Source organism: Chiloscyllium plagiosum, unplaced genomic scaffold, assembly GCF_037043375.1.
Source record: "Chiloscyllium plagiosum isolate Xiang-an unplaced genomic scaffold, Cpla_swu_hap1 HiC_scaffold_31, whole genome shotgun sequence".
Classification (NCBI taxonomy): domain Eukaryota; kingdom Metazoa; phylum Chordata; class Chondrichthyes; order Orectolobiformes; family Hemiscylliidae; genus Chiloscyllium; species Chiloscyllium plagiosum.
The window spans coordinates 13972683-14116861 of NW_028270169.1; the positions used below are offsets into that span (position 1 = coordinate 13972683).

The window sequence follows — 144179 nt, forward strand, 5'->3', positions numbered from 1 at the left end:
GACTTCAACCCAGAGCTTTTGCATCAGAGGCAGGGTCACTACCCACTGCTGCAATGGCCTCTTGCAGAAATATAAATCAATCGCATTAAACACATGGTGGGTGCTGGGGAAGTGGAATGGCCGAGCCAATACTGACCACCTCCTGAGTAAGAGGGAGAATGTCAAGCATGATTTAGGGCTCCTGATTACAATCCACAAACCCTTGCCTTTTGCCCCGTGTGTGTGAACAGGGCCAGAACTTGCTGATATTCCAATCCTCTCCTGGGCAGCCTTCAGTCTTGTAGCCTTCAAGAGCTTGAGAACTTCCTAAACTCTTCTGCTGGTACCTGAACCTGTACCAAGTCCCATTGAAACATAAGATCCTGTTTAGATGTCAACAGGATGGTTCCTCTTATGGGCAAATATCGAGCAAAGGGTCACTATTTAAAAATAAGGGGTCATCCATTTAAGACAGGGATGACAATTTTTTTTGTCTTTGGAACGCTTGTCCTCAAGAGACAGTGGAAGCAGTCTTTGCACAAATTTAAGACAGCACTTAGTAGATTCTTGATTAACCAGGGGTGAAAGGTTATTGGGTTAGAATGGAACATGGATTTGAGGTGACCTACACTCATCAACCATGACCACTTTAAATGGTGGAGCAGCTTTGATGGGCTGAATGGCCTTCTCCTGTCCCTTGTTTGGTTGTTTGCCCTCACTCCTGTGGTCATTGGCCTTCAGCTGCTATGGCTGTATATTCTAGGATTCTCTCCATAAACCCACACTGTCTTTCTTTCCTCTTTTATATCCTACAGCTTTGACCAAGCTGCTGGTCACCAGTCCCAATAACTTGTTGTACACATGTCTCTGTGTCACATTTTATTTCTTGATGCAGTTGGGAAAGTCTAAGGCAAGAAGGAAGCATGCAGTAAATGTCAGACCCCTTAAAAGTATTAACGTACAGAGGGATCTAGGTGTACAAGCCCAAAGTTCGCTGAAAGTGGCAACACAAGTGGATAAGATGGTCAAGAAGGCATGTGACATGCTGCCTTCATCAGTCGGGGCACAGAGTATACAGATTAACAATTCATGCTGCAGATGCATAATTAGGCTACATTTGGAATATTGTCTACATTTCTGCTCACCACACTACCAGAAGGATGTGGAGGCTTTGGAAAGGGTACAGAAAAGGTCCATCAAGCTGTTGCCTGGTTTGGGCAATATTAGCTGTGAGGAGGGAGTGGACAAACATGGGTTAAATATGGGAAGCTGAGGAGCGACATGATAAAAGTTTACTAAATTATGACAGGCATGGATAGATAGGTAATTGGAGGGTTTTTTCCCCAGGGAAGAAGCGTCAATTACTAGGTTTAAGGTAAAAGGGCTGAAAATGTGTTGCTGGAAAAGCGCAGCAGGTCAGGCAGCATCCAGGGAACAGGAGAATCGACGTTTCGGGCATAAGCCCTTCTTCAGGAATCCTGAAGAAGGGCTTATGCCCGAAACGTCGATTCTCCTGTTCCCTGGATGCTGCCTGACCTGCTGCGCTTTTCCAGCAACACATTTTCAGCTCTGATCTCCAGCATCTGCAGACCTCACTTTCTCCTTAAGGTAAAAGGGGGAAAGTTTAAAGGAGATAGGAGAGGCAAGTTTCTTTACACAGAGGGTGGTAAGTACCGGTCGTGCACTGCCAGAGGAGGCGATAGAAGCAGATACAATAACAACATTTAAGAGCCATCTTTTCATATGAATAGGCAGGGAATAGAGGGATATGTGTAGATTCAAGAGTCTTTTTAGTTTGGAAAGGCATCATATGTTGGCATGAGCTTGGTGGGCTGAAAGGCCTGTTCCTATGCTGTTCTTAGTTCCTCTGAGGTGCCTTTGGACATTTCACTATGTCAAAGGTGCTACATAAATTCAAGGTGAAGTTGTTGTAGTCTCATCCAAAGACTTGTTGAAATCATTCCACACAGGGAGCACTGAGTGTGGGTCCACTGACAGCTGTGGAGCTAGATCCCAACAACAAGCCAGTGGCTACAGGAGAAGAAGCACTTGGAATGAAAAGGAAGCTGGCAACTGAAGGAGATTAGAACAAACACACACACACAGAGGGTTGCATCTTGCTGAGGCTGTGTGTGTGTGTGAGAGAGAGAGAGAGAGAGAGAGAGCCACCACAAAGCAGATAAATTGGCAGCCATTGATGTTAAATGGTGTTCTCCAGCATCAGCCAGATCCTGGAGTTAAGAGCACAATGGTGAACACCATCCAAACCAATTCAAAAAGGGAACAAATTCACCCATAAGCTGTAAAACAGCACATTACTTTCTGCTTTAATGTCCTGATTTGGGCGTATGTGGGACTAACAAAAAAAGCAAAAGCACGTACTTGCATTCAAATACAGGGAGGTCAACTTGTAGAAAGGCTCGACAGAGGAAAACAAAGTGATATGCAACAAATTGACTGTGCCATACATTCCGTGTACGCACATATCGATGATATAGCTTTTACATTTTGTGGTGTGAAAAGATGGAGAATATTAATTGCACGGCATAATATATGTGGAAGTGTGAATTATACATCAGATATTCGGGAGATTATCTTCATCATATTCAGATGTTAAAGTTGCATGAGGTTGCTTGGTACAATATAGTTAGAACCTCACCCCCAGATCTACGTTTACACTGAGACCACAGTGATGGGTTTGACTGTCTGCTGATTCTGACAGCTGGAGCAGGCTGAAGTTTGGGCACTCACAGCTCAGTCCCTAGTGGATGAAAGTCCATGGCACAAATTGCTCGTAATTTGACACTAATTAGCATTAAATTGACAATATCTCTCAGAGAGGCTGCAAAAACTGATGTGGCCAATGCAACTGTTAGAATGGGACAGGAATGGGTTATTTGAGACTGAAGCATAGCCTATTCTTTCACCGGGGGGGGGGTGGTGGTAGATGGAGCAAAATATAACAGTGCCCTTGGGAATCACTTGTAAAGTATTAATGCAAGAGCATCAACTTGCATTTGTATAGCGCCTTTGATGCAGTAAAATGCCCCAAAGTGCTCCACAGGAGTGGGATCAATTGCTGTTCTCCCAGTTTCTCAGTGCTCTGAGTAAACTTGTTGTCCTTGTGGCAGCTGTCTCTGCTGTTCTATTTCAAAAAAATAGTCAAAGGGGAATTTGGAATTACTAGCAGGTGTAACATGCTTCAATTTGCATAGAATTAACAACATAAAAACAGGTCCTTCAGTTTAACTAGTATGTGGAGGTCTTTCTTCGATGTATGAACCTATTTGTTCTATCTAAGCCTATCAATCCTTTTTATTCCTTTTTCTCTTATGTGTTTGTCTGGCTTCCCTCCCAATCTGCCTGTGTTCTTCATATTAACTACACCTTGTGTTAGCAAGTTCCCCATTCTGACCATTCTCCAAGTGAAGATATTTGTTCTGAATCCTTATGATTAGTGACTATCCGATATTTACAGTCCCATAGATTTGCTCCGTAAGTGGAAATAATTTCCTCTACGTTGACTTGGTCAAATCCTTCTACAATCTTAAACCGTATATTCAACACGATACAGTCAGTTCAATGTTTAAATGGGTTAATGCCATCCGCTTTCTGAAACAAACCATTACATACACAACACATGCTCAGAGCACATACGTTAGATATTAATTACCAGAAACCCAGCATTATTGTAAATGACTGCCCCACAATATATTGTGCTATTTAAAGTGGAATTATCTTTACCTGACTGGATACAGAAGATGTAGTTTCTTGGCCATAAGAAGTCTTGCAGGATGTTAGACTTGTGTATTTGTTTGCTGATAAACATTAATGTTAGAGCTGTTGTTGCTCACTGATTAGACACTATTTCACAATAATAATAGCACTGCCTTTCCTTGTGTTAGCCGACAGATTGGTGCTGATGAGAACAGGCAGGTGGGAAGAGTGTGAATGGGTGGGAGGAAGAGGATCAGAGGATTGTAAATCCAGGAGGATGGAGGTTCTGGCGAATTAACAGCAGGTCGAGATTTTTCAGTATCCTGGCCACAACTGAACAATGGAGTGTGTGTGTGTGTGTTGGAGAGAGGAGATCAGACAGATCACTGGGATAGGAGGGTGGGCAGACAGAAGTCCATTCTCTCTGATGATATTTACTGAAGACTCCTGTCATTAGGCTAATGTTTATAAGAAGGGTAGGTGTGTTCTCTACACAGAATGTTTACCAATTATTATTTTGGGACTCCTATCCTAAAGGTTCAGCTGATAAGTCCTTATCTGTCTGTTATTAAAGGGTCAAGTGTCACCTCCTGGTTTTTTGCTGCACAGCCTGGGCAGGATTTGGAGACACTGGCGTCTCACATCTACATCTCCTCCTTGGCCTTACTGAGCAAGGGCAGGATCCCCGGTGTCTGAACAGGAGTTGTAGGATGGGAGTCACATGCCTTTGAATTTCTTGACTCAGTGGGCGCAATTTGACCCTTAGCTGCTGATGTCCTAACTCACAGATGGATACCAGGGCATCGCCACATCTTGATAGGCCTGGTACATGTATCTCTGGGGGACAAAACCTCCAGCAGCCAAGGGCTATTCGATGCCTAGTTGCCATGCCACCATGAGGAGACACTGCAGTGGAGTTTTGTTGATGCAGAGGGAAAGGTAGACCAATAGCTCCCTCGTCATGGTAAGTGAGGCGATGGCAACAGGTCATGCAACAACACTTGTGGCATAACACCAGCCTGTGGCACATCCCAACGTGACCGTCACAGAATCTGTTGCGGCCAGTGTGAAATGGACCCAGGAGAATCAGGAAGGAACCAGGTATAACTTCCACCTTGAGCTGAATTATTAGCGAGGGCCACAGTAAAATCATTACAATTAAGTTTGTACAAGTAAAATGATCAAGTTTCTAATCGCCTTCCGCTCCGCTTATACAACGTGTGTGTAATTGTCTAATCGACCTTATTCCAAATGTTATTACACTCCTCTGGGGAGGTGGGATTTGAATGTAGATTTCCTGCTCTCAAGATATGGGCACTACCACAAGACCCAGCTCAATGGGGACGTGTTTTAAAATAACCAATGAAACTAAATTAACCAAATTTCTTTATGAAAAATGATTCAGCTCACTGAATGAAAAGCTGTGTTAATTCTCCTTAGCTAAAGGTAGTGCTTCTACGGCCGCTGTGGTGCAGTGGTAGTGTCACTACCTCTGGGTCAGGAGGCTGCCCAGTTCAAGTCCTACCTGACCCAGAGGTATGCTCTACCCTATCTGAGCAGGTTGATTAAAAGTTATCAGTCCCTTAAAGGGACACTGCAACAAAGTTCAAAGCAAATGCTAAATCAAAATGTAGTCTTGGGTTAACGAATGAATCTAGCCCAAGCATGTCCAGCAGTCGCAGAAGAATATGTTTTTATTTGGGGACATTGAAGTTTTGGGACACAGCAATGCAATCTTTCCCCAGGTGAACACAAATGAAATTTGGCGAAAGTGAGGACTGCAGATGCTGAAGATCAGAGTCTAGGTTAGAGTGGTGCTGGAAAAGGACAGCAGGTCAGGCAGCATCCGAGGCAAACTTTGGCTTTTGCCCGAAATGTCGATTTTCCTGCTCCTCGGATGCTGCCTGACCTGCTGTGCTTTTCCAGAACCAATCTAATCTTGACAAATGAAATTTGGCCATTCTGTGGAGAGGTCAATAGCCTGAAACATTAACTCCATGTCTCTCTCCATAGATGCTGCCTGGCCTGTTCACTAATTCCAGCATAATGATCTGACAATTGATCCAGACAGACATCAATTGACCTCCGTCAGCATGAGCCTGTGTTGGAAGAGGATGAAAAAGGCAAAAGAAGAGTCAGCCGTGTGAAAGCCGGCATTTTCATAGAATCCCCACAGTGTGGCAGCAGGCCATTCGGCCCACACTAGTTCTCTGAAGAGCATCTCTCCCAATCACTGTTACCTTACTGCATTCCTCATGGCTAATCCAGCCAGCCTTGCACTTGACTGGACACTAGGGGCAAGTTAGCATGGCCAATCCAGCAAACTTGAACATCCTTGGATCATGGGAGGAATCCCACACAGACACAGGGAGAACATGCAAACTCCACAGTTGCCCAAGGTTGGAATCAAACCCAGGTCCCTGGTGCTGTGAAGCAGTAGTGCTAAGCACTGAGCCACTGTGCCGAATTGGATACCAAGTCACGAGAGAAGAAGAAGAAAGAATTGGATGAAGGAAATTAGAATTGGACTGGCTGTTGGAGCAGAAATAAAGAGATTGTGTGTGAAGAAAGCTTTCATAAAAAAAAGTCATCTGTTTTGGTCTCTTTATTGCCTCTGAATGTGCATTCTCCATCTGTTTCCATTCGCCAGAAACTAAGTAATAGATTCATTAGGATGACATTGACACAAGGAGGGAGAATGGAGGGAGAAATCAAGATTTAAAAGCACCTTGCATTTAAATGGAATTTGCATATAAATGGATTTGACTGGAGCGGCAATATTGTGGGACAAATTATTCTATTCTCAATAAACTGGACAGTTCCTGACAAGCAAGTTATTCTTACAACAGATGCAGTGAGAAAGTCTGTGGGTTACTTCCAATCCAGAAGTAACATTAGAGCTGCTTGTGTACTTTGATTCTGTCCAACACCACTGATCGATCGTGCGAGGCCTACGGTGATGGGACAGGAGTGGTGCGATCCCAAGTTGAAGTCACAGTCCTGGCCCAACACACACTGTCTGACCTAGTCCAGCTGTAAAACCCTCTGCTACCAGTTCATAAAAGTGGACTAAAACAGGAGCATTATCAGAGACAATTTGACAATGTGCCACATAAGGAGACACTGATCCCGGTGTGGTCTCCTCTGCGTCAGGAAGACAGGACGCCTTCTTGCGGATCGTTTCAGAGAACATTTCTGGGACACCCGCACCCACCAATCCCACCGCCCCGTGGCTGAAGACTTCAACTCACCTTACCAATCCATCAAGGATTACCAATCCATCCTGGGCCTCCTCCACCCAAGGCCTGGAGGACGAACACCTCATATCCACCTTGGGACCCTGCAACCACACGGGATCAATGTGGATTTCAACAGCTTCATCGTTTCCCCTCCCCCCCCCCATTATCCCAGTCCCCAGCCTCCAACTTGGCACCGCCCTCTGGATCCATTCATCACCTATCACCTTCTCCCTCACCTTAATCCACCTATCGCTTTCCCAGTTACCTCCTCCCAACCCCACCCCCTTCCCACTTATCTCTCAGCCCTGACCCACAAGCCTCATTCCTGATGAAGGGCTTATGCCCGAAACGTCAATTCTCCTGCACCTCGGACGCTGCCTGACCTGCTGTGCTTTTTCAGCGCCACACTCTCCACACTGATCAACACACAAGTAAAACTACTGTCAACGCTGGAAATCTGAAATAAAAGCAGGAAACGTTTGGAACACCGAGCAGGTCTGGCAGCATCTGTGAACAGAAAGGGACAGAGCTAACAGTGCATGCTGAGCTAATGATGAAAAGTCATCATCATCCTGAAAGGGTATTATTGCCACAGATGCTGCCTGACCTGATGAGTATCCCCAAGCAGATTTTTTTTGTTTTGCTCTAATTTCAGTGGCTGAAAGCTTAAGTCAAAGAGGAGAAAGGAGGCCCGGAGGGGTCGAGGGAGAGAAAGGTTTTTAACAATGGGATTCCCCAGACCAGGATCTGGATGGCTGAGTACATGGTGTTGGATAGTGAAAGTTGGGGATGCGTAGGAAGCTAGAATTGGAGGAATGCAGCAATACTGAATGGTTTTAAGGCTGAAAATGATTATAGTGACAACACCCTGGAGGAATTTAAACACAGGATTAGAACGTTAAAATCCAGGTGATGACAGATCAGGAACCAACATACATCAGTGAGCACAGGGGCCAATGGGTGAATGGACGTCTGTGAGTTAGGACATCAGCAGCAGAATTTTGAAAGTAACTCGGATCCCATCGAATCCAGTAATGACCGGAAAGTGAATCTGAGACCTGTTGTGTCTTAATGGATTAATTACTCACCAGAATAATCTCACTCAGCCATCAAGGGAACCTATATCACTATTAGTCTTCAAAAATGTTTGGCAAACCTTTTGTTTGCTTGCCAAACACATGCCACAACAAAGGAACTTGAGTAAAATGCATCATTTCATCACAAGGAAAATAAAATGATTATTACAGCTTCAAAGCTGAACAGCTGCTCCCCATACTCTCCCTTCCCACTGACAAAGGCAGTGGCCCCTAAAGATTCATGCACTCAAATATTCAAAGGGCATCCTTTTTTTCCAAAAGAAACATGAGCTGTGGTGTTGCCGATAATGCCATAGCTGGATCCCAAGCTGCTGGTAAGTAAGCAAGTAAAGTCATCATATCTCAGAGGAGAGTGGACTAAGTGGACATTGTCTTAAATTCATTGTCAGAGCAAATTACTGCAGATGCTGGAAGCTGCACTAAAAACAATAAAATGCTGGAAATCACAGTGGGTCAGGCAGCATCCATGGAGAGAGAGCGAGCTAACATTTCAACTCAAAACATTAGCTTGCTCTTTTTCCATGGATGCTGCCTGACCCCCTGTGATTTCAAGCTTTTACTGTTTTCAGTCATAAATTCTCCTTTTAAGAATATTTTTTATTACATTATGGTGGAAGGACTGTTACTCTGAACTTTTTATTTCTCTATTTCCTTATTTTTATAACTTCTTACTGTGATGTTGTATTTTTGAATGTCTATAAAGCTGGACTGCTTATTTCTCTATCTTCCTAATATTTTCTTCCTAAGAATTGGGACTTGTCATTGAGGCAGCACGGTTGCCCATTGGTTAGCACTGCTGCCTCATAGCACCAGGGTTCGATTCCAGACTCAGACAACTGTCCATGCGGAGTTTGCACATTCTCCCCGTGTCTGCATGGGTTTCCTCCGGGTGCTCCAGTTTCCGCCCACTAATCCAAAAGATGTGCAGGTCAGGTGAATTGGCCATGCTAAATTGCCCATAGTGTTTGGTGCATTAGTCAGAGGGAAATGGGTCTGAGTGGGTTACTCTTCGGAGGGTCGGTGTGGATCTGTTGGGCCGAAGGGCCTGTTTCCACACTGTAGGGAATCTAATCTAATTTGTACTTCAAAATCTGTACCGAAGATGGTGACATTAGTGGTGATTTGCAAACTTTTCACTGCACTTGTCTGAGTACATGTGACAATAAAGCTAATTCAATTCAGTAGAGAGAGAGAGAGAGAGAGAGAGAGAGAGAGACACTGATAGAGGCTTCAACCTGGGGGTCAACACATCAGGCGAGGGGCGAGGTTGAGAAGGAGGGACTTTTGTGGCCACCTCAGCAGTGCTATAGGGAGATAGAGAAGAGAGAGTGACTAGGAGTCCAGATCTAGAGGGCATTCATTTAAGGTAAGAGGGGAAAGATTTAAAAGGGACCTGAGGGGCAACCTTTTCACACAGAGGGTGGGTGCATATATGGAACAAGCTGCAGGAGGAAGTGGTAGAGGCATTCGGACTGGTGCATGGATAGGAAAGGTTTGGAGAGTTATGGACCATACACATGCAAATGGGACTAGTTTAGTTTGGAAAAACTGGTTGGCATGGATGAGTTGGGCAGAAGGGTCTGTTTCCGTGCTGTCTGACTCTGACTCTATGTTGCTGAGCCTGTTACAAATTGTACTGAGAAGGAGTTTTGCTTGACATCTCCTCCAGTGAACTTTGCGAAATAACCATTTAAAAAACTTGTTCATTTTGAGATTATGACTTTATGACACATTTAACAGGAGCCAAATGTCTCCTTGTTTAAAGGGGAAGATTGTACAATTGGGACAGTGCAGAAATATAGGAGGACTGCTCTCTCACTAAGCAGAGAGCATTGTTGGTAGTGGGTCTAACCTGAGGGTCACCACACACTTTAGGCATGGGGGAGAGGTTGAGAAAGAGAGTGTTTCATGGTAAGCTCAGCCAGCGTGGGAATTGAACCCACACTGTCTGTATGATTCTGCATCACAAACCAGCTAACTGTCCAATCAAAGAGAGGAACCACTTTTACTGCAATGTACTATACGTTGTGACAAGCATAGAGTCATAGAGTCATAGAGATGTACAGCATGGAAATAGACCCTTCGGTCCAATCTGTCCATGCCGACCAGATATCCCAACCCAATCTAGTCCTACCTGCCAGCACCCGGCCCATATCCCTCCAAATCCTTCCTATTCATATACCAATCCAAATGCCTCTTAAATGTTGCAATTGTACCAGCCTCCACCACTTCCTCTGGCAGCTCATTCCATACATGTACCACACTGTGTGTGAAAAAATTTCCCCTTAGGTCTCTTTTATATCTTTCGCCTCTCACCCTAAACCCATGCCCTCTAGTTCTGGACTTCCCGACCCCAGGGAAAAGACTTTGTCTATTTATCCTATCCATGCCCCTCATGATTTTGTAAACCTCTATAAGGTCACCCCTCAACCTCCGAAGCTCCAGGGAAAACAGCCCCAGCCTGTTCAGCCTCTCCCTATAGCTCAAACCCTCCAACCCTGGCAACATCCTTGTAAATCTTTTCTGAACCCTTTCAAGTTTCACAACATCGTTCCAATAGGAAGGAGACCAGAATTGCACACAATATTCCAACAGTGGCCTAACCAATGTCCTGTACGGCTGCAACTTGACCTCCCAACTCCTGTACTCAATGCTCTGACCAATAACGGAAAGCATCCCAAACACTTTCTTCACTATCCTATCTACCTGCGACTCCACTTTCAAGGAGCTATGAACCTGCACTCCAAGGTCTCTTTGTTCAGCAACACTCCCTAGGACCTTACCATTGAGTGTAGAAGTCCTGCTAAGATTTGCATTCCCAAACTGCAGCATCTGGGGTATGGATAGGATAAATAGACAAAGTCTCTTCCCTGGGTGGGGGAGTCCAGAACTAGAGGGCATAGGTTTAGGGTGAGAGGGGAAAGATATAAAAGAGACCTAAGGAGCAACTTTTTCACACAGAGCATAGTACATGTATGGAATGAGCTGCTAGAGGAGGTGGTGGAGGCTGGTACAATTGCAGCATTTAAAAGGCATCTGGATGGGTGTATGAATAGGAAGGATTTGGAGGGATATGGGCCGGGTACTGGCAGGTGGGACTAGATTGGGTGGGGATATCTGGTCAGCATGGACGGGTTGGACTGAAGGGTCTGTTTCCATGCTGTACATCTCTATGACCCTATTTCTAGAATTGTGCAGGCTCTGGAGTTGCTGATTTCAAGCCACCACCTGTGGGAAACTGACGAGATAAGGAGCAAGTTGGTTTCACACTGCTCTTGGTATTATAGTCTTCCACAGACCTCATAGAAATCTTACAGCACTGAAGAAGGTCACTTAGTCCATCAATTCAGGACAGCCCTCCGTGGATCAATCCAGTATGTCCTATTTTATCACACTTCGCAGTCTTACATTCTTCAAGAGCCCACAGATTTCCTTCTGAAATCATTAATTGTCATCGCTTCCGCCTCCTTGTAGACAGCAAGTTCTAGACAATTACCACACACTGTGGAAGAAATATTCTTCCTGTCATTGGCCCTGTATCTCTTGCCCAGAACTTTAAATCCACATCCTCTAATCCTTGTACCGTCAGCTAATAGGAGCTGTTTTCATTTTCCTACATTTACCTAAACTTGTCATAATTTTGAACAAAATCTTCTCCCAATCTTCTTTGCTGTAAGAATGACATCAGCTCCATCAGCCTTATTTTGTAACTAAAATCCCCAAATCCTGGAACCAATCTCAGAGAGGGTGCCTCACATCCTTCCTAAAGTGTGGTGACCAGAACAGGATAAAACTCTCACACTATCGCCCAACCAGAGCCACATGGTGAACAGAACCTCCCTGCTTCTGCGCTCAATGCCTCTACATGAAATCCAAGATCGTATCTCCTTTGCTAACTGCTAATTACACTTTCAATTTGTCCTGCCACCTTCAAACCACTGGCTGCATGAACCCCCAGATGCCCCTGTCTCTGTACATTCTTGAGAACCGTGCGAAAGCTATCTCATTATCAGAGAATAATATGAAAGAAGATATAAAACTAGTCCTGTGTTTATCACTGAGCAATCTAGGTTAGAATTTATACTGTCATTTGAGCTGTGATCATATTCATTGAAGTCCAATATTTGATGCAACTTAAAGGCACCCACTCATTCCATGAGCTGAGGGAGGTAGGGGCAACTGTGGCTGAGTGCTACTGGCATTGGGCTAGTAATCCAGACACCCAGGCTAATGCACTAGTGACTTGGGTTCAAATCCCATCGTGGCAGATGGTGAAATTTGAGTTCAATAAAAATCAGGAACTAAAAAGCCCATGTAGCTATTGTTGTAGAAATCCATCAACTCACTAATGTCCTCTGTGGAAGGAAATCTACCATCCTGATCTATATATGAATCCACACCATAGCAACGTAGTTGACTCTTAACCGGTTCCCGTTGATTAGGAATGAGCAATAAATGTTTGCCCACATCCTATGAATGGTTTTTTTAAAAAAAATGTAGCAGCCCATTAAACTGAAACACATCCACATGCTGTGTTCCAGATAACATTTATGACTGGTTCAAACTCAACTTGTATAGTAACCAACTGAGAAACTCTGTCTATGCCTGGGGAAAGAAACCAGAGAGTATAGTTTCTTTCAAGCAAGAAATGAGAAGGTTGGGAGTTCAAATCGCACCAATGACAAATTTGGAAACTGAAGTCTTAAAATACTAAATGCTATCAAACACCTGACTAACTCATTCACACCTGGTTTGATCTAAAAGGTCAAGTCACCATAGTCTTACCAGACCATAGGACTGCTCTGTCATTAGTGAGAGACAACTGGTGACGGTTTAACCTGAGGGTCAGGCGAAGGGAGTGGCTGAGAAGGAGACTCCTTCATGGTTTGATCAACATGTGGTTCCTGTACGGCATAATTGGCTCCTTCCACCTTCCCTGTAACCAGGAATGGACAATAAATAGCCTGCCAGATCCTGCCCAGCAAAGGTTTTCAAAAACGAAGGTGGGTTAGCATAGACAGAAAACCTGAAACAACCCGAAAGGTAAGCAAGAGATTGGAAGAAGTAACAGATTAATCCTGTTCCAAGCTGAACCGATGATGCCACTTGACATAATGGATGAACGACAACATTTAGAAAAAGGTCAGGGATGATAAAAGACTACTTGGCTCATCAAAGATCCCCCTCAACTATATTAACTCTCCCATCATAGCAGCTAATTGTATTTTGAATAACTCAAAGTCTTTCACTTTATTATCTGTATTGGTAGATCATTCGGAGTATTCATCATTCTTTGAGCTGAAGCATTTCCCTGCAGTCTGTTCTCAGTGCACATTTTACTTATTCCCATCCATGTCTTACCCAGCTTGTTTTAAAGTAATAAACTGGCCTTATTTTATTTATGCTGTTGAATATTTTATCCTTTGATGAGCCTGTCAAACTTAGCCTTTACTTTTCAGTTTTGTGCAGAATGTGCACGTAATTTTATTTCTTAGACTGGCCTACACCATTCTGTCTAATTTTTAAAAGCTCCAAGTATGCGATGTGGGGGGGAAATTTATCTTCCACGGTCTCCCATTTTAATGTAGCATTCTCTGTCCTTCTCAATGCTCTGCTGGTGAACATTTAAACCATGGTTTGTAGGCCCATTGCAGAGACTTGGGCCCACATCATCCAGGCTGACACTCTTGGTACAGGACTAAGAGGGGGGCTGCTGCACTGTCGTGGCTGGACTATATTCAGATGGAGATGCTAAAGAATCTGCCCTTTCAGGTAGAACAAACAATCCCATGATACTATTTGAAGAAGAGCAGAAGAGATGTTCCTAGTGTCCCAGCCAATACTGGAAAGGGAAATGTACTCAACAGGGTGGCTGCAAGAGATCTGGTTCCAGCTATGAGTGAGCACCCAGCAGGCAAAGGTCATCTTAATCCCTCGTTCCTCCCACAGTTAGAAAACAGGACAAAATGTGCAGCTAAGATCTGCATAAGAGTCCTGAAGAAGGGTTACACCCGAAACATTGACGTCTCCACCTCCTGATGCTGCCTGGCTTGCTGTGTTCTTCCAGCCTCCTGCCTGTCCCTCCTGATGCTGCCTGGCTTGCTGTGTTCTTCCAGCCTCCTGCCTGTCCCTCCTGATGCTGCCTGGCTTGCTGTGTTCTTCCAGCCTCCTGCCTGTCCACTTTGAATTCCAGCATCTGCAGTTTTTTTGTCTCTAATACTGATCTCTCGACCAACACCATTTTAAAAAATAGTTTCCCACTCATTATACGGTGGGAGCTTGCTGTAACACAAGCTGCCAGTGTGTTCCCATATTTGAACAGATATTACATTTTGAAGGTACCTTATTAGTTGGCTCTGGGTCATTATTATATCACAAAAGATAACAAATGCACATTCCTCTTTTCAAGCCCAGCTCTGGTATAAGGTTCTGCCTCTCTCCTTTTGCCCTTCCAACTGTGCTTAGTTGTGATCATTCTTTACCCAGTTTGACTCTCCACCCTTTCCCCAACACTCTCACCCAAACCTACATTGGCAGAAAGATTTGAGTCAATCGACAATGCCCCTTGTATGATCTGACAGCAGGATTTTCATGTCCACTGTAACTTGGACTCACCTTCAGCTTATTCATTATTACTGAAATAAAACAAAAAAACTGCAGATGCCAGAGATCTGAAAGGAAACAGAAACTGCTGGAGAAACTCAGTAGGTTTGCGAGAAGAAAGCAGAGTCAACATTTCGAGTCCGATGACTCTTTATCAGAACGGAGATTAACTAGGAAAAACTGGCCATTTATTGCTGTGAACCCAAAATGTTAACTCTGTTTCTCTCTCTCTGCAGACCTGCTGAGGTTCTCTAGCAGTTTCTGTTAATGTTTGTTTCAGATCTCCAGCATCTACCAGTTCTTTATTTTATTTAAGTGTCCAGGCCCTGGATTCCAGCCACAGAATACAGTGACTTGTCCTGTACACGAGGAAGGGTCAACGTTTTGTATAGAGAGGGCTCAGCTGAATATTTAATTTCAAGAGCTCCATGAATTGAATTCCTAACCACTCCCCTCGGCAAAGCCCCTTTCCTCACACCCCTGATGGGCTCTCCCCCTTCATTCTGAGGCACTGGACTTGAAGCATTAACTCTGCTTTCTCTCTCCACAGATGCTGCCAGAGCCGCTGAGTTTCTCCAGCAATTTCCGATTGTGTTCCTTCTCACCCGTGGATTGGACTGTAACCATCGTGCGGTGAGGTAGCGCAACGCCTGTGTTTGCTGCAAAACCTTGTGGTAGGGAGGAGGGAGAGAGGAGACTGAAAGAGATAGATTGACTCCTTTTGATGTCTGAAGCCTCATAGGAACCAAGAGCCGCTGTGGGTAAGTGAGAAAGGCAGCTGAGCAGGGGTGGGAGTTGGGACCTGGTCCGGGCTCAGAAATAAGTGCTGGAGTTTGGGAATGAGCCGACTCTTATGGAGATCTTGACTGCACATTTTGTTCTGTTTTCTAACTGTGACAGGAGCGAGGAATTAAGTTGAGCTTTGCGTGCTGGGTTCTCACTAATAGCTGGAACCAGATCTCTTGCAGCCATCCTGTCAAGTTCATTTTCCCTTCCAAATGTCTTTTACTAGCCAGAGAAACCCCAGCAGAGTACTGAGCTACACTTTCAGAAGTGGCACCACCCATAGAGGTGTCAGTTTAATGTAAGTCTGCTGAAATCACTCGACATATGAGCATCCAACTCTCACCCAATAACTTCCCAAGACTTAACCCAGGATGATTGTGCACCCTCTACTGGCAAACCCAGGTACTGTAACACTGAGGCCCTGCAATACGGTACCTCAGACTGAATCCCACTAGACAGATGGACTATCTACTGGGAGTCCACAAAAATGACGCAACACCTGATGCCAATGTAAAGTTTACCCATCTTGCTGACAGATTTCTTTTCCACCTTGTAGGAGGTGCTGAGTGTCTGCCTGTTTCTGACAAAACAGTGTTCACAAATGGAACGCTAAGTTCTGTCTCTTGGGGAGACAAGTTGCAAGAGGTCAAAAGCCACTGCACATTGCTCGCAATGATGACTAATTTGAAACAGGCCAAAGCTGGAGGCGCTGAAGCAGATCTCTCCCATTTACCTGACTGGCCGACACAAACCGAGTGATAGAGATCACACTGTTACACATCAATAGCCCTTCCATATTGCAGTGAAGTCACTGATCTCAGTTCCCACGCTTAAATGAAGTGGAATATCAAGTGGAGATGGCTATAACTTACACACTAAAGGCAGATACAATCATGGCTTTCAAATGGGAACTGGATAAGTATCCAAACAAATAATGACCTGCAGGTGTGAGATGGGAGAGTAGGCCTAAGTGAAAACTCTCGCAGTGAGCTAGCATGAACATGGTGGGATGAATGGCCTCTTTCTAGTTGTAACCATTCTATAGTTTTATTGGGAAGCTATCACTGGGAACACACTGCATTTTTACAACCCCTTTGAAGGGGTAAACTTTCTGGTGGTGTTTTACTGAAAGGAAATGAGACAAAACATGACATTGAGCCAAGGAAGTACTGGTGGCCAAAAGACAAGCTTAAAGGAACAAGTCAAGGAAGGAAAATTTCTTTAGAAGGCTGGAGTCACGGCCTCTAAAGCAATTCAAAACATAGTGGTGAACTTAATTCCAACAACCTTCACTACTTCAGTTTACACTAACTGGTTCCTGATAAAAGTCACTCTAATGAAGATTATGTATCACAGTGGCAGAAGTAAAGTGTGGACTGGATCAATATACTACAAGGGTTATAGAGTCATAGAGTCATAGATATATACAGCACGGAAACAGACCCTTCAGTCCAACTCATCCATGCCAACCAGATATCCTAACCTAATGTAGTCAAATCTGAGGTGGGGCATGAACAGGATTCACCACCAGGTAATCTACCTTGCTATTAATACTTCTATACAAGAGATCAGGGAATGACTGCATCTAACATACTCAAAATCCAGCTGTTCTTGTTCCAACACCTACGTGATAATATTCTCATCTGGAACTGGACCAGCAGGCTCACTTCCTTTAACTAGGCAAATGAGATGCTGCCACAGTGCTATGCAAAAGCTTGGCAGTAAATCACATTATAGTCGTTGGGCTTTCCTGCAGGTCCAGGGAGTCACCCAATATAAACGCGATACAACTGGCTAAAGAGAGAATTCAGGTCAGATTTAACTCTATGCTCTTTTCTCCTGGCTGGACCTTGTGTTCTTTTATGTTCTCAAAGCTCAAGATAAACATTCCCCTTGTAAATGGTGAGTCTGAGGTGTTAGCAAACACAATAAAAAGTACAGATCTGTCAAAGAGATTTGGAAAAAAGATCTTGGCTAACACATTGCTAAATCAACGTCACTCAACCAGATTAGCTGGTGGTTCAGCTTGTTTGTTGCTCCTGAGAGTTTTGCTGTCAGGTTCGGCCTCTGTTGGAACAGTCACAGCATTTCAAGAGATACAGGGTTATTGGTAAACTGTTTTTGGAAGCCCTGCAGTCATGAAAGAAGTTATTTAGGAAGTTTTCTGTTTTCTCTTTGTTCCTCTGTATCTGTTTATAGGATGTAAGCATCACTGGCTTGGCCAGCATTTATTACCCATCCACCATTGCCTGGAGGTTATTCGCATGTGGGGGGGGGGGTCATTTATTTGCACAATGTGCGTGTCGCTTGCTAGCATGTAATTAACTGCTCTTGAGAAGATGGTGGTGAGCTTCCTTGAACGTCTGCAGGCCTTGGAGTGTAAGGACAGCCACTATGCTGTTAGGAAGAGTATTGTGACCCAGTGACAGTGAAGGAACAACGATACATTTCCAAGTCAGGATGGTGAGTGGCTTGGAGGGGAACTTGCAGGGGATGGTGTTCCCATTTATCTGCTGCCCTAGTTCTTCCAGATGGAAGTTGTTATGGGTTCAAAAGGTGCTACCTCAGGAGAACTGGTGAATTTCTGCAGTGCATCCTGTACACAATGCTGCTATTGAGGTAGATGGGAATAAGACTGAATGTGTAAAGTGGTGGATAGGATGTCAATCATGTGACCTACTTTGTTTTGGATGGTGCTGAGATTCTTGAATGTTGCTTGAGGAGCACTCATCCAGGCAAGTGGGGAGTATTCCGTAGCATTCTTGATTTATGTTTTGAAGATGGTTGACAGGCCATAAAGAGACAGGAATTACTCACTGCAGAATTGCCAGTTTCTGGTCTGCTCTCGAGGCCACTGTATTTACTAGACTCTTCCAATTAAATTTCTGGTCAATGGTAACACACAGAATGTAAATACTGGGGCATTCAGAGCTGACAATGACATTGAATGTCAACAAAGCGGGCAGACATTCTTGAGGACGGTCATTGCCTGGCACGTATCGAGCGAACATTACTTTCAACTTGTCAGCCCGGGCCTGGATATTGTCCAAATTCTGTTGCATTTAACCATAGATTGCTTCAGTATCTGAGGAATTACAGACGGCACTGCAAATTGTGCAATCATTGACAAACGTCCCTACACCTGACCTTACGATGGAGGGAAGGTCATTGATGAAGTGGCTGAAAATGGCTGGGCTTAGGACACTCCCTTCAGGAATTCCTGCAGCAATTCCCTGAAGCTGAGATGACTGACTTCCAGCAGCCACAACCAGCTTCTATGTTTAGATCAAAGTGGTGCTGGAAAAATACAGCAGGTCAGGCAGCATCCGAGGTGCCAAGTATGACTGCAAACGATGGAGAGTTTTCCTCCTATTTGCACTGACTCTGGATTTGCCAGGGCTCCTCGAAGCCACACTCGGTCAGTTGTGGCATCAAGGGGACCTCACTTCTAGGATTCAGCTCATTTGTTCATGTTTGATCAGATTCCCTACAGTGTAGAATTGAGCAAAGGCTGTAAACGATTTCAGAATTGGTAATCCAGAATCTCACGCTAAGGCTTTGGGATAAAGGACGGACATAAATGTGAATCCCAGCAAAACAGATAGTGAAGTTTGAATTCAATAATAAAAAATCTGGCCTTAAAAAGCTGGCCTGTTGTCATAAAAACCCAGCAAGTTCACCAATGTCCTTCAGTGTCCTTACCTGGTCTGGCCCACACATGACTGCAGAGAGCAATGTGGTTGTCTCTTAATTGCCTCCTGAAATGGCTGAGGGAGCCAATCAGTTCAAGGTCAATTAGGGACGGGCATCAAATGCTGGCCTTGCCAGTGCCATCCACATCCCAGATTTGTCACAGCACAGAAAGAGACCATTAGGTCCATCATACCTCTACTGGACCATGCAAGAATTTTTAAAAATTGGATGTCAACCACCAATTATCTGACTTAGACTCAGACAGAGTTTAATTAATTTTAAAAATATACTTCATTCATAAAAAATATATTTATATATATAGATAGATATATACAAACATAAATACAGAGTCACAAATGCAGTTCAGTTGTGTACAGCAGCATATCAAGGAAACAAGCAAACTTTGAGAGAGGGTGACCGGACCTGAAACATTAACGCTGATTTTTCTTCAACAGATGCTGCCAGACCTGCTGAGCTTTTCCAGCAACATCTGTTTTTGAAACAAACATTGGAGTTTGACTCTAACCAACAAACAAATCAAAGGCATCACTTACTTGTACGAGATTACATTTACATGCACTTGAGGCACTGGGTGGGTCTGATAACTGAACAGACCACCATTTACCTTCAGCAGGAAGCCCTCAGACAGTGGTCTTTCCCCAATGTGCCTTGGTGCCCTAAGCTTTATTGTGTCCCCAGCATGTAGACCTACATCTTGGAATGAGCTGGTTTACAACACTCATTTGGGGTCAACTCCTTGTGATAAATCATATGGTTAAGAGGGCAATCCATTCTCACTGGGCAGCGCAGGCAATGAGTGAACTGTCAGACAGCAGCCCTTCATCATGGAGTTGTGTGCATCCCAGTGTGTATCACTGCCATTAAGGTAACACGACAGAAAAGCAGAGGGGAAAGACAAAATGCTTTGTTGACTCTGTAACATATTTTCCCCCGCCTACAAGTTAATGTTAAGAGCAGGTTTCTCTTCATACTTAGTCATTCTAACCTCACAGCCAATAGTTGGGCGTACGACAGCTAATTCTCTAATTTATTGTAACCTGTTTGCTATTGTACTTAACACAATTCAACTCAATTTAATTGACAATGCTTGAATCAATCCAGAGTTGTAGTAATCACAGTGGCAAGTCTTTGACATCAATGTCAAAGCAAAGTATTGAGTTCTTATTAAATACGGCAGCTCAAGAATCATTCACAGACTTTTTTTAACATGTAGGGTTATAATCCCCATTGATGAAATCAGCCAATGTGTGCCTTTTAGAGGCTGAATTGTCACTAGTGTTTAGTTAAGGAAATCAGCCTTAGGCTTGCAACAGTTTTATTGCTCTGTAATTTAGGTAATAGATTGGTGACACCTAGGACACACACTAGATTAGGAGAGATGTTCACTAAGAATACAGTAGGCCATGGCCTAAAGCAATAATCCTGACAACAAGCATTTACTTTTAAATTAGAAATCCTAGGTGCAAATGTCATCTTTAGTTTAAATTACTCTATCACCAATTTCTCTTCCACAAAAGCTGGAACTTGCTGTTGGGAATTTCCATTTGGGAAGTTTTCTGAGGAAAGGCGAAGAGAGATGTCTTTTTAGCCTGACAAGATGGTGGTGTACATAAGGAGGATGCACAGTTAACAGTTGAAAATCACACAACACCAGGTTATAGTCCAACAGGTTTAACTGGAAGCACACTAGCTTTCGGAGCGCCGCTCCTTCATCAGGTGGTTCATCAGCGTCGCTCCGAAAGCTAGTGCTTCCAATTAAATCTGTCGGATTATAACCTGGTGTTGTGTAATTTTTAACTTTGTCCACCCCAGTCCAACACCAGCATCTCCAAATCAGCATAGTTAAGAGGTTAAGCATTTGAAACCGGGAACCCATTACAGGTGTATTACAGTTGGAAATCTCTTTGTATTTTTTCCTGTGATCGCTCTTTAACCTTGCTTCTGCCCTCCAGTCTGTAAAGACTAGCCTCTCTAACATGAAGCCAAAATTATTTAGTGGCCAGTCCTTAAAATGGCATAAAGTGGGGTAATGTCATGAGGCAGAGAACCAGACTAATGCTCTAGGGAAATGGGCTCTTAGCAGCTGCTGGAATTTAAATTCAGATAATAAATCTGGAATTGAAAACTAGCACCGGTGACAGTGACTGTGAAACCATCATTGATGGTTCTAAAAACCCATCTGGTTCACTAATGTCCTTTAGGGAAGGACATATGCTGTCCTTATCTGATCCAGGCTATATGTCAATTCAAACCCACAGCAATGAGGCTTACTCTTAACTACTCTGGGAATGGTCATACAAGCCACTCAGATTAAGGGAAGTTAGGGATGAGAAACAAGTGCTGGCTTTGCCAGAGAAGCCCACATCCAATACAAGAATAAATGCACAAAGGATCAATAGTATTAGAACAGACCATGCTAGCAAAATCAAAACAAAACCATCAATTGCTTGATGTGAGTTGGACAGCACACACTCAACAAAATAGAGTGTGCTATTGCATACACTAACAACCAGTTTAAAATAACATGTCAAGCTTGTCAAGTGGCTCATTTTTGCTTGCTAGAAGTGGAACAAATTAATCAGCAGGGATCCATTCTCTTCAAACAATAGGATGTTGTTCAAGCCTTGTGCCATTTTGAATAACTTGAGACTGTGAGAGGCCTAGAGTTCTCCATGGTAATACCTTGGTCAGTCAGTGTCGATTTGCCAACCAGTCAGTATCCTTTTCTCCTATAGTATAAAGGAGTGTGATTGTTTGAAATTTTAGCTTTTGTCCTGATGAATGCAAGGGGAAAATCTTCAGTGAATAGCCACTATTTTCAGCAACATTCAAGTTCTATAGGATGTTACAATCCCGTTTGAAACAAATAAATTATGTTACGATCTGGTTAAGAACAATAACTTCTTGTTTAAGATAGAAGAAGTTTGTGGTCCTCGGTAATTACTAAGAGAAAAAAACTATAATTTCCCTGGGCCTGAACATTACTACATATGATTAGATTCTTTACTGTGTGGAAACAGGCCCTTCGGCCCAACCAGTCCACACCGACCCTCCAAAGAGTAACCCACTCAGATCCATTTCCCTCTGACTAATGCACCTAACACAATGGGCAATTTATCATGGCCAACTCACCTGACCTACACATCTTTGGATTAGTGGGAGGAAACCCACACAGACACGGGGAAAATGTGCAAACCCCACACAGACAGTCGCCCGAGACTGGAATTGAACCTGGGACCCTGGGGCTGTGCGGCAGCAATGCTAACCTCTTAGCCACCGTGCCACCAGTGGTTAGAAAAGTAAAACAAACTCTTGTATACGTAACTTAAACATTAAAATTCAGAATTAACCTGAGGTAAATACCAGTTTACAGACAACTATGGTTGAACATCTCATAGAGCCCATCAAATGGACAATGGAATCAAGACTGAACCCATGGATTTCAGTAATCCACCCTGACTATATTAACACTGGCTCACTAAATCACTTTTCAAAGGATTCCAATTCTTCACTTCTGAAGATCTAGCCTTGAAACTCCCTCAAAACCATTCTGTCAGAGACTATCTCAATGTCTTCTGAAATCAAGGTAATTGAACCTCTTCCCCAACACTGGATTCTGGTGGCTCACTCCAATATTTCTGCAGAGGCACAGTTTCAGCTCTTTTACTGGTAGCTAGCTTCAACAAGCTGGCACTGCATCCAGGTTTCTCTGAGCTCCAATATTTCACAGCTGCACCGAGCAAATAGTGGCTGTGGGTTTCTTTCACCTCATTCTCAGTCGAACTGAACTATCAATACTGCAGAACATTGCAGTAATGTGGGATTTCCTTTATCCCATCACACAGATCCTGTCTTGTGTTTTCACACCACAACAGCACCACAGGAGTAGTTCTGTCTGCAGCTGTGCAAAGAAGAAACAGCAATGCTGGGCCAAAGCGGTGCTGACTGTACAAAACTCCCAATTCTCCTGTTTGATCTGTACCTGCCCTTAATTCCATATTCTCATCTGTCCACAATAACCCTTGAGTCCTTTATTGGTCACAAATCTGTCCACCTCAACTTTAAACATATCTAGTGACCCTAATACCAGGGGGCATGCATTTAAGCTGAGAGGCGGAAAGGAGATGTGAAGGTCAAATGTTTTACACAGTGAGTAGTAGGAGTCTGGAACACACTGCCAGGGGCAGTTAAGGGACTTCTAAATAAGCACATGAATATGCCAGGAACAGAGGGATATAGACCAAGGGCAGGCAGAAGGCATTAGTTTAATTTGGTATTGTGATTGGTACAACATTGTGGGCCTGTTCCTACGCTGTACTGTTCTACGTTCTATAAGCCAGAGTTTGCAGAAGAGAAATCCAAGCACTTATGTTTCTTTGAGTGAAGAAATTCCTCCTCATCTCCATCTTAAATGGAAGACACCATAATTTTGAAAGTTGCCCCCTGATTCTACATTCCCCAGCGAGAGGAAACATTTCCACAGCATCCACCCTGTCAGGCCTGGTAAGAAGCCGATATGTTATAATCAAGTCATCTCTCATTCTTCTACATTCTAATCTGCTCAACCTTTCCACAGCTGACAACGCCTTTATTCTCGGAACCTTCTGTGTACTGCCTTCAATGCAAGTATGTACCTCCCTAAGTAAGAACTCCAAAACTGTCTGCTGTACTTAAGGAATGGTCTCACACCAATGCCCTGCACAGTTGAAACATGATTTCCCTAATTTTACACTCCAACCCAATAAACACAATAAGATCCATCTGATTCCAATGCTAACCTTCATGTGATTTATGCATGAAGTCTTCATAGATCCTTCTGTACATAGCATTTCACAGTCTCTCTCTGTTGCTCTGTTTTTTCAATTCTTCCAGCCAGAGTGGACAATGTTTATCCCCACATTATACCACATCTGCAAAATTTTCACTCACTCAACCAACTGAGTAAAAGTTATTTCTTTGCAGACTCTTTGTATCCTCCTCAGAACTTGCTCTGAATGAGCTCCAGCAGCAAAGTGACACAGTGTAGCACAAGGGGTAATGTTCCTATCTGTAAGAAACAGCATATCCCTTTGAGCCTTCTGCAAGTGATGTCACTGAAGACCTGCCGCAGTAATCGAAAAATATTATACGGTGGGTTTGGAGAAAGTGGGAAAATAAAATCTAAAATCAATGAAATCGTGTTTCTGCCACTAATGAGGTTTGTGCAAATTTGAAAGCTTCCTCAGAACCTATTAAACTATTCAGTGGTTGGTATAATAGCTTTCTAAAAGATTTTGCAATTGTGCACATTTCATTTTCATAACAGCACAATCTGCATTTTGTTTCCTTTGCTGCTCTCTAACGAACTACATTAAAACACAGAACAGTCTGGGCAGACTTGAGCCCTGGACTCACTCTTATTTGCACCTCCTTACTTTCTCCACAGTAAGTTAAGCAGTCGACACTGAGACCTGTCTGCCCTCTCCGTTCACGATTGACACCTGTTCCCCGGCAATTTCCTCTTCTGGGACCACAGCTCCTTCTTTCTCCTTTGATCGGTTCCTGGGATGTGAATTTTGCCCGCCAAGCCCAGACACCATTGCCCGTGAGAAGTTGGTGTTGTCAGCCACATTCATGAATCACTGCACCCATAGGGAACACCTACAGTGCCCTTATCTGCAGCAGTTTGATCACAGAGGCAGAACTACCGCAGGGCAGAAGGCTGGCATTTGACTTGTCCGCGCATTGAGTATAAAAATTGGCGAGTTGTTGCAGCTGTGTAAAACTTTGGCCACGTTTGGAGTATTGTGTACAGTTCTAGTCACCACACTATAGGAAGGATGTGGAGGGGATAGAACAGATTTATCAGGATCTTGGAGTGTATTGGCTATAGAAGAGGTTGGAACAAACTTGGATTTTTTTTTCTACAGAGGCTGAGAGGTAGACCTGATAGAAGTATATAAAATAATGAGAGGTGTGGATAGAGTGAATAGTCAGAGTCTTTTTCGCATGGTTGGAATGTCAAATGCAAGGGGGTACAGGTTTAAGGTGAGAGAAGGTAAGTTTAAGGGAGATTTGTGATGCAAGCTTTTAACACAGAGGGTGGTAAGTGCCTGGAATGTGCTGCCCTGAGAGATGGTAGAAGCAGATATGTTAGCAAAGTGTAGGAGACATTTAAACAATCATGTGAACAGGTAGGGAATAGAGGAATATGGACCATGTGCAGACAGATGGGATTAGTTTGTCCTGATGAAGGGCTTTTGTCCAAAACATTGATTTTTCTGCTCCTCGGGTGCTGCCTGATCTGCTGTGCTTTTCCAGCACCACTCTAATCTAGACTCTGATCTCCAGCATCTTCAGTCCTCACTTTCGCCTAGTGTTTGGCACAAACATAGTGAGCCGGAGGGCCTGTTCCTGTGCTGGATTGTTCTGTGTTCTATCATACGTGCACTGGTTCATTAAATGTGCATCATTAACTGTTGCCAATTTACTACCTTTTCCATTCAATGCCCCTCTTGAATGCCTCAGTTGAACCTGCCTTTGCCACATTTCCAGGCCCTTTATTTCAGACCCTAATTCCTCACTGAGTGAAAGTTTTTCTGCACTTCATCCTTGCTTGTCTATCAGATCACTTTAAATCCATGCTCTCTTATTCTTTTTATGATGGGAACAATTTCTCTCTATCTACTCTGTCCAGCCTGCTCATGACTTCTAAAATATCAATCAGATCTCCTCTCAACATTCTTCTCTCTAAGAAAACACTCCCAACTTCTTCAATCCATCTTCATCACTGAGGTTTCTCATTCCTGGATCCATTCTTGTGAAATGTGTGCATGTGTTGGAAAGCACTATCAAAGTTTCTACCATCTAGAAGGACAAGGACAGCAGATGCATGGGGACACCAACCCTTGCAAGTTTCCCCTCCAAGCCACTCACCATCCTGACTTGGAAATACATCTTTCAGTGTGGCTGGGTCAAAATCCTGGAATTCCTTCCCAAAGGGTATTGTGGGTTTACCTATAGCACATAGACTGCTGTGGTTTAAGAAGGCAGCTCACCCCCACCTTATCAACAGCATTTTGAGATGGGCAATAAATGCTGGGCCAGCCAGTAATTCCCAAATAACCAAGCAATAAAAAAAATGTGCAAAAGGTAATACAGAAAAAAAAAGGACTCCGAGATCTGAGAGTCATTCAGCATCTCTGAGTGCAATCCTGCGCAAGACCATAAGCACAGCCTCTCTGTGTAGATGCTGTGAGCACTTCTGGCTTCCTGATCTTCCCTTTTCCTCCTGCTTTCTGTCTGACCACAAATTAGAGCCATTATATCTTTACTGTTCAGGTACAGGCACTTGGTACAGTCCAGTACAGGTACAGGCACTTGGTACAGTTCCGATACTGGTACAGTCCTGAAGAAGGGTTATACCTGAAACGTCGATTTCAGCTTTTCCTGATGCTGCCTGGCTTGCTGTGTTCTTCCAGCCTCCTGCCAGGTACTGGCACTTGCCATTGTTTTGGGTTGAATGAACTAGATCAAGTTGGGGTGGCACAGTGGCTCAGTGCCTAGTACTACTATCTTGCAGTGCTTGGGACCTGGGTTCAATTCCAGGCTTGGGTGACTATCTGTGTGGAGCTTGCACATTCTCCCTGTGTCTGTGTGGGTTTTCTAAGAGTGCTCCAGTTTCCTTTCACAATTTAGCAATGTGCATGATTTGGAGGTGCTGGTGTTGGACCGGGGTGTACAAAGTTAAAAATCAGGGACTACAGTGATAGGGAGTGGAGATGTGCTTCAGGGGGTTGGTATGGGGATGATGGGCTGAATGGCCTGATATTACACTGTAGGGTTTCAATGATTCTATGAACTGTCCCGTCAATCCTATTAGGGCCATTGAGCTGCCAACTCTCCAGCGTTGGCTGGAAGTCTCTGGGACTTTGAAGGTTAATCTTCAGGATACATCTGTGAACAAGCCTAACTAGAAAAATCATGTTTGCTTTTTTTCTTTTATGTTTCTAATAATGAAGGTATTCCAGAAGGGTCTAACAAAAGGCTACTTGTCTGGGTGGGTAGGTTGAAGGTTGGGAGGTAATGTGATAAAAATTAGGTTTACACTGAAATGGTAATGGTAATGGTTTCATTGCTGCTGGAGTCTTGTGGAAGTCCCACTAAGCATGTTGCCGGGCAGTTTGTTGAAGTGTTCCATCAATCAGTGAATAGGAGGAGGCCCTCGAGTTTGTTCCGCCAATGAGATTGTGGCTGATTTGTGTGTGAAATCTTTCTGTTCACCTGGTCTCTATATCCCTTCACCTGAACTCTACAAGTACAGGGTCACTGATAAAAATAAGGGGGGGGTTGCCCATTTAAGACAGAGATGAAAAGTGTTTTTACCCAGGTCACAGCGAAGTCTTTGGAAATTTCTTCCTTCAAAGATGGCAGAAGCAAACTCTTTGAATATTTTTTAAGAATGAGGTAGATAAAGTCTTGATAAGTGAGGGGGTGATAGGTTTTCAGAGGTTGGATGGGAAAGTGGAGTAATCAGATCAACCATGGCTTATTGAACAGACTGAAGGGACCAGGCAGCTTACCGCCTACATCACGGTGGCTCAGTGGTTAGCACTGCTGCCTCACAACAGCAGGTACCTAGGTTCAATTCTACCCTCTGGCAACTATCTGTGTGGAGTTTGCACATTCTCCCCGTTTCTGTGTGGGTTTCCTCCCAATGTGCAGCTTAGGTGAATTGGCCATGCTAAACTTCCCACAGTGTTCAGGGATGTGTAGGTTAGGTGCATTAATCAGGGGTAAATATAGGGGAATGGGTCTGGGTGGGATACTCTTTGGAGGGTCAGTGTGGACTTGTTGGGCTGAAGGACCTGTAGGGATTCTGAGATATTCCTAATAACTATCTATATGCATTTCCTCTTATCAATGAAGCACCCATTGCTCCCAAATAAAAAAATTATTAAATGAACTTAATGTGAGAGAGAGAACCACACTTATACCACAATTCAATTGAAGCAGTGTTTCTCATCTTCTCTCCTGAATAATAGATAAAATCCTGCTTTTAAAGTTCTCTCCCATGTTCTGGACTCTCCATTTAGTTTTCAAATCATTTCAATTTTTTTTTCATGCAGATGGGATTCCTCTGTTAGTGGGAAATGGTAAAATGGTTGTCTCTTCTCTCACAATAACTACTTCACAGAATGACAGAAGTATGCAATACAGGACTGTAGGGTTTCTGAAAAGGCAGTGTTGTTAATGGATCATTAGATATAGAGAAAAACAGGCACTTTCTCACTTTTCCCCAGCTTCTCGCACTCTCGCCTCTGAGACAGAAGGTTCTAGATTCTTGAGCCATTCCTGGAGTTGAGCATGTACTCTAAAGTGACATTTCCATTCAGCCCATCACAAGCTGGAGAGGTGATGGCCACGTGGTGTTGTCGCTAGCCAGAGACCAGGTAATATTCTAGAAACTTGGTTTCAAATCCCACAATAGAATTGAATTGTTAAAAAATCTGGAATTAAGAGTCTAATGTTGACCATGAAAACCATTGTTGGGGAAAACCCATCTGGTTCACTAATGCCCTTCAGGGAAGGAAATCTGAGACTGGCCTACATGTGACTCCAGACCCACACCAATGTGCTCAACTCTGGAAAATTAAGAAAGGGCTATGAATGAATGATAAAAAAAATGTCCAGGACACCTGGTAGTGGAGAAGTCAATGGAAGTTCAATTCATAATTTTCTATTTAGAGTGATAGGTATTTCTTCGATAAGAGGATAAGAATGTACATAAAAATTAGAAGTGGGAGTAGGTCATTTGGCCCCTTGACTCCGATCCTGCTGTCATCAGCACCAATTAATAAAATCTCAATTCACCTCATAGCTGCTTCTTGGGTCCTGCTCTGTGTAAGAAGGCAGCTCTTCCTACAGGCATCTGTGGGATGTGAAGTGCTTAAAGTGGCTGAGCATGTAGCACTCTGGTCCTTGAGACAGGAGGCTTTGTGTTTAAGTCCCACCCTAGAGACTTAACTCCAAAAATCCAGGTTGACCCTCCAACGCAGTACTGAGAAGGTACTGCATTATCAGAGGTGCTGGATTTGAATGAGACACAAGGTCTTACCCCAGGTGGATGGAAGCAGTATTTTGAAGAAAATCAAATGAGCACTCCCTGGTGTCCTGAGCAATATTTGTCCTTCAAAGAAAATAACATTAAATAAAAACAGATCATTTGGTCATTATTCTACTCCCATTTGTGAGAGTTTGCTGTGCACACGTTGCCTGCCATATTTCCTATATTATGGCAATGCCCACATTTCAGAAGTTTGAATAGTCTGTAAAGTAGTGATGTAAACCAAGGTGCTATATGAATGCAAGCTTTATTGCAACAGGATTCAAATAAGCCGAAATAAAGAAAAGTACTTTTATATTAACTGACTAATGCACAACTGCCGGCAGATTATACAACATTGCGAAGAAGTGTCCCAGAGAGTCCTACATCCCCCCAATTCCCAAGGTTGAACCTTTCAGCTCTCTTCAAATATTGTCCAACTCTGTCTGAGTAAACACCTTCCATCTGGAAGACCAACCTCAGTAAGTCCCCTTCCCTTAATTATCCAAAAGTTCTACCTGCTCCATTTTCTTTTGTTACAAACTGTGAACTGGCTTTGACCAGCATCCTGTTTGGCTGCTGATACCCACAGTCTTTTTCTGCTTTCCCAGAGTAACTCCATTCTCTCTCTCTTTCTCAATGTCACCGTATCCAAAAAGTGGCTGCACCTTTTCTGTGTCAACCTCAATTTTCAACCCCAGTTTCAGTTTTCTCCTTCCATGTCAACCAGATCACGTGGGCCTGTCTCAGGCAAAGGTTATTGAGAATCACCTTCTCCACCCACCCCTTGCTACATCCTTAACATTCTGAATCACCCTTGGTTAAAGATTATATTTTAAAACTTAACATGAGTTGTAACATTCCTGTATCTGTAACACTGTGAAGTACCTTGGGGCCTTTAACACATTGAAGGTGCTATATAAATGCAAGTTATTGTTGTCCTTACATACTTCCATCCGTCCATTCATGCATCCTCCCGTATATACTCAAGCAATAGTCGATTTATTTTTGACTACTTTTTAAGGTTAAATTTATGGGGTCGACTATTACATGGATACTATTTTTGAGGGGCTGAAATTCATGCCTGTCAAAATTTATACCTTGTCATTAGCAGAAGCCCAACTGATCTCTAAATGAATGAAGGGAGGAAAAAAATGAATTATGGTAATTTTGAAAACCCGGAGCGGAACATAACAGCCAGTGGACTGGAATACTGGGAGCAGAGCAGAACAAGTGGCAGACTGGAGCGAGATGTGACGACCGGCACACTGACTCATAAACGTTGATCTGTAATCTTGAAGAACAAGGGTCGACTTTTACATGAGATGTACGGAAAATTCCAGGTTATTTGACCAAAAATAGGGGGTTGACTTTTACATGAGATCGACTATTACCCGAGTATATACGGTATATCTGTATCAGACATCAACTGCTTCCTAGAATAATTAACTCAAGATCTTGTGAAGCACTTATAAACTGTGAAGGTTTGTGTCCTTCTCAGATGAACACAAAACTGTCTTACACCTGCTGTGTGACACAGACAATACAAAAATAAATTAAATCCTATCAAAAGCATGAACGAAACGAGGTGTAAACAATTGCTACTTCTCTCTGTGCTGTGAAATTCAGGATGCATGCAGTTCTGTTTCTCTGATCTTCCAACAGTGCAGACCCCCTGCATTAAGTTTTAACTATCACATGTGGCCCATAACATAAAAGGGAGGAAAAGGATACAGAAGCACTATAGAGTCAGATTTTTCCATTTAAATAATACAGTCTGATTGTGTTTATTTATTCATATGGTTCTGCACTTCTCCTGAGTGAGGCCAATTGTCTGTTACTGTCCTGTTGACAGTGTCAGGAGATTTCAGACCAAAGCTTAGATCTTTTACAGATGCACCATAGAAAATATTGTATCCGGATGCATCATGATGTAGTACAGCAACAGCTCTGCCAAGGATCATAGGAAATTACAGAGCGTTGTGAACACAACTCAGTCCATCACACAAGCCAGCCTTCCATCATTGACTCCATCTACACTTCTCACTGACTCGGGAAGGTAGCCATCATCATCACAGGCCCCTCCCACCCTGGTTATAATCTCCTCCAACCTTTTCCATCAGACAGAAGGTGCAGAAGCTTAAACACACGCACCAACAGATTCAAGAACAGCTTCTTCCCTGTTGCTATTTGACTTTTGAGTGGACCTCTCAAATTTTAAATTTAATGTTGATTTCGCTCTTTATGCACCTTCTCTGCAGCTGTAACATTGTATTCCTCGCTCTGTTCAATCACCCTATTATCTTTGTCTGGTATGATCTGCCTGTACAGCACGCAAAACAAAGCTTTTCACTGTACCCAGGTACACGCAATAAATCAAACCAAACCAAATTGTCTCAGATTTTCAGTTTTCTTTTGTTCTGAGAGAATGAAAGAGGGGAAGCAAAATAACTGGGGACAGGCAAGCCCAAGATACATCGAACTGTACAGTCATGGAATGGCCTGACAACGGATCTGTGGTCACCCTTCATTACAGAATCATTCCTCCAAATCTACAACCACATCCCACTCCAAATCCCTATAGACCCAAGTGGACCCACAGGTATACACAGCAGGAATATGCAACAACTGACTTTCTGACCTTTGCTGTGTTCTCACTACATTTGCCATCACATGCAAATTAACCAATTAGACAGTGAAGCTTTAGGAATATTTTCTTCCTCCCTCCCATCCTCACCACCAACTCCCCTCCCTCCCTCTCTGTCTCCTGAAAACAACGATGAAATGCTTGTGATGTCCATGAGGCCAATCTTTGGATGTGAACTGAACCCCAAGTATTCTGACCCTCAGGCAGGATGGAGTGTCACTTGAAAGCTCAATTTTGCACATACTCCCAGACATACAAACACATACACACACACACACAGACATGAACACGCATGCCCATAGACAGACACACACACACACATGCACATAGACAGACACACACAGCACACATGCACATAGACAGACAGACACACCCAGCACACATAGACAGACGGACACAAACACGTAGACAAACACACACAGAGACACACACAAAAAGACAGACACACAGACACAGGCATACACAGACACACATAGATAGACATACATAGACAGACAGACACAAACATGTAGACACACACATAGACACAAACACAGACACACACACAGATACACATAGACTGACACTCACAGACAGGCACAAACATGTAGACACACACATAGATGCACACAATATACAGATACATATAGACATAGATACACATAGACACACATACGTAGACGCAGACAAACAGACACCTGTAGGCATACATGCACAGCCACAGCCACACATGGCCTCACATACACACACACACTCATAGACAGATATACATAGACACAAACACCAAGCACACATTGACACAGGGACACAGACACATGGACAGAAACACACATACATAAACACAGGTGCATAGGCACACACATAGACACACAAACACACATAGAAACAGATACACAAATACACATTCACACACACAGACACATGTGGACAGACACACACACGTAGTCTCACACACAAACACATAAAACTTCTGTATCTCTAGAGCCCCTCTGAAATTTAATCCATTCCCCTTTAAACATTCCTCAGAATTCCACAATATATCTATGTTGTTGGTGACATTAGCTGTTGTGCTACGGAACTTTTAAATCAGACATCAAGGGGACTGTAACGGTGTCTCACGCTTGTAGAGTGTGCAAGGATGAGGACAATTTCATTGCTTCCTGGTGAATGGCTGGCAGCTGGTGTCATTGTGCCACCTCATGGCAGAAGGCTGTATTGCGCCTGCCAGTCACTGCCAATGCACGTCCGTTCCTGCTTAGCTTTTTAATTAATGTGTTTGCTTTAAGTGACTTCAGCAAATTCTCAGTGAGCTGTTTTCTGTCTGTGTAACTAGTACCTGGAGCAAATACTCAATTAGCTTCACTGGTTAGGGAAAGTCAGGCTGAAAAGCCCATTTGCTTTCTGCAAGCCTCCTTCAATTTTCAAAACCTGGGAGGGTTTCAGAATAAAAAATTAAGTAACAAAACTGGAGGGACAGGTTCTGATGATGCAGCATATAAGTGCTGCGAGGGCATATGAGGGTCATCATTACTGCAACCCCCCCCTCCCCCCTTCATTGCTGCCACTTGCCTCAATCGCAACCTGAGTTCTTACACTTTATAGATTTCTCGAGGAATTGGAGTGGGAGAACTGGGTGGAAATGATTTGGAACTCATTACCATTGGCACTTAAGGTATATCAACTTATGGGGCTATGGGGTGAGAGCAGGAGAGTGGGACAGACTGGGATGCTCCATGGACAGTTGGCCTGGCTGTGATGGTCTGAATGGCCTACTTTGCGTTCCCAATAACAAAGAGCTTTACATAACCCAAGGTTTTTGAATAAGAATCCAGCCGAGTTTAGAGGGTTGGCGCGGACACGATGGGCCGAATGGCCTCTTTCCACACTGTAGGGTTTCTTTGATTCTATAAATTAGAGAGAACAAGGGAAAAGGCGAAATAAGAGAGGTGAGGAAAGAGGAAGAAAAGACTGGCCTTCTTGTGCAGTTTAACAATCTTGGGAAATCTAAGAGAGGCATTGCCAATGGATTTTCTCACTCAGTATAAGTAATAGTCATTTTCATTGTCTTTCTCCATGACCATTACAGATCCATTCAATGAGACCTGCTCCCAAGCCTCTGTTTGCACAGTTTCTGCTCAACAACTACAGGCAATCCAGAGTGAAAAAGAAGATATGTATTAATAGATATTTTTAATTAACCTGTTCTGACTTGTATTACACACCTCTAGAGTAGGTAGAAACTCAAACCTAGGTTCTCCCCCCAGCTCAAAGGTAGGGACACTACCACTGCACCACAAGGACCCTCCAGCACCTAGCTGTATTCAGATAAGCAGTACTACCACAGTCACTAAACACGCTTCTGGTGCTGTGGTAGTGCCCTTACCTCTAAACCAGGAGATTATGGGTTTAGGTCTTATCTGGTCCAGAGGTGTGCAGTTATACTCATGGGCTGGTTGATTAGGAAAATATCAGCCTTTCACAACCACTGGGCTCGGTAAAGTACTTTGTAGCTAATTAAATACTTTGGAAGTGATCAGGCAGATGTGTGGAGAGAGAAACAGAAGTAATGTTTCATGTTAATTAACCTCTTTGTTTTGATGAAGGTTCATCAAGCTGTAATATTAATATTTGCAGAATCTTCTGTTCCTGTGTCAGACCTCCAGCGTTCGCTTTTTTAAAATATTCATTCACAGGATGAGAACATCGCTGGCTAGGCTAACATTTATTGCCCAACCCTAATTCCCCAGAGGGTAATTAAAAGTCAACCACATTGTTGTGGGTCTGGAGTCACATGTAGGCCAGACCAGGTAAGGAATCAGTGAACCAGAGAATCCCAACAATAGATTCATGGCCAACATTAGGTTCTCAATTCCTGATATCTATTGAATTCAAATTCCACTCTCAAACCCAAGTCTCCAGAACATTATCTGGATCCCTGGATTGATAGTCCAGGGATAATCCCACTAGGACATCACCTCTCTCATGGACACTCGATAAATTGCTTTAATTCTGAGTCAGAGCAGCTAACAAACACAAACAGGCCAGCCAAACTGCAGCGTGATGAATAACAAGTTAGTCAGCATTCTGAAGTAAGTGAGGACTGCAGATGCTGGAGATCAGAGCTGAAAAATGTGTTGCTGGAAAAGCGCAGCAGGTCAGGCAGCATCCAAGGAGCAGGAGAATCGACGTTTCGGGCATAAGCCCTTCTTCAGGAATGAGGAGGGTGTGCTAAGCAGGCTAAGATAAAAGGAAGGGAGGAGGGACTTGGGAATTCCCAATGCCTCTCCCCCAAGTCCCTCCTCCCTACCTTTTATCTTAGCCGGCTTGGCACACCTTTCTCATTACTGAAGAAGGGCTTATGCCCGAAACGTCGATTCTCCTGCTCCTTGGATGCTGCCTGACCTGCTGTGCTAGTCAGCATTCTGACTGGTTTTTGAATGAGAGAGGAGTGTTGGCTAGGACCCTGGGAGAGTTTGAATGACACCATGGGATTTTAAAAACTACCAGTTGAATTGAATTGAATTTATTGTCACATGTACCGAGGCAGAGTGAAAAGCTTTGTCTTGCGAGCAATACAGGCAGATCACAGAGTTAAGTAGCAGAGATAAGTAAATAATAGGTAAACAGCAGCAAAAACAACAGGCGAAGGTACAGGCGAATGTTAAGAGTTTGTGAGTCCATTCATTATTCTAACAACAGTAGGGTAGAAACTATTTTGAAACCAGCTGGTGCGTGTGTTTAGGCTTCTGTACCTTCTCCCCGATGGTAGAGGTTGTAGAAACACATTGCCGGGGTGAGATGGATCTTTGAGAATGCTGGCGGCCTTTCCTTGTCAGCTGGTCTGGTAGATGGACTCTATAGATGGGAGGTTGGCCTTTGTGATTGTCCGGGCCGAGTTCACCACTCTCTGTAACCTGTCTCCAATCTTGAATGGTCCAGTTGCCATACCAGGTAGTGATATATCCAGACAGAATGCTCTCGATGGCACACCTATAAAAGTTGCCGTCATGCCAAGTTTCCTCAGCTGCCTGAGGAAGAAGAGACGTTGTTGGGCCGTTGTAACCAGCGCCTCACATTAATATCCCTGGCCTCAGGAACGCATTGAGGCATCAGTCCAGTGTAACAGCTCAGCCCTGGAGTAGGCCTTGCAAATTCAGAAGCCAAAGATCATGGAACTGAAGATACAAAGGCAAAAAATGCTGGAAAAGCGCAGCAGGTCTGACAGCATCGGGTGGAAGGGATTGAGGGTTAGCTCTGAAACCACCTGCGCGTGTTGTGATAAGCTGCTACTGCAGCGACACATTGTGCTGGTGATGACAGTTCCACTATTTCCCAGAAGGAGTCAGCACCTTCAGGGAGGAGGGAATTGGGAACGAGGAAAAACTCCCCAGCACCTTCCAAACCTTAGACGTGGAAGGACAAAGTCCTCGTGTACAAGTGAACCTCACTAGTTTAGATTTTCTGAGGGGCCTGCAAGTTCCTCTCCAAGTCAAACACCATTCTGACTTTAGAAATATATTGGCATTCCTTCACTGTCACTGGGTCAAAATCCCGGTATCCCCTCCCTAAGGGGGTTTTGGGGTGACCTACACTGCAAGGACTATAGGGACTCATGACACAGTTCACTACCACTACCTTCTCCACTGGGATGGGTAACAGATGCTGGCCACACAACACCCAAATAGGAGTAGGAACGGAACATGTGCTCCATCAAGTCTGTTCCACCATTCAACATGATTATTATTGATCTTGGATTTCATTTCCACTCTCCCACCTACTCCCATATCCCCTAATTCCCAGAGAAGCCAAACATCCATTGATCCTAACCTTAAATATATTCAAAGGGGCTCTTTTGGCACAGTGATGGTGTCCCTAACTCAGAGCCAGGAGACCCACTTGTTCATAGAGTCACAGAGATGTACAGCAATGGAAACAGACCCTTCGGTCCAACCTGTCCACGCCGACCAGATATCCCAACCCAATCTAGTCCCACCTGCCAGCACCCAGCCCATATCCCTCTAAACCCTTCCTATCCATATACCCATCCAGATGATTTTAAATGTTGCAATTGTACTAGTCTCTACCAGTTCCTCTGGCAGCTCATTCCATACCCATACCACCTTCTGCATGAACAAGTTGTCCCTTAGGTCTCTTTTAAATCTTTTCCCTCTTACCCTAAACCTATGCCCTCTAGTTCTGGACTCCCCCACACCAGGGAAAAGACTTTGCCTATTTACCCTATCCATGCCCCTCATGATTTTATAAACCTCTATAAGGTCACCCCTCAGCCTCTGATGCTCCAGGGAAAACAGCCCCAGCCTGTTCAGCCTCTCCCTATAGCTCAAACCTTCCAATCCTGGCAACATCCGTTTGAATCTTTTCTGAACCCTTTCAAGTTTCACAACATCTTTCCAATAAGAAAGAGACCAGAATTGCACGCAATATTCCAACAGTGGTCTAACCAATGTCCTGTACAGCTGCAACATGACCTCCCAACTCCTGTACTCAATACTCTGACCAAAAAAGGAAAGCATACTAAACGCCTCCTTCACTATCCTATCTACCTGTAACTCCACTTTCAAGGAGCTACACTCCAAGGTCTCTTTGTTCAGCAACACTCCCTAGGACCTTACCATTAAGATATAAGTCCTGCTCTGATTTGCTTTCCCAAAATGCAGCACCTTGCATTTATCTAAATTAAACTCCATCTGCTACTCCTCAGCCCATTGGCCCATCTGGTCAAGATCCTGTTGTAATCTGAGGTAACCCTCTTCACTGTCCACTACACCTCCAATTTTGATGTCATCTGCAAACTTATTAACTGTAGTTGGGTAACAATAGCGTAGTTTGATGTTTGTTAGTCAGCATGGACATGATGGGCCGAACAGCCTGTTTCCATGCTGTATGACTCTTTGAGCAGAAATAAGCTCTGTGTCTATCCTATCGAGTCCCTTCAGAAAAAGTGGAAACAATTACCTAATGAATCAGCATCCTAAAACACCATTACAACCATGGGATTGCCAATGTCAACACTGCACTTTCATGTAAGAGGCTTAAATATACACTCTGGTTAGTTGTAGGTTAGATTAGTAGATAGTTGAGTTTTGTTTTTTTTTCCTTTTTCGGTATTTTTTCTTTTGTTAAATTTTGGCTATTGTATATTTGATTTAATTGTATATCAATGTTTGTATTTGAGAGTTTTGTTTATTTTTGTAAACTTGTAAAAATGTTAAATCTCTAATAAAAATATCTATATAAAAAACACTGCACTTTAGGGTTATGAGTTTTGGAGGAAAAGTGATTAAAACTGTGTTTAGTAACAATTCATGAGTTAAAGCATCTTGAACTGCTGCAAGAACTGTGCATTGAGCTTCACATACGGCTAGGCCTCAAATTTACTCGATGGGATTCATTAGATGGAAATTCTGAAGGATTAATTAATTAGTAAGATGGAGCTGTTCAGACAATCACACCAATTCCACCTTCTGTTTTCCATCAGGTTTAAAGTGCTTTGATTGTAGCTGCTTTTAATGTCTGTCATTAAGCAGGTAAGTCTGATTATGTGAGATTGCGTTGTGCTAAGGAAGACTAAAGCAAAGCAGAAATGTTTTTTAAGAGTCTCGGTTTAACCATGTGGCCCAGCTCCAATAAACTCCACACGGGGTGACAAGGAAATGCTTGTTCCAGTCTCTGTGAAGCAAATTCCCAATCTCAAGTAAGGAGCACTGGTAGAAAATGTTGGCAGAGGTCAAGACTGACTCTTTGTGACTGGCTCCTCTGCATCTCCTAATGGCCTTCATGGGAGTGGCAAAAATAAGAGCATAAGATGTGGGAGCAGGTTTAGGCTATTTAGCCCTTTGAATCTATTCCATCGTTCGATTGTGGCTGACATGTTCCTCAATTCCATTTTCCTGGCTTTTCCTTGTACCTCCTGATTCCCCTCCTAATCTTAAAGCTTAAGACTTCTTAAGAGCCTTTGTGCTTCAGATTTATGAAGCCTTTCTCCATTTAGAAAATAATCTACAAAAGCAGCATGGCGGATCAGGAGTCAGCACTGCTGCCTCATAATGCCAGGGACCTGGGTTTGACCCCAGCCTCAGGGAACTGTCTGTGTGGAGTTGCACGCTACCCCCTCCCCCCCACTGTGCCTGCATGGGTTTCCCCTCACAGACCAAAGGATAGGTGGGTTAGCCATGGAAAATGCAGGATTACCGGGATGCTGTTTGGAGGATTGGTGTTGATTTGATGGGCTGAATGGCCTGCTTCCACACTGTAAGGATTCTATCCTTCTTACCAAAGTGCATCACCTCACACATTCCCACAATTTATTCCATCGGCCACTTCCTCGTCCACTCTCCTAACCTGTCCAAGTGCTTCCTCAACACCACCCTACACCTATTCAACTGAAGGAAATTCTATCATCCAATGCCGTTTATTGGAATCTGAGAATAAGAGGAGTGTTGGTGTGTGTCTGGACCATCCTCACCTCGCGTTACACAGCACGACTGAAATCAGCCATATCCTTCTTAATGATCCTTACAGTTTCCTTTCCAAAAGCCATTGGCATTGCTTATGGTTAGTGAGCAGCCTGGAGTGTAATCTCTTATATCAATATAAATTCTTCGTTGCATTCCACTTAAATAAAGCTGCAACGCAGCATCATATAATCAATACCGAGTCTGAGATAACTGAAAGAAAGCACCTTCCTGCAGTGCATGGAAAGCTAAACACGGGATGTTCCACATTGAGTTCTGCAGAAGGGTTAGTGGGCTCGAAATGTTAACTCTGTTTCTCTCACCACAGATCCTCCCAGACCTGCTGAGCTTCCCCAGCAAATTCTCGGTTTGTTTGCCTCACAGAGGGACCACATTGTGACCATTATAAACCGGAAAGGACAACTGGCATTGGTACATCTGCTTTAACATAGAAAAGCATCTTAACAAATTCTCTGGGAATGGCTGTATTTAATGTCCATATACTGTGGGCTTACAGCTGTGTGTAGTTCGTCTGGTCTTTTGTGTCAACTGTTCATTATAAATCCCAGTGTCCACATTTATAATGAAACATTACTGTGTAGACTTGTCATGCTGTTGTTACACAGATAGAACATCAGCCTGTACACCTCCATCTTCCTATATTCCATTCCATAACTCTTCATCGTAAAATACACAGCTTAAGTGTAGGCCTGGCATTTTATTTCATTCAGATTTATACTGTGTTCTGTCTCTGTTTGTGCAGCTATAGGGAGGAGATTCCAGGGCTTGGGCTACAGCTGGCAAGGCTGTCAATGGTGGGGCCATGAAAATCTAGGATTTGTAAGACAGAGATCTGACAGGGTTGTAGAGCTACCGGAGGTTACAGAGATGGGGTGCAACGTTCTGTCTTGTTTCGGTTTGCTGTGCCAGTCTGCTTTTTGCAGTGCGCCTTCCCTTTACAACTGTCACAGGGCTACCCTGTCTGTATCTTCAGAGGAATATTATTCCTGAGCGGCCGGTTTATTCCCCAACACAGTTTACAGGGACACACTGACAGGGGGATACAAGGCTTTGGAGGGATTTGTAATTCAGGGTCACAATCGATTATTATTAGTCACCTGTGAATTACAATCAAACTGCACATGCGCCCACATTTCCTGGCCACTAGATCTCATATAGGGAAGGTCGTCGTGTAGTGGTAATGTCACTGACCTGTCAATCCAGAACTCCAGGATCCTGGAGGATGTTGGTTTAAATCCCGCTGTGGTACCTGCCGAAATTTGATTTCAATTAAAACAGAAGTGGAATTGAAAAAGTTAGCCCAGTGGCAACCATATAACCATTACTGGTTGTCATAAAAAACCTAACTGTTTCTGTTTAGGGAAGGGAATCTGCTGTCCTTACCTAGTCTCGCCAACATGTGACGCCAGGGTTGAAAAATGTGGTCCTGGAAAAGCAGGTCAGGCAGCATCTGAGGAGCAGGAAAGTCAACGATTCAGTCAAAAGCCCTTCAATCAGGGAGTTGAGAAATAAATAGGAGGATGGAGGAAAGGTAGGTGGGAAGGCGATTGGTGGAAGCAGATGGGAGGTGATTGTGATAGGTTGGTGGGGAGGGGGGAGCAGATCGGTAGGAAGGAAGATGGACAAGTAGCTCAGTTCAAGAGGGTGGTGCCAAGTTGGAGGGTTGAACCTGGGATGAGGTGAGGGGAGGGGAGATTTGGAAACTGATCAAGTCAATGTTGATGCTGTGTGATTGAAGGGTCCTGAGGCAGAAGATGAGGTGTTCTTTTTCCAGGTGGTGGGTGGCTTTGATTGGCTGGTAAAGGAGACCCAGGATTTGCATGCCATGGGGGAGTGGGAGGGAGAGTTGAAGTGGTTGGCCACAAGGTGATGGGGCCTCCTCTACATTGGGGTGACCGAGCACCAACTTGCAGAGTGTTTCACGGTACATCTCTGGGACGCAAGCACCAAACAACCCCAATGCCCTGTGGTCGAACACTTCAACTGTCCCTCACATTCTGCCAAAGACATGCAAGTCCTGGGCCTCCTCCATCGCCAAATCAAAGCCACCTTCCACCTGGAGAAAGAACACCTCATCTTCCGCCTCAGGACCCTTCAACCATACGGCACCAACATTGACTTCACCAGTTTCCTCATCTCCCTTACCCTCACCTCATCCCAGATCCAACCCTCCAACTTGGCATTGCCCTATTGAACTATCCTACCTGTCCATCTTCCTTCCCACCTATCTGCTCTACCCTCCCACTGACCTATCACAATTACCTCCTACCTGTATCCATTGCCATCCCACTATCACGCCCCCCCAACCCTTGGCTCACCCCCCCTATTTAGCTCTCAGACCCCTTCCCGCTCCACAATCCTGATGAAGGGCTAATGCCTGAAACGTCAATTCTCCTGCTCCTCGGATGCTTCCTGACCTGTGCTTTTCCAGCGTCACACTTTTCAATTCCGACTCTTCAGCATCTGCAATCCTCACTTTCTTCCAGTTACATGTGACTCCACACAAGTAACATGATTGTCTCTTCACTACCTACTGAACATATGGATAAGAGCTATAGTACATAAATAGGGCAATAAATGATAGCCTAGCCAGTGACATCCATATCCTGAAAATGAATTTTAAAACACTCAACTTGATATCCCCACCACAAACAACTAAGTCAGGAACTAAATAGTCTCAGTAGCAGGTCCTATAGAAAGGGTACATTAATGGCAGCAATTCTTTAGCTGACTATGAATGTGGTCGAGCAACAATACTGTTCAGCTATCCCATTTTTAAATCAAGTGGTGGAATGTGGATTGACATTTACATTGGCAGAATTTTCCTTTCACTGATTTTCATGGAACCCCCAGAGATGTTTTTCACATCAAGATATCCCACAGTGGACGTGACTCAAAGGGTGACTCTGCTATCGAATATTTTCATAAAAGAAAATAATTTCGCTGAATATGATCCTCATTCCGAGAAGATCTGCAAGTGAAATATAGACGAGCGAAATCAGCTTCCTTTCTCAGCCATTTCCCAATGGAATCATGACCTTTGTGTAAACAATTGAGCTTTGTCAGTACTGTTCCTGTATTCAAGAACTTTTTCATTTATTCATGGGAGGTGGGCGTTCTTGGCTAGACCAGCATTTATTGCACATCCCCAGCTGGCCTTGAGAAGCTGCCTTCTTGAACTATAGCAGTCCCCCACAATGCTATTAAGGAGAGAGTTCTGGGATTTTGACCCAGTGACAGTGAAGGTACAGTGATGCATGACCAAATCAGGATAGCGTGAGGAGAAACTTGCAGGTCATGATGTTCCCACGTATCTGCTGTCCTGGTCCTTCTTTTGGATTTGGAAGGTGCTGTCTAAGGAGAATGACACACATCACAGAATCCTATTTGCCTTACCATCCTGTAGGGGTCAATATAAATTGTGGTACTGTCAAGGACCATCTTGACGCGGTTTGACAATTGCCCATTGTCCTGCCAACCAAAATGTAGGCACAGAGCTGAGTAAATGAGGGTGGTAAAACTACAAAGCGGAGAGGCTACTTAAATGTCTCTTGGGCCTCTGCTCTTTGTAGTTCTTATAAATGAGTTGGATGAGGAGGTTGAGGGGTGGGTTAGTAAATTTGCTGATGACACAAAGGTTGGAGGTGCTGTTGATAGTATCAAGGGCTGTTGCATGCTGCAGCGCGACATTGACAGGATGCAGAGCCTGGCTGAGAAATGGCAGATTGAGTTCAACCTGGATAAATGTGAAGTGATGCATTTTGGAAGATCGAACTTGAATGCTGAATATAAGATTAAAGAAAGGATTCTTGGCAGTGTGGAGGAACAGAGGGATCTTGGTGTTCACGTGCATTGATCCCTCAAAGTTGCCACCCGAGTGGATAGGGTTGTTAAGAAAGCATATGGTGTTTTGGCTTTTATTAACAGGGGGATCACGTTTAAGAGCTGCAAGGTTTTGCTGCAGTTCTTCAAGACCCTGGTGAGACCACACTTGGAACACTGCGTCAGTTCTGGTTGCCCTATTATTGGAAAGATGTGGAGGCTTTGGAGAGGGTGCAAAGAAGGTTTACCAGGATGCTGCCTGGACTGGAGGGCTTGTCTTACAAAGAGAGGTTGACTAAGCTCAGACTTTTCTTTCTGAAGAGGAGGAAGAGAGGAGACCTGATCGAGGTGTATAAGGTAATGAGAGGCATGGATAGAGTCAATAGCCAGAGACTTTATCCCAGGGCAGGAATGACTGCCACGAGCGGTCATAGTTTTATGGTGTTAGGAGGAAGGTACAGAGGAGACGTCAGAGGTAAGCAGTTTATGCAGAGAGTTGTGAATGCATGGAATACGTTGCCAGCGGTGATGGTGGAAGCAGAGTCATTGGGGACATTTAAGCAACTGCTGGACATGCTCATGGATAGCAGTGAGTTGAGGGGTGTGTAGGTTAGGTTATTTTATTTTAGATTAGGATTACTTCTCAGCACAACATGGTGGGCCGAAGGGCCTGTTCTGTGCTGTACTTGTCTCTGTCTATGTTCTGTGTAAGGGTCTGTTAGTCATGCCCAGCCTTTCAAAGAAGGGAGAAAATTGAACAAACTGCACGCATGAGAGTGGCAGGTAAACACATTAATGCACATCATAAGGTGCAACATAATATGTACATTTTAGACTAATCCCTTCCCAAGTACTCAAACTAATGTAAATGTGCAAAATAAATCTTTTAAAAAAATTATTTCATGGGATGTGAGTAACAGTGGTTCCTAATGAAGGGCTTATGCCCAAAACGTCGATTCTCCTGCTCCTTGGATGCTGCCTGACCTGCTGTGCTTTTCCAGCACCACACTCTCGACTCTGATTGCCAACATCTGCAGTCCTCACTTTCTCTGAGACCATTTTGTTGCCCATCTCTGACTGCCTTTAAATCGATTGGCTGACGAGACTATTTGAAAGGCCAGTTGAGAGTCAGCCCTATTGCTGTGGGTATGGAGTCACATGTAGGCCAGGCTGGGTAATGATGGCAGATTTCCTTCCCTAAAGGACAATTTGTGAACCAGACTTTGTTTTGTAATGATCATCAACGACGGCTTTATGGTCAACATCACTGAGCCCAGGTTTTAATTCGGCTTGATTAAATAAGTTGAAATCCCACTAGTGACCAGGGCAGGATTGAATCCCACATCCTCAGGGCAGTAGGCTGGGCCTTTACATTACTAGTCCAGTGACATTACCAGTTTGCTGCCATCTCCCCTAGCCTTCAGTGACATGCCTACATGGATATTTGAGAAGGAAAGCTTACTTTAGAAAGCTGTTTGTATCTCTAATTCTCACACTGAGGTATTCATGTCTTGCTGTAGTACAGTTTTATGGGCACTATTTACCCATTGTTACCTCACACACGTGCACATTCTTCACCCATGAGCATAAAGACGTCAAGATGATGAGACCAGACAAGATTCCTTCACATGCTGCATCCCTGGGCATTGGCAGGGGACGCAAGGACCTGACTGAGTTGCTCATACAGATAGTTCCCAACTCAAGGAGCCTTCAGAGTGGAACATAGGAAATAGTATAAAGAGTATCCCATCAAATAATGGGCATTAGAGTTATAGAGCTGTACAACATGAAAACAGAATTTTTTGTCCAATACTTCCGTGCCATCCAGATATCTTAAATTAATCTAGTCCCATTTGCCAGCACCCGGCCCATATCCCTCCAAACCCTTCCTATTCATATACCCATCCAGATGCCTTTTAAATGTTGCAATTGTACCAGCCCCCACCACTTCCTCTGACAGTTCATTCCATACACACACATCACCCTCTGGTCGAAAAAATTGTCCCTTAAATCCCTTTTAAATATTTCCCCTCTCACCTTAAACCTATGCCCTCTAGATAAGGACTCTCTCACCCTGGGGAAAAAAAAGACCTTGTTTATTTACCCCATCCACGCCTCTCATGATTTTATAAACCTCTATAAGGTCACCCCTCAGCCTCTGACACTCCAGGGAAAATAGCCCCAGCCTATTCAGCTTCACCTTATAGATCAAGCTCTCCAACTCTGGCAACATCCTTGTAAATCTTTTCTGAACGCATCACTTACACAAGGATTCTTAGTTTGTGCGATGTGAACAAAGGAATATTTAGGTTCTCTGCCTATTATTCCATCGGATATGGAGAGGTCATGGCTCCCTTCTGTTTAAAGCCCCTTTCAGTCAGTGGCAACAATATTTTTCTCCTTCTTTGCATGTAGTTTTAACACTTCAATTAAGCTTAATAAAATCAAAAATGAAGGAGTAGCCATTCCGGGGTCTTCTGCTGTGAACGTGGAATTTTATGACCTGAGAAAGGTCATAGAGCACAACAGGCACATTCACAATACACAGGTAATGAGTTTACAGAGAAAGGTGGTGGGGAGGATGTCAGAGGAGGGGGTGCAACGTCCTGGACAGACAGGAAGGAAAAAGCAATGGCAGCTTTTAGATTTTAACAGACTTTGAGTTGCCAGAGTAAATCCTGAATCCTAAATACTTAGCTGCTATCCCTTTTCCTCAGGAGTGGTGAAGATCACAGATGCCCTTTATTTCCCAGTCAACAGGGATTTTCCGATTTTTATTCTTCACCAGAGCTAGTTTATTGAGATCAAGAGAAAGGGTGGCAAGGTGGTGCAATGGTTAGCACTGCTGCCTCACAACGCCAGAGGCCTGGGTTCAATTCCCACCTCTGGTGACTGTCTGTGTGGAGTTTGCACATTCTCCCCGTGTCTGTGTGGGTTTCCTCCCACAGTCCAAAAATGTGTGGGTTAGGCCACGCTGAATTGCCTGTAGGGGAATGGGTCTGGGTGGGTTGCAGGTTGGTGTGGACCTGTTGGGCCGAAGGGCCTGTTTCCACACTGTAAGTAATCTTAAAAAAAGTGAGAGAGGAGCTTTCTGTATCCGTGCTGTTTTCAGTCCATGTCGCTTTCTCTCTCCTTATTGTTCAAACAAAGCTCCTGAAATATGGCTTGTTTGTCTACTGCAGCTTCATTATCTTTTCCAAACTGAAAACTCTGTAGGTAACTTTTCATCTTCAGTACATCCAACAAGAGCGATTAAAACAAGAGATGCAGGTTTCTTGACACCTCATGGAGTTTCAATACATTTTAATTAATATGATAATTGCAAGGCAGCCACTATTTTGTTGTTCCATCTGGGGTGCCCTGGATTGTCCTTCTAGCCAGTTAAAATCAGCAGTCTCCTTTTTTAAAAAAACACTTTAAGCTGGAGAGAGATCAGAGGTTTACCAGGATGTTGCCAGGTATGGGAGGTTTGAATTATAAAGAAAGGTAGGATAGGCTAGGACTTTCTCACTGGAGCATAGAGGTTGAGAGACGACCTGATAGAAGTTTATAAAACAATAAGAGGTATAGATAGAGTTAATGGTAGCTGTCTTTTCCCTAGGATGGAGGATTTCAAGACGAGGGGCCATATTTTTAAGGGGAGAGGAGAAGTGTTTATAATGCGGCAAAAATGTTTTACACAGAGGGTGGTTTGCGAGTGGATTGAACCTCCTGAGGATGTGGGCACAGTTACAATGTTTAAAAGACATTTGGGAAAGTACATGAATAGGAAAGGTTTGGAGGGATATGGGCCAGGAACAGGAAAGTTTAGTTTGGGATTACGGTTGACATAGACTGGTTAGACCGAAGGAAAAACACAGCTGGCCAGGCAGCCTCCGAGGAGCAGGAGAATCGACGTTTCGGGCATAAGCCCTTCTTCAGGAATGAGGCTGGTGTGCCAAACGGGCTGAGATAAAAGGTAGGGGGAGGGAATTTGGGGAGGGGTGCTGGGAATACGATAGGTGGAAGGAGGTGAGGGTGAGGGTGATGGCCAGAAAGGGGGTGGGGCGGAGAGGTCGGGAAGATGATTGCAGGTCAAGAGGGCAGTGCTGAATCCGAGGGTTAGGACTGAGATAAGGTGGGGGGAGGGGAAATGAGGAAGCTGGAGAAATCTACATCAACTGAATGAGACGGCTAATTCAGTGACGTTACCACCATCACCACCACCTTTCCAGTTTGCCCCATCATTCCTGATCACCAACCATCACAGCAAAAACTTCAGTTTATATCCCAAACACCTAACATGTGAACATGACTGATTTCACTTCACAGAGGAGAGATAAGCAGCAGTTCATTGTACTGACAATTACAGATGGCCCCCTGAATGCGACGGTTATTTTAATCTCGATTACTCAGTTGCTATTTTCAACAGCGAGCATACTGTACCAGAGCTTAACAGCTGCATGGGGTCTTACGCAAAGACATAGATAGACTTCCAGGTTATTGTACTAGACCTAGCAGTTGGCATTTTTAGAAGTCTCTTTACCACACAGGAACCACACTGACCATTTCCTCAGCTTTTCGCCTGTGCCTTCTGTGAAACAGCAGGGAGTGGGGCAGGATAAGAAAGAAAACGTAGGGGACCACGGTTACTTTCCAGCTCATTTATAGTCCGACCAATACACAGCTGATCCAAGGATTAAATTCCAATAAGCGGTCCCAAGTCTCATTCTGCACAATTCCTGGCCTCAAGTCACACAATGGTTAATTGGAAAATTCTGATCCCAGTCTAAAATGTAGCTTGTTTATCCAGCACACTCAATATAATCAATCCCCTGCCACCTTTCACACAGTGACAAGAAGCATTTTAAAACTAGACGTCTAATCTGCTTCTGTAAAGTCTCTTCATTCTGTTTTTTTTGTTTGGATTGTAATGCTGAATGATTAAGCAGACGTGAGCACAAAAGAGAGGAAAAGCGATTATTGGAAGCGCTGCATGAAGCCTTGGGAGATTTATTGTTGCTGTCCAACACCGATGTGCTTTGCTGCCTGACAAATTCTGATCTCTCTGTTTCTAAAAATGACAGCACTATGTCCACCCTCCCGGCATCCCACTGCCCCTCAATCCCTCCCTCCTCTACCACCTGCCCATCTACCTGAGGACCCTCAACCCCTTCTCTCCTCTCCTACCCTCTTGGTGCCCCTCAATCCCTCCCATCATCCTAAAACCCCCATAGTCCCTCCTCTCCTCCTCCCAGTGGTTCCTCAATCCCTCCCCCATCATCCTAATGCCCTCAAACTCTCCTCTCCCACTAGCCTGACCTCCTGATGTCCTTCGATCCATTCTCTCCCAGCTTTCTAGTCCTCCCACTGTCCCTCTATCCCTCTCCTCTTCCATCCCTCCATTCTCCTGATGCCCTTCAACCTCTGCACTCCCCAAATTGGCTCAGGAAGGGGAGTTGGTTGCTCAATTCATTGACCATCATTAGTGACTCACTGCATAGCTTGTTTCAATTTAAAACCTCTGCCTGACCTCCAGAATAAACTTTTTATTAACCTATTCTGATCAGGGCCAAAGAAAGGTCCCATTAAGAATGAAATTAATTTACAAAAACGTCCTGGATCCTATTGTTGGGAGGGGTGGAATGTCTGGGATAACTCCGCCCTCTATCAGTTCAAAAGGTGGAAGAGAATGGTCATTTAGGGCATTGCATGGCTTCCTATCGGTCAGCAAAATTGTCATTTTCTCTCTCTCGACCATCTCTATTATAATTGTCAATGGATCCATGAAACCAAGGCATAAAGTACCTGAAACCACACTAGTTACAGGAATGCTTCACTAGACCTGATGCTGGATAGTTACTATTGACTCAACCTCCACCTAACAACCACATTCGGAAAAGAGTGTGGGAGATAAATGGAAATGAAAAGCAGACATAGTAGAGGAATGGGGGTGGGGGAAGGAAAAGGGACTACTGTAGATGCAGAAATCCTCATTTTGGCCGTTCTATCAAATGAGGCAGGAAATGGAAGCAAAACAATCCAGGGCAGTCAATAGGTTGAAGACACATCCAAGCAGAGATCCTTCAATCATTGTCACTTCCTAGTAATTATCTGAACATTACCACCACCAATCCCCACCACCAATCCCCACCACCAGTCCTCCCTCCCCCCCACACCCCAAAGGAAGTACAGCTGATGTTTTGCAAGCAAACAGGATGGGTGTCTTTGTTCACTGGTTCACATGCCAATGGAATTCATGCAACACTGGCACTCAGCATTTATTATCCATCTCCAATCGTCCTGGAGAAGGGGGCACTGATGTTCCTTTGCATCTATCTGATAAAGGTACACCCACAGTATCATTCAGGAGGGAACTCTATGATGCACTGATGTAAAAATCAGGAGCAGGAGTAGACAATCTCATGGCTGATTTCACCTTGGCCTCAACTCCACTTCACCGCTCACTCTCCAAAACTCTTTAACCCATTACTCATTAAAAAAAACTGTCTATCTCCTCAAATTTATTCAGGGTTCCCATGTCCACTGCACTCTGAGCAGTGAATTCCACAGACTCATGGCAGTCCTCATCTCTGTTTTACAACTAACACCCTCTATTGTAAAACTATGACCTCTTATTCTAGATTTCTTCAACATCTACATTTACTTAGTCCATCCCTTTAGCATCTTGTGTACCTTCATCAACTCAAAAGGGCAGCATGGTAGCTCAGTGGTTAGCACTGCTGCCTCACAGTGCCAGGGAGCTAGGCTCGACTTGACTCCAGACTCGGGCAATTGCCTGTGTGGATTGCATTTGGGTGCTCTGGTTCTTCCCAAAGATGTGCACGTTAGGTGAATTGGCTATGCTAAATTGCCCAGAGTGTTTGAGGATGTGCAGGTTAGGTACATTAGTCATGGGAATGTAGAGTAATAGTGGAGAGGAATGGGTCTGGGTGGGACACTCTTCAGAGGGTCAGTGTGGACTTGCTGGGTCGAATTGCCTGTTTCCACATAGAATCCCTACAATGATTCAAAACCACTCCCTCTCTCCTCATAAGCTCGTGGAGCTTTTTGGAACTACCTCCAGTACAATTACATCTTTCCTCAAGTAAGGCTGGATGCTATATTGTATGTGAGACTTCAGCTGCAATCTCATATTTGCAACACTTCCCTATCTTTATACTCCACCTCTATAGTAACAAATGCCAAAATTCCATTTGCTGTACTTATCACCTGCTGTGCCTGTGTATTAGTTACTTTAACTCAGCGATGTATCTGGATGAGAGTCAGAAATTCGAGGAGGAAGGGAGAGTGGATGGTGCCCCCAAAGACTGCCTGCTCTTATCCTTTTAAGTTTACAGATTGCAAGAGAACCTTTTGGAGTTGATGGAGGTGTTCCTTCTAGGTGGTACATTCTGCTGCCACAATATCACTGACTGACAATGAATATTTCAGGTGGGCGTCCAATCAAGCAATTCCTTTGGTATTAAGCTTCAAGTGTTGCTGGAGCTTGACTCTAAAGTGGGGAGGATTCCATCATTCTCCTGACTTGTGTCTTGGAGGTAGTGGACAGGTATGGCGACACTCGCCAGTGAATTTCTAGCCTTTGACATGCTTTTGTCATAACACTACTTCGGTGGCCGGCCCAGTTAAATTTCTGGTCAATATTAACACGCAGCAGGTGTATAGTGGGAGACTGAACGATGGCGATACTGGTCAATGCCAAAGAGAGATGCTGAAGCTGTCTCAGAGATAATCAATGCCTGACATATAACTTTTTTAACGGAGGACAGCTGGTTCAGGCAATAAAATACAATCAAGGGGAAATTAATCTGCAGTCTTCATTAACAAGTATTTCATTAGGGTGGAACTACATACGACACTGCAACCCAAGCGTACCCAGTCTGTACCCTTCATTCAACACTTCAATTCTTCCTTCTCGTCACTGGACTTGCCTTGGTTATTTGTGTTGAGGTATTGTTGTGCTAGCACGAAGAGCACAGGAAAGTGTAATTAAAAACAAAGTGCCAGAGAAACTAAGAAGGGCACCCAGTTTGGGTTCTGCCAGGGCCACTCAGCTCCTGATCTCATTACACCCTGGGTTCAAACATGGACAAAAGAGCCGAGCTGCAGGGGGGGGGGGGGGGGGGGGGAGAATAAGTGACAGCCCTTAACATCAAGGCTGTATTCGACTGATGGGGCATCAAGAAGCCCCAGCTAAACTGGAATCAATGGGTATCAGAGGGAAAACTCTCCATTGGTTAAAGTCATACCTGACACATAGGAAGGTGGTCGTGATTGCTGGACATCAGTCATTCAGCAGGACTTCCAACAAGTATCCTAGGCTCAACCATCTTCAGCTGCTTCATCAATCATAAGTTCAGAAGTGGGGATGTTCGCCAATGATTGAACAATAGGGTGTAGGTTTGCTCGCTGAGCTGTAGGTTTGATATCAAACCTATAGCTCAGCGAACAAACCTACACCCTAAACCTCAACCTGAGCTACAAACCTTGCGATGATTGAACAATGTTCAGCCACATTACATTTAATAGCATTACCATTACTGAATCCCCCACTATCAACATCCTGACCAGAAACTCTGCTGGACTCACCACATAAATGCGGTGGCTACAAGAGCAGGTCAGAGGTTAGGAATACTGTGGCAAATAGCTCACCTCCTGACTCCCCAAAGTCTAGCCACCATCTACAAAGCACATGTCAGGAGTGTGATGGAGTACTCCCCACTTGCCTGGATGGGTGCAGCCCCACCAACACAAGCTTGACACCATCCAGGACAAAGCAGCCCACTTGATTGGCACCACATCCACAAGAATCCATTCCCTCCCCCATCTATGCTCAGTAGCGACAGTGTGCACCATCTCCAAGCTGCACTGCAGAAATTCACCAAAGATCCTCAGGCAGCACCTTCCAAACCCATGACCACTACCATCTAGAAGGACAAGGGCATCAGATAGATGGGCTGCTTTAGCATTTTCGTTTTTTTAATTTCAGATCTCCAGCATCTGCAACATTTTGCTTTTATGAAAGGGAACTGTAATCTGCTTACTAAGCTAAGCACAAGCACTCACACAATTACTACCCACTTTGGAGGAGACTTGGAATTATTTAGCAAACAACAGCAGCTAGTTAAGAGTGACTGGCATCAATAATTGGTTTGAAAAATATCTATATTAAGGCTTCAGATTCAAGGGCACATCAGATATGCTCTATCTTTATGGAAAAGACCAACATGAAGTAGAAAGTTTGACATTGTGTTACACTTACTGCTTAGTAAAAGAAACTGCACTTGACAATTTTACTTTCCCATGCAGTTGGCAGAACATGCAGAGGCAGAGGGAAAATTTTGCAGCTTCAGAGGTGGCACAGTGGCTGGCACTGCTGCCTCAGTGTCATGGCCCCAAGTTAGATTTCACCCTTGGGTGAGTGTCTGGAGTTTGCACATTCTCCCCATGTCTGTGTGGGATTCCTCCAGTCCAAAGATGTGCAGGTTAGGTAGATTGGTCATTGGAAATTGCCTGTAGTGTCCAGGGATATGCAGGCGAGGTAGATTAGGCATAAGAAATGCAGGGTTACAGGGTCTGGGTGGGGCTCGATGGGCTAAATGGTCTGCTTCCACTCAGTAGGGATTCTAACTAACACTGAAAGCTGATCTCAGAGAAACCAAAACAAAGGGTACCCGCAAAAAAAGAAACAGGGATGATATCCAGTCTCCACTTAGCACAGGCAGAACGCCATCAAGAACATTGATGGTCAACAAACAAAATAATTAGGGGAAAAGAAGTGGCCATTTGGCCCATCAGCCAATCAATAAGGCCATCATAGATCTGACTAAGGCCTCAGCTCCACATTCCTTCGCTTCCGCTATAGGCCAGTGAATGGAGATTGACAAGAGACCATATCCCTGTCTAGCTCTAGCAGCATCTATTACAAAGCAAATTAAATCCTGGTGAAGAGTGCGCCTGTATGTTGTGGGGGTGGGGAGAGATCACATGACCTTCTGTCCCATCTTCATCACCCCAGGAGTTGTTAAAGGAAAGCCAAAGGATTCAGAGAACAGTCTGGATGTCCAAGACGACAGGCTGGATAAGCTCAGGTTGTTTTCTACAGTCAGAAGGCAGGAAGACCTGATAGAGAGGTGCAAGATTATGAGGGGCATGTACAGGTTGTATAGAAAGCAGCTGCTACCTCTCAGTCAAAGGGTCAATACCAAGGGCTCTTGTGGCACTGTGGTAGTGTTCCTACTTCTGAGCCAGGAGGCCCAGATCAGAGGCCTAGCCACTCCAGAGATGTGCAATAACATCTCTGAACAGGTTGAGTAGACATTACCTAATGTGGGGACATAATTAAGGTGAAAGGCAAGTTTGAAGAGGATTTGGGGGGAAAATCAAGACTTTCACCCAGAGTGCAATGGGGACTGAAATGCATTGCCTGGGAGGATAGCAGAGAAAGGAAACCTTAAATCTTTAGAAAGTACTTGGATGAGGACTAGAACGGTCATCACATTCAAGGCTCTGGGCCAAGCACTGGAAAGTGAGGTTAGTATAGACATTGAACAGTTTTTGTCAGTGCAGACCTGATGGGCTAAAGGCCCTTTTCTGTATGGTTCCACATCATGCCATTTCCACAACCAATGAGACCCCAAGTCACACATCAAACATGCAAATCTCTATCCCGAATGATGTGTTTGGGGGTGGGGTGGGGTGTCAGTGAGGTAGATGTGCAATGAGACCCCCAAAGTGGCGTGATGGGTGGAATGGAAGACAGACAAGACCAAAATGTCAGAGTGCCCTATGACTTTACAATGGGTATAAAATGAGAATGTTTGACAACCTGAAGTTAGTTGGCTTCAAAAGGATACTTATGTGCAATCTGAAAGATTAACAATCTAAAATTGCAACTTTTTGAGCGTTTTGTATTTTTACAAATGTCTTCATTTTCAGTAAAAGAAGCAGAGAAAAAAAAAACATTTTCTCAATATGAATGCACGTTTTTAGGCAAATAAAATGGCAAATGCACAATGGCAAACTTAGAGGTGCCAGTGCTCTTTCAGTAGCTACAGAGAAATTACGACTTTGGGTTTGCTGTATATTTTAGTATGGGGTGGGAGAGGGTGCACTTCAGATTATATGGGGAAAAAAAGATCCATTGTGAAAATGAAGAAGGGTGCTGGATCAGATAACGTTGCATTTCAATAGGGAGAAGAGAAGAATCACAAGAAATACAAGTGTTCGGATGTAGTTTATTGGTGCAGAATCAGTTGAACAGATCCATTACATACAGGGCAGAAATATATCAGGAAAGCAAGAGAACAAAGGGGCAGTGAAATGGACAGCACATTCTACACTTCACCCAATTATTTTCCCTCTCCCCCACAAAGTTCAGGTAAAGGCTCACCAATTCAAGAGCCAGTTTACGTTGCCTCCCAAGACTTGATTACAGAAAACGAGATTGTAATTAATGACTAAGTAGCAGAATTACAAAGGATATAAAATTACCAGGTCTTACATGAGACAGTAAAAACTTAATTTTGATGTGAACATATCCATCTTGTGGCAGAGCACGGGAACAGCATTTACAGGAAGAGGTGACAAATCCCCAGGTTGGTGCGTTCAAATGTCAGTAAAAGGAAATCAGGGTCATAAATTTAAAAAAGGAGCTGGTTAATTCTTTTAAAAGAAAGCCTATGACAATGAATAAAGAGTTGCACATTTTTTTCTTAAGAGTTGCCAGCAAAACTTTCAGCAAACCCCGATCAGGAGCAAGGCTAATTGAACTGGTGATAGAACTTTATTACAGGAGAGTCTTGCTGTTCATATTTTGCCCAGCATATATTTGCTTGTCATATGATACCATGCACATTTTCACCAACTGCGATAATCTTCATTAGAGGAAATTTACTGTCTGGAGTTAAAATGTACATTAAATGTACCTAAAGTGCAGCATTTGCAACTTTCTGTACCTGGACAAAGTGCAGTACTTTACTGCAGGGTACCTTGTACCTCACCCTTGTGGGAGAGTCTTGGACCAATGGGCATCATCTCAGAATAAGGGGTCCCACAATTAAGACTGATGAGGAGGAACAACAGAGTTATACAGCACAGAAACAGACCCATAAGTCTGCATGAATGGCCATTCATGCAGAACATAATCTTAGGAAAAGACAAGTACTATTAACTCTATATGTCTCATTAGTTTATAAACTTCTGAGGGTTGTGAATTTGGGGAATTCTTTACTGGAGAGGGCTGTTGAGGTTGGGTCAAGTATATTCAAGGTTGAGAAAAAGATTTTTAATCAATTCGAGAATCAAGGGTGATGGGGAAAGGGCAGGAAATTGGTGCCGAGGATTATCAGATCAGCTAGAATCACATTGAATGGCAAAGCAGACTTGATGGGCTGAATGTCCTACTTCTGTTCCTATATCTTATGGGTCTGCCTTCCTCACTAACTTGACCCAACAAAAATCTAAAGACCTGGACTTTGAAGTCACAATCTGTTTTCTAGTATCTGTAACCTGAATCATAGAATCCCTACTATGTAGATAGAGGCCATTCAGTCCATCAGATCTGCACCCTCTGAAGAGCAACCTACCCTATCCCTGTAACCCTGCATTTCCCACAGCTACTCCATTTAGCCTACACATCCCTGGACACTATGGGCAATTTAGCATTGCCAATCCACCCAAGCTGCACATCGCTGGACTGTGGGAGGAAACCAGAGCACCCGGAGGAAACCCACACAGACAATGCTGGAACTGAAGCTGGGTCCCTGGTGCTGTGAGGCAGCAGTGCTAACCACTGTGCCACCCTACTTTTGGCGTAACTACGTTTTTTGGTGGGATGAAATGCATCAAACTTTACCTGTAATTGGCCTCACTAGAAACACTTCAAAGACCTTTGGCTTGCTATCCTAAAACACAGTAACCCTGGAGAAATCCAACTCCAGAATTCAAATGCTTAAAAATGTGACATGCAACCAATGGGCTACTGCTTACAGGAAATACAAAAGGAACAGACTACAAGCGTGAATGTTTACAGTACAGAAATTATTGGCCAATTTTACGCTACAGTAAACCGAAGTTTATCCAACTGTTCACAAACCTGTCCCTCTATGCTTTATAGAACAATCCTTTAAGACAGTACTAAATTCGCTTGTTACAAAGCATGTACTGACACAGTGGAAAAGGACTAACTTGAGTACTGTAAAGATACTTTTAAAATCATTCTGGACTTTTTAAACTCTATTCCCATGCTAGCACAAAAAAAACACTATTCAATTCTGTAACTTAAAGTTACTTATCTGAGTACGCTACACCTAAGATGGCATTGAGGGGCAATATTACAAAGTTTTCACCACACTCATTTGAATGCGCTTGACAATAAAGGTTAATGTATAACTAATGAAACTATTTTCCCCATTTAGTATCTAATGCCCCATTTTGCCCATTTATCAAATGGTTAGTAACTTGACAAAATAAAACTTAGATCACCTTTTAAGACTTCACTGCTTGAGGGATACAACAGTCTATGGGTTGGTACAATTGACATACATGACAAGGAATAATTCACAGATGAAAATTTCCTCTGAGTGAAAGTCAAATTGATAAATTTGCTTGGACATTTGCAATCATGTTAAAAGAAAATTAAACAACTTTTTGAATCCTGGGTAAAACGTGAGGACAAGCTATTTGTTTTCAAATTAATAATCTTGCAACTGTAATGTGCTGAACTGTGACAATGCTGGCACTTTAAAAAGGTTATTTTGTCCTGGGTATTTTCTGCGGAGGGGTTGTAAAGGCAGAGGTGCCGAAGTGACCAAGGAGCCAGCCTGAATCAATGATGCTCTTTTCCAAAAAGAGTTTAACATTGGAAGGGGAGTGGCCAGTTCTCCCAGTTCAGGGGTTTCTAGTTTTTAGATGTAGCAGTCACAAGATGTTCGAGTCCAGAAGGGTTGCAAACTTCAGTAAATGATTCCTAACTGACTTCCTCTGAAATCTCTCTCTGGATGTTATTCCCTCCTGCCTGTAAGAATCTGTGCTTGAATTTACCTTTTTGCCAACGGGTGTGTTTATGGGATGTAACTATATTGGAACAGTTAATTAGTAAGTTACTGTATTGGGTCGGTTAAGTTTTCCAACAGTAAAGCTAATCTGAATTCTGCCTTTTTTTGCTCGTGCTTAATTATAGTGTTTAAATAAATCCTGTGTTCCTTAAAGCTGATCAGTTGCGGCACACCTTCCTTTATAATAAGAAAAAGTTAGGGTCTAGGCTACCCTCAAAATATTGAGGGAGTTTGGCCTGGTTCATAACAACTGGTCTGAGTTAGGTTGGACACAGGTAGGACTAGAACTGTTCAGTAATTTCAACATTTGAACTAGGTTCTAATCCTAGGGTACGTCACAGTTCTGTGACGAGCATTCTCACCTGAAATCTAGAAGTTGAGTGCTCAAGGTCAACAGGCAACAAGCACAAAGATCAAGACAGACTCCAGTGTAGACATAGAACGTGCTATCTTTGAACAGAGGCTACATGTCTCAGGTTATTGTAAAAGTACAAAGAACAAATGGCTCTGGAGGTTTGATGTGTACATTGAAGGTATTTCTTGAACAGCTTGGGAGTTGCTCCAGTTGCCCTGCGCCAAAACTTACCTCCCAAATCACAAAGTAAATGATTAGTTATTATCGCGGACTGCATGAATCACTGCATTTCCTACATTACAATAGTGACTGCACTTCAAAGAACTTCAGCTGCTGGGAAAACTTGGGGGTCTGAAGGATGCTACATAAATGGAACGCTTACTTCCAAGAAAATCGCAAACACAACATGCAGAGTCAAAATGCAGTTCAAAATTGGCAATGCGACTTAGATGTAAATTAGGGAGAAATATGAAACAGCATTGAGAAATATAAAGTGTTATACGGTGCATGAAAATAAAATGTCAGACACACAATGAATTGAATTCAGATGTACTTAGAAAGGGCCTGGGGCAAGTAAAAGACTTGTCACTTCCAATATCTAAGCAAATGTGAAGCCAGTAAAACGACAAGACAGAATGCTGGGATAAATACAGTCAGAACAAGAGAAAGTACAAAGATGAAGACTATGTTAAGGATTTACAATGTACATGTCAGACCTCCAGAACCATTTGCTTTCAGTGTTTGCCACGGTGAATGCAAATGGATTAAAGATGACTGAGGGTAGACAGACTACAAGGGAAGGGTCTGTCTATAATGGAGAAAACATTAGCAAAGCAAAAATTAAGTTAAACTGGTTGAGTGGATGAACGTCAGTAAAATTAAATTGGATAAGATAAACCCAGGACGGAGGAAATTAGGCTGGAGGACTTATATTTTACCAGAGGATAATAAACATATAGAATCACTGCCCAGGCTTGAGGAAGATTAAGAGGATAGGGAGGGATGGAGAACAGTACTTAAGAATGTATTAATGTAAATGTTTCTTAACCAAGAGCCAGCCCCTACCCACCACTATTAGATTCAAACCTATAAGCAGCAGGGCTCTTGGGAATGTCCCAAAGTGCATTCTGCACACTCACTCTAACAACTAGAGGCACAGGTGTAACACGCTCAGCTCAATATCCAGAGAATGCGGTTCCGGTGATGGGTATTTGAAGACAAAAATAAAGTCGATGACTCCCATTTAATTAGTCCCATTCTGTTTTTACACTCCTATCACCCTTCATAAGACTTCACACATGGTCTTGATCTGAAGGGCACCTCTTACACGGAAGCACTCCCTCAGGTGAGGCATGACCTTGGATTATATGGTCACATCCTGAGACGAGGCTTGAGCCTGCGATGTCGAAGCAGAAGCGCTACCAACAGACAAGATAATGTCAATATTATTTTAAAATGATTCGGAGATCACCTGATGAAGGAGTGTCGCTCAGAAAGCTAGTGTGCTTCCAATTAAACCTGCTGGACTATAATCTGGTGTTGTGTGATTTTTAACTTTATTTTAAAATGTATTTGTGGGATGTGCGCGCTGCTAGTTCGGCCAGGTCATCCCTAATCATCCGGAGCTAACCACATAGCTGTAGGTCTGGAGTCACAGAATCATCATAGAATCCCCTCACGGTGGAAGCAGGACATTCACCCATTGAGTCCACCCACACTCATCTCCCTAGCCTATCCCTGTAACCCTATAATTCCCATGTTAATCCATCTAGCCTAGACGTTCCTGGACACTGTGGGCAATTTAGCTTGGCCAATACACCCTCACCTGCATATCTTTGGACTGTGGGACGAAACTGGAGCACCCGGAGGAAACCCACACAGACAAGGGGAGAATGTACAAACTCCACACAGACAGCTGCTGAGGGTGGAATCGAACCTGGGCCCCTGGTGCTGAGGCAGCAGTGCCAACCAGTGAGCTACCGTGCCACCCTCATGTATGCCATACCAAATAAAGATGGCACATTTCCGTCCCAAAAGGACATCCATGGTTTCCTTCCCTAAAAAAAAAAGGAGATTCCACAGTTGTTACATGGTCACTGACAGGCTGACTTTCAAATCCAGATTTTGTCTTGAATTTCATAGCTACCACGATGTGATTTAAACAAAGTCTGGTTGCTAGATGACTGGTCCAGTGACATTACTGCTATGCCATCCCCTGCTCCATGTTTTGATGGATGAAATAACAAACTACTCAACAATTCAAATCTGAGCCAAAAACGACAAACACACAGATTGTGAGAAGCTCCAAATTATAATTAAAAAACCACCACACAAGCTCAGTTCCACCAGGTTTTTCTTGATACTTTTTACAGGTCTGTACAACCAAGTAGCAAATAGTTATTGATCACAATATCATTCCATTCAAGTAATCTAGCAAAACTATTCTGTACAATGACAATTAATTTTGTTTCTTAAATATCAAATTAAATCAGACATGACTTAAATCGAGTGACAACCACTTACCTATCAGACACCATCATTTTTTGGAAAAAGTTCCCTTTATGTACTCCATCGAGATCTTACAAAATATTAATACAGTGACTTATATATACATCTGCACAGCTAGCAAATGATTGAATTACAATGCAGTGCAAAATGAGTTTAGAAAAGAGCCTCAGACGCAGACTAATAGCTCTCTATCCATTGCGCATGTCCTTTCTCCACCAGAATTCGGTTTAAAAACAGGACCTTGGAGAGGAGGGAAAGAAAAAACATGATTTTAGTACTTTCAACAGCAGACAGACTCAGGCAGATCTCACAAAGCATAAGCGTGCAAATACACCCTTGTTCAAATTGAGACGCTGAACTCTCATTGTGCTGTGGCTTAGTTGGTATCATGGTCCACGTTCATCACTATTGTCCTTTAGGAAGGGTAACCTCCTGTCCTTGCCTGGTCTAGCTGACCTGAGACTCTTTGCTGCTCTCAGCAATGGCCTAGCAAGTGAATTCACGGGCAATTGGCAATGAGCCACCAATGCCTGGTCAGTGACCCTCACATCTCTGAAAGAATGAAGAAAGTAAATACTCAAAATTAATAACTTAAAACTGCTTGTTTATTTGCATCCTGAGGCATTGGGTGAGGTCCTCCTCTAGGGTTTGAGCATGCAAAAAAGAAATCAAGCCTGACACTCCAGTGCAGTACTTGAGGGTGCTCTCCGTTATGTGGGTGCGTGTTTTAGATGAGAGGCTGCAGGATTTTAGAGAGGTCTCTTTTGCCCGATTGGACGAAACAAAGTTCCGTGGCATTTCTTCCAAGATGATACAGGGACACTTCCCCAATACCCAAACTGATATGTACCCCTCAGGTGATACTTCCAAACACACATCATCATCTGCTATTTATGGGAGCACAGTGTACTTCAACTGGCTGCGACATTTCCAACATTGCAGTAATAATTATAGTTCAAAAATACTTCACTGGTCAAAAAGATGTCTGGTGGTTGTGAAACGTGCTACGTGAATGCAAGTTTTTTGATCATTTGTGGGAGCAATTCAAATTGACTGACAAACTTCACCTGCAGAACAACTCTGACTGTGAAACAGAACCTTCTAAGAATTCTGAGACGCGATTAAACAAAGGTCTGAATAGTCAAAGAAATGCACAAAGACTCAATTTCAAACAGGTAAAGGATTTGCAATAAGACAGCACCAACTGAGTTTGTAATCTCTTCCTGTAACCACCTGCATTGGTTGCTTGGCAATTTGTCAACAGATTTATTAACACTTCAAACAGAATTGCTGAGCAAGAAATGCTTTGTATGTCCCAGTGATATGAAACAGAAAAATAATTTTTTTTCTTGAACATTATCAAGTGCCTGCCTGATACACCCATCTCAACAGAAAGTTGGTTAACTGAATAGATAAATGCCTCCCTAAGTGTGGAACGCATGGCCCAATCAAATTATCCTGAAAAGTAAGTGTTGTATATTAAAAGTCAGAAAGTGAGGATGCAAATAAACAAGCAGTTTTAAGTTATTAATTTTGAGTATTTACTTTCTTCATTCTTTCAGAGATGTGAGGGTCACTGACCAGGCATTGGTGGCTCATCGTCATTTGCCCATAAGTTTAAATCACTTGCTAGGCCATTGCTGAGAGCAGCAGAGTCACAGGTCAACCAGACCAGGCAAGGACAGGAGGTTATCCTTCCTGAAGGACATTAGTGGTAAAGGTGGACCATGATGACAAGTGAAGATAGTTTCACATTCACCATTACCAAGACTAGCTATAATTCCAGAATCATTAATCAACTGAATATAAATTTCACCAGGTCGCACGTGGGGTGGGTGCGGGAGAAGAGCATCGAGAGAGAGCGAGCGCGCGACGAGAGAGCGAGCGCGCGACGAGAGAGCGAGCGCGCGACGAGAGAGCGAGCGCGCGACGAGAGAGCGAGCGCGCGACGAGAGAGCGAGCGCGCGACGAGAGAGAGAGCGCGCGACAAGAGAGAGAGCGCGCGACGAGAGAGAGAGCGCGCGACGAGAGAGAGAGCGCGCGACGAGAGAGAGAGCGCGCGACGAGAGAGAGAGAGCGCATCGAGAGAGAGCATCGCAAGAACGACGAAAGAAGGGGGCTTGAACCTACATCCTCAAGATGATCAGCACAATGCAACTACCACTACCAAAAGAAAGGCAACAGGGGAACATACGACACAGGAAAGAGTTATTCCAGCTAAGGTTTTTTAATAATTATACACTTAAAGGTAAGGTCCTAGGGAGCATTGCTGAACAGGGATCTTGGAGTGCAGGTTCATAGTTCCTTGAAAGTGGAGTCTCAGGTGGATAGGGTGGTGAAGGCAACATTTGGTACATTAGCCTTTATTAGTCATTGCATTGATTACAGCAGTTGGGAGGTCATGTTGCAGCTGGACAGGACATTGAATTATTCCAAAAGTTTCCTAAGCATTCAATTCTGGTCTGCTGGATGTTATGAAACTTGAAAGGGTTCAGAAAAGATTTACAAGGATGTTACCAGGGTTGGAGGGAGAGGGAGCTATAGGGAGAGGTTGAAAAGGCTGGGGTTGTTTTCCCTGGAGTGTCGGAGGCTGAGGGATGACCTGATAGGGGTTTACAAAACCACAAGTGGCATGGATAGGGTGAATTGCCACGGTCTTTTCCCAGAGTAGGAGAACCAGAGGGCATAGGTTTATAGTGAGAGGGGAAAGATTTAAAAGGATCTGAGGGGCAACTTTTTCATAGAGGGTGGCTTTCTGTATGGAACAAGCGGCCAGAGGAAGTGGTGGAGGCTGGTACAATTATAACATTTAAAAGGCATCTGGATGGGAATATGAATAGGAAGGGTTTACAAGGATGTGGGCCAAGTGGTGGAAAATGGGACTAGATTAATGGTCAGCATGGGCAGGTTGGACCGAAGGGTCTGTTTCTGTGCTGTACAGCTCCATGATAGCCTTAGACCATTTTACACAGACTTCAGTGTTCAAAATATAAATTTCAACCCAGTCTGTTGTCCTTAAACCTCAGTAATCCTAAACAAATCCCAGAGACAACTTCTACTTTCGACCAATACCACAGAACAATTTGGTCAAATAAGAGGAGGGCGTGCGTGTGACTGGTCAACGCCAGTCCTTCTGTCTCAAAGTGTTGTTTTGAAGAGGGCCAATGAGGGGGAAGGAGAACACAGAAGCATGGTAGCTGGGCAAAGGGAACTAGCCAAATCACACAGAAATCAACATGCTTCACGTCATGGAGAAAGTTAACAGGAATATCCAAGTCTATCAGACGGATTATTAAATCAAAGCCTTTTTTCCAAATAAGACATAAATCACTTTTGCACACTTTAACCTGGTCAAGTACAGATTATTTTGAAATATCTCATCTACAAAAGGCTAGTTGCAAGGTTCTTCAACTTACCTCATCTCCAATTATACTCCATAGGTTTATTAGGGGTACACCACTACTGTCATAACCAGTCACCTGAAACAAGTCAAAACTAGGATCAGGATCACACTGTGAACAAGATGCATCTTCACAAGATAAATGTTGTTGAATGAAAAACAAATTTCTGCACATTACTCTTCTTAAAGTCAGAAGAGAGCAGCTCATGCCAGGTACTCCGTTTGAGGGATAACACTATAAAGACGAGCACAAAGACGCTTGGGTCAGGAATAACAGGGTTACTTTCATGCAAGTGGGGGTGGAACAGAGTGCACTGCATCAAGTGTAAACATACACTCACCTCTGACTTCAGCACACAGCCAAGTAAACTGGCCAGCAGTAGTGCTCCCAGCAAATACCAGTCATTCATTCAATCCATCCTCATCTTTCAATAAGGTCATGTCTCATCTAATTGTCATCTTCAGTGGACTTTCCTGCCCACCCTGAATAACCCTTTGACTCATGTCAATCTAAAAATTATCCAATTCAGCCTCAAATATAGCTCATGACAGAGTCTTCGATACAATATCCAGGCAGAATTTGAAGATAACCACCTCTTATTGGCAAATGTTAGCAATTTTTGAGAAGATTTGCAGTTCAGGTTGATGATAAGTTACTTTGCTGAGCTTGAAGGTTTATTTTCGAACATTACATCACCATACAAGGTAACATAAGAGTGTCTCTAGTGAAGCGCGGGTGGTATGCCCCACCTCTATTCATTGGTCTTGGTTTATGGTGGGTGATGTCAATTGTGGTTCTTTGGGTTTTTTTTGAAGGAAAGATAGATGGGATCTAAATTGATGCGCTCATGGATGTATTGTTGCTGAGGAACAAACGCAAACAAGCAGACAACGCAACCAAAAACTATAGCCACATTACCTTAGATCAAAGATATATCAGAAATGACTTCCAGACCACTCAGATCCTTGGCATTATGGTAGACCACAAACCTACCAACGCACTTAAACAGTGACTAATGAACCTAAAGGATCCAACAGATACTACCAGCAAAACTAATGTCATTTACAAGATATCATGCAAGAACTGTAAAAAGAAAAACACTACATCCGACAAACTAGCAGGAAACTTGCCACCAGGATACACGAACGCCAACTGGCCACCAAAAGACACACTCTCTCACTAGTTTCCATACATAGAGACAAAAGGAGGACACCACTTTGACAGGGTCAATACACCCTAGGACAGGCAAAAACAGACACGCATGTGAATTCTTAGAGGCATGGCATTCTAAACAGAACTCCATCAATAAACACATCGATTTAGACCCTATCTACCTTCCCTTGAAATGAGAGAGAACTGGAAATGACATCACCCACCTTATGAAACGAAGACCTATAACAGAGGTGGGACAGACACATCACCAGCACTTCACCGGAGACTCTCTATGATGTTACCTAGTCTGGTGACGAAATGTCCGAAAACAAACCTTCAAGCTCAGCGAGCTAACTTACACACTTAGAATTAGAGGTCTACAGAAAAATTACCTTCAACCCACTGCATCCATGCCAGTTAAAAACAACCTATTTTAATCCCACATTCCAGCACTTGGCTCATATCCTGGCTTGCCTTGGCATTGCACGTGCACATCTAAACATTAAACTGTTCTGAAGGTTTCTGCCTATACCACCCTTACAGGCCAAGTGTTCCAGATTCCCACCACCCACTGGATGGAAAAGGTTATCCCTCATCTCCTCTTACCTTGAATCTATATCCTCTGATCACCGATCTCTTCACCAAGAAAACTTTCTTCCTGTCTACTGTGCTGCCCTCAGAATTTCATCCATTTCACTCATTACCCCAGTCTGTCTAATCTTTTCATAAACTCTCCAGCCCAGGCAACATCCTGGTAAACTTCCTCTCCACCCTCTCCAGTGCCTATCACGTGCTTCCTAGAATGTGGATTCCAGAACTGCACACAATACTCTGGCAGTTCCAGCATATCCAGCCCATGAATTTGATACTTTGGTAAATAAAGGCAAGTAATCTTCTTAACCACTTGATCCACCTGCCCTTATATCACCGATCCCTCCACTGAGAAGGGAGTCCTGATGCGGGCTTTTGCCCAAAACGTTGATTTTCCTGCTCCTCGGATGCTGCCTGACTTGCTATGCTTTTCCAGCACCACTCTAATCTAGAATCTGGTTTCCAGTATGTGCAGTCCTCATTTTTGCCCTTATACCTTAAGGGGCTGGTGAACATAAAGCCCAAGGCCCCTTTGATCCTCAGTGCTTCCCTGGGTCTGACGGTTCAAGATGTCCTTGGTGTAATGATTGCACAATGGTCAATAGCAAGGTTTGAGAAGATTTGTAGCTCAGGTTGAGGTTCTGGATATAGGCTTGCTCTGAGCTGGAAGGTTTGTTTTCAGACGTTTCGTCACCATACCAGATAATACTCCGGATGAAGCACTGGTGGCCCGCTTTGTGTTCAGATTTCCTTGCGTTGGTGATGTCATTTCCTGGGGTGATATCATTTCCGGTTCTTTTTCTCAGGGGGTGGTAAATGGGATCCAAGTCAAATCTGGTTGTTAAGAGAGTTCCGGTTGGAATGCCATGCTTCTAGGAATTCTCGTCCGTGTCTCTGTTTGCCTTGTCCTAGGTTGGATGTGTTGTCCCAGTTGAAGTGGTGTCCTTCCTTATCTGTATGTAAGGATACTAGTGAGAGTGGGTCATCTCTTTTTATGGCTAGTTTTCTGGCTGTTTGTTCAATGTAGTGTTTGTTACAGTTCTTGCAAGGTATTTTGTAAATGACATTAGTTTTACTAGTTGTCTGTAAAAGGTCTTTCAAGTTCATTAGCTGCTGTTTTAGTGTGTTGGTGGGCTACCGTGACACCAAGGGGTCTGAGTAGTCTGGCAGTCATTTCCGAGATGTCTTTGATGCAGGGGATGGTGGCTAAGGTTTCTGGATGCGTTTTGTCTGCTTGTTTGGGTTTGTTGCTCCCCGAGGTCACCAGCGAAAACCAGTTAACTCAGCAACCAGTTAACTCAGCAACATGATAAAAATCAGTGATTCCTGCTCTACGTGCTTGTCATACACCATCCGAGCTACCCAGGGCTAAATAATTCAACAAAGGTGCATCCCACAAGTGATTACCTACTAGACAAATTCTCCAGCTTCTACCTTTAGCTTTACTGCACCCAAGGAGGGAGATACTCGCGCTCTCACTGTCAGCAAAACAAAAGGACTGATCACTCAATTCAGGAAAAAGGAGGACATGTTCCTGTCTACATTAATGGAGCAGTAGTTGAGGGTTGAAAGTTTCAAGCTCCTAGGAGAGATCACCAACTTGTCCTGGACCTCCCACGTAGATGCAATGGTCAAGGCAGCACAATGCCTTTTCTTCCTCCGGCGGCTTAGAATATTTGACATGTTCCTAAGGACCCTCAGCAACCTGTACAGGTGCACCAGAGAAAGCAAGCATACTGTCCAGATGCGTAACAGCCTGGCACGGCAAGTGCTCTGCCCAGGACCATAAACTACAGGATGTTGTCAGCACAGCCCAGACCATCACAGAAGCCAACCTCCCATCCACGGATCCTGATTACACGTCTCATTGCTGCAGAAAGCCTATCAACATCAAAGACCCTTCCCACCCCCGTGGGGAGGGGGTGTCTCTTTTAACCCTCTCAACTGCCGCTCCATTGATGTAGACAGGAGCATGTCCTCCTCCTTGCTACCTCTTCAGTCAGGCAGAAGATACAGAAGCTTGAAAACTCTCACACACCAACAGGCTCAGGAACAGCTTCTTCCCTGCCGTTAATTAGACTGCTGAATGGAACTCTCAAATTTCAAATCTAATATTGATCTTGCTTTGTGTCAGATGTAACCCTGTATGCCTCATTTTGTCTAAACATCCTATGATCTGTACATCCTCGTACGCTATGATCTGCCTGTGCTGTTCACAAAACACAACTTTTCACTGTACTCAGGTGCATGTGACTGCAATAAATCAAATCAGCTAGATTCTTCCCCTTCAACTAAGCTTGTTGCCTTGTCAAACATTTGTTTTATGAAATAAGCACAAGGAAACAATGGAGTGACCAGGCAGGGTTACAAAGAGAGATGAAATAGAAGCTCCAGCATCCAGATAAGAATGATGGAACAAATGGTGGTAAAAAGGCTCGATAAGTAGATACTGAGCTCACTCAATAGAGTCTTGTAATACAATCCGATAACTCAGTCAACTGGGAACCTCTCACCTGACATCGAGCGAACAACATTGCGATGAACAGCCTGTTATCCCACCGGGCTGCAGTTCGCTCGTGACTATAATTCATTCCAATTAACAACATCAGCTTCGCACAGACAAACACACAGATATCATGTCATTGATATGAGCAGGCAATGACCATCAGTTTCCCAGTAAATCTGACCTGGGCGAGCAGAGCAGCACCTCGGGTCATTTCGTCCATTGCTGCGTTGGCATCTTCAGAGAAATGGTCCTCATCTGTCAATCACAGAATAACAATTTACCAAGGGCATACCGATTATCATCTAATACGGTTTGAAGGAATGGCTGAAATCTAATGGAATGAGGGAACTGCTGATGGATATATTAATCTACAGTTAATTGAGTTTAAGCTAGAGAAGGGCTTATGCCCGAAACGTCGATTCTCCTGCCCCTGGATGCTGCCTGACCTGCTGCGCTGTTCCAGCAACACATTTTCGGCTTTAAGCTAGCTGTGCAAATAATACAGGAGCCAGTACTTAGTGAGGTGGGAGTTTTGTGGGGTGCAACTAACTGAAGTGTGGATTTCAATTGTGTTTCAAGACAGGTATCTTTTGGAAAGTATCACAGCCTTTAATCGGAAAGACTCAAAATTTAAGAACGACCATATGGTATCATTTGGAAGGCAAGTTGAGACGTCACTAACCTGGGGGAGGCATTATGTTGTCGAGCAGTACCTCAGTCCCTTGGAAAGGTAGTGATACAAAATCAGACCTGTTGACAGAGACATAAAACATTCAGACATTAGGTAAGATTGCAAATTTCTATGCCTCAAGCATTCGGAATGTGAAAGCTTGGAAAGGCTAAGGAATAAATTGGTGTAATCCATGTTCAAAAAGGTGAGCTGTGCTTTCTGATCAGCTTGCTACTGTTCTAGCTGCTTATTCATAGAAGACAATTCCCCTGATATTTCTTTCAGCTCCAAGTGATAATTCTCTACAGAGTTCACAACTCTCCGGCCCTGCTGAGTACCCAACTTCCTCCAACACTCACAGGCAACCCTCCAATGACCCTTTTCTGACCTTGTGATTCCCACAATCCATCAGTGTCATCTCCAAGCACTACCCTGGAACATTATCCTACACGAGTTTGATCTGCAGCCAACCTGAAGACAACACAAGACACTTGGAAATCATTTTCAGGCTCCTCAAACTCCCACCTTCCACTTGTGACAATCAAACTCAACCACAAACTTTCATGTGCCTACCCACCAGCAGCATAGAAAACTTGTAAATCACTATTCTCATACTCCCCATGCACTGAAATAACCTAAACTAGATCACAAAAGACTGGTCATTACTTCATATACTCTCATGCTCTGCAACAATCACTCCTTTGTCCAGCTCTTACTTAGTGTTAACCTGCCAACCTGACGGGAAAGATGGCATCCCCAATGGTTTATCTTTTGCATTCACCCAGGCCATTCAAGGTTACCCCACAGATCAGCTGCACTGGAGGTGGGACAGGACACAAAGCATTGCTACCACTTAACAGCTAAAGTCAAAGTCTTACCAGCCCATGGTCCTGCTCTCTCAGTAAAGAAAAATGACTAAGGATGGTTTAACAGAGGGTCACCACGCCTCAGATTGTGGGGGTTGGGGGGGTCCTTCATGGTAACTGCAGCCAACGCAGGAATTATACCAAAACTGCTGGAGTCACTACATAGCTAACCAGCTGTCCAGCTAACTGGCCCCCTTCACTTAACCAGAAGAGAGATCTGAATGAACACCGCCCACATCATGTATAAACTTGGCTTGAGGTTGAAATTAAAGCAAGCATTCTTCAGTTCAAACCATTCCCAGTTTTACTTCAAGCCTCCACAACCTGGCTTCCACTTGAAGCTAGTTAACAGAAGACCACCTCCACTCCCCTGCAAAGTTTAGGACCACATCATCAGAATACTGCTGTAGACCTCAAGCAATTAATTCTGACCCTTGTGCGTTAGTTCAGCAACTCCATCTTTACCACACTGGATTACTTCCAGTGGAATGACACGCAAAACAGAGGGGACCAGCTAAATCACCTGATTTGCCGTAGTGCTTCTATTTTAACTCGTTCATAGCCTCCGTAGTCAACATATCGGATTTCAACTTCATTTGTCTCTTCAAAATAGGCAACAACCTGTGCTCGCCACCAGGCACCATTGACCGCTGGAGCTGCACAGATTATTCCAACTGTAGGAGGGAAAAAGACACATGACTAATTCTTCTCACATCCCATGACCGATAACAGTTAGTTCTTCAGTTTCGGGAGCAGGGAGCAGGCGACTCTGAACTTGTACAAGAAACTTGTTCGGCCCCAGCCGGGAGGGCTGTGTGCAATTGTGGGCAGCACAGAACATGACAGATGCGAATGCACTGGGGACAGCTCAGAAGCAATTTACAAGAATGGTTCCAGGGATGGGGCACTGCAGAGGGGAAGATACACTGAAGGTGTTGGGACTGTCCTTGGAGAGGAGGCAGTGAGAGGAAATGTGATACAGGTTTGCAAAATCATGAGTGGACAGGATCGTGGAAACTGATTGCCCCCGCTCCCCTTGCAAAAGAGATGAGAACGAAAGGGCACAGCTTGTAAAATGATTTGCCAAAGGAGCAAGAGTGATATGAGAAAAAAAAACTTATTAATACAAATCTGGAATGCACTGCGTGGAAAATGAGGCGGCGACAGGTTCAATTGAGGCACTCGTGAGTGCAATTGACAATCACATGGATAAACACTATGTGCAAGGATATTGGGAGAAAGCACGTACACTTGGTAACGATGCTCAGTTAAAGAGCGAGTGCAGGCACTATGGGCTGAACAGGCTCCGCCTACACTGCAAGACCCCTGCGGTTCTGTGATGTTATTGCATTACAGCATGAAGGCTAGAAGCTCAAATTCCTTAAAAAAAGTTTCAAGATTCAATTCAGTAAAATTGGTCATTCGATGGCTAGCTCTGGAATAATATTTTGTCAAAACTCAATGATAGTGGATTATCCTCAGCTGTAGAAAAAGAGGGCATTTGGCCCAGATGTTGCTCCGTACTAGCCTTGTCCCACTCTGGCTGACCAAAGTGTGCAAAGGAAGAGAATCTCTACTTGATCTGGGCTACGTATCGTTAGCAGCCAATTAAGAGATTGCCCCAAGGGATGAAGCCCCCTGTAAGCTCGGTCACTAGAGAACAGACTTCTCCTCACAAACTTTGAGCTAGAGAACAGAGGTAGGAGTCACTTTAGCTCCAGAGCACAGAGTGAGGGGTTAAATTGGTTCAGGGCAAGGAAGTCAAGTTAAGGAAATAATCTTAAGGTAGACCTCAGCAAATTGCACACTCTTGCCTTGGAGGGAAGGCCAGGTCGATTCAATAGACTACTTCCTCAGCTGAGGGGTAATCTAGAGGATTCATGGAACAGTCAAGGTTGAAACTTGTCACAGTATTGGAGAATGAGATGGTCTACTAGTAACATAATTCCGAAGGGCCAGACACTGAGAAAAGCATCACACCCTAACATGGAAATCTACATTTGCCATCTTCCAAGGGATATGGCCACAGCAACCAAAGGCTGACATTGTGGCCATTTCTAATTGCTCTTGAACAGAGGGGTGTCTTGTGAGGCCATTTTAGAGGGTGGTTAAGAATCATCCTCATTGCTGGTAGTCTGGATTCACATTAAATCAGATCCGTTAAAAGGTGCCAGAGTTCTGTCTCTAAAAGGGCTTTTTATAACAATGATAATTTTGTGGTCACCATCGCTGAGATTAGCTTTTTTAAAAAAATATAAAGATCCAGATTTATTCCCAAAACTTAAATTCCACCACCCGCTGTCTCAGTGGGATTTGAACCCAGAACTGTTCTAATTAAGTCATTGGACTTGAAACGTTAACTCTGCTTTCTTCCCATAGACCTAAGTTTCTCCAGCATGTTCTGTTTTTGTCTGATTCCCATCATTTGTGGTCCTTGTTTGATTACCAGTGTGTCATAATTGGCTTCCGAAGGGTAGTTAGGTGTTAGGAGAAAAGCATGGAATTAATCGGATACTGCGTTTGGCTGGAACATGTGCTCGCACACTCAAAAAATGCCTTGTGTTGAAGGTAGCTAGTTCCCTCTGCCTTTAGCCCAGAAACACACTGATTTGTCAAATAGTAGAAACACTTAACTTCTAATGGAGGCGATAGTGTTGGGATTCCTGGTTGAGAGTAAAGCATGAACATTTGTTGATCCATGCTGCGTAGTACATGACATGTCGGGTGAGTGTGTTGCTGTACAAACATGTGCCCGGCATTGACAATATTCACCACCAGAACTTCCACGGTTACGCCATCAGGAAGCATGAGCTGTGGACAAGAAAGTCAACTTAAAATTAGGTGCAAAGGAGGAAAGGCAAAACTTCCAGGTCAATCCACACACACTGACATTTGTAAACACTTTCTGGCGGGAACAACCTCTCCACCAGTTGGTTACCGGGAAAGGGAAGGAACTTGCTTGGGGAATTTCAGATCAGTCATTATCCTGTTGTAATTACAGGACAGGCTCGATGGCCCAAATGGCCTGGACCTGTTCAGTTTCTTAAATTGTCTTAACGGTGCACTATGCGGGGAGCTTGCCCACAGAGACTAACTGGCCTGTAGTAAACAGTTTGTGCTTTATCAACAGGTTTCCATCCAGTCTCTTGTGTCACTATCAATATTTTGGGATTAAGTCATTTGTGATCAGATTTTCTCCCCTCCCATTGGATAGCAAGAATCAGCTAAAGTGATACAAAATAAGGTCTCAGAGTCAAAACATAAATCTGAAAAAGGACAGGATAAGCAACCTGTACAAATTATCACAGCGATACAGACAGTGACTGTGTTGAGTTGGAAAACAACCTGCAAATGGTGCTCCAAATCAAACACAAAACTTACCCAGGAGGTTATAGGCAACGAAGGTAGCGTCAGAGGAGGAGGTGGAACATATAGATTCCTGAGATCCAGCTCCTTAAATTTCTTTCCAATCAGGTTAAGTGCTTTGTCTACCTGCTGCTGATTCCCTGTTATGGAACAGAAAGAAACCCACATGAATTTAAACCCTGACATTAATTACTTGAATCGTCTCATCAGGATATCACAAAGTGCTTTACAATCAATTAATTTTAGTGTCTAGACAGAAGCAGAAATGCACCTGGGTCACCAAATGGCAAAGTTTCCAAAGCACAAGCAGCCAGAGAGCTGGGCTTGGGTGGAGAAGGTGGAACAACAGCTGGGACTGGAACAACTCCCCAGCACTTGGCTGAATCTGTTTGCGACATCTTTGACACAGAAGTGGGATGACAAAAAAAAAAACTGGTGTCACATTGAAGTTTCATCTGAAAGATGGCACCTCCAGCAATGTAGCACTCTTGTGTGGATCACCAAGACATCAGCTTAGATGAAAAGCCTTACTCCACATTGGGGCTTCAAATTTTTGGATAATTTGGCCAAGCTTACCTTGTGATAAAAATACTAGAGATCCACCCCTCAGAGAAAACTTAGTGGAAAACCTTCCAGCTCCTGTTAGCAACTGTGACTGAGAGAACCTTCAGCTGTGCCACGTATGGACAGGATTTACTCGGTTGTACCAACATCAGCCGAGCAGAAGTATTGGGCCTTAGATCTCCAGTCAGTGAGCAATTTGTGCTTTACTGAATTCAATACAGTGCTCAGAACAGCTATCAGTGCACCCAGTCGTTTGAATGTCTACTCATGGACCACACTGTAAATACTGCAAACTTCAACAAAATCGCTACAGCTCAGAACTTGAGTGACAAGGAGAGATGATACTCAAAATAGCTGGTTTAAAAATCACACCTCACTTATTGCTTAATCCAGCTCATATATGGATCAATTTAACAAAAAACACAGATAGCAGGACAATCCTAGCAGACAATTAAGTACCCAAGACTTCAAAAATTAGAGTCTGAAAACACAAAGCTTGATGAGGGAAATGTGTCATTTCAGGGAGCTGTCAAACTGCAAAAGACAATCCAAAATGAGAGATTTTCTTTCAAAAAGTTGGAACAGTCAACGGGAAAAAGTTAAGTAGATGACATGTATTTGAAAATCAAATCCTTTATTGGTCAGAGTATTGAGTACAGGAGTTGGGAGGTCATGTTGCGGCTGCACAAGACATTGGTTTGGCCACTTTTGGAATATTGTGTGCAATTCTCATCTCCTTCCTATCGGAAAGATGTGAAACTTGAAAGGGTTCAGAAAAGATTTAAAAGGATGTTGCCAGGGTTGGAGGATTTAAGCTATAGGGAGAGGTTGAATAGACTAAGACTGCTTTCCCTTTAGTGTCAGAGGCTGAGGGGTGACCTTACAGAGGTTTATAAAATCATGAGGGGCATGGATAGGATAAATAAACAAAGTCTTTTCCCTGGGGTGGAGGAGTCCAGAACTAGAGGGCATAGGTTTAGGGTGAGGGGGAAGATACCAAAGAGACCTAAGGGGCAACGTTTTCACACAGAGGGTGGTATGTGTATGCATTGAGCTGCCAGAGGAAGTGGTGGGGGCTGGTACAATTGCAACGTTTAAGAGGCATTTGGATGGGTATATGAATAGGAAGGGTTTGGAGGGTTATGGGCTGGGTGCTGGCAGGTGGGACTAGATTGGGTTGGGATATCTGGTCGGCATGGACGGGTTGGACCGAAAGGTCTGTTTCCATGCTGTACGTCTCTATGACTATGACTCGAAATGAAAATATTCATGAGCTATTTGATCTCCTGGAACAATCATGATGGCCAATAAAGAAATTCCCAGATTTGGACTTGACTCACCCTCTATATGACAGATCTGGAAATCTTGTGTGTAAGGCAGTGTGGATATGTAAATCTTGGCACCGGAAGACTGCTTCAAGAAGCTCACGTACCTTCCTTGTTTTCCAATTAACCGTCCGACCAGATGCTGTAAACAGAAACGCGACAGGGGCATGAATTAGAAATTACAGGAAGATCAATTTACTCTGAAGCAATACCACAAGAACATCTCAGATTCTTCAAAGCCTCTCATTCACATTGCAAGTCACTGGGAGGCTGCCTGACACCTCATTCAGTCCTCAATTGCAGCCTGACAAAATTTAGCCACCTCCAGTGAAATTGAATAGGTCTACACAGAGTTCATCTTCAGCTGGGTACACAAAATGTGTGACTGGTAACCAGCATTTAGATAAACTTTCCCCTCACATCCGCTCCCCAAAGAACAAGTTGTCACAACTAAAGTCAAACATACATCTTTGAAACCCTGGTCCTCTCTCTTGCAATGTTAACTAAAAACGGCCTACCTTAACTAGTACCACTCTCCTGACTCCAGAATGATTCAGAAAGTAAATTGCAATGGCAACAACTTACCACAAGATGACCTCAGTGTCCTGTCAAAATGCTATGAAGTAGGGTTTACACTAAATATCGGGAAACTTAAAGATTGTAAAACCAAACTCCAGAAATTTAGCTGAGGAGTCACTTCGTAAGACAATAGTGGCCGACTGACAACATGTGCAATTCTATCAGGTTAGATATTTGTTTACAACGCAATACTTTCAAGAGAGAGAGTTTGAGTTATGGGGAGAGGCTGAACAGGCTGGGCTATTTTTCCCTGGAGTGTCAGAGGCGGAGGGGTGAACTAACAGGTTTATAAAATCATGAGGGGAATAGATAGGGTGAATAACCAAGGTCTTTTCCCTGGGGTAGAGCAGTCCAAAACAAGAGGGCATAGGTGTAGGGTGAGAGGGGAAAGATATAAAAGGGACCCAATGGGTAACTTTTTCACAGAGGGTGGTGAGCGTATGGAATGAGCTGCCAGAGGAAGTGATGGAGGCTGGTACAATTACAACATTTAAAAGGCACCTGGATAGGTATATGAAAAGGAAGGGTTAAGAGGAATATGGGCCAAATGCTGGCAAATGGAACTAGACTTAATTTAGGGTATCTGGTCACCATGGATGAGTTAGACTGAAGGGTCTGTTTCCATGCTGTATAGCTCTATGACTCCAAGGCTAAAGCAGCAACTCCCCTGCTGTCATCTACTGAAACTTCCAACTAGTTTACATTGCTCTGCTTGAACAGAATATGGAAACAACAACAGTTTCAACTCACAGGAATCAATCACAGGAAACACACTGATTTAAAGATTTCACCTTTGGCACCTGGACCTCCCAGATGGTGAGTTCAGTTTTATCTTGTAGTGCGTTCAAAGTTGCTCCATCCTTGTTCAGTGCCTCTGGTCCACCTGCAGTACATCCACTGTCATTCGAATCAATACTGTTCACATCAGAACCTAGAAAATCCAAGAGCAACTTTCAAAATCCGCACCAGAATGCTCAGAGTAAAACTGTTGCAAGGTATTTGAAACATTGTAGCAGGGAGTGTAACAAAGTAAAGTATCTGTCTGCCCTCATAGCCAGCCAGCTGAGGCAGAGAGAGCAAGGGGATTAACTCCCACGATCGTTTTGGAGGGGGGAGTCAGGGTTTCGCTCCCAATCACCAGTTGGAAGATGATGCACGCAGATCATAAAATCATCCAGTACAGATGAGGCGCTTCAGCCCATCAAATCTGTACCAACGGTATGGACTGATCTTGGACACAGACAGCCTTTATAAAGCCCAGAGAGAGAGACATACGGGACATGAAGGAAGTGGAAGTCCATTTGCACTCTGATGTGCATCACTTGGCAGAATCCACCTATCAAATCTGGGTCCCTGGTGGTGAGAGGCAGCAGTACTAACTACTGAGCCATCCAAACAGGATAAAGATGAAATCTTTCTTCCCCCACTGCATTTCTACAAAACGTGTAAGCGAGTCACCTCCAGTTGAGAGAACACTTGGGAGTTCCATTTAGCAAGTCAGGGAGTCTATTTAAATTAGATCATCAATAAATCTGTAATCAGCAAACGCTGAGAATCCCAGATAGACGGTTTTTTATTATTATTAGAATTTGTCATATGTATTTCTATAAGAAAAATAGAACACTTTTCACTGTAAGTCACCCTAAGATGGTGCAGATATAGAGAACATGAGTTTCCTGAGACTCAGCACAAGACTCCAGTGCTGAAGCCTAATCATAATCCTGCAGATTGCACCCCGAGGTTCCACTACGTAAACCAACTTCTGAAAGCTGGACACAAGCCAATGTAATCTGGCCTGGCTTGGAGCTGGTCATAGCTGTTCAGTATCATTGCATTAAATGGAGTTGAAATGTTACCTATGTTTTTAAATTCAAACACCATGGGCACTGTTATCCATGCCCTACCGGGTAGCACAGTCACTCAGTGGTTAGCACTGCTGCCTCACAGCACCAGGGTCCCAGGGTTTGATTACACCCTCAGGCGGCTGTCTGTGTGGAGTTTGCACATTCTCCCTGTGTCTGCATGAGTTTCCTCCGGGTGCTCCAGTTTCCTCCCACAGTCCAAAAATGTGCAGCTTGGGTGGTTTGGCCAAGCTAAATTACCCACAGTGTCCAGGGATGTGCAGGCCAGGAGGATCAGTCACTGGAAATGCAGGGACAGGGTGGATCTGGGAGGGATGCTCTTTGGAGAGTCAGTGTAGATTTGATGAGCTGAATGGCCTGCTTCCACACTGTGGGGATGTTATGAACAGCTCTGGAGATAGTGAGGGCTGTTTAAGGTGTCTGAAGGGGTGAGTATCGAGGAGGACCTCGAGCACCATCTGGGATTCTCGAGGGAGCTAACACCACCATTTTGACTTGGAGGAACAACTTCAGATATCAGTATCCCAGTCAAACCCCGACAACACTGATCATATATCGGTGCTCCTGTCGGGTCAGTGCTCGCTCACAAACAACATCTCATTCAAGACACGAGGGTCCTTCTGTTAAGTTTAGAAAGTTCTTTTCCTCTATCACAGCAGGCCCTGTAAATCCCTAATCCTGAAAGGAGGGTGTCAGCAGCAAACCCATGGGGAGAACACAGCACAAAGGGTCAGACAGTGATGAATCAAGTTTCTGACTCACTGCAGGGGAGGGACACCTCGCAGTGCTGAGGGGAGAGACTCTATTTCGGCCCAGTGACATTGAAGGAATGGCAACATAGTGTCAAGTCAGGATGGTTTGGCGGGTAACATTCAGGGAACAGAGTGGTCACAAAATACACTGGCTGCCTTCGTCCTTCTCACTATCTGAAGTTGGAGTCACAGAGGAGCATTGGTGAGTTACTGCAGTGCCGATAGTACACAGTGTATAACAGTGCTGGAGGGAGTGGGAGTGACTGCAATGCAGGTGGGATGCAGAGGGTGAGACCCCCGAGGGGGCGGGCGGAGGGAGAGACCCGGGGAGGGGGAGATTGACCCCCGAGGGGGCGGGCAGAGGGCCAACTCTGGAGGCCAGCCAACAGGGGGCAGGGCCAACTCTGGAGGCCAGCCAACAGGGGGCAGGGCCAACTCTGGAGGCCAGCCTTCATCTTTGGTCAAACCTGCGAGTTGCAGGCAGCCTTCATTACAGATATTTTCGAAACAGCGTTTTCAGAGATGTTATTACAAACCTCTTGAACAGGTGGGACTACAACCTGGGTCTCCTGGCTCAGAGGTAGGGACACTACCACCGCAGCACAAAAGCCTGTGACGTATTTCGTGCCATCAATTGTTTCCAATATCACAGAACTGGTTAAGCCCGGCTGAGATGGTGGCGATTGCAGCCTAAGGTGGATCATCCACCTAGAGCCTTTGGTTTAAAATGGAAACAAATACTTCAGTCTTGTTCCTGCCACTTTGAGCCATTCCCACCCCCCAGCTCTCAATTAATGACTGGGATACTCTAGTACCCCATTCTTCCTCTTACTGGCTTACCCACCATCAATTTCCATGACATGAAAGGGCAGGACTGTAGAGCTGTCATTCAATTCGATGACTGGGATAAACACTTAGCTGTCTACCCATGGAGTTGCCATGGAGCAAGCACTGACCATTATCTAGGGCTTCACCCAGTTGGCACCTCCAAGCCTGGTACTGTGGTCTGATGCCACAGTCAATGAGTCAGGGCTTGACAGTAATGGCAGAGTCAGGGATATGTTGGGCCACTGGGTTACACATAGTTGTAGAATGACTTACTGATGCCAATGGGCCACTTTGAACAACTATACTGGGTTTGAATCTATCCCATTTAGCAGAGTGGTCACGTCACACATCACAATGGAAGTAATCGCAGGTGAAGAGAGGTCAGAGTCAGAGATGCATAGCACAGTGTTTGCGCCCATTAGTGCATGCTATCCAGCTGTGTCAGGGATAAATGCATCTGTGACGGGCACATTGGTGAGGCTAAGGTGAAGGGTTGTCAGTCTTCTCACGCCTCCTCAGAACCAGCCTGGTAGGATGTCCTTCAGGACCTGACTATCTCAGTCAGGAGGGATACAACTAAGCCACTCTTGGTGAAGGATAACAAAGTCCCATAAAGTGCATTGTGCCTTAGTTTGCCTTTACGTCTTTGCATACCACAAGTATGTGATAATCAGGAGGGGGCTTCCTTACCCATGTCTGACCCAGCACCATGAGGTTTCATGGAATCTGGAATCAATGGTAAAGATTTTTAAGGCAATTCTCTCCCTGCAGCACAGCAGCTCATGTACAGGTATTTGGAAAGCAAGGACTGATTAGGGATAGTCAACATGGCTTTGTGCGTGGGAAATCATGTCTCACAAACTTGATTGAGTTTTTTTTGAAGAAGTAACAAAGATGATTGATGAGGGCAGAGCAGAAGATGTGATCTATATGGACTTCAGTAAGGCGTTCGACAAGGTTCCCCATGGGAGACTGATTAGCAAGGTTAGATCTCACTGAATACAGGGAGAACTAGCCATTTGGATACAGCACTGGCTCAAAGGTAGGCGATAGAGGGTGGTGGTGGTGGAGGGTTGTTTTTCAGACTGGAGGCCTGTGACCAGTGGAGTGCCACAAGGATCAGTGCTGGGTCCTCTACTTTTTGTCATTTACATAAATGATTTGGATGCGAGCATAAGAGGTACAGTTAGTAAGTTTGCAGATGACACCAAAATTGGAGGTGTAGTGGACAGCGAAGAGGGTTACCTCAGATTTCAAAAGGATCTGGACCAGATGGGCCAATGGGCTGAGAAGTGGCAGATGGAGTTCAATTTGGTCCAATCCGTCCATGCCGACCAGATATCCCAACCCAATTTAGTCCCACCTGCCAGCACCCAGCCCATATTCCTCCAAACCCTTCCTATTCATATACCCATCCAAATGCCTCTTAAATGTTGCAATTGTATCAGCCTCCACCACTTCCTCTGTCAGTTCATTCCATACATGTACCACCCTCTGCGTGAAAAAGTTGCCCCTTAGGTCTCTTTTAAAGCTTTCCCCTCTCACCCTAAAGCAATGCCCTCTAATTCTGGACTCCCCGACCCCAGGGAAAAGACTTTGTCTATTTATCCTATCCATGCCCCTCATAATTTTGTCAATCTCTAAGGTCACCCCTTAGCCTCCAACGCTCCAGGTAAAACAGCCCCAGCCTGTTCAGCCTTTCCCTACAGCTCAAACTCTCCAACCCTGGAAACGCCCTTGTACATTTTTTCTGAACCCTTTCAAGTTTCACAACATCTTTCCGATAGGAAGGAGACCAGAATTGCATGCAATATTCCACAAGTGGCCTTACCAATGTCCTGTATAGCTGCAACATGACTTCCCAACTCCTGTACTCAATACTCTGACCAATAAAAGAAAGCATACCAAACACCTCCTTCACGATCCGATCTACCTGTGACTCTGCTTTCAAGGAACTATGAACCTGCACTCCAAGGTCTCTTTATTCAGCAACACTCCCCAGGGCCTTACCATTAAGTGTGGAAGTCCTGCTCTGATTTGCCTTTCCAGAATGCAGCACCTCACATTTATCGAAATTAAACTCCATCTGCCACTCCTCAGCCCATTTGCCCATCTGGTCAAGATCCTGTTGTGCGCTGAGTTAACCTTCTTCACTTGTCCACTACACCTCCAATTGTGGTGTCATCTGCAAACCTACTAACTATACCTCTTATGCTTGCATCCAAATCATTTGTGTAAATGACAAAAATTAGTGGACCCAGCACTGATCCTTGAGGCACTCCACTGGTCACAGGCCTCCAGACTGAAAAACGACCCTCTACCACCACCTTCTACCTTCGCCAGTTCTGTATCCAAATGGCTAGTTCTCCCTGTATTCCAAGAGATCTAACCTTGCTAACCAGTCTCCTATCAAATCGATTCTGGGTAATTCAAGATGGAGGACAGGGAAAAAAAAATTGAGGCTATAAGAGCTGCTCCATTTTCTTTTTGAGGTATTTAGGTGTTGAGCTCTGAAGAATGAGGGCCAATCTCATTGAAGCTTACAAAATATATAATGGTACAATGTTTCCCCAGTTAGAGGGTTTAGAGCCAGGGACACAACTTCAAAATCAGGAGAAGCTTTTTATTGTAAATGTTTGGAATTTGCTATTTCAGAGGATTGTGACAGCTCAGTGTTGAGAAAGAGAGATTGAGAGGAGATTTTTAAATACCAATTAATAGGGATAAGTTGACAGCATGAGAAAAGGCATTGAAGAGAATAATGTGGATTCTACGATCGTGTTTCTATGATTCTAACAGCTGCAATCCTATTGAATAGTGGAGAAGTCTTATTGGGCCAAATGACCTAATTTTGCTCCCTCCATCAAGACTGCAGAAGGTAATGCTGCTACACTAGGTGACTCCATCCTAGATATAATGGATCAGAGAGAATGAAAAAGGAGCCCGTGCAAAACAAAACAACAGAAAATCTCAAGCACTCAAAACGCAAGTAAGGTTGATACCAGGGCCACCGTATTAAAGTTCTGTACAGCTGTTGCCATCTTACCTCCAGAATGATCAAACTCCATTTCGAGACACAATTGGGAACTCCCATCAGCACCTTCTTCTGCACGTCCTCCATTGGCATAGGTCACCTTAGTTCCCTGATGCCCCAATGGTCCATGCCTATGTTTTGGATCCTGCTCTGGGGGAGTTCTTCCAGTCACAGAGTCACGCAGAGCATCTGTTTTCTGATGTTCTGCGGCAGGTGTTACCTTGGTGTGCATAGGCTCCTCTGCTCCTGCCCCAAAGTGGCAAACACTGCTACCAGCATCCCCCGCTGTGGCGTTCGATTTATCCAAATGTTTATTCAGATTAGGCTGCACCTCCTCCGTGGTGTGGTGGTTCTGGTCTCCCTCATTCATACAATCCTTTGGAACATTTCCTCTTGCCCCAGATTCTCCCAGTGCCATTTCAGGCTCCTCAAGCTTTTCCTCACAGCTCAGTTCCAGGTGACCTTTGGACACCACACGACTACTCAATGCGTCTTGGTGGTTCTTTAGGTCGTCTGAAGCTGCACTGCCTTCTGGTAGGTCCTCCCCGATCGCCCCATCTTCGGAATGGCAGCCAGAATCTTCCGCTGTCAGGTTCGCCTCTTCTGAAGACTTCCTGGACACAATGGGAGCGGGATGCTCTATGGCAAACCCGTCCTGTTCACCCCCTCCATCAGGTTTGGAAAGCTCTCCAACCGCTCTCTCCAGCCTCTGGACAACGCTGGTCCCGGACACAGAATGCTCCTCTTCACTGACCCTCCGTACCTCATCGGTTCCTGGCTCCCTGCTGAGGACATCTGCAGTGGCGGGGGCATTCACAAATTTGCTTCCCGTTGCCCCAGTTCCACACACACCCTCCACACAGGGGTCCAACTGAGAAGCGAAGAGTTCCTGCTTCGCCGCGGTTATCACCTCGGAGATCAAGCCGGCAGCCGCCACCTCAATCTCATCCCGAGCAGCGTCCTTCACGATCAAATCGGCGGGCAAGCCATTCCTGATGAGAGCAGGGTCTTTGAGAGGTTGGCTTTCCTGGTTGGAATCCTGGCGGGGACTGGTTGAAATCAGGAACGGACTGAGGCTAATGTTGTTGAGGGTGGTCTTGAAACAGGGGGGTTCTGTTAGATTGCCTGCGTTTTCACCCTCGGGCTCAGGCCTTTCCATGTTGGGATGGTCATTCACCGGGGGCTCACATTCAGTGACACTGAGATTGGACAGAGCTCTGCTGTTGCCCATCTCTGCGTCCGGGCTAACAGAGGACTTCGGGACGGGGAAAGGGGTGGGCGTCTTCACCACGCTGCATACTGGGGGCTGCCAGTTCTCAGAGGGGTCACTGCTGATTTTGTCCATCAGCTGATGGGGGTAGCTTTCCTTCTCGGCCTTAGGTGATGTCTGGAGGGGACCTTGCACGTTGGACATGAACAGAACCTCTTGAGATCGGGGCGAGGAGTCCAGAAGCAGCATTTGAACGTTGGTTTCCGCACTGGTGTCACATTTATCTGTCAATAGGCACGAACTGCTCTCGGCTCCTTCCGAATGCTCTGAAGGTTCAACCTGTAGAGCTGGCACCAATTTCAGCGAGTGGTCCACACTTTCATCTGCCTTTTCCTCACTGGTGATTGTTAATCCGGCTATTGTATCAAAACCCTGGAGATCCTTGGGGGCTGTGTAATGCTCTCCTCCACCAGCCTTGGCGATGGATTCAGGTGCAGGGGTAAGTTTAGCTTTGCTATGACCACCTGGGCGAGTTTTCTTCCTGGTGATGTACCACCACCAGCCAATGAGGGCCAGCACCCCGGGCAGAGTATATGGAAAGATAGCTCGGAACCTCATCCTGGTATCTTGTCACTCATCTGAAAAACCAACATGTCAGCTGTCAATACATAGAATTGCTCACTGTGTTAATATTTTAATTGATGCTGGATATATGTAATAGTGGACCTGCACTGGGGATGAGATCGCATTGGACCTCCACACTGTCCCACGGTGAGGGTTTCATGTTAAGACTAGTGTGCCCTGTCTCTTTACAATGACAACATACTAAAGTCAATTTCTCCTTTTGGGAAAGGATGTGAGGAAGAGAAAAGATTAATTTGCTAATTACCTCATGTCAGCTCAAAAATAGTACCCATTGCTCTCTCCAATCATGGTTCCTGCAGTACAAAGGACAATACACACAGACACTTTGCCTAATCTTCCACACCATGGCTACTCTGACACTGTTTAGTCTGAACATGAGGGATGGCTAACTTCAGTAGCAAATGACTTTATTAGGCAACTACTAAAGAATACAGAGTACAAGTGTTCTCTGCCAAATGGCTCCCTGCCCTGAGCAGAGCTGGCAGGAGCTCTACGAGGTTACTGAACGTGGTCCTGTGCAGCCATTCTAACAATTCACAAGTGAAGATAAAGTTTGTGATCATTTTCCACAGTCCTTCAGTTATTATTCTGGACTTAATGAGAGAGGATTCCTGCAGCAAATTTTGAATTTTTGTGAATTTGAGATACACTTGCACAATTGTGAAAGACAAGCAGATTGAAACAGAGGGGTTCCCCGTGACCTATTCATTGGAACATGGTTGACAATCTGCAAGGAACTGACTTTCCATACCATTCCTCAGATGTAGTCGATAAACTAAATGTTGTTTATTTACTCCACACAGAAAACCTCTGCCACAGTGGTCCCACCCTTTTCAATAACACGGCACACTTCAAACGAGACAATTATGAGGCACACCCACTTCTTTTCAGCAGAATTGACTGCTCATAAAATGTCATATTTACTACCATTATGGTCTTACAAGAAAGGATTGCAACACAGTACATGCAACAAGCTAAAAAAGCAGCAAATCCATTAATGTTTCAAACTGAGTTTACACAGCTTTTCATTAGCTCTGCACAAAATTTAAATGGCAGTTCTCATGGCACACTGGTTGAAAATTACTGTGCAAGTCGCAATTCCCCCATTGTTACCAGTGCTCTTTGACTGTAGCAATGGGTAAATTGCATGTCACAGGTGATTAGCCACATCAGAAGCTTGCCACCTATAAAGCAGCACTTGGTGCAATTTACAATAAGAACTCTGGGTCAAATATAGAAGCCTTCCCAAGAAATTCAGGGTTTGAAAACCTTTGCTGGAATAGGTTTTAGTGCTCACGGATCTGCAACTCTGGATACAGGCATCTCCCAACAATTGCCCCTCCTTGAAAACGTTGTAATCCCACCGTGGTGTTTGCATTGTAATACAACAGTTTTAATTCTTATCAAAAGGATTAAAAACTCCAATTGTGAACCTTTGAAGCAAGGGAGGAAGAAAAAGTGGATGAGTATTTGCAGCCAGTATTGTGGCTTAGATTAGATTCCCTAAAGTGTGGAAACAGGCCCTTCAGCCCAACAAGTTCATACCTCTGATGAGTAACCCACCCAGACACTGACCCTACATTTACCCCTGACTAAACCATCTAACACTATGGATAATTCACCCAACCTGCACATCTTTGGATTGAGGGAGGAAGCCGGAGCACCCGGAGGAAATCCACACAGATACGGGGAGAATGTGCAAACTCCACACAGACAATTGCCCGAGGCGGGAATCGAACCTGGGTGACTGACGCTGAGGCAGCAGTGCTAACCACTGAGCCCCTTTATTTTTTTTCCCCATTATTTCTTGCTCCCTCTCAGTCTGACGTTTGGGGATTGTGTGTCTGTCCAGACCCTACAGTGAGCTCAGTAATACTGAATTATCTGAGACTGCTTCGGGAGGTATCACAACATTCAAAAAGAATGTGTCAGGAGGTGAAATGCTAGAAATCTCAAACAAATACCCCCTCAGTTGCTTTGAGCAGGAATCAAATCCAGGCTTTATGTGGGAGAGGAGAGACCAAGCATCAATCGAGTTACTGGGTTAGGGAAGAGGGCGATTTTCAATTTTTATTTGTTTCTAGTGACATCTAGGAAATGACAATTGCCCCTCGATAGAAACCAATTCCCAGTGTTCAGTCCACAGACAGACAGTCTGCTCAAATTAAAAGCCGGCATCTGGAGAGAGGCTTGAGTGCGCTGCATTTTGTTGCAACAGCAAGCGCAGTTTGAGAAGTTACTTTATTGGCTGTCAATTCTTTGGAAAGGCACTTCAACTCTGCGCATAACTGAGGCATTGGTATAAACTAGAAAGGCAGCTATCCCTCCCACTCTCCAGTAAAGAGCAGGACAGAGAGAACAGTCGCTGAAAAACCATAGATGGCATCACTCAAAACTGCTTTAAACTATAATTGCATAGGCTGGGTTCATATATCTAGGAAGGTGTACATAGCTCCTCCAGCACCTACACTGATGGGTTACAGGAGGGTCAAAAGCTTAAAGTACACAGATTACCCCAAATAACTGAGCAACAGTTTACAGTAAAACTCATTAGTGCAGGAGATCATACAAACAAATTAACGTTAGGCTAAATTCCACTGAATATTTGCGAGGTTAAAAAAAAATCAGATAAAGGAGCCATTAAGGTAATGACTGGCACTTTGTTTTGCTTCTGCTCTCAATTACCAATAGCATTAATTCGAAATCCAACTTTGTACTGATCAGAATGACAGTAATCTGTCCTACAAGACATAGGACAAACTGCCCTCTGCGCCAAATCAATAACCAGACTAAATCAAGGAAGAGACAGAAAAATACACCTAACTTTATTTTGAATACTATTGCTTCAAAAAGAATTCACTGCTTCACCGAAGTCCATTACTAACATCCGGTAAAATGCAACCAAATTCAGAGAGGGTCTAATGTTGCAAATGTAGCTCTATTCAGTCTTCATTCCAACCGCTTCCATTGGGCCTTCTCCCATCACATAGGGTCTCTACACTCAATCTTCCCCATGTCGAACTTCCTCATCCATAGCTGACATTTAGCGCACAGTTTTACCCAACCATTGGACATGCTTCAGCAACGACAGCCCCAAGCCCTGGGTTTCTCTCTTTTCACCTCTCCAAACGTCCTTTTAAGACACTTCATAAAACTTCTGACTAAAGCTTTTTGGTTATTTTCTCCTGATGGCTGCATTAAATTTTGAATGGACAATTGGAACAGACTGCTGTCCAATCACAAGTACACTTGGAGCCCTCACTTCTCTCTACAGGTCAGCATAGTTACTCAGTGGTTAGCACTGCTGCCTCACAGCACCAGGGACACAGATTCAAATCCGCCCTTAGGCGACTGTCTGTGTGGTGTTCGCACATTCTCCCTATACCTGCATGGATTTCCTCTGGGTGCTCTGGTTTCAGCCCACAGCCCAAAGATGTGCAGGTTAGGGTGATTGTGGGTGTACAGGATACAGTAGGGGTCTGGGTGGGATTCTCTCAGGGTCGGTGTGGACTCAATGGGTCGAATGGCTGCCTTCCACACAATAGCGATTCTATGACCTGGGCGCACATAACTTATTATAGCAGAACTGACTATAACGCAGCAGTTCTGTTCTCATGCAATCCAGTGTTAGAAGAAAATCGTGTAATAGCAGCACCATTTAAACCAATGGGACTGGAATCGCATTATAACAATACACCCTTGAAAACTTCACACTTTAGAAAGTGTCCCCAATTTGTCTATAGTGCTGTAGCAAACTCATGTTAATGAAAAATGCATTATAGCAGAACGACCTGTATTAGCCATGTTGGAGTTCCTTTACACATCACTAAACTCCATCCTGTGCTCAAACGTACCACACAAATTGAGCCAACAAGTTCCCTTCCCTCAACATCTTAGTTGAGCAACCTGCCAGTGGGTTCTCCACTATCTACCACAAGCCAATGCTCACCGGTCAACAATCAGTCCCACAGTAACACGCTATCACACGAAGCCAGTCTGAGACATCTGCCCGATGCCAAGACAGGGCACATAAAAAAAAACTGTCCTGAGAGATAACGGCTACCCTAACCTTCACTTGCTTTATGCAATGGCAACTCATGACAGGCCCCTCTGGCTACCACTCTCGTTTCTGTGAAAGACACCCAGTGTTTCACAGGTTACCCTCAATGTGGAAGGAGTCTCAAAAACTGAAGCATCAGACAAAGTCTCTCACTGCTAACCCGCAATAAGCCTAACAAGTGGTACCCTTCATGGACACAATGCTACTGTCAATCCAAAAAAATGTTCTGCCCACTACACAAATGAATAGTGGGGTTTAAGAGTTTCAATACTGGTTTGATGCCAGGTATATAGGGGGCACCCAATAACCAGCAGCCCATATTAATTGATAAGCCTCCTTGACTGCCCGCAGTAGGCAGTATGTTCAAAATGCACAGGACACAATTCTACAACTTTACAACATTTACAGAAGACTCCAGACTGTGCCAGGAATCACATTGGAAACTAATATAAGATCAGTCAGACTCTCAGCATATCATTTATTTGTCCTGGAGATATGTATTCACGTGGTGCACCATGTAGTCAGAAAGAATTCACACATACACTGAGCAGTTTTCTTAGAGGTGGTCAGTCCTCACCTCATTCCCCATGGTAACATCCCAACTGTTTATTTACCTGGTTGAAGGTTAATCAGCTAACCAAGACTGGCAGTGAGCAAGTCCTGCTCCATCTCCATCTCAACAATGGTTGAGCCAATCAACATTCTCTTCCCGTGTTGTTTAAATTGGTGCTCCCTGATATAGTTTAGCTTCTTACCTCCTCACCCTGATGAGCACAAGACGAAACGTTGCAGCTTTCTCTCTCTTTTCGGCAAGGTTCAAGTTCTACATATAAAACCAAGCAATTAACAAGTGTCAGTTTGCTTGAATACCGGCCACGATAAATTTCATTTTCCTTGGACCAGTCGGAAATAAAAACATTTGGGGCCCTCTTGTGACGTACTGTTTGTATTGTGAGGCACTCAGTCTCACCTACACCAGAGGTAATGAGATAGTACCTCTGAACACGTTTGTTGAAAATGTTTTAGAAATTAGCTTCACTGTGGTTTGACACCCCCCCAGTCTGTTACCAGTGCTAGTGCCCTAAGTCTTAGAGTGGACACATCATTTTTGGAACTGGATATTAAATGGAGGCCCTACTCCACACATGTGGGAGAATATGACAATCCCTCTGACACTTGCAAACCTCCCTATTTCTCCTTGTTCAATGCTCCACACCTCAAATACCCCAGAGTCACTCAGCAATTGCATCATGTACCATTTGTGGAATCTCACACAGAGAACTGACCAGCTGCATTTACCTACACTGATAACCAAATCCTAAAATAAAACGTGATTCGTCAGATGTGAGTACTTTGGGAACATCAACACATGGCGCAGTATTAATACAAGCTCTTAATTTCTCAGCCCATTTTGTGGTCTCAGTAGAGAATAGAACAGTACAGTAGAGGAACTGGCCCACCTTACTGCTGGCCACGATGGCATTCTAACTAGTCCCATCTGCCGGCACGTGACCCATATTCCTCTCTTCCCTCGGAGAAAGTGAGGGCTGCAGATGCTGGAGATCAGAGACGAGAGTATGGCGCTGGAAAAGCACAGCAGGTTAGGCAGCATCCGAGGAGCAGAGAATCAAAGTTAAGGCCTAAGCCCTTCAACAAGGATGAAGTTTGTGGGTCGGGGCTGAGAGATAAATGGGAGGGGGTGGACTTGGGGGGAGGCAGCTGGGAAAGCGATAGGTAGATGAAGGGGAGGAAGAAGGTGATAGGTCAGAGTTGGGCAGACTACCCCCCCTCCCACTCCATCAAAGACATGCAGGTCCTGGGCCGCCTCCACTGCCAAACCATTAGCACCCGACACTTGGAGGAGGATCGCCTCATATTCCGCCTTGGGACCCTGCAACCACATGGGAATAATGTGGATCTCAACAGCTTCCTCATTTCCCCTCCTCCCACATTAAGCCTCCAACCCGACATTGCCCTCCAGACCCGTCCATCACTGCCCCCTCTGACCTATCACTTTCCCATTTATCTCTCAGCCCCAATGCACAAGGCCCACTCCTGATTAAGGGCTGTTGCCTGAAATGTCGACTTTCCCGCTCCTCATCAATTTATCCCACAGTGTCCAACATTCTAGTAAAAACAATTTAAGTTTGTCTATCCCTTATTGCTAAGGCACTCCACCATCCAATTGTAGTCTGACAGTAATGCAATTACTTCGGAGGAGCACAGCCTGAAACATTGTACTAATGGAAAGCCTCACATGCTCAGTCCCAGGACAGTCAGCAATACTCTGGACTGCAAACTAAAAAAGGACACACATTCCTTTCCCTTAATGGACAGGCTCACAACACTGCTAGGCTGAAACAGATGACAAGTGCTTCAGGGGCAGGTTGCACAGTTTTGTTTTACACATTGCTACAAAAAAAAACCCACACAACCCACTGCCTGCCCATCTACCCCTGTCAGACACAGCTTCAAGGGCCAAGATTTCATTTTTAAAATTTGTACCTAGAAACTGGTTCAAGGGAGGTTTACTGATAATGTTCAACAGAATGACTGAACTCACCTAAAGCTTTCTGAGGGGAAGCTCAGTGTGCTTAAGTTTATCAGAGTAAGCAGTTCGGAATGATTTGACATAAAACACTTCTATCAAGGTCAAGATGTCAGGATAATCCCAGTGTTGTGACTAATGGCAGTGCCCAAAAAAACCCCGACATACCACACTGCTTTCAGTTTGATGCATATGACATGTAGAAAGTCAAAATTTACACCCAAGAATAGCAATGCCTTTTCCCCTTCCAACGTTTACACCACCACAAACACGCATCCTTTAACTTCAATTATTCTCAACAACTGTGCGGGCAGTCACCACCTGCCCTCATTAACTCTCTCAGCTGGCACAGAGATCTCACTGGCTATTGCTGTGTAAAGTAACATTCATGTACTGTACTAGAAAGTCAGACATGTACAAAGTGACGGACATTTAACACCAAGGTGATCCATCCATGTATAAACTGAAGCAATGCAACTACACTTACAATAGTGTAGCTAAGCAGTCGATTTATGGCAAGTTTGGAAAGATTTGGTTACTTGAGCACAATGAGCTCCACAAGGTCAAAGAGGGGACAACAGTAGTGTACGCTATTCTGCAGTTAATTAATTATGCATGCAACCACTTGCAGGAAGACAACGTTGCAAATCTTTGGCACTGCAATCGTCTCGAGATTGAGACCCCCCCCCCCCGCAAATCGACAGAAAGGACAGCAAGGTTTGGTGTTAACACCCCTTACGCAAAAAATGTGACAAACACTGATTCAAGTAAACGTGCTTTAGGCTGTTAAACCGAGATAAATGAAGATTGAAATGCAGCATTTGTTGGTCGCCTCAGATTAAACAGTGAGTTTAACCTTGCCTATTAAAGGATAAATGTTAGAAGTACACAACAGATTCATAAGCAACAGATCTGATAACTTAGTTGGTACCAGGCATTGCTCAGTGCATGACATTCTCACCTGAGCCAAAGTTCTGGGCTCAAATCCCATTGCTCTGGAGATGTCTGCACTAAATCCAGGTTGGACTCCAGTGCAGCACTGAGGGAGTGACATGGGAAAGGAGATGCTGTCTCTTGATATTAAACCAGGATCTTGTCTGTCCTACGCAGTGACGTAAAAGATCCGTGAGCACTAACTGCTCAGCAGATTTCAGAATTCACCGTCTATCTGCCTCCTTGAGCCATCCACCATCACCTACAAATAGACTTGGCCAATGAGATAGCCATTACAACAGTGGTTATGCTTAAAAAAAAACACACAAGTCGCTCCAAGTTGTTTTTGGGGCACGAGGTCAGGAAAGCTTCTTTTCTCCAAAAGAAAAGCCCATTTCCTCACTCCACATGCACCAGCTACAATAATCGGAATTATGAAGCATCCAACTCCTATTTGTTTGTGAACCCGAAGCCAGTTTGTTGGTCAGCTTTTCATTCCCGAAGTAATGTTGATGGGACGAGCGGCAGAATTTAGCCTGGTGTTCAAGCAGACTGTTACGTGCAGATTCTTCAGCACAATGCAACTTTTAAGTAGCCGCATCACGTTTAAATTCATGACTTCCAGTCCAGCCACCTCTCCAAAAAAGAAAAACTACTTGGTAATCTCTTTCCTGATGGCTGCATTATTTTTGTAGTCGAACCCAGTTGAGTCTGACTCCAGCTATCGTATTTCAGGCGGTGTAATCCTGTCACAAGTGGCCAACGTCTGGACCAACAAGCGTTGGGAAAGTCACTCTGCTCTGACTAGTTGTCAGCTCTCAGCCAGAAGCAAGCTGAGAGAGTCTGAAAACTCAAAAGCCTCAGTCACTATGCTTTCATGCAAAATCAACGACGGTGTCCAGGTTTAGGAACGCCCAGGTGAGGTGTGCTGGAGCTCCAAAATAACAATACGCAATCATATCTCTAAGTCTTGAAAATAAATGGGATTACTAAACGTGTGCTTAACAGCACAAAGACAGACTTCACTTGACTAATCAGCACCAGCCCCTTATTATCAAGTTCCTGGCTTCACAGACTCCAGAGTTCCTTAAATAATGTTGCCTTAAAGGTCCACTTACATTTGCATTGCCTGTTCTTCAGAGCACTTTTATTTAAATATTGATGCATGTGCGCATTACACACTTCTGAGAGAAGAGGCAAAACTATGTTTAAGTTATTGGTTCCTTTTTTAACCAAGCATTCTTTAGCTCAACTAATTATAGCAACTTTTGATCCTGGTTCAAGGATATTGGAGTCTGCAGCTAAGACAATGTATGTCATCTGCTGACAATACTTGCACTGGTTGATGCAACTCTACACATTTTCATATACACTTACCTCCAAACTGACTCCCCTCAGTCTCAAGTGGGTTTGTTTGCAATTTGTGACCATTCCGCATTCTCTCCCTCACTACTGCTGCCAATAATTTAACTCAGCTTTGACAGAGCTGCAGGAGCACAGCGAGCAACTATAGCCGCTTGTCTGAAAGCTGGCAGACGTGAGCTTTTGCTCAGAGGGCCTTCACAGAAAGCAGTGGAGGAGCAGAAGGGATTTTCTAAACCTCAGTCTGAGTGCCAATGAAGTATTGCCTGTCAACCAGGACTATGCCTGCTAATTCACCAATCTTGCTTCACAGGCAGCATCCGAGCAGCAGGAGAATCGATGTTTCGGGTATAAGCCCTTCTTCAGGAATGCCCGAAACGTCATTCTTCTGCTCCTTGGATGCTGCCTGGCCTGCTGTGTTTTTCCAGCACCACATTTTTCAACTCTGGTCTCCAGCATCTGCAGTCCTCAGTTTCTTCCAATCTTGCTTCACAGTCAAAGTCTGAGTTAGGAGCAGTTTGACAGTACGAAAGAGGTAATGTCTAACAAAGGGACTAAGCCATTTAGCCCTCAGCCAGTTTGACCATTTAGTTCAAACACTGATTTACATGCGAATGTACTGACCAAAATCTTCCTTCACATCTTCCATCAACTCCCCAACCTCAGTAGCTTTCTGTGGGGAAAATCCCTATTTCCAGTGTCCTCTTGTGGAGAAGTATTTCTAGACCTCATCCTTGGACAGCTTTAGGCTGTGCCACTTTGCCCGAAGAAATCGCTTCATTCCCCCTCTACTCTACTGCAATCTTTAATCTCCTCAAAGTTATTTCAATTGCCCCGAAATCTTCAAGACTCAAAGGAATATGCAACCTCTGCTCTTAGTTAAACCTCTTTTTTAAAAGCTCTATTATTGTGACAAATCTGCACCTTCTCCGTCCAAGGCCAATACGTCTGCTTGAAGTGGTGATGTCCAGTGCCAAATGCTGTTACAATGTGAAGATATGGGAAATAGCCCCAGTTAAAGCAGACACTGGCCATCTGTGCATCACTTCCCATTTTAATTGCATACCAAGTGGCTTCAAACACTTTGTGGTACAGGTTGTGCAGCCTGTCATTAACATGTCTGGTGACATCAGAACCAAATTCAATAGCAGAACTTTAAAATGGGACTTGCTATCAAAATACTAGTTCACAGGGAGGAGGTGGGAAAGCCAGTAATGAAATGGCACTGAAAAAGCAGTGCTTTCCATTTCCTCCTCCTTCCTTTGAAACGCTCTGTTAAATAACAATACAGTCAGAAACTTGAATCCTGATCAATACAAAAAAAAAGTTCTTTAAACCCAACTTGATCTGAAATTTTCTTTTCAGCTATCTCAACTGGAGATGGCTCGTCCAGTGGAATTGTAGGTGTGACGACAGTCCAACACTGCAGCAAGTTTTAGTCCAAGGGATTTCCAGCACCACCTTCCGACTATTCACCTGTTTTCTTTAGACGTTTAGGGGAAGGTCTGATGGAAGTCTTCAAAAGGTATGAACAGAAAAAAACAGGGTAGATAAACTATATCCACTTGTTGGGAGATTTTAGAAGTTGAGTGAAAATTAGGGCCAGACCAGTTCATGAGAGATGTTAAGAAACACTTCCACACAGAGTGGTAGAGGTTTAGAACTCTTCCACAATTAAAGTTGTTAATTATCTATCTCCATTTTAAAATTATGTTAAGCAAAGATATTAAGGGATATGGGCTAAAGGCAGATATATGGAGTTAAGCCCCAGACAAGCCATGATCTAACTGAATGGTGGAACAAGCTCGAGGGGCTGAATGACCTACTCCTGTTCCTCGACTCCTAAGTTGACATTGGTAGCAGGTTCTATCCGCTTTCTGGCCATCCTGAATGTTTCACTTCTGAAACAGTGACGTTAAAATGTTGGAACTGCAAGTTTGACGAAAACAGCACAGACCTGCCAAAAATGGTAGAAAATATTTACTGTTTATACTGTTGGACCAAATCTTTTAACCAAAAAACAAAGCTGGCCTTTTTCATACCCTACTTATAGATCTATTGTCACAACAGTAAATTTATAGAGCATCTTCCCTAATCTCAAGGGATCTCAAAGTGCTTTACAAACTCTTGGGAGGTATAGTCACTGCTTTAATATAGGAATTACGGTAAGCAATTTGCACAAAGCAAGCTCCAACAGTCTATGTAATAAACAATCATCTGCATTAGTCCTGCTCACTTAAGGGTAAAGCATCATCTCAGGAGATACCTCAATAACGCTGAAGAGTTTATGCCACCTGCCCAGAGTCCAAGGGATTTCTGTTTCATGTTGCATATGAAAGACTGCACCTCCAAAAGTGAAGCACTACACAGGGGGTTGGCAGGATATACACAAGTGCTTAGCAGTCAATTAAACTCTTGAAATGTGGTCACTACTGTAATTTAGGAAATGACGATCTGCGGAAGACTGGCAGTCCGGCCTGAGCCTTCTGCATATCCAAGTGGGACCCAAGGCAGAGAGAGAAAGTGAGAGGGAGAGCGAGAGCGTGTGCAAGAGAGACACCGCAGATGGCACTGCCAATTACTTAAGAAAATGAAATAATACCTAAAATAAATCTAAGATGTAGACAGATCTTTAATTAGCAATGGGTTGAAGGGTTATAAAGAGCAGGTAGGGAAGGGGAGTCAAGGCTGAGAGATCAGCCATGATCGTATCGAATGGCAGAGCAGGCTCAAAGGGCTAAATGGCCTACGCCTGGATCGAATAAAAGAGAGCAAACAACATTCTAATGGGGGGGGGGGGGGGGGATAAAAACCTCCACAAAATGCTGACCAGAAGAGGTTTAAAACACTCTTCCACCAAAGGCAGTAGATGCTGGATCGCTTGTTAATTATTTTCTGCAGTTCAGCACAGTTATTTTAACAGAACATACACAACGCAGAAAATGTTTTAACATTAAGCACTAGCTCTGGCCAGAAATTCATGACATTGAGGGCAATCAATACACATTAGCGTCACTCCATTTCCACTCGGAATTCAAATTCTCACAGTGAACATCCACTCCAACTGCTAGACATTCAGTTTTTATATCCGACCACTGAAGGCAACTCAAGTTTACAGTCTATTGATTTCACAAAGCAGAACCAAGATACTGTGTGGACTCCTCCCTTGTAGTTTTATAAATTGCTTTTATGTCCACTGGCCTGATAGCTCATTTGCCAAGTGCAGATGTGACCAGTCTCTTCTAACCCTTAACAACCACCATTCATAACGATTAGTTTTAAAACAATAAAACTAATGTAAACTCAACCACGGGTTATTAATACAAGGTCTGGCTGATGCAAGTTGCAATCTCCAAGAGATAAGCAGCACTTTACTGGGCAGAATACGGTCCTTAATACAATAGCTCCAACTGAGTAAATACAGCAGATTACTTTCACTTGGTTACAAAGTCAAGGCAAAGTCTATTATTGCAGCTATAATCCTGCTGCAGCCACGAACACACTTCAGCTTCCCTTTCTACTGTACCGCATAGAAACATCTATCCCGGGAATCCAAACAAGTATTTTGGCTCAAATGAAAATTCTCAACCAAAACATGAATCTATTTTACCTCCCCTGCCAGGCTTTGCAAGGTATGCGGTGTATTTCTGGTATCATGTTGCAAACACTGCTCAGCTTGGTTTCCCCAACATTTGAAACCTGGAGTTCGCTGTTTGTTGGCTGGCATAAACATATTGGGCCAAAGGGCCTGTTTCTGTGCTGTATGACGATGGATACCTCTCAATACTGGCAGACTACTGAACAACACTATCCAGTGTAAAAGGTTTCATCAATGCTGCTCTAACCATCAGAAGGTTCAGGAACAGAAGGTACTGCTCATAAGAGGACAGCAGACACTGAGTGTCTGTTGCGTTTAAGGTGCATTACAGGACGTGGGGGGAGGGGGCTTTTTACTTTGCATTCATGGCAAGTCAGTTTTAATAAATCACTCTGTAGCTCATGCTAAGTCTTAGTTGTAGAAACATCTTGGATTCAAATTGTTTCCACCAAGCCACTCAACAAGCCATTCAGAAAAACCTAGCCATCATCACGCCAAAGTGACAGATTCCACTATGTTAGTTGCACCCCACTCATTAAGCCTGGCCAGTGCCCTGGTTTACAAACAGAGCGTTCTGGTATATAATGTGACAATCGTGTTCCTCTGCAATCTCGCGTTATAGAAAATCACTATACCTATTCAACAGGAAATTCACGTTACCCAAACGGCATCCATAATTTGTCAACTGCACTTTAGCCAATTCGTGTCGACGAAATACATGTTATACCAGAACAACCTGAACAGGTGTAAACGGCAAAGACCATTGCCCAGATGCCAATGATCCCTTTTACACCACCCGTTCCCCAGTTATTTCACACGCAAACTGATTTCACATATCAGACTGAGCAGATATAACTACAGGGACATGACTCACAGATAGAGTGAAGTTTCCATATTCATCAATCCTGGCACACTGCAGTTAGCCCTGAAGTCGGAAGTGTAGAAGTAGCCCAGGTTATTTCATTGAGATGGAGAACAGGAAGAAGTTGGGTCTTTAGCTCCCTCAACCTGTATCACAAACCTAGAGAAACTGATCTCCAGCATCTGCAGTCCTCAGAGTCAAGAGTGTAGTGCTGGAAAAGCACAGCTGGTCAGGCAGCATCGGAGGAGCAGAAGAATCAATGTTTTGGCCGGGGCTTATGCCTGAAACATACATTCTCCTGCTCCGTGGATGCTGCCTGCACTGCACTCTTGACCCTGTATCACAATCCTACCTCAACATCAGCACTAATCTATAGCAGAACTGAGGAAGTGAAGATAAACATGTAAATAGAAAGAGTTGGACCCAAGAGAAAAGCAATAAATTTCTGCGGTGTTAATCAGCTGAGATTTAATGGGAGGTGGACTCTACTGGGATATGGTGGCAATATATTCAAGCTGCTTATTGCCCACATGGGATCATATTTCACACTTCATTAATTTGTTTTTGTTCTTACACGGCATGTACACATCAATGCTAAGACCAGCATTCATAAGCACCATGAACTAAGTGGTTATCTGGCCACTTGAGGGCAGTAACGAGTCAACCACATTGCCGTGGTTCTGGACACACAAGCAAGCCCAACGGGTTGCTAAACTATTTACTGAACCAGATGGGATCTAACATCAGCTAGAAGAGGGAGGAAACCGAGAAGAGGTCCACAACCCACCATCCAGATAATAGAAGGAAGTGAATACAAGATAGTTCCCTTGCAAAGAGCTACGTCATAATTGCACCAAGGGGTGTACACATTATCCAACTTATAGGGCTTTCAATACTGGTCAAAAAATCAACAAACTGCTAGGGTGTTCGTTACAACAAGCACCTAATGAAAGGCTTTTGCCCGAAACGTCAATTTTCCTGCTCCTCGGATACTGCCTGACCTGCTGGGCTTTTCCAGCACCATTCTAATCTTGACTGCTTGTACCAACAACAGATTACATACCAGAGCAGACTTCAGGAACCAAACAGGAAGACCCCTGAGCCAGAGAGAGTTCCGTCACGCAAACTAGAATGGAGGTTGCTGGCGAGTCGAGCTTCGGTCAAGTTTGATATTGGGGGTGGTGAATCATGCTGGAGCTGGGCCACAGAGGGCATCTGCAGCATTTACCCAGAAAAAAAAAACAGACAAGGGCACAAGTGCACGTGAAGGCCACATTCCAAGGGAAGAGCTCCAATTTCCCATTCCTCTCACCTCTCTATATACCACCACACACACACGTCATGACCCTATTTATGAGGACAAGTGATTATAGAACACCAAGCCATACGCTCAGAACAGCCTTAATGACCTTGGAAGCTTTCTGGTGAAAGCCTAAGAACATTGCAATACAGTTATCAGCTAGTGACAGGCAAAGTAATAAATATAGGAGGTTAATTTGTGACTGAGAGATCGTTGTAAATAATTCAAATCAATATGTCAACTGAGCTGAATTTTGGACATTTTAGGGAAAAACAACTGGTTAGGAGCCATATAAACACAGAGGAACCTCGATTATCCAAAGGAGACGGGCGGGGAATATTCTGTTCGGTTAATCGAATGCTGGATAACAGTTTAGTTGAGCATCGGGACCTTGCGATCATGCCGGATAATCCGAAATTCAGATAATTGAATGCCAGCTAATTGAGATTCCTCTGTATTGGATCTAAACTTGAGCACCACGCCTCTGTAGAACTGTTGAAGCCTTAGAGAGGGAGGAGATTTTGTTATTGTTCAAAACACAGGCAAGGAGGTCTGACTTCAGTTGACCTGAGGTTGTTCACTGTCCAGCAGAGATCGTTACAAAGTCACAAAGGGTTTCGATAAAGTAACAAACAGAAGCTTCTTCTTGTGGGTCTGCAAGCAGAGGATACCATTACCGATAACGACCTGGAGATCAAAAAACAACTTCAATAAAAAACGCAGAGCAAGTGTGGTCGGAATGCACTTCAAGAGGCAATTGTAGCTGATTCACAAACCTTCAATGGCAACTAAACATCGGAGATCAATTGGACAGTTATTCAATTAGCATAGATGCACTGGGCTGAATGGCCTCCACCTGAGCTGTGATAGTCTACAATTATTTCAAAAAGCACAACTATACATCTGTTCACAACCTAACAGCAGGCAGTGGGCATCTTGTGAAAGAAAGGGTTCCTCCAATTTAGTTCTTTTAAAAAAAAAACTCTGCACAAAATAAATTCTTTACCAGGAGTCGAGATGTTTGAAGCCAGATCCAACACAGGCCCAATTAAAATTTATGTATAACAAGGCTCCCTTCAGGATTCTGGATGCAGACATCAAAAGGACAAATGTAGAGACTCTGGTGCTTCTTTCCATCAGTTTTGATCACCTAATTTTCTGACCCGTGCCTTCATCAAAAAAAAAGGCACACCACAGCCATCCAAGGTCATGACAGAAAGTGATAGATTTAAGTCCCAGAGACTGAAAGATGCATGAACAGGGATCAAAAACATCTCAAGGAAAACAATCATCCCAAGGCTTTGTGACAGCAATTGTGAGAGAGAATGAATTTAAGATTCATGATAATGCTAACAGAGATGAGGGGCCTCAGTGACAGGGATAGACTGGAGATGTTGGGGTTGTTCTCTGGGATGTTTGAGGGGTGATTTGATACTATCATAAATCGTGAGGGAACTAGACAGGGCAGATAGAAAGATTCTTCCCTCCCACCAATGGTGGAAGGGGCATGACAAGCAGAAAAAAACTGACAAAATGATGGTAACAAAACAATGTTGTTTTGCACAAAGTGTGGTTAGGACCTGCAATTCACTGCCTGAGGGGACACAAAGTTGAGGCTGATTCAACCATGGTTTTCAAAAAAAGAACTGGATCATATGGGCATACTAGTCTGAAAACGCCCAATCTTGTCTGATCTCAGAAGCTAAGCAGACTCAGGCCTGGTTCGTACTAATGGTGGCTCAGTGGTTAGCACTGTTGCCTCGTAGCACCAGGGTCCCAGGTTCGATTCCCACCTCACGCAACTGTGTGTGGAGTTGCACATTCTCCCAGTGTTTGTGTGGGTTTCCTCCAGGTGCTCCGGTTTCCTCCCACAGTCCTAGGATGTGCAGGCCAGGTGAATTGGCCATGCTAAATTGCCCATAGTGTTAGGTGCATTAGTGAGGGGGAAATGGGTCTGGGTGGGTTACTCTTCGGAGGGTCGGTGTGGATTGGTTGGGCCGAATTCCACATTGTAGGGAATCTAATCTAATCTGAAAAGCAAATTATTGCAATGCCACAGGGAGAGGGAGTGGCACCAATGGAGCTTCTCTTGCAGAGACCGGATGGACTGAATGGCCTGGCCCTGCGCAGGAATCTGATTAATATGATAATTACTATGATCATTCCATCATAATCACAGAAGAGGACAGAATGTGATTGACATGCCTACAAACACAGGGTGCCAGTGTGAGCCAGTTTACGCAGTTGTGGTGGAGTGTGTTGGCTGCAAAGAGACAATGTGAAATCACCACCGTGCCAAGGTATGTGAAGCCAGACACTGGCAACACTAATGAATACTGGAGTTTTAATTGACGTTTGTTCAATAAGTTACAATGTTTTCGCTCTTGGCATGTGAAAATATTTAAACATTAACCAAGTTGAAAGTACAGATCAAGAGCTTTCAAACAGAGTTAAAAGTTTCCTTACATACCACCGCTCCCCCCCGCCCCACCTACCCAAACCAGAGCTCTTCAAACTTCTGGCACAGAACAGGGAAGCCTCCTCACAACCAAGCTGTAGTCAGTGCCAGCCTGAACATAGTTGGCAATGAGACAAAATTATGAAGAGGATGAAATGGAAAAGCCCAGAATTCTCTCAACCATTACCCCATGTTTCCTTTTGAAAATGCAAGACTGGGTTTAGTTCTGAACACCACTACTCGATCTGTAGAGCCAAAGATCTGAATTTATATCGCACTTTTCTAAGACCATCAGACATTATAGTCAAGGTAGTATGTAAGTGTAGTCACTGTTGTAACGTTAGCCTTGAGCATTTTACATCTCAATGATCCCTTCAATGTCAGCCAAGTAATCCCAAAGAAATAGCCACACTATTGTGGCACAGACTTCCGGTTCTGCAAGTGTTAACCGTACACAGACATTGAAGGCTTGTGTAACTAGAAAGACATTCAGGGAACGCTGGCCCAAAGCCAACAATTTGTCCATGAGGGGAAGGTTGCTACAACACAATGTGCGAGTGGATGCTCAAGCGCATACACAAGGTGCAAGCTTTTCAAACATTTTTATGAAGCTCATTACCGCCCTGATCTTCCTTTGATTCCACAGCACAGCCAGCTTGCAGCAATTCAACCACACTCGTTCACTTTTCTGAAACCCACGCTGCTCTCAGGAGGAAATATTAGAATAGAATCCCTACAAGGTGGAAAAAACAGGCCACTTGGCTCTTTGATTGCTAACTCACCTTCTGATGCACATCCCACTCCCAACCGTAAGCAAGTAAACCCTGCATTTCATATGGCTAACCCATCCAGCCTGCACATCCCTGGCCATGATTGTGCAATTGCACAGTGGCCAGTCCATCTAATCTTTGGACTGTGGGAAGAAACCAGAGCGCCCAGAGGAAACCTATGTATATTTGGGGAGATATTGAACCGTGATAGTTGCTAGGCTAGCAGCCGCAGCTCTGGGTTCAGTCAAGCTTATAATACATCACCATGGAGCACCACTATGGGGGGGGCTGGTTAGCAGAGGGATGCCAAAATCACAACTCCCTTCTCAACCGCGCCTGTTTCTCAAGCTAGTCTCTCCCCACCGAGACAGCAGTCCACAGTCACTCAGGACTGTGGCAACATTCATTCACTGCGCTTCAGGATTAAATTCAAAAATGCCAACTTAACTCAAATAAGGTGACCACCGCCATTACTGCCTACCACCCTGTGTGGAATCAGTTTGCTCAGAGCCCGATGTGCTTGGCTCTCTCTAACAGCAAGCGACCTCAGCAAAGTCATTGGGATGGTTACTGCATGGAAGATGACAGCATAAGGGGATACTCAAGGCTGAAGTTAGACTGAAAGAAGTCAACTCCAAATGTTGGGAGACAAAGTACAGAAGGATACAAACTTCAATACTGCAGTTGCTCTGCAAGTGAAGCAGACTGAATTACAAGTAATCAAAATAATAAATTTCATGGCGTGTGGACAGGATGGTTAATCACTTCAGTGACCAGATATGCCAACTGTAATCTGTGTACAAGTCTTGACTTGAGGGGCCAAGGACTGTTTAGGAACTAAATGCTTTATTGCAAACAAATTCCAAAGGAAGATCTACATTTTTAAAAATGAAACTCAATTTACAGTGTTCTGCAACACATCCATGGTCAGTCAGTTGCAACACCCCTCCCCACAAAGACAAGGGCAAAAACCTCAAACTGCAAGTTAGAGATACAAAGCGACAGTTCTCAATGAGGGACGTTCCCTCCTGTTGGACATATGCCAACAATACAGAGTTACAACTCAACAGAGATACAGGCAAAGAGTCAGGCATCTTCAGAGGATCAGGAGAGTCAGCATTTCAAACATAAAACTCTTCACAATTCCTGATGAAGAGCTTATTCTTGAAATCTCAACCCTGCTGCTCCTCTGACGCTGCCTGGCTGACTGTGCTTTCCCAGTATCACATTTTTTGGCCGACTCTCCAGCATCTGTAGTCCTCACTTTCTCGACAGATATACAATGTGCAACAATTTTCAAACTTGACTCATTCACGCATGGAAGACAACTTCTCTTTTTCTCTTCTGCTATAAGCTCAAATATCAAATGAAAATGTTCAACCTTTGGTGAACTAATCTATAGATCCAGGTGCAAATTACAGTAAGGTTCCACCACCAATATCCTCGTCAAAAAGTCAGGGTTTTTAAACCAACAAAAACTCAAAAATACATAAACAATGACCCAGAAATACATCATCAGTGACTCTGGGTGAAAATCCTTGATTTCCCTTCCCAATGGCTTTATTGGACTACCTCCAGCACGTGGAGTGCAACAATTCAAGAGAACAGCTCACTACCACCATCTCAAGCGCAACTAGGAAGGGCAATAAATGCTGGCCAGCCAGTTATGCCCACATCCCATAAGTGAATAACAAAACTGTGCCATACTGAGGGAATGCAGCTTTATCACAATGCGCTCTTCTCAATTGAGCTGGTCGTCACATACCTCTCCACCATTCACAGTCAGGCCAAGCTTCCAAAACTGGGCTCCAGGCCCCAGCTGAAAGGCTGGGTTCACAAGCTTCAGGCAGCCTCTGAGTTTCGGAATGGACATGTGGCACCTTCAAATTATCACAGTGCCCGACCCTGGAGGCTCAAAGCCTATCCCAAAACACAGGCTTGGCAGGTTCCCCCTGCTGAACCACATCTTTTGCCCCTCCCAGCACACATCTCCCTCTTCCCCGACTCCCACAGAAATCAAAGGCAAAGGACAACGGTTCAAGCCTGATGGGGGAACTGAGGAAAGGTACCACACAACTTCCAAAATGTAAAATACAATGTAATACCTTCTGAAAATTTTACTGAGGCTTATTTGAATTCACAATGTCTTCCTGCTTTCTCAGTAAACATCCTTGAAGAGGTTTTGATCATTTTTAGTGAATAATTCTAAAGACTGCGTGCAGGGGCAGTGACATTTTAGAAGGAAAACCTCTTCTTAAAAAAAGGTAGATTTTAATACCCAGACCAATTTCTTCTCCTCATTCAAGTTTCTAACTATGCAAAGAACAGACTTTTTTTTCCAAAAGGCTATTTGTTCAACTATAAACTGTCTTCTCATCAATGGAAAACTCTTTAATCACTCTCCCCTCTCTCAAGTTGAGAATTTATGCGACTTATTTGTAAAGGAGAGCTTTTTCATCACTAAAACCTGATCAGTTTTGACTACATGACCATGAATGAGAGAAGTGAATGGATTAGAACTGAACCCAAACCTCGACAAACATTAACAAGTAAACACTTGGGATATAGATCTCACCATCAGGCATTCTGGATGGAGGAGAAGAAATGTCTTCACCCAAAAGGGTTGTGAATTTTTGGCATTCCCTAGTGTGCGCTGTGGACACGGGTGTACAACTCAAGTTGATAGATTTTAGTGAACTAAGGGGTAAAGTGCAAAAGTGCAGTTGAGGCCAATCAGCCACGATCTTATTTAATAGTACAGCAAACCTGAATAATAACGAAAGTGGGCCAGTTGTCCAACATGCAGATCCACAACTACACCCGGCAGAAACAGGAGGCGGCCATTCGGTCCCTCGAGTCTGCTCTGCCATTCAACAGCATCACGGCTCACCGGACATTCCTCATTGGTCGGGAGTGTGGTGCTGGAAAAAGCACAGCAGGTCAGGCAGCATCTGGGGAGCAGGAGAATCGACATTTCGGGGAAAAGCCCTTCATCAGGAACATGCCTCACGCCCACCTTCCTACCCTACCCCGTAACCCTCGATTCCCCACCTGATCGAGAATCTATTTGCCTGTCTCAGCCTTAAATATGCACAAGGAATTGGCCCACAGTTCTCAGGGGGCAAGCACACTCAACCTTGAAGGAAGCCCTCATCTCAGCCTTAAATTGGTGGCCCTTTATTCCGAGACTGTGCCTTCTGGTCCGAGACTCTCCCACGAGGGGAGAAACATCCCTCTCAGCAATTAACCTTGTCAAGTCCCTTAAGGCAATCTGTTTCAATGAGATTACCTCTCATTATTCGAAATTCCAGTGAGTAGAGTGCCAACCTGTTCAGCCTTTGCTGCTAAGATAATCCCTCCATACCAAGGACTATCCTAATGAACCTTCTCTGAACTGTCTCAGGAGGAAATAACTTTCCTCAAATAAAATGACCAGAACTGTCCTCAGTGCTTCAAATATAAAGTCAGCCCATGAAAGCAGTCCTTTGGAACAGTGCTTCAATGGCATAGAACAGACAGTGAGAGACCAGTAAGAAATAAACCAAACACTGAAGCAGCCCTCCGTTGCCACTCCCATGAAAAACTGGACTAAAGAAAAAAAAATCAAACCTCAAGCAACGAAACAAGGCACAAGGTTTGAAACATCAGCTGGAGGTTACAGTGAGAAATTGATTGTGAACACAGAAATTGATTGAATTTCTGACCTATAGATAGAGCAAATAGCTCCTTTTCTGACTCCATCATTTAAATTGGTAATCTTCCAAACTGAGACCTATGCAGTAGGTTCAGTTGCAACATCCAGAATAAAACTCAAAGGAATTCAACTGCTCTTTCCTCCCAATGAGGGTCAATCCTGCCCTGCCCACGTGCACACCCACTTATCAACTGGTAGCACTGGATAAGTTAGTTATAGACAACCCAGTCCACATTTTCCTGTTAGCAGCGAGCTGCTATCCAGGTAGCTCAGGTGGAAAATCCAATTCCAATTGCCGCTGCATCAACCAACTGGCCACTGGGACAATTGAAGCCTTCCCAAACTGGGACAACACACGTTCCTTGACATTGGCAGCTTTGAACACACAGTGCGAGACCACGAGCCTATTTAAAATGTGTTCTTTGTAATACTCACCCACTGTTAATCACACTCATTAAACAATTCCACTAAGAAAGCAGGAGAAACTCCACTAATCAAAGTGGCAAGGGTCAGGTCAAACAAGTGAGCCATTCAGGTTCTTGACCTGGACCTGTCATTCAACAAGATCATGGCTGATCTACCTCAAGGCCATTTGCCCAATCCAGGTCTCTTCATATTTTTAATACCTAGGCAGTTTTTGACCAGAGCATACCCAATGGATCACGGGGCCTTGCTCTGGGTAGACCTCTATGAATATGACACATGGAGCAGCTACAGGAAATCGTCTGGATTTAATTCAGGAGCTGCTTAAGTATCAGGGAGGAAGGAATTGGAGGACATACAGATGGACAGAGAGAGATGAAACTAAGTGCGGAGGCTCATGTGGAGCAGGATCACCGACTCTGATCAGTTCTGCTCCAAATTCTGCATTTGGAGCTCTATCATAAGAATAGAATTTTAAATGTGACAATTTGCATTTGGCCTAACATCCAAAAGGTGGAAACTGAATACGTCAGACTACCCAAGACAAACAATGTTTGCAAAATACCTTACCTAGGCTGCAATAATGTGCAAACATGAATCTAGTATTTTCCCAATGCAGATCAACCAGTTGCAGGGTTAGAAATGGTGGTGGGGAAGTCAGCTCCAATGTACCCATTTTATCAGCAATGTCTATATTAGTTCATCTGTCCCTGAGCTATTTCTGTCACACTCACTTCAACACACACAAACATCTAGAGGTCAAGGGAGAATCTGAAAGAATATATTTGCTTACATTTACAATTGATCAGCTTCTCTCAAAGCAAAGAGAACTTCAAACACTTGTGTTACAAGCACAGCTATTAGAAGCATGTCTGAGCTAATTCATCCCAATACAAGGTTAAATTAAACAGCCTCTAATTAAATAGATTACCTTGGTCACCGTAAAGGATTCCACCAGGCCAATTTTTAGTTCTGCACACATCTACATTTAACCTCAATGAGACACGAAATATTCTTACACAGTTGGAGTAGACCCAGGCTGAGGTCCTACCTGCTCCGGACACGTGCACTAAAATCTCTGAACAAGATGATTACAAAATATCTATAAGCTTTTTACATCTCCCCCTTCATCTGAGAAATCTACAACTAGGGGACAGCCTCAGAATAAGGGGCAGGCCTTTCACCTCAGGAAGAAAGTCTTCACTGAAGAGACTGTTAACTAAGGCAGGAGCCTATGGAACAGATGGCAAATTACTGACGTGGCTGGGAAATTATTAAGTGGCAGCAACAGAAAGGAGAGATAATGGCTGGGTCTCCGATTGGCAGGATATGACCAGTGGTGGCCCACCAGGACCTGTGTTAGGGCCTCATTTATTTACATGATCCAAGTTGTTAACAAATAATGGCACAGAAAGTCATAGATCCAATTTTGCTGATGACACAAAGTTCAGCAGTATTGGAGAGTGTGTAGAAAATGGGCAAAACTGTAACAGATGCTTGTTCAAATCAAGCAAGTATGAGGTTATCCATTTTGGACTTTCTAGATAGCATGAAGTTAAACACAGCAAGTGTCCAAAGAGACTTGGGGGTTCAGATGCAGAGATCTTTAAAATACCACAAAAATTTGGAAAATAATCAAGAAAGCTAATGGAACGCTGGCCTTTATGTCTAGCATGTTGGAGCAGAAGGAAGTAGAAGTTATGCAACAGTTATACAAAAGTCGAGAGTGTGGTGCTAGAAAAGCACAGCAGGTCAGGCAGCATCCGAGGAGCAGGGGAAAAAAATAAAAATCGGCATTTCAAGCAAAAGCCCTTCAGCGGGAATTACTGTTGCCCGAAACGCCGATTTTTTTTTCTCCCTGCTCCTCAGATGCTGCCTGATCTGCTGTGCTTTTCCAGCGCCACACTCTCGACTCTGATTTCCAGCATCTGCAGTCCTCACTTTCGCCACAGTTACACAAAACCCTGGTCAGACCCCACTTGGTCTAACTTGGAGTGCTCCACATGGAGCACTGACACCATATCTGGGTACTACACCTGAGGAAGATGAATGGGCCTTGGAGGGAGTACAACATAGACTTCAATTGATACTGGGACTTGAGGGGTTAAGTTATGAGAAGAGATTAGACAAAGGAAGCCTGGTTTCTCTAGAATTTTGACGTTTAGGGGGTGATCTGATGAAAGTCTTCAAGACAGTCAGGGCTCATCTTTATCTACGGTCTTGTCCGTTTTCCACTGGTGGAAGATTTGAGAACTAAGAGCCAAACTGTTCAGGAGACACGTTAGGAAGCACTTCTGAGGGTGGTCGAAGTTTGGAACTCTACCACAAATGGCAGTGGATGCTAGGTCAGTTGATAATATTAAATCTAACATCAATAAAAGTTTATTAAGCCAAGGTCTGAAGGGATATGTGCCAAAGGAAGTTCAAACAGGCATGATCGCGCTGAAAGGCAGTACAGGGTCAAGGGAGTTAATAGCGTAGGCTGTCCATGCAGGCACAGGAATATCTCCCACCCTGGCAACGAGTTCATCTCACACACTCCTCTTGCTTGACAGGAAAAGCACCCAAAATAACCGCTTCTGCAACTTGATCACCTGAGACAGGCATCTGTCTGCGGAATATGTACAACATCTAAAAATAAACAGTTCAGGACCACCCAAAGATAAAGAGGCTCACCACATCATCCTCACAACCAGACTACCCACGTTACAAATTATATCCCATTTAAACTGTTAGCCTTAATTCAGTCTGACCGATACCTACAATTTGGAACAAGTACCCACAAACTCGTGCTGTCTGCCCCAACTAAAGTACAAATCAAGTCTGTGTAATTCACATCAGCTTGATTATAAGTTTATTTGTGGACAGGTTATGCAACACACCCACAATAAAACTATAGGGATTAGTGTCTGCTTCAAATCAGTCCTACCTTGGCAGCACTGGGCTACTGAACAACATTGGAAGTGGAGGGGCCACAGTTCCCACCTCAATGTGGCACAAAGGACAAACTCACCAACACTGACCACCGAGCCACTGCAACAAATACTGTCTGTGAAGGTGCGGTGCCCCAGTCACGTGCCCAGATTCGGAATGGTTTGTTTTAACTCTCACTTCTCTGCAGATGAGGGTCAGTGTAACTGCCTGGAATTGAGGTGACCCCATAACATCATTCGGCCTGGGAAGGCCTTGAAATAAGCTCTCCACGACCGGAGGGAGGGACTGGCCTTTGCTCAGTTTCACACAGGAATCCAAAACAGCCCCCAACATGCGGAGAGTGAAGCCAATCTCACTTTGCCACAAGTTAGTAAACACATTCAGAATTTCCTTATAATAAATTTTAACAAACCAAGTGAAGTCACTAAGCTCAGACTGTGCCCTGAATTCTGCACAGAGTTAAGTCATTACTAAACGGTCTAAAATAACCAGTCTGCTTAATACAACACGAATAATGTTTACGTAATCGATTCCTGCTGTGGCGTCCAATGCTGGCAACAATATCCCCTATAATTTTTCAGAAAGTGCATGCGTGATTTGTTCACGTGTATTGTTCTCTGAAACCTGACTGGAGAGAAGTGCAGGCACAATAATGGAGAGGAACTGTATTCCTGCCTGTCCACAGGCAGCACTGAAGGAAGGAGGGGGGGGGTCAGATGGTGCTTGAAGGAGCCTCCCTCTCGTGACAAAGAATGCTCAGAACACAAATAAAAATCTCAGGATGGTTACAGCACAGGAGACAGCCATTCTGCCCATCACATCAGTGCCAGCCCTCTGACAGAAAACTTTACCTGCACTCTACCCCAAAAACCCACCTCTCTCCAGTTACTCTCCAACCATTGGAACGACACACATCCAGCACACACTTGGGTGATGCATTCCAGATCCTAATCACATGCTGCAAAGGATAGCCCTCCATCACTATTTTGCCAATTGCTTTTAACTGGTGCCCTCTCAACCTCAACCCCGGTGCCAATAGAAACAGTTTCTCCACGGCCACAATTCTGAAAATTACTGACTGAATAGAAACACCAGCCTCTCCACATAAAAGTGGAGCTTCAAAGATTGATGGTGCCTTTGTAGCAAACCCAGATACATGATTGCTACAATAACCAATGATTAAAGAAACAAGGTATCATTTGTGAGCATGATGAAACAGCTTCCAAAAACAAAGGGGTGGCAAAGCTATTTCAGAGAACGAGACACCAAGACCCTCACCTGTACCACCCACTCGATTTCAGAGTGAAAGCTCCACCACTACAACTCCAGTCACTAATACTTAGCTCTTTGAACTCTGTTTATTTACAATTGCTAACCTTTCAAATCATCACTTTTTGTTTCCCAGCACCTTTATCAAAGTGCTGTTGACACTTGCACTGCGAATGGAAGTGAGGCAGTTTCAGAACAAACAACTCAAGGAGGTGAAGACAACATTTACACATCTGAGGAAAAGAAAAACCACGCTGAAGGAAAATTATCACTTCAAGCACAAATGCTGACAGGACTCCACTTCAAGAATTCATTTCCACATTACGGAAGCCTGGCAATTTTTTACATTCCAACTGCTCGCAGTCAGCCCACCTGGCACAGAGATCCGACTGCAAATTACTCCCCCAACTCCTGGGAGACATCAAGGACTAATTACAGGAGCAGTGTTTATGTGGCCACGTGGAAAACAGGGGGAGACACAGGCCATTCAGCCCATTCTGCTTTTCAATCAGATCAAGCTGATTGCAGTAACGTGGTGCTGAAGTAGACACTGTCCCTGTATCCCTCGATGGTTTCCATTATCCAGAAATGGAGCAACCTGTCCTAAATATCTGCACTGACCCACCAGGCTCAAGGGATACATCAGCACCCAAGTGAAGAAATTCTTCCTCATCTTAGTTAAAAAAAAATCACAACACCAGGTTTAGTCCAATGGGTTTATCTGAAAGCACTAGCTTTCAGAGCGCTGCTCCTTCATTAGGTGGTTGTGGAGGTTAAGATCATGATGACAGAATTTATAGCCAAAGGAGTCCAGTGTGATGGAGATGTGATTCAGTAAACAATCTTAGATTGAAACTTTCATCTTTTACAATGGGATATGCTGGCTTCTGGCTTTTATTATGTAAATCCCAGAACTACTTTTAAATTACATTCTCAAGGTACTTCAGGTTTTTAAAACAATAGAGTGTGATGTCTCTGTCCCAATGCCATTCACACTGACAAACCTTCTGTATAGTTTTACATGGATTCATGCAGTTTTTGAGCAAAATAAAACATAATTCTGCAAAAACAAATTCATTCCGTAAACTTGTGTGCACACACGTAGGAGTGACAGATTGAGTGTGCATGTGTGGACGTGGTAGTGTGTGTGTAGGTATGAGTGTGTGTAAGCTTGGTTAAGTGTGTGAGAGGGAGTGTGATGGGGTATGTGCGAGAGGGTGCACATGTCGGTATGAGTAATGGGGGTGTGTGTGCGTGAGTGTATGTGTGTCCGCATATAAGAGAGAGCTTGTGTATTAGCTTCCTCATCTTAGTTCTAAATCCCAAGTGGGACCACTTGGCAACTTCCTCCTCTTCCCTCCCAGGCACCTGGCAACCATTATCTCAAACGTGTGCAGACTGGCTTCCAAAATTGGTAGTTTGCAGACAACACAAGGATTACCTGTGAACTTCGGCACTTATTGGTTTCCTTCTATGGTCAGCTTCAGACCCTCATGTCTTGTATGCCCCTCTTTAATTCAACCAAACCCCCACATGTATGTTACCTTAATCGACCCACCTTGGATCAACATCCCTTTGTACCTGCTGCTATCCCAAATAGCATTAGTCACAAATATCACAGCACAGAGTGAGGCATTCTTTAGAGACCGGAGGGCATCCCATGGGATGGGGATGCACCATCACCCCAGATATTATTATTCAGATTTAGTAAATTGCCATTCCAGATTTTGGTAGTTTTAAAAGAGAAGGCAATTTTGGTTCAATCCCACACTCACTGCATTCCAGATTCCAACCACTGGACTACGCCAAAAGGTTTCTCGTTATAATATTGCTTTTTTTTGGGAATTACTTAAAATCAACACCCCCAGATCTCAGTCCCTCTGCTAAAAGAAAAGGTTTTCCCTCTACTGTGTCCTGACCACTCAGGATTTTGGTAACAACAATGACTGCAGATGCTGGAAACCAGATTCTGGATTAGTGGTGCTGGAAGAGCACAGCAGTTCAGGCAGCATCCGAGGAGCAATAAAATCGACGTTTCGGGCAAAAGCCCTTCATCAAGAATAAAGGCAGAGAGCCTGAAGCGTGGAGAGATAAGCTAGAGGAGGATGGGGGTGGGGAGAAAGTAGCAGAGAGTACAATAGGTGAGTGGGGGAGGGGATGAAGGTGATAGATCGGGGGGAGGGTGGAGTGGATAGGTGGAAAAGAAGATAGGCAGGTAGGACAAGTCATGGGGACAGTGCTGAGCTGGAAGTTTGAAACTAGGGTGAGGTGGGGGAAGGGGAAATGAGGAAACTGTCGAAGTCCACATTGATGCCCTGGGGTTGAAGTGTTCCGAGGTGGAAGATGAGGCATTCTTCCTCCAGGCGTCTGGTGGTGAGGGAGTGGCGGTGAAGGAGGCCCAGGACCTCCATGTTCTCGGCAGAGTGGGAGGGGGAGTTGAAATGTTGGGCTACAGGGCGGTGTGGTTGATTGGTGCGGGTGTCCCGGAGATGTTCCCTGAAGCGCTCTGCTAGGAGGCATCCAGTCTCCCCAATGTAGAGGAGACCGCATTGGGAGCAACGGGTACACTAAATGATATTGGTGGATGTGCAAGTAAAGCTTTGATGGACGTGGAAGGCTCCTTTAGGGCCTTGGATAGAGGTGAGGGAGGAGGTATGGGCGCAGGTTTTGCAATTCCTGCGGTGGCAGGGGAAGGTGCCAGGATGGGAGGGTGGGTTGTAGGGGGTATGGACCTGACCAGGTAGTCACGGAGGGAATGGTCTTTGCAGAAGGCGGAAAGGGGTGGGGAGGGAAATATATCCCTGGTGGTGGGGTCTGTTTGGAGATGGTGGAAATGTTGGCGGATGATTTGGTTTATGTGAAGGTTGGTAAGGTGGAAGGTGAGCACCAGGGGCGTTCTGTCCTTGTTACAGTTGGAGGGGTGGGGTCTGAGGGCGGAGGTGCAGGATGTGGACGAGATGCGTTGGAGGGCATCTTTAACCATGTGGGAAGGGATATTGTGGTCTCTAAAGAAGGAGGAGGCCATCTGGTGTGTTCTGTGGTGGAACTGGTCCTCCTGGGAGCAGATACAGCAAAGGCGGAGGAATTGGGAATACGGGAATGCATTTTTGCAAGAGGCACTCAGGATTTTGAGCTGCTCTTATCAAAGTTCCTCTCAACCTTCTCTTTTCCAACAGATCAATACCTCCACGCACAGCCCTGGTCTCTCAGCGCTTGTGACACCTTTAGAGTTAACCCCTTGCTACCAATCTGAATCACACCACACTCTCTGCACTAATTTCCAATTTCCTGCCTGTTCCACTAAATTGTCGATATCCTTTTGAGATTCTGCGCTACGTTCCTCACAATTCTTCCAGGTCCTGTAGCGTCTGCAAACTTTGTCATAATGAGAATGTGTATAAGGTATAAGCAGGCAGGGAAGGCATCAAGTTCTGAGTTTTGGGAAACAAGAGGTTCAGCTGAGCATGACTCAGATCAGGTAAGAACTTAGTTAACAATGGGTGCTAAAGGCAAGGGTAATGGATTAACAAGGTGGAAAAGCATTCATTATGTAAAACCATTTAACAATATTGGAAGCCTTCCGTATGCAAGGTCAGCTAGCAAGGGGGAAAGTATCCATTGTATGAATCCAGTTAAGAACATTGATTGCATAACAGTAAAGGGCTTGGTCTCTGCTATTGGTACTCATTGACTGTAATGGCCACCCAATTAACATGGATGTTGCCTTATCTGGATGCTCCTCCCTGTAAAATGACTATATAGTTCATTGAGAAACTACTGTTCCAGAGAAGACCGTGAACTCATGTCTTTGTGCACATGGACAATCATTCTCTCTTTCCCTCCAGGGCCCGGAATAAAGATGGGGGGGTGGGGGGAACACCAGGATGACAACTACATTCTGCACACCAAGGTCTAGGCCATAAGCATATAACCAAACACATCACAGGTATGTCATACAGCACGGAAACAGGACCTTTAGCCCAACGTGTCCATGCTGACTAGGATTCCTAAACTAAACTAGTCCTGTTTGCCTGCATTTGGCCCAGATCCATCTAAACCTTTCCTATCCAGGGTCCCAAGCACAGACTCCTGGGTAACTTCACGGCAAATCTTTCTTCAGACAAAAATTAATCAACCACTGTTTGCTGTCAGTCAATCTTGCATTCTTTAAATTGTACCTGTCCTTTTTATTCCAGGAGTTATAACTTTGTTCAGTCTGTTGAGACATTTTTTAAATCAAGTGTCCTTGTTAACATTCTTGTCACCATTAAAACTCCACCCAGCTAAACAATTTGCCCTTAACAAATCCATAATGGGCTCTCTTAAATAAGCCAAATTCACCCAAGTGATGTTGTCCTGAACTAGTGTTTCTAGAGGCTTCCCCATCGTTGATCAGCCTGTAGTTGTTGAGCTCAACTTTACATGTTTTATCAGCAGTGAAACAACATTTGCAATTCTCAAGTCCTCTGTCTTCACCCCAGAGTCTAAAACAGGCATGACAATTATGACCAATGCCTCCATAATTTCCACTCTTCCCATAACCATGGATGCACGTGCCTTGTCTTCACCCACTAAGTACAGAAAGCTTAACCAAGATTGTACCAATTTTAAATTCTTATTTCTGGACTGTCTCCTCACATCACAGTTGCACTTCCTTCCTTGATAAAGTCAGAGACAAAATATTTAATATGTCAGCTGTGTACATTTTGGTGCCTATATTGGTTCTGATTTTAGCATCTACTGAAAACACTGGGATTCCCCTCTTTATTTACAGAGGAAGTTTCAAGTAACCACAAACATTCAGGTGAACATATACGTTATGACATCACCTCTTAACCTCGTTCGAACCTGAAGATGTCAGTGGCTGCTTGGTCTGGATCTTATCAAAGGAAATATTTTCTCTAAAAGATTCAACAACCTGAAATCAAACATCCCAACTGAACAGTGCTTTCACGCCAGACCGATAAACATCTAGAGTCAAAACCATCAACTCACTTGAGTGGCTACTGGAAAGTCGGCAGTTTACATAACATTGGTCATTTGCGAACTCAGAACTTGAGCAGTGCTTAAAACAATAGCCTGGCGGGGACTGGAAGTTGCATTTTAAATTACAGGGCCAGTTCTTGCAGATAAAAAGAACATGCATATACAGCACCTATTTCAACTCAACGAAATAGGTGACAGCCACTCAGTGGCCGATTTCTCAGGACAGAGCACCGACCATAGTAAACCTTTTTGGTTTAAAATTTAAATCAAAGCCTGGCAGTTCACTGCCAATCATTATTAACTGGCACATTCTTCTGCCAAACAATCGGTAATCTCCACTCACACAGTAATACTTAAGTTGGTTTGTTTCTGCAAATTGAAAGGTGAAAATCTTGAACAAAAAAGGGTTTCTGCAGCAACACAGGACGTCTGATTAAAATGTACTCTCTCCGTTACACAGGAGCTGTTCTCCAGACACAAGCACTTTCAAGGTTCAAAGGACCATTTTTTCCACTTGAACCAGTGCTTGCAATGGTCACCCAGAGTAACAATGCTTTGTCATGCCGTCACGAAGACATTCTGACTCACCTTTCAGGCAATTGTTAAATCGCCCCGTTCGAATAGGTTATGACAACTCTGGAACTGGTGAGACTTGAACCTAGGCCTACTAACCCAGAGACTGGAACACTACCACTGTGCCACAAGATCCTAAAAAAGGTAAACCAGGCAATTCCTCTTGATGGTGGCAATAGCAATTCACAATGATGTTTCTACCTGATTTTGAATAAGGGCCCTGTCACCTGTCAAGTGAGTGGGATAACCAACATCATACACGAGAACAACCTGGCCTCCTTTTGATCTGTCCTGCAGATTTCTATTGAATTAATTGCTATTTTAAGGTCACCATGCACCACTGAAATTAACAGAGCCTAAAAACCAAATCTTGCAACTTTAAAAATGTGGTGCGCAACACATGGAACACTATCTCATAGGGAATGACACTTGGATTGGTTACTAACAATACTGGAACACAAACAAAAATCCATGAAGTGCTGTGTTGCCCATTCATCCTCAGCCATTGCTGGAGATCAGGACAGCAGAGATCAGTTCCAACAACGGTACCTTACCCTTACAGCGTGCATCTGCATAGTTCAGAACATGCCCAACTGAACTGACTAGTTATAATGCTCAGATGCCAAAAATTACTTAACTTGAACTGCACTCAAGTTTGCAAGTAGTGCTCTAGGGAAAAAGATGTGCTTTTGAGGTTTTGCGGTCCTCCGGGCAAGTCTTGAATTCCCAGTATTCAGGAGTGACATTGAGTAGAACCAGATACCAGGTACATCTCCCTTAATTCTGCCCTGAATATGCTTCAGTCAAAACCCACAAGTGGCCTTTCTTCAACATCTCTTCCTCACTCCCAACCTGCCAGTTAAGGACCATGTTGCAAGAAAAAGATCTGTGCATTAGGTTTTTAAAAAATTTATTTGTGGGACGTGGGCACAGTTGAATGGCCAGCATTGACTGCCCGTCCCTAGTTGCCCTGGAGAAGGTCCCTTCTTGAATCGCTGCAGTCCACCTGCTACGGGTTGACCCACAATGTCCTTAGGGAACGAATTCCAGGATTTTGACCCAGTGACAGTGAAGGGACAGTGATATACTCCCAAGTCAGGATGCCGAGTGCCTTGGAGGTGAACTTGCAAATAGTGGTGTTCCTATCTATCTGCTGCCCTTGTCCTTCTAGATAGAAGTTGCTGAGAGTTTGTAAAGCGTTGAATGAGGGTCTTTGGTGAATTTCTGCAGAGCGCCTTGTAGATAGTACGCACGCCTGCGATTGAGCGTCAGTGGAGGGAGTGGATTTGGGGCCAATCAAGCATTCTGCTTTGATGGGTAGGGGGTATTATCAATTATTAAAACACTATAAACCTAAGATTAGAGTACAGGATGCGCACAGCCAGCTCACTTCCCATTGGTGTAAAATAACTGAGATATTCACATTAATCCTGATACTACGTCAATCTTCCTGAACACCTGCAGCAAAACCTCAATTTGTCACAAGAACAGAGCTTCTTTCAACTTATCCTCCCCCAAGTCGAACTCTGCACAAGTCCTTTTTCACATCTATTGAGTCGACAAAATCCACCGCTAACTCCCTCACCCTTGTGCCCAATAAATATATGCTCTTGCACCTCTTCTCCTCCCCTGCTCCAATATTAGCTAGCATTGCAAATGCCCGATTCCCACCTCCCAACAGTATTCCAGTTTCAGCACTGAACCTCCAATAGCATGTCTAAAAACAAATTACTGGTGCAACTCAGCAGTCAGGGCAACATCAGTGGGAAGAAAGGCAAGTCAATGTTGTGAGACTCTTCAATCAGAACAGCTGAGTTTCACCAGCAATTTCCAATTTTGTTTCAAATGCCCAACAGCTGCAATTCTTTGTCTTATATTAAAGTGTCGAGAAACCTGGGGTGTCCACATCAGATCCTGCAACAAACCCAATTTGCCCATCCATGCTAACATTCAGTTTTTGAAGGCACAAAACCAATGTTCTTAACTTCCACTCTGAGCTTTCTCCCGTATAACACTGATCTCCCAAATGTCCAACATGAGTATTCCACCCCTTCTTCACCCAGAACTGGTCACCAGGCCTTAAGGCATCATGGGCAGAGACTGGAATTGCCTCCCTCCCTCATGCCAGCTGTGCAACCACAGCATCCTCATGTTTAACAACCATGCACCCCCACCACTTCCCTCCCCAAAGAAGCTGGTCACCACAAGATGTCTTCTTCATGGAGGGCCTGCAAAGCACAATACTCAATAGATGTCCAATATAAAATGTCATTATAGAAGTTCAGTGACAGTTCAGCTCCTTCACCACAGACTGAACACTATAGAAAGATAGTGTGAGGTACAATGAATCCCAACCCAATCTAGTCCCATCTGCCAGCACCTGGCCAAGATCCCTCTAACCCCTTCCTATTTATACACCCACCCAGATGCCTTTTAAATGTTGTAATGTACCAAGCCTCCACACTTCCTCTGGCAGCTCATTGCATACATGTACACCCTCTGCATGAAAACGTTGCCCCTTAGATATCTTTAATATCTTTCCCCTCTCACCTGACACCTATGCCCTCTAGTTCTGGACTCCCCCACTCCAAGGAAAAGACTTTGTCTATTTACCGTATCCATGCCCCTCATGATTTTATAAACCTCTATAAGGTCACCCCTCAGCCTTCGACACTCCAGGGAAAACAGCTACAGCCTATCCAACCTCAGTTGGCCTGAAGAGTCTGTTTCCATGCTGTACATCTCTACGACTCTATGACTTCTATACTGTACTGCCACCAACCTATTCAAATAGGTTAATCAAGTCACAGAGATGTACAGAACGGAAACAGACCCTTTGGTTCAACTCGCCCATGCCAACCAGATATCTGAACCTGATCGAGTCCCGTTTGCAAGCATTTGGCCCACATCCCTCTAAATCCTTCCTATTGCTCCACTTAAAAGTATTTCTGTGCATTGGCAATTGACAAAGAGGTGGAAACAACTGTGTACAAAGAAAGCTCTTCACGCTTAACCTGCCCTCTACACACATACATTCTCTATGCCCAGTCAGCACAACTCCACTCCCATTGGCCCAGTTCCAATCTAAAGTCACCAGAGCAAGGGAACAAACACCACAACCAAACCGAATCTGGCACAAGGTATATTTGCACAGAAACAAGGTCAACTTATTTTAGGAGGGGTATTGATAACACAGCACTGATAAGAAAGAGACATGAAAAAGCAGTCATTTTGAGATGCAGCTATCAGCACAATCACTGCAGTGATTTTAACACTGGACAAAGACAGGACCAACTGCAGGAAACTTCAAAAACTAGTGTCCATTCACTACAATATAGAAAAAGTACACTTCAATCATGTTAGATATACTGCCTGAAGTGGCGCAATGAAAATTTCACAAATACTGATAATACTATGAATCTGAACAGCAAGACTGAAACAGTGACTGTCAAATTGAAACTCCACCCACAAATCAGTCACTTCAATTTGTCACAAAGCTTAAAAGCGCAGTTGAACAAATCAGTCAGATTCGCATGGTTCATTTTTTTTTAGCTATAGTTTTTTTTAAAGCACAAGAGGACTCAGGCACCATTCTACACTGACACCCTGATCGGTAAAATTCATTTTACTGCACTTTTATCTTTAAAAAAAAAAGCCTGAACCATGAGGCAAACTGAAATAAGAGCCAGCCATCCACATAAAGGCAGCTACAAAGATTCTGCGAGTTTCCTGCTGCCACAAAGGGGGCAGAGATCAGGACGTGGGCAGCATGACTGGCACCACCCTGTGCCAAACCATTTGTGTCTTGATTGTGAAACTGGGAGCGCTCGTTCTTGCGGACTGCAAGTATTTCCAGAATCTGCCTTGTAATAATGGTCAATGAGAACAACCCCTTCACACAAAATAAAACAAACAAGACAGCTTTCAGTGAAATGAACCCAATTCCTGACAACACCAGAAAGAACTAAATACTTGGCCGGAATTATTTTTGTTTGAAGCGTTAATCGTTAGCTACCCCCCCCCCCCAATAGAAAAGGCTGTAAAAAGCGGGCCGTGATGGGACGGTAAAGCTGGGGCCTCCCGCTGCTGCTTCTCCTCCCCCGCTTCCAGGGAAAGGGCCGCTCCATATCGCGGAGAAGGCGAGCCCAGTGACCTCCAGTGCCAGCCCGTCCCCCGGACTGCAGCGGGGCCGCCCCATTCACCCAGCCCGGGCCCTGCTGCTGCTGCTGCCGCTTCCCTTCCCACCGGCATCACCCGCGGGAGGCTCTCCCTCAGGTTCAGCCGGCGTTCCGCCACCACCACCCACCCCAGGCCCAGCGGGCTCCGCATGCTGCAGCCCCGACCTTGGGCTCAGCGGCTTAGGGTCACCCCCAGGAGGACGCGGCGGCGGCGGCGTCAGAGCAGCCGGGGCGGGCGGCTCCAGAGGGCAGGGGGAATAGAGCAGCGGCATCAGCCCGGAGCCACCGCATTCACACAAGCCCCAGCCGGAGGACAGCGGTATTCACGGACGCGAACTCACCCGGGGGTGGGGTGGGGGGACAAGGCTACCAGGCTGAGGGGTCCGGATCTGGGTCCCTCTCTCGGTCTATGGGGCCTCTCTCACAGGCTCCGGGATCCACCGCCGGCCCACGTGCTCCCACCGCAGACTGATGCATTCAACGGCTCTCGCGAGATCTCAGGCCCGGACACGCCCCCCCCCACGATGCGCTGACGGCGCAGGCGCACGCCCCGCCCAGCCCAGCCTACAGCGCCGGTGCGCGACCCTGGAATGCCCGCCCAAACCCAAACGCTATTGCTCCGCCCACGCGTCCCGCCCGTGGACCCGCCCGCACCTTACGTCAGCCACCTCGGACCAGCCCACAAGCTGCACACTGGCCGTGACCTTCCTCCTAGCCCCGCCCACTGTCATTTGATCCTCGGGGTCATTTAAACCCTCCGCCCCAAAGGCCCCGCCCACTATCAACGTCATTGGCCCCGCCCCTGTCCTGCAATCAACCCTCCCCGGCACCCGAGAAGGCCATTCAGCCCATCGTGCCACACCACAAAGGGACAAGGTTCCAATCTACTGCCTTCCTGTCCATGCCCTTGCCCCATGTCTGTCGAAACAGCATCCAATGGCATCTTAAATGCCTCCATTGAACTTGGCTCCACCACATTTCCAGGCGTTACATTGCAACCCAGTCAATATCTTGTTACCTTCTTCATCATTGTCCAGGAGCTAATCAGTCCACGTTTCCCATTCGGTTGATCTGTTATCTGACACAGTTTCACTTTCAGATTCAGGTCAATAGATACTTCTTGGAAGCAGTTGTTCTAAACTCCCTAAGAATTTTGTCAACCGACGTTTGGTAATTTCCTGGTGGAGAGATCACCAACCTTTGGGACACAAGTCAAACTCACCTTGGGTGGTTTCCCCTCACACTCCACCACAACCCACTGGCTCTAAGGTCAACCTCAATTCCCGAGTTAAAATCACTTTATCTGAATCACCAGAGGTCAGTGTACAGGTATGCCAAGCAGTTGAAAAGTGTGATGGAGGGCTGATGCTTGAACCATCGATTCTCCTGCTCTTCGGATGCTGCCTGACCTGCTGTGCTTTTCCAACGCCACACTTTTCGTTTCTGATATCCAGCATCTGCAGTCCTCACTTTCTTCCAGTTATAGTAAGTAGATTGGAAAGCAAATGGAATGTTGGCCTTTATTGCAAAGAGGTTACAATATGGAATGAGGAATGTCTTGTTGCAGTTGTGCAGGCTATTGGCGATACTGAATCTGGAGTTTCTGTACAGTATCCCTTCGTCACATCTGAAGGGATATAGTTGCATTGGAAACAAGTTAGAGAACATTCACTAAGTTTGTTCTTGGAATGAAGGGTTCGTCATAGAAACAGTTGAGCAACTGGAGCCATATTCATTGACGTTTTGAAGAATTTCAAATTTATTGGAACGTATAAGATTCAAATGGGTTGACAAGACAGATGCTGAGGAGCAGGGTACAATTTCAAAATAAGAGGAGTATTTTAAGGCAAATATGAGGAGGAAGGAAGTCTGGAGAAAGGTATAGTGGTTTTTGCTGAGGTTCATCCCGAGCAGCTCCATGACCCAGGACTCTGCTGTGTGGTCTGCCCGAAACCTGTTGGTCTCCCAGAGCAAGGTGTTGATCCTGACCAACTGTTGCACACTGGCACATTCCGAGGTCCAGGAGCACGTGCTGAGGGACACACTAAAGCCTGGGGTAGCTGCTGCCAAGGGACAGTGGGGAAAGACCAATCTCGAAGATCTTTCTACTGAAGTTAAATGGGGGTCTGTTCAGTTATCAGACCCTCCCATTGCCTCAAATACAGTAAAACCGTCTTACACAAATAAGAAATGCCTTTGGTTTGTTTGCTTGATAGAGTAAAATTCCAATGTTTGTTTCTTCATTTGCTACTGTACAGAACTGAACTGCTTTAGTGACTATGTATGTATATAAAGATATCATCATGAACAAAGTATATTTTTGTAATATGTAAAATATGAGGAGGAGTTTTATTTTCTCTCAGTGGAAGCGAGTCTTCGCAATTCTCTTTAACATGGAGCAGGGGAGGCTGGCTCATTAAACTATTCAAATCTTGTCTCAGGCAGAATTTGGATTGACAAAGAAATTTAGGATGATGGGAGGCAGGCAAGATAGTGGAGTGAAGCCACAATCAGATGAGCCATGGTTTATTCAATGATGGAATAGGCTTGAGGGGCTGGATGGGCCCACACCACCATCAATCTCTAATGTTGTTTCAACAAATCAGCTGCAGTCGAGCACTTAACAGTACTTTTAGTTACTCTGCTATCGACAAATTCTTTTCTTACTTTTTTGCAAAGATCTGCATAATTTGCATAAAATACGTAAGTCTCTCAGTTTCCATCTGAAGTTTTTTTTCGTTTAATGGCATTTGCTGCCTATCCTATTTTTTCAAACTGCTAAATAATTTGGCCAAAATCTATGGTGTACTTTACGACTCTGTTAGAACTGCCAAGTTTCAGAAATCAATTTCAGCAAAATAATTGAAACCTGAAAGGGTTCAGAAAACATTTACAAGGATGTTGCCAGGGTTGGAGGATTTGAGCTATAGGGAGAGGCTGAACAGACTGGGGCCATTTTCCCTGGAGTGTCGGAGGTTGAGAGGTGACCATATAGAGGTTTATAAAATTATAAATTTTCCCTGGGGTGGGGGAGTCCAGAACTAGAGGGCATAGGTTTAGGGTGAGAGGGGAAAGATATAAAAGAGACCTAAGGGGCAACTTTTTCACACAGAGGGTGGTGCATGTATGGAATGAGCTGCCAGAGGAAGTAGTGGAGGTTAGTAAAATTAAAGCATTTAAAAGGCATCTGGATGGGTATATGAATAGGAAGGGTTTAGAGGGATATGGGCCGGGTGCTGGCAGGTGGGACTAGATTAGATAAGGATATCTGGTCAGCATGGATAAGTTGGACTGAAGGGTCTGTTTCCATGCTGTACATGTCTATGACTCTAATTGAATGCTAAAAGTTTGAATGATGTGTATAGACCTTCAACAAGAAAAACACACCAATTTAGTTTTATAAAGACACTTTCTTAAGAGAGTTTTACAGCATCTTAAGAAAAGAGAGATTGTGGTCACTGTGTCATCAGAAAATATCATTCATTGTAACATAATCACTACATTTAAAACATTGCACATCTTCAGGGCGGCACGGTGGCTCAGTGGTTAGCACTGCGGTCTCACAGCACCAGGGTCCCAAGTTTAATTCCAGCCTGGGGCGACTGTCTGTGAAGAGTTTGCACATTCTCCCCGTATCTGCGTGGGTTTCCTCCAGGTTGTCAGGTTTCCTCCCATAGTCCAAAGATGTGCAGGTCAGGTGAATTGGCCACACTAAATTGCCCACAGTGTTAGGTGCATTAGTTAGAGGGAAATGGATTTGGGTGGGTTACTCTTTGGAGGGTCAGTGTGGACTTATTGGGCCGAAGGGCCTGTTTCCACATTGCAGGGAATCTAATCTAATTTTGTCCTGGACATGAGGACAATGTCTTCCTCAAAAACATTTAAATTACAAAACTATTAAGTCATGTAATGTTGGATTAGCGATAATGTGACTGACTGGTAATCCAGAGGCCCCGGCTCCTGATCTGAGTTCTGAAGAAGAGTCACACTGAACCCTGTTTCTGTCTCCACAGATGCTGCCACACATGCTGTGCTCTTCCAACTTTCTGTTTTTGTTTCGGATGTCCAGCACCTGCAACACTTTACCTTTACTTTAATGCTCCAGGGATATGGGTTCAAATCCCACAAGGGATCCCATGTTTTATTAATTCTCTCGTCTGTGGTCAGCAAAGTTATGGAAAGAATTCTGAGGGATAGGATTTATGACTATTTGGCAAAGCATAGCGTGATTAAAGGCAGTCAGCGTGGCTTTGTGAGTGGCAGGTCATGCCTCGCAAATCTTATTGAGTACTTTGAGGAGGTGACAGGACAGGTCGACAAAGGTTGAGCAGTGGATGTGGTGTATATGGACTTCAGCAAGGCATTTGATAAGGTTCCCCATGGTAGGCTCATTCATAAAGTCAGGAAGTATGGGATACAGGGAGATTTGGCTATCTGGATTCAGAATTGGCTGGCTGACAGAAGGCAGAGAGTGGTTCTAGATGGAAAGTATTCTGCCTGGAAGTCAGTGTTGAGTGGGGTCCTGCAGGGCTCTGTTCTTGGGCCTCTGCTCTCTGTAGTTTTTATAAATGACTTGGATGAGGAGGTTGAGGGGTGGGTTAGTAAATTTGCAGATGACACAAAGGTTGGAGGTGTCATCGATAGTATAGAGGGCTACTGCAGGCTGCAGTGCAACATAGACAGGATGCAGAGCTGGGCTGAGAAATGGCAGATGGAGTTCAACCTGGATAAATGCGAAGTGATGCATTTTGGAAGGTCAAACTCAAATGCTGAATATAGGATTAAAGACAGGATTCTTGGCAGTGTGCAGGAACAGAGGGATCTGGGTGTGCAGGTACATAGATCCCTCAAAGTTGCCACCCAAGTTGATAGGGTTGTTAAGAAAGCTTATAGATTGAGTTTAAGAGCCACGAGGTTTTGCTACAGCTCTACAAGTCCCTGGTGAGACTGCACTTGGAATATTGTGTCCAGTTCTGGTCACCCTACTATAGGAAAGATACAGAGGCTTTGGAGAGGGTGCAAAGAAGGTTTATCAGGATGCTGCCTGGACTGGAGGGCTTGCCTTATGAAGAACGGTTGAATAAGCTCAGACTTTTCTCTTTGGAGAGAAGGAGGAAGAGAGGAGACCTGATCGAGGTGTACAAGATAATGAGAGGAATAGATAGAGTCAATAGCCAGAGACTTTTCCCCAGGGCAGGATTGACTGGTACAAGGAATCATAGTTTGAAGATATTAGGAGGAAGGAATAAAGGAGATGTCAGAGGTAGGTTCTTTACGCAGAGAGTTGTGAATGCATGGAATGCGTTGCCAGCTATGGTGGTGGAAGCAGTCATTGGGGACATTTAAGTGACTGCTGGACATGCTCATGGATAGCAGTGAGTTGAGGGGTGCGTAGATTAAGTTACTATATTTTACATTAGGATTAAACCTCGGCACAACATCGTGGGCCAAAGGGCCTGTTCTGTGTTGTACTCTAAACTCTGGAATGGAAAGCTAGTTTCAGTGATGGTGCCGGTGAAATCATCATCAATTGTTGTAAAACCCATCTGGCTCATCACAGGAAAGGAAACCTCCTGTCTATTAGTCAGCCTGGCCCACACGTGACTCCAGAATGACTGAGCAAGCCACCTAATTCAAGGTCAATAAGGGATGGACAATAAATGATGGCCTTACCATGCTGCCCACAATTTTTTAAAAATCTCCCAAATTTTGGTAAATGGATCAAGGTGCTCCATCTAGTGTTGAACATGTGTAATTGTACACACACAGCTAAACAGAAAGTCAAGCAGAGAACTTTTTTTTAAACTCATTTTCCAATCAACCTGGTCAGAGATGTTATCACACACCTCTGGAGCAGATGGGACTTGAACCCAGGCCTCCTGGCCCAGTGGCAGACACACCACCCCTGTGGTATAAGGACGATTTTAATAAATTGTTGCTTGTGTGTTAGTGATGAAAACAATGTCGGCACGGTGGCACAGTGTTTAGCACTGCTACCTCACAGCGCCAGAGACCCGGGTTCAATTCCCGCCTCAGGCGACTGACTGTGTGGAGTTTGCACGTTCTCCCCGTGTCTGCGTGGGTTTCCTCTGGGTGCTCCGGTTTCCTCCCACAGTCCAAAGATATGCAGGTCAGGTGAATTGGCCATACTAAATTGCCCGTAGTGTTAGGTAAGGGGTAAATGTAGGGATATGAGTGGGTTGCGCTTCGGCGGGGCAGTGTGGACTTGTTGGGCCGAAGGGCCTGTTTCCACACTGTAATCTAATCTAATGTCATTGACAAATTCTGGTCTGTGTAGCATTAGTTAATTTCAGCTTCCAGCTGGAATGTGAACAGCATGAGTTCAGATCAGGTCAGTACCTGACTTGGTAGTGAAACTAGTATCCCTATAGTGCAGAGAGAGGCCATTTGTCCCATCGAGTCTGTAACAATCCTCCAAAAAGCATCCCCCACCCGAAGTCCCACATAACCCCGTATTTCCCATGGCCAATCCACCTAACCTGCACATCTTTGGATTGTGCTAAGAAACCCAGAGGAAACCCACACAGACACGGAGAGAATGTACAAACTTGTGTGTGTGGAACCGCAGGAGATAGGGTAGCTGCAAAATGAGTATTTAGCCTCAATACCTGAGGAGAAGGATATGGAAGCTGGAGAACATGGGGAAATAAATAATGACATCTTGAAAACCATCCATATTATCGAGGTGGTGGTGCAGGATACCTTAAAATGCAACTAGATGGATAAATCCCCAGGGCCTGATCAGGTGTACCCTAGAAGTCTGTGGGAAGCTAGAGAAGTGATTGCTTACTCCTTGCTGAGATATTTGTATCATTGATGGCCACAGGTGAGGTGCTTGGAAGACTGGAGGTTGGCTAATGTGGTGCCACTGTTTGAGAAAGATGGTAAGGGCAAGCCAGGGAACTATAGACGTCAGTGGTGGGCAAGTTGTTGAAAGGAATCCAGAAAGGCAAGATTTACACGTATTTGGAAAGGCAAGGACTGATTAGATTAGATTACTTAGTGTGGAAACAGGCCCTTCGGCCCAACAAGTCCACACCAACCCAGACCCATTCCCCTACATTTACCCCTTACCTAACATTACGGGCAATTTAACATGGCCAATTCACCTAACCTGCACATTTTTGGACTGTGGGAGGAAACCGGAGCACCCGGAGGAAACCCACGCAGACATGGGGAGAATGTGCAAACTCCACACAGACAGTTGCCTGAGGCAGGAATTGAACCTGGGTCTCTGGCGCTGTGAAGCAGCAGTGCTAACCACAATTAGGGATAGTCCACATGAGATTGTGTGCGAGTAATAGTGTCTCGCAAACTTGATTAAGTTTTTTGAAGAAGTAACAAAGAGAATTGGTGAAGGCAGAGTGGTGTGCGTGATCCATGTGGAATTTAGTAACGCATTTGACAAGGTTCCTTATGATAGACTGGTTAGCAAGGTTAGATCACATCAGGGATAACTACCCGTTTGGATACAGAACTGGCTCAAAGGTAGAAGACAGACAGTGGTGTTGGAGGGTTGTTTTTCAGACTGGAGACCTGTGACCAGTGGTGTGCCACTTGGATTGGTGCTGGGTCCACTGCTTTTTGGCATTTATATAAATGATTTGTATGTGAAGATATGGTATGGTTGGTACGTTTGCAGATGAGACCTAAATTGGAGGTGTAGTGGACAGCGAAAAAGGTTACCTCAGATTACAACGGGATCTTGATCAGATGGGCCAATGGGCCGAGAAATGGCAGATGGAGTTTAAGTAAATGTGAGGTGCTGCATTTTGGAAAAGCAAATCAGGGCAGGACTTAAACAGTCAAAGATTAGATCCTAGGGAGTGTTGGTGAACAAAGAGGCCTTAGAGAGCAGGTTCATAGCTCCTTGAAAGTGGACTCTCAGGTAGACAGGGTAGTGAAGGAGGTGTTTGGTATGATTGCTTTTATTGGTCAGTGCATTGAGTTGGGAAGTCATGTTACGGCTGTACAGGACATTGGTTAGGCCACTTTTGGAATACTGTGTGCAATTCTGGTCTCCATTCTATAGGAAGGGATGTTGTGAAACTTAAAAGGGTCCAGAAAAGATTTACATGGATGTTGCCAGGGTTGGATGGTTTGAGCTACAGGGAGAAGTTGAATAGGCTGGGACTATTTTCCCTGGAGCGTCAGAAGCTGAGGAGTGAACTTATTGAAGTGTAAAAATCATGAGGGGCATGGATAGGATAAATAGACAATGTCTTTTCCCTAGGGTGGGGGAGTCCAAAACTAGAGGGCATAGGTCTAAGGTGAGAGGGGAAAGATGTACAAGGGACTTAAGGGACAACTTTTTCACACAGAGGGTGGTGCATGTATGGAATGAGCTGCCACAGTAAGTGGTGGGGACTGGTACAATAACTTCATTTAAAAGGCATCTGGATGGGTATATGAATAGGAAGGGTTTAGTGGGATATGGGCCACATGCTGGCAAATGGGACGAGATTAATTTAGGATATCTGGTTGGGATGGACCGAAGCATCTGTTTCCGTGCTGGACAGCTCTGTGATTCTCCACCGAGAGTTGCCAGAGGCTAGAATCGAACCTGGCTCCCTTGCACTGTGAGGCAGCAGTGCTGAAGACTTTGTGTTTGCAGACCTGGAGCACTGGCCACCAGCCACATTACTCAGTGCCAGAGGGTGATGAGAACTGATGGAATTGTGTCTGTTCTGAAAGTAAATGCCTTTAAGCAGCAGTAGTTGTGATGCAAACTGGGGAATGTGTGCGAGTTCAGAAATTGGGAATATGGATGCAAAGTGCTTAACCTTTAGAAATTTTAAATTATTTACCTTTTCATTTGCTTTTGTGGAGTACAAATCTGGACTCAAAGATCAGTTAGGTCAAAACCCACAAAACAATATGCTTATCATGTTGTAAAGGAACCTCATGGCTGCTAACGGTTATAGAGTTCCATGGAAACTACTGCAGCCTCAGAATCTCATCTCTGCAGCCTCAGACTCCTTCTCTGAGGAAGGGTGTGCTGGCCATGGAGGGAGTCCTGCGAAGGTTTCTCAGACTGATTCCTGGGATTGCTGGACTAACGCATGAAGAAAGGCTGGATCAGTTAGGATTATATTCACTGGAATTGAGATGAATGAGGTGGATCTCATAGAAAACTCTAAAGTTCTAATAGGACGAGACAGGGTAAATGCAAGATGGATGTTTCCAGTGACTGAGGAGTCCAGAACCAGAGGTCACAGATTCAAGATATGGGTTAGTTAATTGAGGACGAAGATGAAGGAAAATTTCTTCACCCAGAAAGCAGAGAGTCTGTGTAATTCTGTCACAGCCAACAGTTGAGGGCAAACCATTGAAGGTGTTAGATATGATTCATCGAATTGACAGGACCGTAAGGTAAGGGGCAGAAAGCAGGAGTGGGTTACTGAGTTGGATGATTAACCACTGGTCATATTGAATGGCAGAATAGGCTTGAAGGGCTGAATGGCCTAGTCCTGCCCTTTATTTTCTGTTTTCCTATCTTGTGACTCAAGACCCTATTGTAACCTATCAAGCAGGGTCTCAACTTCTCATTTCCATCTTGGATCCAACAATGTTTACAGAAACTCCTGCTATTTGTTGCCATTACCTGAAGGTGCGGATTTCATGTGTTGAGTGATGATTGTGTTTTTAGTTTGGCCAACAAACGCTGACATATTATCACATGAGCAGTGTACATGTGTCAGTGTGCTCAATTGCTTTATACAGTTTTCCAATTTTTAAGCCTGTACAACATTATAGCTATGTTTGCAAAATAATTGTGAACAGAATTACCAACGTTAACATTTCATAACTGCGTGGAGTTCAGCTCTTCCTTGTATTTCATGTTTTAGCTTCCGTCCCCATGCTCAAGTCTAACAATTGGCCAAGTTCTGAACCAAATACACCATTCAGTCCATCAAGCCATTGCTGGCTTTTGTAACACTGCTTTTCATTCTTTTACCCGGATTGGTTGATTTTGCAATGGCATACCGGTAACTTCACTGAGTCTAGAACTCCAGGTTAATATCCCGGGTACATGGGTTCACACTGGGGATTCCATGCAGAGGGGGACAGAGGTGCAGTAAGGCAGGTTTACAGCAAGAGTCGATTCTACAGAGCGAGAGATGAGTTGGAGAGGAGAGGTGTTGACTGAAACACCGATCAGCAGCAGCAGCAGAAGAAATGTTACAAACTACAATGTAACACGAGTTCAGAAAAGTAACTGAATGGTGAGTGGCATTGGTGAATATTTCCAATCTTGATTTGATTTATTATTGTCTCAATTTCCTAGGTACAGCAAAAAGGTTTGTTTTGTGTGTAGTACAAAGTGCATTAGTCATGATTTGGAGATACCGGTGTTGGACTGGGGTGTACAAAGTTAAAAATCACACAACCCCAGGTTATAGTCCAACAGGTTTAATTGGAAGCACCAGCTTTCAGAGCGCCGCTCCTTCATCAGGTGGTTGTAGACCTCTGAAAGCTCGTGCTTCCAATTAAACCTGTTGGACTATAACCTGGTGTTGTGTGATTTTTAACAAAGTGTATTAGGGTAATTGAACAGAGCGAGGAATACAACATTACAATTGTAGAGAAGGTGCACAGAGAGCGAGATCAACATTAAATTTAAAATCTGAGATGTCCATTTTAAACTCTAAAAGAGCAGAAAAGAAATTGTTCTTGAATCTATTTGTATGTGTATTCAGATTTTTATATCATCTGCTCGAGGGGAAAAAAGTGCTCAGTTTGCATTTTTCAAACAGCTAGTGGGTACAGGATTGATACAGGTGTAACCAAATTAATGACCATGAATTGTAAAGAGCATGGATATTATAGCAATTAATTAAGTCCAAAGTCAAACAACAGACTTCATCACTTCACCTGACGAAGAAGAGCAACATGCCGAAAGCTTGCAATTTTAAATAAACCTGGTGTTGTTTGACTTCTGGCTCTGTCCACCCCAGTACCTCCACATGAAGAGTGATTAATAAATAAGATAGCAGTAGGACAGTTACTGCATTGGAAGCTACAAGACACTAATGTGATCCAGGGTGAACACATCTGGAGTGTGTTTACAGCATGAAGAACACTGAACCAAGTTGAGAAGCTGGAATCTGAGCTGCAGACTCTGACCCAGACCAAGGAGAGGGAATAGCTTACTGGGCACTCCTCTCGCGGGGGTGGAGGGGGGCACGATCCTCAGATCTAGTAATTCAAATGCAGTCTGTGACCACAGACAGGAGAGTGCGACTGACTGCAGATGGGGCAGGTAGGCAGATGCTGAGGACAGTTTGACAGGAACCTACAATCGTCAAACAGCTGTACAGGTTAGAGTGGGAATGACTGGGAGAATGAGCCAGTACCTTGCTAAAATAGAGAGAGGAAGCAGGAATATAGTTGTGGTTCAGGGACAATATAATTCAGGGGATAGACACCATTCTCTCCAGCCATGAGGGTGTATCCCTGTGCTTACTCCGGTCAAGATCAACAGCTGAAGAGAAACTTCAATTGAGGGGGTCGAAGTGAGTTGTGATCCTATTCAGCATCACCAATATGGATAGGCCTGGAGAAGAGATTCTTCTGAAAGAAATTAAACAGTTAACATAATTAAAAAGCAAAACCTCCAATAATTGTGGATGTAGGAGTTATTTTTTGCTTGCTGCAGCCAGGATCTTGGTGCATCCAAATTCATGATTCAAATATTTACTAACTGAAAAATGAGTAAAACGCAGGTTCAAGAATAAAGAAAAGCTCACCTTTATTTATTTGATGATTAATTTAATATGGCACAAAGTGGTAGCAAAGCAAGTGACACATGTTGGTGTGGGCATGATGTGCTGAATGGCCTTTGGCACAATGATAATTTGGAATTGCAGACCACTGTGTGGGAACCTCCCTTGCTCCAATGTTTAGCAAGTTTAGAAGAAGGAGATTTTTGAGTGCGAGCAGCAGCAGATTGTAAAGGAACCCGGAAGGCAACAGCTAAGGTGAGACAGTTTGTTTTAAAATTACTTACCGGTAACGGGCAGCGGTGTTTTTTTTTCTCTTCACAGAAAGAGTGGGAGCAGCAGGGGGAAGTGACGAAGACCAGAGGGGCAGCCGGGTAGGTTTTTTTCCCTATAAAAGCGTGCAGGAGAAGAACCCGAGGCACTACAGAGGTAGTGCCTCCCACCCGCCCTCCTCCTCTAACCTAATAATAAGACCCGTTGTGGTAAGTAGGTAAGTGCTGCATTTTGCTTGTTCTATTCTTTAGACCCAGTTTTTTTTTAAAAAAAAGGTTACTTTTAGAGGGATGGCAGTGAAGGCAGTGCAATGTTCCTCTTGCAACATGTTTGAGGTGAGGGATGCCATGGACGTCCCTGCTGATTACACTTGCAGGAAGTGCACCCATCTCCAGCTCCTCCAAGACCGTGTTAGGGAACTGGAGCTGGAGTTGGATGAACTTAGGATCATTCGGGAGGCAGAGGGGGTCATATATCGGAGCTTTAGGGAAGTAGTAACTCCAAAGATTGCAGACAGATGGGTGACAGTGAGGGGGACTGGGAGGAAGCAGCCAGTGCAGGGACCTCCTGCGGCCGTTCCCCTCAAGAACAAGTATACCGTTTTGGATACTTGTGGGGGGGATGACTTACCAGGGGTAAGCAATGGGGCTCAGGCCTCTGGCACGGAGCCTGTCCCTGTTGCTCAGAAGGGAAGGGTGGAGAAGAGCAGAGCAATAGTAATTGGGGACTCGATAGTTCGGGGCACAGATAGGCGGTTTTGTGGGGGCGAGAGACTCACGTTTGGTATGTTGCCTCCCAGGTGCAAGGGTACGTGATGTCTCTGATCGTGTTTTCCGGGTCCTTAAGGGGGAGGGGGAGCAGCCCGAAGTCGTGGTCCACATTGGCACCAATGACATAGGTAGGAGGAGGGCTGAGGATGTTAGGCAGGCTTTCAGGGAGCTGGGTTGGAAGCTCAGAGTTAGAACGAACAGAGTTGTTGTCTCTGGTTTGTTACCCATGCCACGTGATAGAGAGTCGAGGAATAGGGAGAGAGAACAGTTAAATGCGTGGCTACAGGGATGGTGCAGGAGGGAGGGATTCCGGTATTTGGATAACTGGGGTTCTTTCTGGGGAAGGAGGGACCTCTATAAACAGGATGGTCTACACCTGAACCTGAGGGGCACCAGTATCCTTGGCGGGAGGTTTGCTAGTGCTCTTGGGGGGGTTTAAACTAACTCTGCAGGGGCATGGGAACCTAGACTGTAGCTTTAGGGTGCAGGACCTGGAGTGTAGGGAGGTTAGGAACATGGCATCAATCTCAAAGGAGGGTGCCTGTAAACAGGAAAGTGGCTTGAAGTGTGTATACTTCAATGCAAGAAGTATACGAAATAAGGTAGATGAACTTGCAGCAAGGGTTGGTACCTGGGACTTCGATGTTGTGACTATTACAGAGACATGGGTAGAACAGGGACAGGATTGGCTGTGGCAGGTTCCAGGGTTTAAATGTTTTAGTAGGGTCAGAGGTGGGGGTAAAAGAGGGGGAGGTCTGGCATTGCTTGTCAAAGATCGTATTACAGCGGTGGAAAGGATGATGGATGAAGACTCGCCATCTGAGGTAGTTTGGGCTGAGGTTAGGAATAGGAAAGGTGAGGTCACCCTGTTAGGAGATTTTTTACAGGCCTCCCAATAGTCCTAGAAACGTAGAAGAAAGGATTGCGAGGATGATTCAGAAGAGTGAAAGTAATAGGGTGGTTGTTATGGGGGACTTTAACTTTCCTGATATTGATTGGGAAAGCTATGGCTCTAGTTTGTTAGATGGGTCGGTGTTTGTCCAATGTGTGCAGGAGGGTTTCCTGACACAATATGTAGATAGGCCATCAAGAGGTGAGGCCATACTGGATTTGGTTCTGGGTAACGAACCAGGCTAAGTGTTAGAATTAGAGGTAGGTGAGCACTTTGGGGACAGTGACCACAATTCGGTGACTTTTACTCTAGTGATGGAGAGGGATAAGTGTGCACTGCAGGGCAAGAGTTATAGCTGGGGGCAGGGAAATTATGATGCGGTGAGGCATGACTTAGGATGCGTAGCTTGGAAAAATAGGCTTCAAGGTAAGGGCGTAATTGATATGTGGAGCTTGTTCAAGGAGCAACTATTGAGTGTCCTTGATAAGTATGTACCTGTCAGGCAGGGAGGAAAGGGTTGTGTGAGGGAGCCGTGGTTTAATAAGGAATTGGAATCCCTTGTTAAATGGAAGAGGGCGGCCTATGTAAAGATGAGGCGTGAAGGTTCAATTGGGGCGATTGAGAGTTATAAGGTAGCCAGGAAGGATCTGAAGAGAGAACTAAGAGCAGCAAGGAGGGGACATGAAAGGTCCTTAGTTGGTAGGATTAGGGAAAACCCTAAGGCTTTCTGTAGGTATGTCAGGAATAAAAGAATGACTAGGGTAGGAATAGGTCCAGTCAAGGATAGTAGTGGGAAGTTGCGTGTGGAGGCTGAAGAGATTGGGGAGACACTGAATGAATACTTTTTGTCAGTATTCACTCAGGAACAGGACATTGTTGCCGATGTGAATACTGAGTCACAATTAAGTAGAATGAATGGCTTTGAGGTATGTAGGGAAGAGGTGTTGGAAATTCTGGAAAGGGTGAAAATAGATAAGTCCCTGGGCTGATGGCATTTATCCTAGGATTCTCTGGGAAGCAAGGGAGGAGATTGCAGAGCCATTGGCCTTGATTTTTATGTCCTCGTTGTCTACAGGAGTAGTGCCAGAAGACTGGAGGCTAGCAAATGTGGTTCCCTTGTTCAAGAAGGGGAGTAGGGATAACCCTAGTAACTATAGGCCGGTGAGTCTCACTTCTGTTGTGGGCAACATTTTAGAGAGAATTGTAAGGGATAGGATTTATGAACATCTGGATAGGAATAATGTGATCAAGGATAGTCAGCATGGTTTTGTGAAGGGCAGGTCATGCCTCACAAACCTTATTGAATTCTTTGAGAAGGTGACTAAGGAGGTGGACGAGGGGAAAGCGGTAGATGTGGTGTATTTGGATTTTAGTAAGGCGTTTGATAAGGTTCCCCATGGTAGGCTACTTCAAAAAATACGGAGGGTGAGTTGGAGGTTTGGATTAGGAATTAGCTGGCTGGAAGAAGACAGAGGGTAGTAGTTGATGGTAAAGGTTCATCTTGGAGTGCCGTTACTAGCGGTGTTCTGCAAGGATCTGTTTTGGGACCATTGCTGTTTGTCATTTTTATAAATGACCTGGAGGAGGGGCTAGAAGGTTGGGTGAGCAAGTTTGCGGATGATACGAAAGTCGGAGGAGTTGTTGACAGTGAGGAAGGATGTGGCAGGTTACAGTGGGATATAGATAAGCTTCAGAACTGGGCAGAAAGGTGTCAAATGGAGTTCAATGTAGCTAAGTGTGAGGTGATTCACTTTGGTAAGAGTAACAAAAAGATGGGGCACTGGGCTAATGGTCAGATACTTGGTAGTGTGGATGAGCAGAGGGATCTTGGTGTCCATGTACACAGATCTTTGAAAGTTGCCACCCAGGTAAATAGTGCGGTGAAGAAGGCATATGGCGTACTGGCTTTTATTGGTAGAGGAATTGAGTTCCGGAGTCCTGAGGTCATGTTGCAATTGTATAAGACTCTGGTGCAGCTGCACCTGGAGTATTGTGTGCAGTTTTGGTCGCCATACTATAGGAAGGATGTGGAGGCACTGGAACGGGTGCAGAGGAGGTTTACCAGGATGTTGCCTGGTATGGTAGGAAGATCGTATGAGGAAAGGGAGGCACTTGGGGTTGTTTTCATTGGAGAAAAGAAGGTTTAGGGGTGACTTGATAGAGGTGTACAAGATGATTAGGGGTTTAGATAGGGTTGACCGTGAGAACCTTTTTCCACGTATGGAGTCAGCTTTAACAAGGGGGCATAGCTTTAAATTAAGGGGTGGTAAGTATAGGACAGATGTTAGGGGTAGGATCTTAACTCAGCGAGTCGTGAGTTCATGGAATGCACTGCCAATAGCAGTGGTGGACTTTCCCTCTTTATGGGCATTTAAGCGGGCATTGGATAGGCATATGGAGGATAGTGGGCTCGTGTAGGTTAGGTGGGCTTGGATCGGCGCAACATCGAGGGCCAAAAGGCCTGTACTGTGCTGTATTCTTCTATGTTCTATGAGACGTGATCTCATTGAAACATATGATCCTGAGGAAATGTAATGGGATAGATGCTGAAAGACTGTTTCCCCTTGAGGGACACTTGAACTGAGGAATCACAGCTCAAAAATAAACAGGACTCTCCTATTCAGAACGTGATCTCTTTCAGTCTATGGAATTGTCTTCCCTAGAGAGCAGTGGAGATCGATGGGATCATTAAATAAAATTACAGCAGAGCTACGTAGATTCTTGACACAGTTGCTCACCAATAAACCACTCAACGACACCCAGTTTCGTTATGTGCTGGACCACTTGGGTCCTGACCACCTTACAGCCTTGGTTCAAACATGTACCAAAGGATTGTATTCTCGAGGTGAGGAGGGATTGACTGCCCTTAACACCAAGGCAACATTTAACCAAGCATTGCAGAAAGGACCTTGAGCAAACCGGAATCAACAGGATTTGGGGGAATAGGTTGGTGCTGATTGGGACATACCAATCACAGGGAAACTGACTGGTTATTGGAGATCAATTCTTGCTGTCTCAGAACATCTCTGCAGGAGTTCCACAGGATAGATAATTTAATGTACCTGTTTAGAGATGTTATGCTGCAACTCATCTCTGGGGCAAATGGGACTTGAACACATGCCTTCTGATTGAGAGGTCGGGACACTGCCATTATACAAAAGTCTTCTAGTTTCTTAGGATAGAATTCTAAGCCCAAGCACCTTTGAGCTGCTTCAAATAATTGCCTGTGTCATAAGAGTCAGAGATGTGTCACAAGGTTAGAAGTGGAGACATTCACTGGTAATTGCACAATGTCCAGCATCATTCACCTCTGCAGATACTGAAGCTGCTTGAATCTATTTGCAGTAAAGCTGAACATCACCCAGCGTTGGACCAATGTGCAGTATGGTTTTAGTTACCACTTACATGTTACTAATTATCCCCATCAAGATACAAATGAATAAACAGCGCAATGAAGATAGAATTGAATAATCTCCCCATGACTTTCAGTAATATTACTATCACTGAATCCAGAACTATTAACCATCGACCAGAAACTCAACTGATCCAGATATAAATATACTGTGGCTACAACAGCATGTCAGTGGTGGGATGATTCATCTCCTGTCTTCCTACTGTCAATCCAGTATGCACAAGTCAGAAGTATAGGAGGATACTCTCCATTTGCCTGAATGAGTGTAGTTCCAACAACACAAGAAACTTGACAGCATCCAGGGTAAAGCAGCCCATTTGATTTGAAACCTCTTTCAACACTTTGAACATTTCCTCCCTTTGCTACTGATGCAGTGACAGCAATATGCATCACCCACAAGATGCACTGCAACACCTTTCAAACCTACAAAAATTCCGATCTACTAGAGCAGCAGATACATGCGAGTAACTTGTCCTCTAAGCCACGCATCAACCTACCGTGGAACTGAAATCCTGAAAGTCCCTTCCGCACAGCACTACGAGTATCCCTATTGCTCAATGCCCAGTGACTCAAGAAAGCAGATCACCACTGTCTTCTCCTGTTAAATTAGGGATGGGTAATAAATGCTGGCCTACCCACATCCCATGAAGAAATTTTCAAAAAAAAAATTCCTCAACTTGATTTATGAACCAGGATTCAGATAAACAATGATTCATGTTAATCTGCTTTACTGAATTGTGCAAAATAGATTAGATTAGATTAGATTACTTACAGTGTGGAAACAGGCCCTTCGGCCCAACAAGTCCACACCGACCCGCCGAAGCGTAACCCACCCATTCCCCTACATTTACCCCTTTACTTAACACTACGGGCAATTTAGCATGGCCAATTCACCTGACCTGCACATCTTTGGACTGTGGGAGGAAACCGGAGTACCCGGAGGAAACCCACGCAGACACGGGGAGAATGTGCAAACTCCACACAGTCGCCTGAGTCGGGAATTGAACCCGGGTCTCTGGTGCTGTGAGGCAGCAGTGCTAACCACTGTGCCACCATGCCGCCAAATACTATGATTTCATTTTAAGCAGATGCTTCAATGAAGTTGGTTTGACAAATGTCCTACAGAATGTTGCAAAGACATAGGGAAGGCATCCTTTTAGCAGCACTGAACACCTGACAGTTCAAAAAATATGAAAATTAAGATCAACAGGCTTTGCTCTGCCATTTTATGACAGCATGGGGCTTCTGATTATGGTCTGAATTTTCTACCTTCCTCTCTTCCCCAAACCCTTTGACACCCTTATCAATCATGGATCTTTTCAACACAGCCTTATCATCAATAATTCTCTGACTCACAAGTCTCTGGTATCTCCACAGATTTTTATTTAGCGATTAAATATTGGAGTTTATCCGTGCAAAACATGCATTCTACCACTGAGCTGCATTTCTTCCTGAAGGAGGCAGCAGCATACATCTTAGAAGTTTAATTCTCAATAATTCCATTCGGATTAGCATCAGAGGTTCACATTCTTTTTTGGTGCTGGACAGTCTTCATGGCGTTAACATCATTTCTTATGGATGGGCCAGTGTGTCCAGACACCTAAACCGGCCTCCTGAGGCAGGTCCTCTTCGGCCAGGGTGGTCAAAGGAACAGGTTAAGGGTAGACAACATCACTGAAAAGCATGAAGACATTGATATATGTACTAGGAGGGAAAGCTGTTGACTACTCAAGCATAACACCTCCTAATTAAGACACAAACCACTTAGAGGCTCTGCGACTCAACAATGAGTTGTAGCATCAACAACTGGAAGAAGGAAACTACAAATTTAAATTCCCCAAGCAACAATGTACTGCCTCTGGGCAATAGCCAGCACGATAGCTCAGTGGGTAGCACTGCTACCTCACAGCACCAGCCATCCAGGTTCAATTCCAGCCTCAGGCAACTGTCTGTGTGGAGTTTGCACATTTTCCCAGTGTCTGCATGGGTTTCCTCCCATAGTCCAAAGATGTGCAGGTTAGGTGAATTAGCTATGCTAAATTGCCCATTGTGCTCAGGAGTGTTTAGTTAGGTGCATTAGTCAGGGAAAATATGGAATAATAAGGCAGAGGAATGGGTCTGGGTGGGTTTCTCTTTAGAGAGTCAGTATGGACTTGTTGGGCCAAATGGCCTGTTTTCACACTGTCAGGATTCTATGACTTCTTTTGGCTTCTCAGTAGTTTACAGCTTCAACCCACCTGCCACATATTATCATCAATTCTGAGGAATTGCTGACAGATGTCATTTCCACAGTGTAGCATGCAGATCTTCACACAGCATTCATCTGTGGCCCATCCATGGCAGAGATTAATTGTGATCACTTACCTCGTGTTCAGATTTCCTATTTGTAAAACCCAAATGCTTTTTAAAGAAACATTCTTGTCTCACATGTTAAATTATGAATTTGGTTCCAGACCTTGAGGTTTATTTCTCCACTCAAAATGTTGGCTTTCATTCCTCTATATTGAACTGTATCTGCCATGCTCCTGCCCAGCTTGTTTAACATCCATGGACATGTCCACCTGATCTTTTCTCACTAACAATGTGGCTTTTACAACCCTTGTCCTGTGATGAGGAGCACTGCAATAGGAGAACTGTTTGCACACACTGCATGTAAATTAAATACAGACTGCGTCAGACAAGGATTCCTGATGAGGGGCTCTTGCCCGAAACATCGACTCTCCTGCTCCTCGGACGCTGCCTGACCTCCTGTGCTTTTCCAGCACCACACTGATCTCCAGCATCTGCAGTACTCACTTTCGTCTAAGGAACATTCATTTTCAGCTTACAAAGGAGAAGAAATAGAAGTCCGGAGATGAGAAAAGCAGTTTTGCCAAAAAGATCAAATCTTATTTTGATGCTGCAGCATCTTTTTCCTCATCAATTTTGCAAACCTAAAATAAAGTGGTTCAAGTACAAATGCATTGCATGAATGATAAGCTTGGGGACGGGAGCAAACTTTAACATTTTACAGAATTTTAAAGAGCACTCTGATTTTACAAAGTTGTACGCAAGCTGTCCATAAAGAACAGGAAAAGAAATACTGTGAATTGACATTGTACTCCAGTGCTAACTGAAAATCAATTAAGACTTGTTTCACAAATATCTGAGGATTTGAGTGATTAATTTGTCATGTGGTACATGGTGGTGTAGCAAGATTTGGAGGATACAGGTAACTTTGGACCCTTAGTCCCCAAAGGTCTCCATCACTCCAAGTTCTCCTCACACTGCTTCAGGATCAACAACGATGCAACAATTCAATCAGTCTTTTACAACAGATCAAATCAGGCTGGCAGAGGGTGAAATTATTAGGTCATGGTCTCTTCTCATCAGCAACTTGTGCTGATAGAAACACTTGTGGAAAACATTATCAATCTTCCTTTCCTTTTATAGAACAAACACTGTTTAGAATAATCACTGTAAACCTCATACCTCACCAAAATATTGTACAGGAAACAGGTACTGACTAATGTCAATACAGTTGAAATGGTATCATAATCACTGGGCTTTTTTTGCTTTATTCTTTTATGAGATATGGATATCATTTGCCAGGTCCAACTTTGTTGCCCATCCTGGATGCTTTTGATTTGATTGTGTTACTCAAGCCATTTCAGAGAGCAGTTAAAAGTCAACTATATTGATATTGGTCGAGTCAAACGTCAGCCAGATCAGCCAAAGGATGACACGTTTCCTTTCCCAAAGGTTAATTGTGAATTAAGTGGGTTTTTAGGGCAATTGACAGTGGTTATGGCTTATCATTAGGCCAGTTCTTTTATGATTCCAGATTTTACTGGTACAATGAAATCAGCACTATGCGAGCACCTCTTGGTCCTACATCGGATCAAAACTTTGAGAAATCATAATGGGACTAAATGTTTAAAACTGTACTTCTTTTGTCAAGGTAATTTAGCCAATGAGATCTGTAAGTAATAGTACACAGTCTTTTCTTTTGTTTCTTTTTAATGACATAAAATGCAACGGAAGGGAAGAGAGAAGTTAACATTACTGACACTAGAATAATCAAATTTTGTTATGTTATACATGTACAGCAACTAACTGCTTTACAAAAAGCAAAATAATACAATATATCATCACATGTATTTACAGTGTAGTAAATATACCTTTGTCAATTTTACACAAAAACTATTTACAGATAAACGTACTGCAGTTTAAAAAAAATCTGTGGCCAACACTAGCAGTGACTTCTTGCAATAAGGTCTGTTGCATAACATTGACTGAGAGAAACACTTTTGATTTGTAGATCGTTTGTGCGTGTGCACACGTGTCAGAGACCCCGACCCAGAAACTAAATCCAGGAAAGTGACATCAGCCTCAGCTAGCCCTGGGTTAATCAGCATTCAACTGTGGACAGTATTGTCTCTAGGGCACCATTCTTAAGACCACACTGAAACGAATTGTTAATCGTACAAGATATTGTTGCTGTTTCATTTTTTGTAACACAATGACTGCTACACAATTGTCCCTAAAGGAGTCACATTTGCTGAATACCACAAAATTAATACTAAGTTTCTGTTGTAATAATTATCTGTTTTGGCAAAGTTCTTGCATATCATATTTTTAATTCATAGTTTTTCCAGGACTGTAAACAAATATAAAAAAGACAACGTCTTTGTTATTTGCGGAATCAGTAAAATAAATGCAATGGTTATGTACAGTTTCTATGATTGCTGCAATGAACCTAACTTGTGTGTTAAATGTGCTTTAAACATGGTGGTTGGTTACGGTACCTACAGCTTAAAGGTTTCTTCTGTGAAATATAGGGAGATCTCCTCAGAGCAAAAATCACCAATGGATTTGATTAATTCCTACCCATTAAGCCACTTTGTAGATTGCTGAAAAGTGCACAAACAGCAAAGCACTTTTCATGATTATATAAAAGGCAAATAAGTTAGAACTCTCCTTTCTGCAATTAATGGCTTCCATGTTTTTTTTTGACAACTATTAACAGTGTTGATAAGAATTTCAGTGCCTTTTTCACTTCCTCAATCCCACCCCCAAACAAAGATGCCAGGTAACCAAATAAAAATATACGTTTCCTTTCGAAACTTCATATTCTCCAAACCAGGACAACTTTCTGGAAACACTGCGGAAAACACTGGTTACAAGAAAGAAAAATTGAAGTAGGTAGCAGGGGCAATTTTCAGTTGTTGTTGATCGTCAGGCAGCATATTATTTGATATGGCAGGAACAGAAGCTTGTTCTTTCTTGAGGATGGGGGAGGGTAGGGGGCTTCACCTCGGCAAAGTCCAACAAGATTTGATGGGTCAGTCCGAAAACACTTCATACGATCTTCTTAATGCTGGGGCGCTTGAAGCTGCCAGCACTACGCTGTTTCTGCACTTGGCTTGCAGATCCATGGCGGATTCGCCCACTGTTGGTGTGTCCCGATGTAGGCGAAAGCTCCACATTCTCTTTATCGATTCCTGGAACGTCACAGAAATACACACGGCAAAAGTTATTCACTTCAAAATAATGTTTCGCCGGTTTTAAAAACTGCCCGACACCTGGTAGAATATCAAGGATATAGCAGCTACATGATTGTCAGTCAAATCCCTAGGACATGTTAGCTGTATCTGTGTCCTCCTACCCACAGATGGAAGATGACCATTAGGACATGTCGCCCAGAATTACATCTCAGCAGATATCACACCAAGGTGTGCTTCTTTACAAGCTCATACAAACATCAAAATACAACTGTATTCCAGCGGGACAACACTCGGGCATTAACATGTGTGAAGCTGGTGTATGGGCAAACTGCTTGAACCCTGAGCTGTTAAAAATTCCACAGCTCCAGGTCTTGCACCCCGAAGATGCAAATTTACATCAATCAGTTATGATACATACTGGCAATCCTCTGCTACTTAACTCAAGTACAGATTGCGCCCTCCCCAGCTGTGCTTGCAAGGTTGCATTTCACAGGGAATGTGGTACAGATTCAATAACATGGTGGAGTGATAAATCACCAAAATATGTACAATCTCCTGCTGTTTCTGGACTTCATAATGGAAAATAGCAGATTTAACATTTTTCACTCAAGATGGCAAGCTATTTGACTGTGGAGGGCTCATCACAATGTTCTCTCACACAATGTTTAATAATGGTCACTAACACTGACCAGGGGTTAAGATGATTCGCTGATTTGCACCTTGCTGAGATCTGTTGATTTAAAGCTGAAGATGTTAGTCAAATGAAAGCAAGTTCTGTTGATTCAGCCACCTAATTTATTATGTTAATATTATTTTGTTTATTATTCAGCCACCTAATTTATTTTGTTTTGGAAGATTCCTGAAAGCTATTCTTGACATATTGGTCCAAAATGATTGCTCGATAACACATCAAATAAAGTGGTCAGTCAGAAAATGTGATATTTTTGCAAAGTGTCGACATTTAGATCCACTGTTGGATGTGGGTTGGAATGTTTTTTTTATATAAAGAAATCATCCTGTGCAGAAATGCTATGACACATCTCTAGGACAGGTGGACTTCAGTACGGGCCTTCTAGTCTAGAGGGGAGGAAACCACCACTGGGGTAGGGAGAGTGACGAGATATTCCCGCACAAAGTATTGAATTAACAGCCACTAATTCATTAGTGTACATTTTCCATTACTCAAAGAGGCTAAGTGCAACACAATAAGAAAATGAAAACCCACAGGCCTCTTAGGATGAGACAACACAGAACTTATTTCACGATTATCACTAATTCCACAGGTTGACAATGGGATGTTTTGGTTTTGTGCAGGCAACACAGGTGGTGGCTCTTGCAGCTAGACTACTCAAATGTTAAAATGACACCAAGACCACACAGAATGGTAACTGAACCTGAACCTAGATGAAATTGACAAGGAGCCCACTTTTAGAAGCAGGATTGTGCTGATGTTTCTTGCATTCACGTTTTGGATGGGAATTGATCATACAGGACACCATCTAGGTAGATTAAAAGAACATTTGCAAATGTGCAATGAACAGCTTGAAAATCGATGGGGTGGAGTCATCCTTTGTAAGAAGTTGTCCTGTGAGGCCAGAACTGCGCAGATTACAAGCTTTACTTCCCTTCCTTTGGATTTGGTTTTGTCAGAGATGAGGCCAAATAGCATGTTGGCTAAGGCTATGGCCTTATCAGTATCCATTTCTAATTTTTGTAATCTGAAACAAATATTTACATTTCTTGCGCAGGTTTCAGAACACGATGTTTCAAACCATTTCACAGCCAGTAAATCTTTTGGTCGTTGTTGTCATGTTGAAGATATGCCTTTATCATCTTATTTTTGTATCTTTATTCTCAGATCTGTTCCCTTTGCCTACTTAGTCTCTAAATACCGAAGCAAGCAGTCTCACCAACCTTCCTACCAAGATGAATCAGATTAGGAACCAAACAATACAGAGAAGAAAAATAAAACAAACAAGCTTGAGTGGGCTTTCGGATCGTTCACTCCACCCAACATTGTATGTTATTCATCATCTATTTATCCATTCTGCAAACCTGCTTGCCTCTTCCTGTGTTTTGTTGCTGTCCTCCACATTTCCTATATCCCAGGCTTGAGAGATTAAAATAGTTCCTGGAATGATTATAGCCATGAAGACTGAGTTACAGCCTGATCAATTAGGGCATGTACAGTATTTAATTTGTAACACCCCACTCCAT

At 44.2% G+C, this 144179-nt stretch overlaps 2 protein-coding genes across 9 annotated transcripts in view; both read right to left on the reverse strand.

Annotated features, from left to right (window-relative positions):
- Positions 1–59870: 59870 nt before the first annotated feature.
- akap1b (A-kinase anchoring protein 1b) lies at positions 59871–119848 on the reverse strand. Its single transcript, XM_087977260.1, has 11 exons — positions 119727–119848; positions 81595–83430; positions 75898–76037; positions 74543–74669; positions 72654–72778; positions 71904–72083; positions 69796–69944; positions 68419–68486; positions 67918–67991; positions 63503–63565; positions 59871–60326 (listed from the first exon to the last, which is right to left on the reverse strand). The coding sequence occupies exons 2-11, from the start codon at positions 83408–83410 to the stop codon at positions 60264–60266; spliced, it is 2805 nt and encodes a 934-aa protein (XP_087833386.1). The 5' UTR covers positions 83411–83430; positions 119727–119848; the 3' UTR covers positions 59871–60263.
- Positions 119849–140463: 20615 nt separating this feature from the next.
- The window catches only part of nf1a (neurofibromin 1a), a 334390-nt gene continuing 330674 nt past the window's right edge, over positions 140464–144179 (reverse strand). For all 8 annotated transcript variants that reach the window (XM_043718254.2, XM_043718251.2, XM_087977264.1 and 5 more), the window contains one exon: positions 140464–141959. In XM_043718254.2, coding sequence (XP_043574189.1) covers positions 141817–141959 — 143 coding nt within the window. In that variant the 3' untranslated portion in view covers positions 140464–141816. The remainder of the gene's footprint in view (positions 141960–144179) is intronic.

Coding starts and splice junctions, on each gene's coding strand:
- akap1b (XM_087977260.1), bottom strand. CDS start 83,410: ATGAGGTTCCGAGCTATCTTTCCATATACTCTGCCCGGGGTGCTGGCC. Junction 72,084..72,653: donor CGTTGCCTATAACCTCCTGG/GTAAGTTTTGTG, acceptor TCTTGTCCACAG/CTCATGCTTCCTGATGGCGT. Junction 63,566..67,917: donor GTGCTGCTCTGCTCGCCCAG/GTCAGATTTACT, acceptor GACTTGTTTCAG/GTGACTGGTTATGACAGTAG.